Below are 124270 nucleotides of genomic sequence, written 5' to 3' on the forward strand. Positions count from 1 at the left end.
TAAGGAGGGGTTTAGGAAAAAATGAATCACTGGACGATTCATACAGGAGTTGCTGGAATAATTAGGTAAAAATAAATGCAGATTATAAGACCATGAAAGTGTTTTTTGACCTTGCATGCATATTAGACTGTTGTTGGAGACCCTTACAACCAACATATGACCCTATTTCATGTATAAAATGGGCTCTTTAAGTGTGATACAGATACAGACATTCAACTGACTATAAGAAACTTTGCAAGTACATGTCAACTTATGCTAACGCTAAGCCCAACCTAACAGTCTACTTCTAATCTAATGAGAATTAGTTGGTATGTAGATGCAATGTAACTTGAATTCAACAAATGGACCATCAAAATAAAGTGTGACCACAGTATGTCTTTTTTTTTTTTTAGCTTTTTCTAAATGCTGGTATAGCCGTTGACTAGATTTTACGAGGAACCAAGTATCACAGTTTCATCTAAAAAATTCTTATTAATATTCAACTGAAGGAAAATCACATTGAATGCATAGGGGTGGACTAAATTAACAACAATTATTTTTGGATTATCTATATATTTAAACTCCAAAAACAAATGTCCAGACCTGCATCCTTCCTGGACTTAATCCTCCAGGTGGCACTCAGACTCCAGCCCTAAATAAATCTCTCTGGTCTCTGCTGTCACTCTTTCTAGAAACCCAAAGGGAAGATGTCCAGGCAGTTCTCCACACTCAATGCAATTATTTATATCTGGACACAAAGAGGAGACTGTGTATCTTGGCAAAGCCAAGGGTTCAACCCTTTCAGTTGACTGGCTGCAGTTCACCGGTGCCAAACAAATTACTGTGTGGTGGGGGCCGGATAATTAATGAAACATGGAGAATGCGGAGAGAGAATGATGTCCACATATCATGATCTGGGAGGAAAGTTTCAGAGGGCAAATGGAGTGTAAAATTAAATCTGCAAGTTAGTTGTAGAGATCGCCTAAAATAGAACAAAGATGAAGACACAGACAAGATTATTTATTGTTTCGCCCATGGAATATTACAAAGCCTGCTGTATATAGCCAGATAACTAGGCGCAAGCAGAATCTACAGTACCCCTAGAAGAAAAAAACACACTATTTTAAGATCCGTTTAACACATTTTAGGTTGTTAAAACCATTTTGGAGAAAACAGCTGATGTTCTCTCAAAATCAACACTGAAAATCTGAATAAAAGTCGTCTGGGCCTAATAATAACTAACCCAAGCTGCTGTAAAACACGACATGAAGAGCTGGCCCTGATGGTGGTGAGAAATAAAATCTGTAATGCTTATTCGCCATTGATTCTGTATATATATATACTTCCTTGTGGAAAAAGCGCTGCCAGATTCTGGTGTGTTGAGAGAAAGGAAGTTTAGAGATGGTGTTGAGGGACCAACTTGTCAGACATTACCTCACAGACCAATCCGAGGTGGCTCAGACTTCATCCTTCGCTAAGTTGTACAACCTCCGCCTGGAAATCCCAAAACTTACCCATGGGTCAAATGCAGGAAGCTTGTTAACAGTGGAAAAGTGTAAAAGCCATTTTTTCCTGATGCTCTCCTGCCTCGTGTATCGGTAGCACGAAACAGGTGTCCTTTTACCTTGATGCCAATTTGGACAACCCTCAGCTTTCTGCCCTAAACTCTTTGTCTAATGTTTGGATGAGGAAATTTCTAATTATGGAAAACTTCGCTGAAGACTTTAGAGAGTTTCTCACACACACACACACACACACACACACACACACACACACACACACACACACACACACACACACACACACACACACACACACACACACACATGGGTTTATTTTTAGAGGGAATAAATGTCATATTTAGTGTGGCACAAGAACATGGACTTTCAGGATGTTTATACATAGACCAGCTCCACTGGCAGTGCAGGGAATTCTTTGATATTCCGGTTGGTGACCTTGGAAAGACATTGTGTAACACAGCAGCTGCTCAGTTTTATCCTGTTTATTTGTTTTTTCAAAGTAGAATGCCTACCATTTGTAAACGAATAATTATTAGTCATTTATTTATTTACACTTAAATGATGTCTTTGCAGGGTGGCATGGTGGCTCAGTGATTAGTACTGTTGCCACAGGAAGGTCGCTAGTTCAAGTCCCAACTGGACCAGTTGGCATTTCTGTGTGGAGTTTGCAAGTTCTCCCCATGTTGGCGTGGGTTTCCTCTGCTCTGTTTCTCTCACAGTCCAAAGACAAGTGGTATAGATGAATTGAAGAAACTAAATTAGCTGTAGTGTATGAGTGTGTGTGTGTGTGTGTGTGTGAATTCGAAAGTGTATGGGTGTTTCCCAGTACTGGGTTGTGGCAGGAAGGGCATCCGCTGCGTTAAAAATATGCTGGAAGAGTTGGCGGTTCATTCTGCTGTGGTGACCCTTGATAAATAAGGAACTAAGTTGAAGGAAAATGAATGAATGATAACGTCTTTATTTTGTCTTGTATTTTATCCAATGTAACACATCCACTCCACAAACACACACACACAAGGACGGACTGGCCATAGGGAGCACCAGGATCTAGCCTGCAACCGTGACTCTGGCCTGCCGCACCGCTGCTCCCTGCTCATCACTTACCGATTGCCTTGCACAAACCCAAAAAATTCACACACAAACTAAATCCTTGCAGGTGCCAGGACTCAAACTTGTAACCTTAGTATTACAGTTCCATCTCTCTAACCTAGTGGTTCTCAGTCAAACAGACTTGAGGTCATTTTCCTAAGGCTCATACTAAAAACATAGCTCTATATACATTTCTGAAGATTAGCTGCATTTCATTTTAGAAACAAATGATACAGGGCGTAATTATATGCCATAATTAAGTGAGTTTTTTCTTAAAACAAGCAAAATAATCTACCAATGGGGTGAGCAAAATAATCTTATGTCAAAAGGAAAAACAAGATTATTTTGCTTACCCCATTGGCAGATTATTTTGCTTGTTTTAAGAAAAAACTCACCTAATATTGGCATATTATTTCTCAAAACAATACAATATGTTTTGCTTGTCTAGAAAATTCTCCTTTATTTAAGAATATTTAGATATTTGGACTTGAAACAAGACAAAAAATCTAAATAAGAAAAGCATTTTTTGCAGTGTGCAGAGAGAAGTTGACAGTGATGATGGGGTTCTAGTCCAGTGAAGTATGGTTCCAAAACGCGAGTAAGACAAAAACAGAATCCAGAAAATAAACAACTAAATAACAAGTTGAGAATTTAGTAAAATCTGAAAACGTGGTAAAAATCAGATGATGGCTTTTATTTTTTCTGAATTGCTTTTGAAAATTGTTGGTTGGGTTTAGGGAAGTGGGTAGGTCAATCAATAAAATTGGTTGGGTTTAAGAAAGGAGAAGGGTGGGTCAGTCGATCAGTCAGTCAAACAGTCAGTCAACAGCGGCCTCTGGTAGGTTCATGTGAGAACAGCAGGTGCGAATGGCATTTGCAAGAGAAATTTGAGATCTCAAAAAATGTACACAGCAGTCACTCATAGAGTAGCAAAAACAAAGACTGCAGAAAAAATATATATATAACCTGGGACATATTTCACGGTCTCCAGAGATGTATATAGAGGTACGTTTTCAGAATGAGATTGGGTTGGGTATAGAAGTTACTTTACCAAAAGCTAAAAAAGTCTTTTACAAATATCTTCTTTTGTGTAAAGTAAAAGAAGACACTTTTACACAGGTTTGGAGAAAGCGGAGGGTGAGTAAATGAGGACAATATTCATTTTGAGGAAGGAGGTTTGGCGTTAGTTTGGTGGTTGTAGTATGAAAGATCTAGGAGGAGATGCATTAGTCTCAGAAGTGGAAGAAGACGACAAAAGAATAATAAGTTTATGTAGTATAACAGTATATTGATTTTCTTAAGCCACCATAATAAGGTTTTTGATAGGGCAAATAAAAATATTTTCCATCTGGCCCATTCGAAAAACTCCTTAGCGTTAAGTCCTGTATAAATCTTTTCTAAAAGAAACCCTGCTTTTCACTAAATAGATTCAGTTATGTGACATTTTGAATAAACACTTCTGAGGACAAAAGATAAATTCAATAAATAGACAAATTAATTGATCATCGGTGATGTGAAAGAGTAAATTACAGTAAAAATAAAAACAAATCTGTCAATCATTTTCTGTATTCATTTATAGAACTGAAGCACAGCAGTAATTGGCACAATCAATCAGCTATTCTTTTTCATCAGAAAGCAAACTACTCAATGTTACATCTGACAAATCGTTTCTTAAGCAAATTTCACTGCATGTGTTTTTTTCTCGATGATATACAGTGATTTGTATATTCAGGGCTAATGAAGACCTTAGCCTAAAGTCTCCTAAAGTCTGTTTTGTAAGCCATGGGCCGCACGGGCATGAATAAGCCATAGAATCATAGACAATCCATTAAACAAAGAATCCTTATGCCTGACAGCTTGTTACTACAGGCTAGAGTTACTCAGTCAGCGGCTGTTTCTGTGCTCATAAATCAACAGTGATCAACAACATTCAGTCTCTACAGCAACCATGAGAGACAGACACATGGGGTAACAGAAGCCTGCTTAACAGCACAGCTCCTGACTCAAACACACACACAGATACGTGATTTGGGAACAGAAGGAAATAAACTAAATAATAAATTAGCTACAGCTGTTATTGTCAAGCCCAGCTTTTTCTGCCAAGTCCAGAAAAAAAAAAATAGTGGCAGCCAAAACAAATTAACAAGTGCACACATCAGCAAAAGAGCTTAAATATTGTCAAGAATTAATTAGCAGTGGTTGCTAGTGCAAGCATTTCTTTTATTGTCACTCATGGTTATGTTTAAATGAGATTGGAACAAAACCCTAACTAGAAGTATTAAACTTGGGTGCATATAACTAGTACTACAGTGGTTTCATTAACATATATACAGTACACATGATTCCTTAGTCACGATTGAAATGAAAGGCCTTCATTTTAAAACCTTGATATTTTGGAATGAGCTTAAAGATGCAGTAGGTGATTGTCTTCAGAAACATTCTTTTGTTGTGTTGGTTGAAAGTCTTTACATTCCAATTAAAGTAAATGATCTAAATGTAAACATGTATTTTATATTCTGGGTAAGGCATAGGGGTGTCAAAATTAATTGTTTCTTCGGTGCACCACGATGCAGACGCTTTTTGACCTGCTGGCGTGACAATTCGGCATCGGTTCAGTTATAATCATAACCGGTTAACATGTACTGAAGTCATTTATCTCATATGCGCTATGTCTCCGTAGCTTACTATGGCGGGAGAGGCGAGTGCGAGTATTTACAATGCTCTAACTACTTAAAAACGCAGAAACTGTGCACAATTTCACTGCATGTGTGTTTGCTGGACAGTCTTTCTCTGACACAGCAGAAGCCCCTATTTCACTGCGAATGAGAGAATGAAAGTACTCCATCTCTCTCTCTCTCTCTCTCTCTCACTGTCTACAAACTACGTATCACAATCAAAAACACGTAGTATATCTTTTTTTAAATTCACATAACAGAAAATAAGCCTTTAATGGGGTAGAAAATGTACATATTTGCTCTCCTGGGTTTATAGGGAATTACCAATTTCTCCTCAACTTTCTTTTTTTTTTCTTTTTTCTGTATGAGTCAAACAGACACGGGTACTCCTGTCAAACCTCCACAAGTTTTTCCTCCATTTCTTGAGTCCAAATAAACCTAAAATTAGCGCTTTTAACTTCTCCCAAACCTCCCGCTGGCCTGCAGGTACACACACACAAGTGAATGCTGCTCTCTCATTGGCTGTAGGCGGTCGCCGATGTTGTTATTTTCAGTCAAAACTCATTTCACACAGCATGATTTGAATCGCCGACAGCTCCAGATATTTAGCACACCAAATATCTCACAGGCATCGGCGACTCATATGCGATTCTCTCAGATTGCGTCTTTGATAGTTCACACTCTGTAATTGTCCCTCACGTGCACGAGCACGAGCTATTTTCAGGCATTTTTCGACGATTTTTTAAAACCTGTCGGCGAGTCAAAATGGGGCTAAAAACATGCAGTCTGAACTCGGCATTAGTCAGATATATCTCAGTTCACAAGTAGGGGAGTTCTCGAGACCCACCTGAGCTCAAACTCTCTTCTCTCCCTTAAAATGGGAGGGAGCCCCAGGTTTAAGGATATTCTGAGCTCAGGGCTCTCTCCCGGGACAGCATGCCAAACACGCTTGTGTGTACTCATGAAAACTAGTTTGTTTTTGGGAACATCAGCAGGTAAGTATACAGACACACAGTTCATCCGGTAAATGGCAGATCTTGTAAACACCATATGAGAGTAATCACGTCCTCTAATCAGTGTAAAGCAGTGGTCACCAAACTTGTTCCTGGAGGGCCATGGTCCGAAAGATTTTAGCTCCAACCCTAATCAAACACACCTGAACAAGCTAATCAAGGTCTTACTAGGTATAGTTGAAACACCCAGGCAGGTGTGTTAAGGCAAGTTGGAAATAAATCCTGCAGGGACACTGGCCCTCCAGGACCGAGATTGGTGACCCCTGGTGTAAAGGATCCAAAGGCACATAAACAGGGCTTTACATTAACACCCACCAACCTGCCAAATGCGGGTAGATTTCAGCTTTGGCGGGTTGAAAATAATTTTTAAATTGTGGTTTTCTTTAAAGCAGAGTTCGACTATGAGGATGACCCAATATGCGTGCAAATGTGATCTTAGAATGGAGAAACAGCACGACTAACAAAAAAAAATTGCATTCGCGCAAGCAGAAGAAAACCGAACGAGAGAATGATCACTCGTGCTAACAGCTGATGTGATGCACGCGACTGTATAAAGCGTGTGCGCGCTCCTGTTTCCTTCCTTGAAGCACGCGTACCTGGAACGCAACTGTGATCGGATCTCTTTCAAATAGTCAGGCAAAAAAGTAATGCTAATGCACCCACAGACACAGTCTTGCTGCTATCAAGACCTCTTAATATGTCATTTGGTAAGCAGAACCGGTTGCTTTCGCTTTGAACAGATTATTAATTGGCCTGAACCGTTTGATTATCCTTCCATTATCACACGTTTTTCACCTGCTTTCTTTTGCTTACGGTTATTTTTGTTTATATGGTTTAATTATATTTTTTCACAACAACATTTGCTTTAATAAGAGATTAACTCTCCATTTATGTGTAGTTAACTGGTGATCTGAGAGACCTTTAGCGAGGCCAGATTACTGTGCATATTTTTGATACATGACAATAATTATTTTTAAAAGTTTATTTAAAAAAAAATGTTTCTTTGGTTTTTTGAAAAAATGTTTTGTTAAATAAAAGTATAATATACAGCTTTAGCTTGACACATTTGAAATTTGTGGCTAATAAATCATTTTTATTGGTGTGGTCAGAGATAAGTTAAGTAAATCCTTAATTTTAAGTTCTGAAAAGTCATGTGAAATAAAAACTAATTGCAGTATAACACTATGTAAACGTGAGCCATTTGCTCATGTAGACATAACACAAAATCTAAATCGAGTAATTTTAGCATGTCAAAATCATATTTATGCATATGAAAATATTTTCCCAACAACAAAATTGGGGCTAGTGAAAATGCAGAGTGGCTAGTAACATTGGAAAACTACTAGCCACTGTGGCTGGTAGAGATGCGTGGTTGGGCTATTATTTCATCCGCAACCGCATGACAAAATTCATCATCCGTCCGCCATCCATCCGCAGTAACATTTTTGACCAATTTTTAAAACCGCACCCGCCCGCCATCTGCTGATTGGGCTCTTTATTTGAGTGGCTTATTCCTTTTTATTATTAAATGAATGTTTCTTTATTGATCATTATAAAATAGAGAATGACTTTAATGTAGACATGCAGTTAATCCAAACGTGCAAGTCATTAATTGACGACGATTTGAAGTGACGCTAAAGATACGAGGACGTGTCTTTTCACTTGATTCGATTCCTCGGTCCTTGAGTCTTTTCCTTGCGTCCTTCCCTCGTATCCCGGTGGGGTGGAAACACGAGGAAAGAAAGCAAGGAAAGGAAACGAGGATGCACAAATAAGAAATGAGAAGCACCCGAGCTCTCAGAATATCAGCAGTGAACTCCGTCTCCAATCGGCGCACAGGGACAAAAGTAAATAAATAGCCTAAATTAAACGCACTGTACTATACAACTTTTTTTATTGTAGCCTAATAGAAAACGCATTGACACATCATTTCAACATGCTGCTATTTAGCCTACTACTAAATGCCTATTTCACTTTATTTTTTAGTAAATAGATAGAATAATAAGTCATTTACATTATAGCCTAATAATGTTTACATTTGTAGTTGTCCATAGCAACCCCAAAAACGTACCTGATTGCCTTGCACATCTAATTAATGGGCACAGTTTTTCGACTATTTTTTTATTTATTTATTTTTTATTTTTTGCTGTGGATGTTATTAAGCTTGTAGAAATCGGAAACAACACCAGTTCTGCGACAAGATGAACCTTTATTTATATCTCTATCAGACAATACCTATTTTATATGCCAAAAGAAACAACAGGCAGTAAAAAAATATTAACATAAATATCTTAATGTAGGCATAGGCTATAGTCTCATGCTTTGGCAAACAGTTGAAAAAAAATTAATAAAAACGTCATATCGTGCCTAAGCCTTGTAGGCTCAGTCACCCCCACAATTAGAAATTAAATTAGAAAAATAGATATGCCATCCCTCTTTGAGCGAACATAAAGTCTGACCAGGCTAAGTGCCCCAATAACCCATGGATTTAGGATTATCCCCATTCCCCTCAAACTTGAAGCATAACGAAATACTACGCCAGTTGAGACAAAGAAATTCTGGCAAAATAACCTTAGCCTCGGAACGTAAAAGCGAGGCCAACATGTCTAGAATAGAATAGGCTAAAACAATATGAACGTAAAATTATCAGCTGACCGAACTCAAAAGTTTATATTGAACATATGTGTAGCCTAAATAACATAGGCTAATTGGTTTAATATGCCTGACCTTAGGTCTAGTTTGATTTTTTCTTGGCACAATGCAGGAATAAAATAGCATCTACAGTGTCAGGATTCAGACGGGAGCGCCTGCATAGCCACTATAATGCGCCCTGCTGCATTGAAGGAGCGCTCGCTCGCAGCACTTGTTCCTGAAATGCATAGAATTCTCTTGGAAAGGTGCTGTAGTCGTGGGAATGACTGGCCTTATTTCTCCCAAAAGGAAGTAGATTTTCCTCTGCTGATCCGTCTATACGGAAGTTTGTAGAGGAATACTTCTGTACTTCATCCAGAATTAGTGTATCCGTTTCATCCTCCCATTCTGTGAAGTCAGTCCTAGGCTTTTTCGTTGGTGCGCCAGCTATGCCTATAAAAACAGTACAACCGCCCGCCACCCGCCCGAATTTAATTAAAATATTATTTTTTCGTAACGTCATCCGCCCGATCCGCGGTTTATCCGCGGAGTCCGCGGCTATAACCGCCAACCGCGCATCTCTAGTGGCTGGTGATCAAAAAAGTTAATGTAAAGCCCTGCACATAAGGAACATTAATAGAAGAAGAGGAAAAGACGAAGGAGCAAAGGTACAATACTAACCGAGGAATGAGAGGATAAGGTAAGCTTTTATAATGTCTTTGATAATGGGGAACAGATGCAGGTGATTAGAAGGCCGGTGATGGTTTGCAGGATTGCATGGAGGTGGTTTGTGAGGGAGCAGGAACAAGCCGAGGCTGTGACATTCATTTTTTTTAACAATGACAGCCTGTGACGCACTCTCTATATTGTTTACATGCTACTTTGAATATTCGGTTTGAATAGCATGTCAGTATGGCTTAGTAAGTGTAATTCCTGCATGCCGCTGGCCAACCACTACTGTACTTTTTCTATTCTACGATAACCACGTCAAGCATACAGTAGTCGCCCAGGACAGCATGTGAGAGAGTGAGACCAGCGATCTTTGCATGCATATCATATTGCACATCATGACAAGTTTTGCTTGCTACGCAACTGAAAACATATTATAAAGAACTATAACGTTTTCTAACTGCCGAGTGATATGATCTAGTAGATTGTTTACTGTAATCTTTAATGTGTGTGATTTCAGGAGGCGTTGCTTTTGACGGCGAAGGAGTGATTGTGTTTTCAAAGATATGCTATGTGTTTTCAAAGGTATGCTAAAGAATTTAGTTCCAACCCTGCTTCAACACACATACCTGTAGGGTTCAAACAAGCTTGAAGGACTCCATTTTCTTGATCAGGTGTGTTTAATGAGGGTTAAAGCTAAACCATGCAGAACTGCAGCCCTCTGGGAGTTTGACATCCCTGATATCGGGTGAGTCTCAATCAGCACCCTTGTTCAGTAGCCAATGCACTGATCAGGCCATCAGCCATTTTAGGTGCTGTTTCATTTACAAAATTATTTGGTAACACTTTATTTTGATGGTCCATTTGAGTATTAGTTGTTGATACTGCTCCTTTAACAGACATTTAACAGACTATAGGAAACTTTGCAAGTACATGTCAACTTACACTAACCCCAACCCCAATCTAATAGTCTACTTATTATCTAATGAGAATTAGTTGGCATGTAGATGCAATGTAACTTAAATTCAACAAACAGACCATCAAAATAAAGTGTGACTGATTATTTGAAATGTTTGCACCCTGAAAAGTCCCACAATGCACCATGAAAATCCCTCTCCACCCTTAACGGAAGTTCGGAAGCATGAAATATGATGCATGTGACCCAAACCACCAGCCATAATGACAAACGAGAGACGTTTCTATTCATTTATTTTTAACACAAACACATAGCTAGATACAGTAGGTTTAGAAAAATCTAGCGAAGGTTTATAATTTACATATAGTTTAATGGTTGAAATGTTGTTGGTATATGGCACAATTAAATTATTCAATTTTCTTCGGCTTAGTCCCTTTATTCATCACAGGTCGCCACAGCGGAATTAACCGCCAACTTGTACAACAATGCTGTCCACAGCGAATGCTCTTACAGCTATGACCCAGTATGGAAAACATCCATACACCCTCATTCACACTCATACACTACAGCCAATTTAGTGCATCCAATTCACCTTTAGCGCATGTCTTTGGACTTGTAGGGGAAACCGAATCAGCGACCAAAACTCAACCAGCAATCTTTTTGCTGTGAGGTGACGATGCTAATCACTGTACCACTGTGTCACCCACAATTCATTAATATACTTTAAAAAACTTTATGAATTAAAAAAAAATAAAATAAAAAATAAATATATATATATATATATATATATATATATATATATATATATATATATATATATATATATATATATATATTATTTCTGCTGGTGTTAATAGGTCACAGTGAGGACTTTCTCATGTCACGCTAAGTGTGTTCCAATGTGTAGTGAACACAGCTCTGTCCTTACCACTGTCTGAATTTGTACACACACACACACACACACACACACACACGCGCACACACGCGCACACACACACACACACACACACACACACACACACACACACACACACACACACACACACACACACACACACACACACAGTTGAAGTCAGAATAATTAGCCCCTCTTTAAATTTTCTTTTCTTTTTTAAATATTTTTTTTCCAAACAATGTTTAACAGAGCAGGGAAATTTTCACAGAATGTCTGATAATATTTTTTTTCTTCTGGAGAAAGTCTTTCTTTTTTATTTTGGCTAGAATAAAAGCAATTTTATAAAAAAAAAAACAACAACAACATTTTAAGTTATTATCAAAATTATTAGCTCCTTTAAACTATTTTTGATAGTCTACAGAACAAACCATCATTATACAATAACTTGCCTAATTACCCTAACCTGCCTAGTTAATTAATTAACCTAATTAAGCCTTTAAATGTCACTTTAAGCTGTATTGAAGTGTCTTGATAAATATCTGGTCAACTATTATTTGCTGTCATCATGGCAAAGATAAAATAAATCAGTTATTAGAAATCAGTTATTAAAACTATTATGCTTAGAAAATGTGTTGAAAAAAAGCTTCTCTCCGTTAAACAGAAACTGGTTAAAAAAATAAATGTATATATATATATATATATATATATATATATATATATATATATATATATATATATATATATATATATATAAAAATCCAGAGTCCCAAAAATATAGTGATGCAGAAATTTGATCAAAATTCAGAAGAACACTTGTGGGTTCTCTAAATATTTTCCTCTGTGGGTTTACATTGGGGAGGTTTTATTCTTAAACAGTAGAAAAGTACATGACTGTGTTTGTTTTATATTGTAAAGGAAAATCTTAAAGCATTGTCAATGTTTACCATGCGCTATTTTACTCAAACAATCCCATTGTAAAAGCCCACAGGAAAACCTCAAGGGAACCCACTACGAATTATCCTTTGTGCATTGCATTTGTCTCAACTGCACATATGCTACGTGTACGTGCAAGTTACAAAGCTGTTTTAAATATAGATAGTTTTCTTATAAAAAAGCATTGCTTCGCTACAAAAGATCTTTAGTCGCTTATTGGAGCCATGGGGTACTTTTTTTATTTTTATGGATGGGTGTGATTTTATTGGAATTGTTTTGAGCGATTTAAGAGAAACACTTGCCCTTTGCTTGAGCTTAAAAGACTTGATATAACTTTGGATTCAACTGAAAGAAGTAAGTCATTCCTTGAGGGTGCAAAAACCATGCGCTAATTTTGATTTATTAAATTTTGACGCCTGAAGCAACATTCTGTTAAAATTATTATTTTAAAATCATACTTTGCTTATTAATAAACATATTTGAAGTTAGCCCCAAGCAGAAAAGCCAAGTTGCCTGAGTGAAGTAGGCTACTGACCACTCCCAATCAAACAGATTAATAATTCACACTCTTTGTTCTGTTCAATAATTATTGTTATGCTTTATTGTAGTTTGGAACCATTGTTAATATGGTAATTTAACTTAAGGAAAAATAACAGTAGTGACAACCTTATAAAGATATTTCCAAAACAACAACAGACTCGACTCGAGTCAATGGTCAGACCGACTCCATCATCTGTTTTTGACTTTGACTACTAGCTTTTGATGTGATGTCATTTCGGAGTAACATGACAGCAAATAGGACCCAGCAGAGCTCTCCGGCGAACCTCACCTGTCCCCAAACGCACTTTTACTTTTCCACCTGAAGTCGCCTGCAGAATCCCGACATCTGTCAGCCTGAAGAGATAACGGCATGTCTCTTGCATTGCTCTGCAGTTTGTTACTGGTGCACGGCTCGCTCGGGGAGATCGTGTTCCGCTGTCCGAGCTGCACCGCGGAGCGCCAGGCAGCGTGTCCCAAGCTCACCACCTCTTGCGAGATTGTCAGAGAACCGGGTTGCGGTTGCTGTCCGGTTTGCGCCCGGCAGAAGGGCGAGCTGTGCGGGGTCTATACGCCGAGATGCGGCAGCGGTTTGAGGTGTTACCCGAGCGCGAATTCAGAGTTACCGCTGGAGCAGCTGATACAAGGACTCGGACGATGCGAGAACAAAGTGGACCTAGAGCCCACCATGACCAACCAGGAGTCAGCAGCACACAGTGGTGAGTCTCAAGACTTGTTTGTGAGCATGAATTGATGCACTGCCGCTGCAAAAATGCACGCATAACACACGGATGATGTTGCACTTTGATGTGTCCTCTCCTCTTCATGTGTCAGGACTTGGAAAATCAACACCGAGTCAGATATCAGTGCAGGGTCTTTGTTCTGGCACCCTTTTCTCCACCATCTTGTTTGATTGTTTATACAGCCCCTTTGTTAGATCAACTTCTGCCTAAACTGCTGCTGGTGTATCTGCTCATCACACTTACTTGATTTTGCTTGTGTATAGTTCCCAAGCATGCCAGGCAATGTTGAAATATCACTTATTTTCATAAGAATTAGTGCAATATTAATAAGACAAGGGGATTTGTGGAGGTAATTTAAGTTATTTTTATTTGAATTATTTAAATATTTAATCCTCAAACTTTCCGTTAGTGCTTAAAAAATAATAATACTTTAAATATAATATTTAAAGTCATAAATAACTTTGAAATAATTGAATTAATAAGTGATTATATTTACTTTAAATATTTTGGGGGATTATTAAGTGGTAAGTATCTTTAGATTTCTACTTGATTGCAAAAGAAATATAGCACAAAGGAAATTCAAAATCAAAGTCACATTTTACATTTCGAATGGCCTAAGTATGGGAAAAGGAGAGAGCTTGTCTCGAAATAAATATCCATGCTTTTATGAGTATCGTCTTAAGGTTTAGATATTGGAAATCAATGAGACTGTCCACATTTCTGAAAGCACAGCACCTGCGTGAGCAGAAGGATGAACAGTTTTGAAATGTATTTGTCCATGGGACCATTGATCTCCTCAGTAAGCAAACAAAGTTATCATCTTTTAAACTGTTGACACTGCGACGTTTGGCATTCTTGTTTCATTTGCATCAGCCTCTTGGAGGAAAAAAAATACAGTATGGTGAAAAAAACTGAGAAATCACAAAGTATTATTATTATTTTTTTTTTATTTCTCTGGGACAACTAGTCCTTTATAAATTGGTCTATGGGAACATATTTCTATTTCATTGTATCATGCACAATGCTGGCTTTTGCCATGATAAGATCATTCATCAGATAGTGTGTGGGTGTCAACAGAGGCAATCTCTTTTTTTTTTCTACAGTCTAGGATGAGCAGTTCCAACTCTTTTGCCATGCAACTAAAATATGTGACCTAGATTTCTAATAAAATAAAGAATTTTCAAATTACCGATGACTAAACCGTGCCAAATGCCTCTGCTTCGCAACAAATTTGCAGCCGTTATCCTGTTGTGCTATTGAGTTTTCCAAGAAATCAAGGGTGAAAGGCTAATGTTGCCTGGCATAAATTGGACTTCTGCACACTGGACTTTGAGGCCTGTCCAAGCACCCTTTTGATTTTGCCCCGCTACACACTGTCTAAGCAGCGTCTGAATAGTGTATTTTTGGATACCCATAAACAATACGCAACAGGGTTCCCCAGCACAACCAATTAATCCGCTCATTTCCAACCCAGGTTTCTATTATAAAAAGTACTGCCAGCACTAAAATTAAAATTCACCTTTATTCACCCTCATGCTTTTCTAACCATGCATTATTTTCTTCACTTTGTGAAAAATAAAAGCTTTTGTTTCACACACACACACACACACACACACACACACACACACACACACACACACACACACACACATACACACACACACATGTAAATCATACTCCCTGTGTGGCTCTTGAGAAACAAAGGGTGAAATGAAGGGTTATTTTTGCAACAAAAGAAGAAAAACAAAATATAATACTAGTCCATAGGACTTGGATAAGCCGATATAAGCCATTTCATTAATGTTATATATCACAGTATAAAAGATATTTATGTAAGTTCAGTCAATTAATAGTGTGTGTTTATATATATATATATATATATATATATATATATATATATATATATATATATATAGATATTACTTTTCAAAGCATATCTTCAGTTATGTACTCAGTTGTTGTATAAGATTAAACCCTTTTTTCTGCAAAAACAACTGGCTGGATGTACTTTATCCTATTTATTACACGGCTACTTGCCACAAGATGTGGAAACTAGTCACAGAACATTGTTATGAGCTGTTATAGTTTACATAACATCTAATATTTACATACTAGCTATGTAATTGCGTAACAATTTAATAGGCAACGCTGGCAGAAACGAAATCGTCTGAACAGAGCAAAGACAAACCTATGTATTCAGTCACAACATGGTACCAACCGTGGAGGGCTGTTGATAATGGGGCATTCACAGTCACCATGATCACAACCCTAAAAGAACAAACTCCTGATTGGTTAATGCAGCGCGAATGAGCTGGGCAGGGTATAAGCCAATTTAAGCCATTTAATTGATGTCCAGGATATATATAGTATAATATTATTTCTTTAAGTTCAGTCAATTAATAGTGTGTATATACATATATTGACCTCAAGTAAATGATTATTTCTTTTATACTTTTTAAAGCGTATCTTTAGATATGAACTCATTTGTTGTGTAAGATTAAAGCATTTTCTCTGCGAAAACAACTACCTGGATGTACTTTATCCTGTTTATTACACGGAGACTTGCCACGAGATGTACAAATTAGGCACAAAACATTATGAGCTGTAATAGTTTGCATACCATCTAATATTTATGTTATTCACAGACTATGCTAGCGTAGGCGTCATTGTGTCACGCGCGTCCTTTCGGTAGTAAACAAAACAGCTCACAGTCAGCTCACGTGTGATTGATGTATTCGGCCTCGAATACATCAATATTAAGACAGAAATTACATTTTTTGAGATTTATACCTTTTAAATACTTATGTGATACTTTTAACACCATTTGGAGGTGTCCATGTTGCTGTGAAGACCGCCTTTTCGCTTCTCTCCTGACTGTAAAAATATAATTGGCTGAATTAGCTGAATTAAGATTGTGTGTAGGGGTAGAATCGAGATCGCAATCTATTTTCGATTTATCGTGCAGCCCTATTGGAGTGTTTAATCACTTGCTGTCTCCTCCCTTGCCATAGTAAGTTACCGCCATATGTGATAAATGAACTCAGTACAAAATAAACGGTTATGATAATTACTGAACCGATACCAAATTGTTCACGTCTGCATCACGGTTTATTGAAGAAACTATTTTTACACCCCTAGTTTAAAGTGCAATTTAAAGGCTTAGGTAGGTTAAGTAGGTATGTTAGGCAATTCTACATTAGCTCATTTTGATAACGTAGCCCTATATACATTTCTGGAGATTGCGAATTATGTAATCAGAGGTACATATGGCTGCATTTAGTCTTTAAACTGAAGGCTATGACACGGTTCCTTTTCGCGATTACCAGCAGACCACTTACCTTTGTATGGCCGGCTTTTCTGCTGTTACTAGTTTGTCCAGTGGCTCGCCGCGAACAGTATGTCGACAGACTTGTGACATGGAGCGGATTTGATTGTGACAGCGGGGTTGAAGTCCGATAAAGAACAGTTCCAAAAAGCAGGTAAGACAAAAAAAATAAATAAATAAACAAGTAAATAACAGGGTGAGAATGTGGTGAGATCTAAAAAAATAAAATAAAAATCAAGCTGCCGCAAGGGTTTTTCTTTTTCTGGATTACTTTTGAAAACACTGTCAGTTGGTTTAAGGAAAGGGCGTTGGGCGCTGGTCAATCAGTGCTTTTGAAAACACTCGGTTGGGTTTAGGGAAGGAGGAGGGTGAGTCAGTCGATTGGTCAGTTAGTCAGTCAACAGCGGCCTCTGGTGGATTTATGTGAAAACAGCAAGCGCAAATGGCACTCGCAAAACAAATTTGAGATCTCAAAAAGCATACACAGCGGCCTCTGGTGGATTCGCAAAAACAAAAACTGCTAAATGACGTAGCTCCTGGGACGTATTTGGCACTCTCCAAAAATGTATATAGGAGTATGTATTCAGAATGAGCCTGGGCTGCAGAAATAAAGGGCGAATACTATTGAACTTAAAATGACTATTAATATTATTATTTATTATTCCAGTCAAGACATTTTTCCAGAAGAAAAAAAAAATATGGCATGTATTTGCTTCATTAAACATAAAATATTTAAAAAAAGATAATATTTTTATTCATTTTCCCCTCAACTGGATGTGCAACACGCATTTCAAAATACTATAAAAATAACCGCTTAGAAAAGACAAAGATGAGGATCAGAGGTCTGGAATGTAACACCTTGTAGTGAGCTTCATAACTGCAACATTCATTCATTCACTAATTAATCAGCCTTAATAGGTGCCAGCATAGGTCAGCATTAATTGCCGTTTTTGTTAAGTAGAAATGAGAGTAATGGGCCAGAACTGACACTGGCCCATTTCCAGAATCCAGACATGGCTTTTAGAAATTACACTTACTAACTGCTTTTGAAATGTTATCAGAGAAAACAGTAATACATTAGTTAGATGTATGTTATTGGCCACACACCTCAGCTCAGTGACCCGTCGATTAGAGTTGTAATTAATTGTTCAATCATCATTCACTCCCTCATATTCAAACTTCTGTTTTCCTTCTGGTAAGAAAACAATAATGAGACGTAATGCAGAACAAGCTCCTGTTTTTTTCATATAATGACAGTGGATAGTGATTTATATTGATAACATTTATTCATTTTCCTTTAGCTTAGTCGCTTATTTATCAGGAATTGCCACGATGGAAAGAACCACCAACTATTCCAGCATGTGTTTTATGCAGCGGATGCCCTTCCAGCCGTAACCCAGTACTGGAAAACACCCATACACTCTCACATTCACACACACACTCATACAATATGGCCAATTTGCTGGACATCAAGACTCTTTGGATTCATCTTCAATGCCACCACCTTCATCTTTCCCCAGACATGCTCAATAGCATAGAATAGTCATTCCGAGTCATTTTGACTATTAGTAAATACGTTCACATCCATAACTATATCTTGTTAGTCTCGCTGCTGTTTTTGACTGCTTGGTGCCATATTGTGACCTAATAATATGTGATGATGTTATCCTTCATCAGCCCATTTGGCCGTTTTTGTTTTTGTCAGCTTTACATGTAATTAAAGAATTATGAAACCTACAACTCGGAACAATGTTGTGTCTAATTTTGATGTTTTGTGGCAAGTAGCTCTCAACCTTATAGTGCGTTCACACCAGATGTGGATAAAGCATCAAGCGCAAATGATTTACATGTTAAGTCAATGCAAAAATGCAAATAGACATCCTGCAGTGCTATTCACCCGAGTTGAAAAATCTGAAATCCAGGTGGTTGTTTTCACAGAAAAAAGGCTTTAATCTTATACAACAAATTAGAGCTGCAGTATTCTGGCTTAAATTAGAATCGCAAATTTTTTATTATTTTTTATTTTTTTTCTTAAAATAAAGATCACGATTCTCTCACGGTTCTGTAGATGTAAAATATAGCTTAATTTAAGATTATTGTTTTTTTCTCAAACATATGGTAAAACAACAATATTAATATTATGTGTAGGTCTACTGGTTTCTATAAATAATTATATTCTACTTATAATAATTCTGATGTTGAATTATGTTATGTTGAATTATGTAATATAGGCCTATGCTTGCAGTCCGTCATTGAGAACATTATTAGACCATTTAATCCACTGGTAAAATCAGCATTATATAGGCTAGATGAGTTATACTGAAACTGTAAACATTTATTTTTTATGCACATGTGGGTTCGATATGAAAGAAAAAGCATATCAAATGCTTGTCGCAGTTATGTGTATATATACTGTACATACATACACGCACATATACATTATATATATATATTTATATATATACACATACACATATAAACACACACACACATATATATATATATATATATATATATATATATATGTGTGTGTGTGTGTGTGTGTATGTATGTATGTATATATATGTGTGCATGTGTATATATGTGTATGTGTACATATACACACACACATACATATATATACACACACACACATATATATATATATATGTATGTATATATATGTGTATATATATATATATATATATATATATGTGTATATATATGTATATATATATATATATATATATATATATATATATATATATATATATATATATATATATATATATACATATATATACATATATATTAGGGATGTGAAAAAAAAAATATTTTTTCTATTACACTTCTAATTTACGTTATAGTGAAAGTATTGTTTAATTATACCCATTATATAAATTATAGATATGCAATATTGGCTGTTGTTTTTGAACATGTGATAAGAAATGTAATTGAAAAGAAAATAACATAGAAGCCATTATCTCATCCATGGTTAAACCAACAACTAATAAAATACCATTGTGAATATTATGAACCCCACCACCACCGTTCTTGTTGAAGGACACTGAATAGACAGAATAAAAACAAAAAATACTTCAAAAAACTGTTCTTCTTCTGAAAGAACTTTTTTTTCCAATGCACAGAATTCCAAAAACTAAAATTAACTAAATAAATCTAAATAAAACTCTGCCTGGGAGATCTGGCAGAACAAAAGTATTCTATATAATACTAAAAGATACAGCCCTGCTATTGTCATCTGCCTGCCACAAAACAGACACAAAGTTTTTTTTTTTTTTCTTTTTTATGTTTGAAACTGACTTGCTGTGGCAGAATGTGGCTGTGTTGATGGTTTGGTGCTTGTGGAGGATTTAGCAGAACATAGCTGGGCTGATTGAGGGGATTGATGCTTGTGGGGGTTTCACAGACAGTATCAGGAGAGGATGCTTTTAGTGCATGTGATAATACATTACATAGAAGGTTGCGCAGTGGCACAGTGAGTAGCACTGTCGCCTCACAGCAAGAAGGTTGCTGGTTCGAGCCTCGACTGGGTTCTCCCCATGTTGGCGTGGGTTTCCTCCGGGTGCTCCGGTTTCCCCCACAGTCCAAACACATGCAATACAGGTGAATTGGGTAAGCTAAATTGTCCCTATTGTATGTGTGTGAAAGAGAGTGTATGGATGTTTCCCAGTGCTGGGTAGCAGCTGGAAGGGCAGCCACTGTGTAAAACATATGCTGGATAAATTGGTGGTTCATTCCACCATGGCAACCCCAGATTGAAAAAGGGACTAAGCCGAAAAGAAAATGAATGATTATGCATAGAAGATGTTGACAGATGTTTAATATCTCTGCCTCTGCTGATTTCACTTTTGCACATATTATACAGTATCAGTTTGTTTTATCTGCAGCACCACTGACTGTAAAATGCTTCCACACAGAACCTCAAGTTATATATTTTTTTACTGGTGGAGGACCAAGAAATGGCTCAGCAGCACTCTCACTCTTTTTCATGGTGCCCAAATGTATTTGAGGAGTTTCAAGTTAATAAAAAGTGACGGGAAGCTATGCTAAGGTTAACTAGCCTATAGCATATATCTTGCTGTCTGCAAAAGACAGTAATGTAGACGTACCATATAACTCCCATAAGTGCATACTATTCGACACAACTGCAAAAGCATCGTTTTAACCTTTATAAACGAACGTTAACGTTACTCTGTCAACAGTCTATTGTCTAAATTACCGCGCTAACAGAGCTAACGTTGCGTAAACAGAGAGCACCCGGTTGCAAACTTTAAAAATGCAGCGTAATGGAAAATCCCGAACAAACTCCGCTCCAAGTTTATAAACTGCATCTGGAACCCAATTAAGGTACAAAAATCTATTTAACAAAAATAGTGATGCAGTGTTGTATTTTTTTCGCTCAGCCGAGCCTTCTCTGTCTGCTGTTGTGGAGAAGCTTGCGCCAGAGACCTTTTACCTCCGCCCCGCCCTCCGACTGAGCGTCCGTCTCTCTCTCTCTCTCTCTCTCTCTCTCTCTCTCTCTCTCTCTCTCTCTCTCGCTCGCTCGCTCTCTCTCTCACTCATGCACTGTGGTCTCAGGAGGAAACGCTGCTTTTTGATATAGTGTTTTTCTTGCTCCCGAATACAAATAATTTTTCAAGTATTTGTTCGAAATAAGTATTCGTAAAAACACGCCATTCGTGCCTTTCCGAATACCGTATTCGGGTTCGGCTCCACCCTTAATATATATATATATATATATATATATATATATATATATATATATATATATATATATATATACGTATATATATATATATATATATATGTATATGTATATATATATATATATATATATATATATATATATATATATATATATATATATATATATATGCACCGTGAACTCGAATTGATCCGATAATTGTAACCGAACCATGAGACCAGTGTAGGTCCACACCCCTATTTTAAACTAAATGCTAGTATCTTGTAAAATGATATTATGTAGTTATCATGGCAAAGACAAAAAAAATTAGCTATTAGAAATTTGTTATTAAACATATTGTAAAAAAATAAACATTTCTTATCTAAACAGCGCAATATATTTTTTTAAATAATAAAAATTTCACAGCAGTACTAGTCATTTTGACTTTAACTGTGTTTACATATACATATATATATTTTACATTCAGGAAATCCAAGAATTAATGTATGTAATAGATGTGATCGCATACATGGCAGATTTCTATATGGGTGTTGTTACTGCATGAGCTTCCACTTAATGGTATACCTGTAACAAAACATTGTGATTGGTCACCCAAACATTGCATCTCAAATAAGATGCAATGCTCATTCTGAGGCTGAGGATTACAATTCCTCAAATCCTGAAGCATTTCGTGTCACAGAATTATCTTGAAACTTTCCGATTTGTGCACGGCCTTAACTGTGAGCAAATTGCACCACCTGTAGTTTGCGTTGTACATATGTCAAGCAGATGCCTTAGACATGATCCAGCATGCTGTCGGACCTGATGAGAGTAACATCTTTAGTAATGATGACTCTTAACTTCTGTAGCGCTTCGGTGCTTGCTTGCTTGCATATTCCCTTGACTTTAGTTTTAGATCAGCTACAAGAAATCTTGAATTTGCTTTGTCCACATTCAGGGTTTTAAATGGAACCATTCTGCAATGTGTGCGTGTGGATAGCCATCATTGCTCAAAAGTGTTCCTGGGATAGTTAGGACCTCTGTCATCATTGTGACCTTTTACATGCCACTTAAAGGATTAGTTCTTGCAAAAAAATGGAAATTTTATCATCATTATTTCCTCTTCCTTGTATTCCATCTCTGAAAGAGCTGCTCTTTTTCCACATGACGGCATCATAAAAGTATACAACATAGAACTTCTGCAAAAGTCATTTAATCAAAGGTTAGTTTGTTAAGAACAAGCTGCAGTATAAGCTATAATTCACTAAACTGAGGCATTTTTATGGTGTAATCGTGAGTCAGAACAGATCTGATGGCCACAAGCATTGGTTCACAGAGGAAGATTATGAAAGTTGTGCAAATTTTATCTGTAAACTTTTGCTAGATCAGTTAAATTTTGGACTTCTCTTCCCACAAAGATGACTTCAGAATATAATTAGCATGTTTGTAGGATACGTTTTGGCAAAAGTCTGCAAACATAAAAAGCATAAAGTGCAATGTCAATATTAAGCTTAACATCATCTTTTTAGGGACCGAGCACCGAACGGTGCAAGGCCCTATTGGAATTGCTCCGTTTCTTATTAGGGACCGAGCACCGAAACGGTGCGTAGGCCCTATTGGAATTGCTCCGTTTTTTATTATTATTATTATTATTATTATTATTCCGCCCCCTACCGGGGCACTTTTGAGGGTCTAAACATGCCCGAAAACTCATGAAAATTTGCACACACACCAAACCCGGTGTAAATAGCAGGTTGATATGGGTCTCGGAAGTGGGCGTGGCAAAATGACTCGACAGCGCCACCTAGAAAAATTAAACGGACGAGCCCCCGATCCACGAATCACACACATGCACGAAAATTGGCACACACCTCAAACATGCCAAAACATACGAAAAAGTCTCTTGGAGCCATATCTCAAACCCAACAGGAAGTCGGATATTTTTAACTTCCTGCGGCGAAAAAGTGGCGTTTTTGCCATTTCCAAGCGTTGTATTTTAACGAACTCCTCCTAGGGATTTTATCCGATCGACACCAAAATTGGGTTTTATCATCTAAAGGCCTTGGCGATGTTAAATTGCGAAGCTTTAGAGTTTTCGTCGATGGGCGTGTCCGTGGCGGCCTCGCAAACTTTGACGATTCGCCACAAAACAGGAAGTCGTTATAACTCAGGCATGCATTATTCGATCTGCCTCAAAATTCACACGCTTGATAACAGTCCTGACCTGAACCCGTTTACATGCCGATATCCAGATACAGATATAGCGCCACCTGCTGGCCACAGGAAATGACATGTTTTACAGTGTAACAAACTCCTCCCACAAATTTTTTCGTATCAGCACCAAATTTGGGTAGTGTTATCTGAAAGCTCTAGCGATGTTATATTGTGAAGATCTAGAGTTTTCGCAGAGGGGCGTGTCCGTGGCGCCATGACAAACCTCAACGCTTCGCCATGGAAAAGGAAGTCCTGATAACTCAACCACACAATGTCCGATCTGCCTGAAACTTCACATGGTTGATAAAAGTCCTCTCCTGAACACATCCACATGACAATATTGAAGTGGGCGTGGCAAATTGACTCAAAAGCGCCACCTACGAAAATTAATCGGACGAGCCCCCGAGCTACGAATCACGCACATGCACGAAAATTGGCACACACCTCAAACATGCCAAAACATACGAAAAAGTCTCTTGGAGCCATATCTCAAACCTAACAGGAAGTCAGATATTATTAACTTCCTGCGGCGAAAAAGTGGCATTTTTGCCATTTCCAGGCGTTGTATTTTAACGAACTCCTCCTAGGGATTTTATCCGATCGACACCAAAATTGGGTTTTATCATCTAAAGGCCTTGGCGATGTTAAATTGCGAAGCTTTAGAGTTTTTGTCGATGGGCGTGTCCGTGGCGGCCTCGCAAACTTTGATGATTCGCCACAAAACAGGAAGTTGTTATAACTCAGGCATGCATTATCAGATCTGCCTCAAAATTCACACATTTAATAACAGTCCTGACCTGAACAGGTTTACGTGCCGATATCTAGTTACAGTTATAGCGCCACCTGCTGGCCACAGGAAATGACATGTTTGACACTATAACAAACTCCTACCACAAACTTTCCTGTATCAGCACCAAAATAGAGTGGTGTCATCTAAAAGCTCTAGCGATGATATATTGTGAAGATCTAGAGTTTTTGCAGAAGGGCGTGTCTGTGGTGGCATGACAAACCTCAACGCTTCGCCATGGAACAGGAAGTCCTTATAACTCAACCACACAATGTCTGATCTGCCTGAAACTTCACATGATTGATAAAAGTCCTCTCTTGAACACATCTACATAACAATATTGAGTCAGTAATAGCGCCATCTGCTGGCAGAAGGTAGTTTGGCTTGTAACTCGGCCACACAATGTCCGATCTGTCTAAAATGTCACATGGTTGATGAAAGTCCTCTCCTGAGCACATCTACATAATAATATTGAGTTTTTAATAGCGCCACCTGCTGGCAGAATGTAAATTGTCTTATAACACAATCTCCACACAATTTCTGATCTGCCTGAAACTTCACATGTTTGATAAAAGTCCACTCCTGAACACATCCCCATAACAATATTGAGTCAGTCATAACGCCACCTGCTGGCAAAAGGTAGTTTGGCTTATAACTCAGCCACAAAATGTCCCATGTGCCTGAAACTTCACATGGTTGATTAAATTCCTCTCCTGAAGACATCTACATGCCAATCTTGAGTCACAGGTATAGCGCCACCTGCTGACAGGAGGAAGTTTGGCATAAATCTGTATTTTTCTTAGGTTTTTTTTATATATATTAGCTTATATTATTATTGTTCGCTGTTCTCTGTCATCGTAAGGTCACCGGGCGGCGGTGAGCCTGGGTGCGAGGTCCCTATCATCGCTGCTTGCAGCTTTAATTATTCTTCTTCTTCTTCTTCTTCCGCGGAATGAATCGCGGTTTTGAGGGGCTAAACATGCCCGAAAACTCACGAAACTTCGCACACGCCTCAGAAGTGGTGAAAATTTACGTTTATTATGGGTCTCGGAAAGGGGTGTGGCAAAATGACTCGACAGCGCCACCTAGAAAATTTAAACTGACGAGCCCCCGATCCACGAATCACGCAAATGCACGAAAATTGGCACACACCTCAAACACGCCAAAACATACGAAAAAGTCTCTTGGAGCCATATCTCAAACCCAACAGGAAGTCGGATATTTTTAACTTCCTGCGGCGAAAAAGTGTCATTTTTGCCATTTCTAGCCGTTGTATTTTAACGAACTCCTCCTAGAGATTTTATCCGATTGACACCAAAATTGGGTTTTGTCATCTAAAGGCCTTGGCGATGTTAAATTGCGAAGCTTTAGAGTTTTCGTCGATGGGCGTGTCCGTGGCGGCCTCGCAAACTTTGACGATTCGCCACAAAACAGGAAGTCGTTATAACTCAGGCATGCATTATCCGATCTGCCTCAAAATTCACACGTTTGATAAGAGTCCTGACCTGAACAAGTTTACATGCCGATATCCAGATACAGTTATAGTGCCACCTGCTGGCCACAGGAAATGACATGTTTTACATCGTAACAAACTCCTCCCACAAATTTTTTCGTATCAGCACCAAATTTGGGTTGTGTTATCTGAAAGCTCTAGCGATGATATATTGTGAAGATCTAGAGTTTTCGGAGAGGGGCGTGTCCGTGGCGGCATGACAAACCTCAACGCTTCGCCATGGAACAGGAAGTCCTTATATCTCAAGCACACAATGTCCGATCTGCCTGAAACTTCACATGGTTGATAAAAGTCCTCTCCTGAACACATCCTCATAACAATAATGAAATGGGTGTGGCAAAATGACTCGACAGCGCCACCTATAAAAATTAAACGGACGAGCCCCTGATCTACGAATCACGCACATGCATGAAAATTGGCACACACCTTAAACACGCCAAAACATACGAAAAAGTCTCTTGGAGCCATATCTCAAACCAAACAGGAAGTCGGATATTTTTAACTTCCTGCGGCAAATAAGTGGCATTTTTGCCATTTCCAGGCTTTGTATCTTAACGAACTCCTCCTAGGGATTTTATCCTATCGACACCAAAATTGGGTTTTGTCATCTAAAGGCCTTGGCGATGTTAAATTGCGAAGCTTTAGAGTTTTCGTTGATGGGCGTGTCCGTGGCGGCCTCGCAAACTTTGACGATTTGCCACAAAACCGGAAGTCATTATAACTCGGGCATGCATTATCAGATCTGCCTCAAAATTCACACGCTTGATAAGAGTCCTGACCTGAACACGTTTACATGCCAATATCCAGATACAGTTACAGCGCCACCTGCTGGCCACAGGAAATGACATGATTTACAAAGTAATAAACTCATCCCACAAATTTTTTCATATCAGCGCCAAATTTGGGTGGTTGTGTATCTGAAAGCTCAAGCGATGATATATTGTGAAGATCTAGAGTTTTCGCAGAGGGGCGTGTCTGTGGTGGCATGACAAACCTCAACGCTTCGCCATGAAAAAGGAAGTCCTTATAACTCAACCACACAATGTCTGATATGCCTGAAACTTCACAGGATTGATAAAAGTCCTCTCCTGAAGACATCTACATGCCAATATTGAGTCACAGTCATAGCGCCACCTGCTGGCAGAAGGTAGTTTGGCTCATAACTCAGCCACACAATGTCCGATCTGCCTGAAAGTTCACATGGTTGATAAAAGTCTTCTCCTGAACATATCTACATAACAATATTGAGTCAGTTATAGCGCCACCTGCTGGCAGAAGGTAGTTTGTATTATAACTCAGACACACAATGTCAGAACTGCTTGAAACTTCACATGGTTGATAAAATTATTCTCCTAAAGACATCTACATGACAATACTGAGTCACAGTCATAGCGCCACCTGCTGATAGGAGGAAGTTTGGCATAAATCTGTGGATTTTTAAAAGTTTTTTATATATATCGGCTTAAATTGTTATTGTTCACTGTTCTCTGTCATCCTGAGGCCACCGGGCGGCGGTGAGCCCGGGTGCGAGGTCCCTATCATCGCTGCTTGCAGCTTTAATGTTATTTTTGTATTTATCTTTGTTTAGAAGACTTGGCTACCTAATTGCAGTACTGGGCAAGCTACTTGTAAAATGTTGGGAGCTAAGCTATTAGCTAGTCTACTTAAAATAGCTACACTAAAAGGTACTCTTTTGGAAATGTAGCAAGCTAAGCTAAAAGCTACATAGCAAAAGTAGCTTAGCTAGATTCATTCATTAGTTTTCTTTTCAGCTTAGTCCTTTTATTAATCTGGGGTCTCGCAGCGGAATGAACCGCCAACTTATCAAGCATATGTTTACACAGCGGATGCCCTTCCAGCTGCAACCCATCTCTGGGAAACATCCATACACACTCATTTACACTCATACACTACGGACAATTTAGCTTACCCAATTCACCTGTACCGCATGTCTTTGGACTGTGGGGTAAACCGGAGCACCCAGAGGAAACCCACACGAACACAGGGAGAACATGCAAACTCCACACAGAAACGCCAACTGAACCAGCCGAGGTTTGAACCAGCAACCTTCTTGCTGTGAGGTGACAGCACTAGCTACTCATATTAAACTTTATTTTACATCTAAAGAATTGTGAGAAAATCGTGATCTTGATTTTAAGCAAAAAAATTGTGATTCACATTTTAGCCAGAATCGTGCAGCCCTATTCCCTATAGTTTTTGTAATATTGTTCGTTGTTGTGTGGGAAGAAGAAGACGTCGGCGATATCAGGTAAGTAATATTGACCTTATTCTAAAATGCGGAAGTGCGCCTGTTTTCGCGATTGTCTTAGAACTTCCGTTTCAGTCGCCTATGGGAGAAATGACTAGGAATAATAAACGGCAAAAAATGGTCAAACTACTTGCTCTACAAACAAATGTTTGCATGACTATACAGACCAAGTAGAATAATATAACAAGGAAATATCAGTTTAAAACATCAAACAGCGAAATGAGCAGTTTTTAATGTCTAAAAATGAATGGAAGTGAATGAGACCGGAAGTCTCGTGCCAAAAAGATTCAAATGTCAGCGCCCGCTTGTCTGCGGAGAATAAGGTCAATACTTTTATTTTTTAAATGCACAACACGTGTAGCAGTTGAGGTGTGTGTGTGTGTGTGTGCACTCTCTCCTCTCTCCCGGCTGCTGCTCCTCTTCTCCTTAAGAAGGGTGTCTCTCCGGCTCAATCACTAGAATAAACAGGTGTTATTTATTATTTCTGATTGGCCTGCCGATTAGCCGCTGGGCTCTAAGCATGCTCCCCCCCTTTTTGGGTTTTCAATCATGCTTACCTCTCCACATTATTGTTCAAAACCACTATAGTATTTTAAATACTGTATTCACATTAAACATTGTTTTTTTTTCATGTAAGTGCACTTGGGCACATTTTGCAGAACAAACAGTGCATACATTCTACATCCTTTTAACTGTAATGAGAGCACTGCATCAGAATTAACTTTCAGACATGTACTTCGAGAAATTGTCCTGCTTCAGAAATAATTCCTTTACCGTCATCTTTTCATCAAGCAAGTTTCTCATGTCAGCCAGTGGATTGATTAGCAACGTCACTGACTGGAGTGAGAGGTGGCAGTAATTTACCAAAAGTTTGTTTTTGACCACCATATAACAGGAAGAAGAAGAATTCGGCATTCTCGCTATCATATGGATTTACTTTCATTGGCCAGACTTTGGCTTCTCGGCTCCATGAATGGTGTTGGCAAAACTTAATGAGCCCCGATCTGTAAATGTAGCTTGTGTGGACGCTACTGCGCTACTTGCTTAAAATAATAGCTGCGCTACTGAAAATCTATCTGATTTAGAAAGTAGAGACGCTACTGCCACGCTACTGAGAAATGTAGTTAAGCTAGTAACTACTTGCAGCAGTGTTACTGCCCAACATTGTCTAATGGTGAATTAGGGAATGCACTTTCACTAAAAACTAGGGTAGGGTAAGTAATCCAGAAAATGGTCATGCAGAGTACGCATGAAAATAGAAGTTTCTAATAAAATTGTTAGGGGTTTTACACCAAGCACAATGACTATATAAATATAACAATAAACTATATTCGTGTCCACACCAGCAAACGGTAACGCTGTTTAGTTTTAGTTTACGCTTGCATTGCCTTCTTGTAACCAGCAGGTGTCCTTAGAGTGGTATATTTGAACATCTGACTAGTGAATCCAGCTCATGTAATCTATCTAGTCAAGAAATTTTGCAATCACAGTCGGTGTAGCAATAAAACAAAAAAAAACAACAAAAAAAAAAAACAACAACACAATTTATTTTTCCCCAGCATTTTCAAAGGAGGCAACACAATGATACCGAAAATATCCTGTACACCTGAGGCACTTTTATTTTTAAACATTTATTTGTTTACTAGGCTGGCTTATATAGATTCTAGGGCTGCACAATAAATCATTTCAGCATTGATATGATATCACAATGTGCACATCAGCAAAACACACATTGGAAGATATGCAATGGTGAATCTGAATTATAGTGGACCAGGAGCCACAGAATTGTATTTAATCAATGTATTTAAATGGGATTTATACAATATATTAAAAAAAACTTACTTAGATTTTTTTGTCCAATACCTACATTTTAAAGTCAAAACCAGATTGTTTTACAACCAATTGATTGATTGTTGTTGTTGTTGTTAATCTTTCAAAAGGGGGCTTTACATCAAACAGCTTCTTCACAATGTTCTTTTCATTTCAATGGATTCTGACTGGCTGTCAATGTTTTTTATCGTATATTAGCTGGACAAATACATTCTAAAAGTCATCTCAATGATATCATTTCTCTAGATCTTTATCGTTATAGCTTTGGTCTGAATATCATTACAAACCATACATGAATGGAAAGCTTATTTATTCAGCTTTCAGATAATGTATGGATCTCAGTTTTCGAAGATGAATGGTTTTGTGTGTCCAGGGTCACACATGCTCAATGTCTTACTCTTAATATGTCGGCAAATGTTACACACTAGACTTACATTTATGAATCAACAACAATTGTGGTTTCAGCTACAAATCTCCAGCTACAAGTCCAATGTTCATTATCATCAAATAAAAACACTATTGAGCTATCCCTTTCAGCCTATGGTGACGCAAGGTAAAAGCAGGAAACATTAATAAATAAAAAAAAAAAAATGTTTATATACATTAAAGGTGCCATATACTGGATTGGTTTAATAAGTTACATTGTTTTCTGATGTCAACAAAGTAGGTTAATTGCTTCGATAAGTTTGGGTCATCAAATGCAGGCTGAAGCGCGCATATTAATGATCTCAAAGCTTTTTTTATGATCTCAGAGCTGCAAATGAGTTGGTGTGCTCTTGATCACAGGCTGCTCTTAAGGTCTGGTTGAATGACCTAAAGTAGGCATACATGCAAATGAGGAGGGTATGGCCCATGAGTCTAGTCACAGTTTGTTTTGTCTTCTGATTGGCCAATTGTCCACTGGGGTTTTACATTTCTGGATTTTACATGCAAACGAGGAAACCATGTTGTATGAGGCTCACAATATGCCCATTTCCATATACTGATCTTTTATTATTATTATTTTTCGAAGATTTACTGAAGAATGTTGGAAGCCTGTAACCATTGACTTCTATAAAATGAAAACAAATACTATAGAAGTTACAGGTTTCCAACATATGTCAATAGATCTACTTTTGTGTTCAACAAAACAAAAAAAAAAACTCCAACTATTATGGAACAAGTAAAGGGTGAGTAAATGATGTCAGAACTCTAAATCAATTTCAAGCACAGTCATTGCTCATGAGATAAAACCAGATATCAAGATGCACTTTTGCACCTCGATTCTCACCAGAAAATCCAGGCTCCTCGCCACAATCCTAAAAATACACCTCATGTTTATTCAAGCCAGTGGTTTATATTTAACGTTTGTTTTTTTAATCTTCACCTCTTTCTCATTGTATCGTGTGTACCTTGATTGCGCTCGCATCCCTTCAGGGTCTGATGTGCTGAGACACGCTCTCTTCAACACCTTTCCAGCACCGGCAGTGGGGATGCTTTGTGTGGCGGTTGCTTGTCCAGACCTGTGACACCAGAAAAAGGCTCCTTCTAGGCGCCGTGACTTACTTCTGCTCCGGGGCATTTGGAGTCTCATGGGTGTCAAACAAGCAGTTGAAAAAGCCAAATAAAGGGCCTTTTTCCCCCCGCAGGCCATCCTAGACAACCCCCCACAGTCAGCAAAATACACAGTCTGACATATCCAGCCATCTTTCACTCTGCTGTAAAGCTGGCTGCCTGCCTGTCCGACTGATACACAGTTGAAAATGTCAATATTGATGGCAACACATATACTCACTATGAAATTACCTCAAACAATACAAGCCTAGCAAAAGTGGTGATGTTAATATCTCTCGGCAAACAGCTGCATTCCTGTCAGTAGGTTGATTTTGTTGTAGTACCTGACAAGAATTATGATTTCAAGCTGCTGTATTAGCTTTCATGCTGATTTCAGCTTAGTTGTGTGTAGCAGTAGGGCAGCAAGTAGGGCTGTCCAATATGACTATCCATCCATCCATCCATCCATCCATCCATCCATCCATCCATCCATCCATCCATCCATCCATCCATCCATCCATCCATCCATCCATCCATCCATCCATCCATCCATCCATCCATCCATCCATCCATCCATCCATCCATCCATCCATCCATCCATCCATCCATCCATCCATCCATCCATCCATCCATCCATCCATCCATCCATCCATCCATCCATCCATCCATCCATCCATCCATCCATCCATCCATCCATCCATCCATCCATATATATATATATATATATATATATATATATATATATATATATATATATATATATATATATATATATATATATTAGGGTTGTAACAGTTCACAAAAATCACGGTTCGGTTCGATACGACTCAGTAGTGTCACGGTTTGGTATGTTTTTGATACAGCGAAAAAAGAAAAAAGCCAGAGGATTTCTCTAATTTAAAATTTTTAATGTATTAAAACTAACATCATACAAGTATGATCTTGTTTTTTATATTACTTTGAACAGAGATAGAGCTATACTTACTTTGCTTAGCAGTAAATAAAACAAATCCTTCTTTATACTCAACCAAAAAGGTGATCATAAAAAATAAATATAACATTGTATTAGTTAAACAAATAAAAAGAAAATAATAATTTAATTTTTATATGGAGCTCAGTTTCAATCAATTTTTAAGTATTTTTTTTATTTTCAGAAAGATGAGTCTCCACCTTTTCTTCAGACAGCACAGATCTGCTTGATTTGACTGTCACCTGCTATTTTAGAGGATCTAAAAGCAGGAATTATCTGACTAAAAATGGGCTAATGAGGGAATAATGTAACAGAGCTTTATTACATTTAACATTTTCTTAAAACCCGAAATGTCCACTACCGGTTAAGGTCTCTCATATCCACAGCTATAAATGTACAGATCGCCTCTGGGATTTGTTTTGCCAATGTTCGAATCTGTTGGAATTGCCTGTCTGAATGCTATTCCAGTTCCAGTTCATGTTTCCGTGATGTATTCTGACATATCTGAAGAGCGGTGGAGGCGTGTGCGTCTGATGTACCTGAGTGGTGGGGGTGAGTTGCGCGCGACATACCTAAAGAGCGGTGGAGAGGAGTGTGCGACGTATTTAAAGACCGGAGGAGATGCGCGATTTACTGAAGATTAATATTCATATGCGGGTATCCAGGAGTCTCTATGCATTTACATTTGACATGGGATGTCTGTGGTTACATTAACGTTACTAGCCATTTTGTGAGCTAGTGTGGCGCGTGCATGACTGGAGTAGTGTTTGGAGGTGGCCGTGTGTGGTGATATGTGAACAGGTTATTGAGATTGGCTGTTCTTTGTCGGGGTCCAGGGTTGCTGGGGCAACAGGGGTGGAGCCAGCACGAGCAGCCTGACGCAGAAGGCAGCAAGATTGCTAATGAATGCCATAGATATATACACTAGATATCGCATAGGGACCCTGAGCATGCGTCAATAGCGCCGCCACATTGGTACAGTGCTCCCAGGACAAGTGTCATTCAACTGCACTAGTCAAGACAGCGTTATTACGCGAAGATGCGGGACTTTAGCGCTGTCTACGGGTGTAGTAACGAGCAAATAAAGAAAACAAACCACAAAGGCAGAGCATTACATAGGTTAGATTTAGTTTTTTTTACTTTTTTTATGTTCTAAACTTTTGTGCCCTATTATTGATGATCATACGGTCACTTACTGCATTCACCATAAGGCAAAGTAGCTCCAACTCGCACTAAATACTCGGCTTATGCTAGTTTTGTTGAATAAAATCAGCAAACAATGCAAAAGAAATATGACAGTGGGATGCTGCGCTGGCAGAAACTTGTATTATTGTTGGCTAGTAAACGAGTCGTTCATAACGGAGATTCATTCACAAGCGTATCGCTCCTTCCGTCAGTATGAGAAGTAAAAGCAGGAGAGGAGGTGTGTTTCAGGACACAGATTAGATCAAATTTAACAGGGAGGGTGGATAGTACATTTCTGTATACACAAACACAAGCTTTTTGTCAGGAATGCCAGTGCGATCACTGATCCATCAATGTAGAAAAGTAATGTAAAAATATAATTTTCGTAATTAAAAAAAAAAAAAAGTGCATACTAACATCCAGGAAAACTCCCGATCATAGATATATGTGTATATGTGTATATCTCTGGCTCTGGATGGCCACAGTCCTCCACTGCAGCTTGGTCCCGCTTTCATTTCAAAGGAGCGCTACCCTGTACTAAAATGGTGGCTCTATTGGCGCATTCCTTCCAATAGACAACAACAGGGTAGGCGACATCTAATGTATATATCTATGAATGAATGCAAGCTTTAATAAAGTGATATTCTGAGTTCTAAAGCAATGTTCTACTGTTTAACTTGACAGCGGGGAAGGCAGCATGTTGTCTGTCACGCCATTTGGGATGCCATGTTGAGCGTTGTTGCACTGAAAACATTTTATTTTGTACTTATTCTCTTTTATCTTTTTAGATGGTTGTCTAACTCGTTCGGTTTGTAATTCATACCGAACCGAAAGTCTCGTACTGAACTGGTTCAATACGAATACGCCTAGCGTTACACCCTTAATATATATACACACTATGCAATCCAGTTGTTATATTTATAAATGGAAATAAATAGCACAGCAGCTGCAATACAGAGGTGAAGATTCAGCTTTTAACTTTTATAGTTTTTCAACTTTAAACTAACTGCTTGAATTGTGTATGATGTAGATGTCCAAGTTTTAGGATGATAGCTTGTTTAGGTGTAACATTTAAGATGTATATCAGCATTCCACCTTATCAGAAAGAAATAATAAGCAATTTTGAAGATGAAGTATAAAGATATCTTGATGTGCAGTGTAATACATTCTTTTATATAAACTAATGACAGCTGCTCTTAGCAAAGCACCTTTCTGAGACCCTGTGCCAAGTGTGTTATCGCTGAGTTTTATAACTTTGTTGCTCAACCACTTGTCAAAGGCTGAAGCTCAGGAGGCTGCAGTTGCTATGGCGCCAAGTGCAGATCAACACTACTCCACAAAATGAATCCAAGGCATTTCCTGAGGAAAACTCTGACTTCAAGCTGTTTCCTCATAGGCTTAAATCTGAACACTGAAAATAGGTTACTTTTTGTCAAAATCTAGCTAATTATCAGATCGAGGAGTAAGCATTTTCTATTTTTCCCACGTCCCGGAAGCCTAAACACAGAAATAGGACAAGCCCTATGAAAATGTTTGGATGGCATGTGGTGGCTCAGTGGTTAGCACTGTCGCCTCGCAGCAAGAAGGTCACTGGTTTGAGCCCCGGCTTGGATCAGCTGGCATTTCTGTGTGGAGTTTGCATGTTCTGCCCGTGCTGGTGTGGGTTTCCTCCAGGTGCTCCGGTTTCCACCACAGTCCAAAGACATGCGCTATAGGTGAATTAACTAAATTGGCCTTAGTGTATGAGTGTGAATGTGAGAGTATATGGGTGTTTCCCAGTGCTAGGTTGTGGCTGGAAGGGCATCCGCTGCTTAAAAACATATGCTGGATAAGTTGGCGGTTCATTCCGCTGTGTCGAGCCCTGATAAAATAAAGGGAATAAACTGAAGAAAAATGAAGGAATGAATGGACTGCATTAGGGCTGCATGATAACAGAAAGAAAAAAAATATGATCACGATTATTTTGCTCAAAACCTTAAAGGTTCAGGACACCCTGGAGAACTTTTTTTTATATTAACAGATTTGTGTTTGTTGAGCATCAGTTAAGACAATGTTTGCACCTGTCAGCCTTAATTGTGGGGAAAACTGGATAATTTTGAGCTTTTGTCAGCAAATTTCAGCTTCCGGGTTTAAAATGATTTTTGGGGCGGGATCAAAATCGGCGACGTAGCGCAGAACTGCAAGTGCAATGATGACGCGTCGGTTTCTCATTATTATTCATAGCGGAGTTTCTTTTCCTATGAGAAGAGCCGGCTGCTTAATTATTCATGAGACCTGCCAGAGTCAAGCCCGAGCTGTGAGACACGTCACGGACCCACGGCACGGGCACACAGTATTTAGCCGTTCATGAAGGCTTATATGCGTTTGTTTCCATGATCCACGGGGTTTGTTACATGTTTTCCCCAGCGATCTTGTCAGGGCCGATCATACAGCAAAGCTGTGTGTGTGCTGCTGGCATTTTTGTCGGGAGAGCTGCACAAGAATTAGAGAATGGCGGACGCTGTCTTTTATCAGGAGTTCGTTCACATTCGGACACATCACTGTGCTGCTGTGTTTGCCTAAATCCTCCAAGTCCTCATTTATAGAGTTTACATGAACACACTTATCTATCTTTTTAATGATATAAATTGTGGTTATGTGTATATGAAATTACGAATAATGAATGTAGCAGGGCATTCAATCACTGTTCATTTCTTTGCATTTTAACTTTGTAAAACTATAAACTCATGCGTCTCCTCACGGTTTGTCTGATTTTGTGAGCTACCTTCGTACGCTCACGTTTTCCCCTGCTTTCCACACCCACTCCTGCCCTATGCTCGCGGAGCTCCACGCCCATTAATCATGCATCTTTTGAAAAAGTTCTGAAGCAGACTTTAACCGAAAGTGGGGGGTTTCATGGCCCTTTAAGCTTGATTAATAATGACGATTATTCCTTTGTGTGGTTGTGTGTGTGTGTATTAGAGGTGCGAACCTATACTGGTCTTACGGTTTGGTTCGGTTACGATTATCATGCCATCGATTCGGTTCAATTCAATATCTCGGTGCGTCACGGTGCTTTGACGATGCTTTTCATACACAGTGTTGTATTTTGGGGGTTGGCTATAACAAGCTGTCTGTAAAAACACACAGCACCACACTGTCTCTCATTCACAAACATATACAAACATAGACAGCACCAAACAAACGCGTGCACACACACACACACACACGCCATGCGCGCATGCTCGCTTACGAGCGATACTGTGAGACCGCCCACTCTTGTTAAAATTACACTAGAGTTACCGACCACTCCCGTGCTTTATTCAGAAGTGCTTTATTCATGAAATCTGGTCGGGTCCCGCGACAATGCACAGGTGCAGCCGGGGGAATGCATAGAGCAGAGAGGAAAGGAAAGGGGAGGAAAAATCACACCAGCAGGTGAAATGGGCCACAGTGAGGAGAGAGAGAAATGGAGTTCACTTTCATTCCCTCAATCACAGAGAAATAGGGGCTTCTGCTGTAATTGTCAGTGAAAGACTGTACAGAAATCACACACACGCAGTGAAATTGTGCACTGTTGGTGCCAGGAGTATTGTAAATACCAGCGCTCACCTCCCTGGCGACAGAGCACATATTAGGTAAATGACTACAATACTTACTAACCGGTTATGATTATAACTAAACCGATACTGAATTGTTCGCGTCTGCATCACAGTGCACCAAAGAAACATTTAATTTTGACACCCCTAGTGTGTATGTATGTGTATGTATTTCTTAGCCAGAAAACGATGAACTAATTTATTTAGTAATAACATTTATGTACAATTAATTATTTATATATTTTACTTTATTTTAGCAAATATATTATAAGTGAAATCATCAGTCTTAGACAAAAACTAAATTTAATTTCAATTTAATTTAATTTAATTTTAGTAAAATAATATGATACATTAAGATCTTATTAAGCTAAATGATCAGTCTTAGCCAGATAACTTTATTTTATTTTATTAAATTTTATTTTAGCAAAGTTAATATGATACATTGAGATCTTATTAAGCTAAATGATCAATCTTAGCCAGAAACCTTTATTCATTTGTTTATTTATTTATTTTATTTTGTTATTCGTTTTGAATTATTTTTACAAAATTAACAAAATTAATATGATACATTGAGATTTTATGAAGCAAAATGACCAGTCTTAACCAGAAACCAATGAACTAATTTATTTAGTAATTAAATTTATGCACATTTAATTATTCATATATTTTGATTTTATTTTAGCAAACATTATGATAAGTGAAATGATCAGTCTTAGACAAAAACTAAAATTTAATTCAAATTTAATTTAATTTAATTTTATTAAATTAATATGATTTGAGATTTTATTAGACTAAATGATCAATATTAGCCAGAAACGTTTATTTATTTATTTGGTTATTTATTTAATTCATTTAGTTCTGCATTTTAATTTTATCCTATTTTATTTTACACCAATTCTTTCATGCATAATCTGGCCAAATAGTATATACTCAATAAATGTTGTCAAAATATCATATTTTGTGTTCTGCAGAAAGAGAAATGGATACAGGTTTTGAACAAAGTCAATGAAGATTTTTTTTGGTTGAACTGTTCCTTTAAGTTTCATTCGTACTGACAGTGATTACATTTCCATATGCATGAATTTTGGTGACAGAGAGTTTTGTTTTTCTTCGTATCATTGTCAAACAGTCCTCTGAATGAGTAACTCAGTGCTGATTAAAATAAAACCTTGTAATTTGAGCATCTTGTGTTAAACATACTCAAGCATAAATAGAAGTGAATATTTACACAGCACTTTACAATGTGTTTATTTACATGGAGCAATTTTTCAGTCGCTGTATTATCAATTTCATGCAAATCTTCATTTCAAAAGCATCTCTTTGAATTCTGCATGACTCAGTGCTTCATTTTCCAACATCTCATACTGCATTTTTTATTGAAGTTCTGTGTTTAGTACATAGAAACGCTCACACGTCTCGAGGATTGAATCTCATTTTATCTGCAGAGAACATTTGCTTTTGTACACAGTGGCTGCTGAATCATCCAGGCTCCCTCAGTAGGCCTCTGATTTATGAGCGTACAACATTGCTGTTTAGTCTTTGCATATGCAATTACAGAAAAGATAAAAGATGGAGAGGGAGAGCAAAAGAGAAAGAGGAAAGTACTGGCACGGCCCACTGTATATTGAGAAGAGACTCATGGTGGGTTATTTAGGTTGTATGTAATCTTAAACGCTTTTTCATTAAATGGGGGGAAAAAAACGGAAGTGCTCCCAAAAGATGAGGACAAACTGCTTCTCTGAATTATTATTATTTGAAGTGGAATTTAAGAGAGAGAGTTTGAAATATTAAGACACTGAACAGATGTTTTAATGATATACACTGCTAAAGAAATAATAACAATGATAAAAATAAAGATGTTCTTTCTTAGAGAAGAAAATATGTTGCTTGTTTTAGGTTTTATTTGACTTAAATAGGTTTTATCTTATGTCTAGTCCAAATATCTAAAAATGTCTTAAATCAAGTAATAGTAAAGCGAATTTCAAGTTTGTTTTGCTTATCCCACTGCCAGATTATTGTGTGTGGTTTGTGGTATTTGGTCTGTAGAATAATTTAGCTATTATTATTATTATTATTATTAGTAGTAGTAGTAGAAGTAGAAGTACTAATTGTAGAAGTAGTAGTAAAAGTAGAAAAATAAATAATAACAATAATAATAATTATTTTTTGCAAAAATTATTGTTGTTGTTGTTGTTGTTGTTATTATTATTATTATTATTATTATTATTATTATTATTATTATTATTAGTAGTAGTAGTAGTAGTAGCAGTAGAAATAGTAGTAGAAAAATAAATAATAACAATATTATTATTATTATTATTATTATTATTATTATTATTATTATTAATTGATAATAATAATAATAATAATAATAATAATAATAATTATTATTATTATTATTATTATTATTATTATTATTAGTAGTAGTAGTAGTAGCAGTAGTGGTAGTAGTTGTAATAAAATAATGAAATATTGTAAAATAAGATTATTTAAATAATGATAATAATAATCGAGTATTAATTTTTTATTATTATTATTATTATTATGAATATTGCTATTATTATTTATTATTATTTCAATTATTTTGTTTACTACTATAAGTACTACCACCACTACTACTACTACTACTACTACTAATGATAATAATAATAATACTGATAATAACAATAATAATAATAATAATAATAATATAATAATAATAATTTATCATTCATCACACTCAAAAGCTAATTAAAATGTTTCGCTCTAATGTTTAATCTTTGCTATTTATTTATTTACCACTGTTTGTCAGTAACTTACTGTAAATCAATTACAGCAAACATACTGTATTCATGTTTCCAGCACCATTTATCTCTCTGTATATGTATTTACAGAATTGTAAGTATATCTTTACTCTATACAGTCATTTTCACAATACAGTAACATACAGCATAACTGTCCTACTGTAAAATACAGTTTATATTACAGTTAAAAACTGTGTAAATGATCAAGTTGTTAACAGTGTACATTTTAGAAATTATAGTGGTAGAGTTTTAACAAAGAGTTATTCGCACTTCTATTCAAAACTGTCGTCTCACAGCAAGAAGGTCGCTGGTTCGAGTTGGCATTTCTATGTGGAGTTTGCATGTACTCCCTGTGTTTGCGTTGGTTTCCCCCACTGTCCAAAGACATGCGGTATGAGTGTGTGTGTGTGTATGTGTGTATGTGTAAATTACTGTAGCAGTGCATCTGCTAAGCAAAACAAATGCCACAATAGTTGGCGGTACATTCCTCTGTGGTGACCCCTGATGAATAAAGGGACTGAGCCGAAGGAAAATTAATGAATGATGTAAAAGTAATCCCTTTTGCAGCCAGTGTTCATTTTAAGGGCCAACTTTTGCATATCTTTACTTCCAACTGGTTTCGAAACTCCTCTGCATGGAGTTGTAGGGATGGGCCCGGCCAAATTGAGCCATATTAAATTTGAGTACCAAAAACGTCTTCGACATGCCCAAAGGGAAGCCATTCTACACTCACCAAAACCAACAATAAGCTCTTGCAAAACCCTTGCACACCTGGTCCTGTTTTGCCGGACATTGGCATAGTTTTCCTCTGAGTCGTGTCGTTCCACAAAAGAAAGGAAATTAAATTACATTCTACACTGTTTTTTCGTGCCGCTGTGGTGCAGCGGGTCCTTGAAGTTACTACCTCCACAAAAGGCCACATGCTTATGTAAGAAAGCAAGAAAGAGCGCCAGATACGAGCCGGCTTCATGGGCATCACAGCTGCTTATGTTTTTCTTGCATTACATTTTTACACAGAGCCAGCATGCTCATTTGTTGCCTGTTTGGACAAAAAAACAATGACATGGCTGCCCGACTCCCTCTTCATAGCCGTGTGTGTTCAAAGAATTGAAGTTTCTGTAAATGTTTAACCAGATGGGTAAACTGTGGACAGGATTCAGTCGATGTCAGTGTCTTCCCAGCATAAAGTGGGCCTCAGTTTGTCCGCAAATTGACCAGAGCCTACTGGTTACAAGATACAAGTGTGCGTGTTTGTATATATCAGTAGATTGTGTAGTGTAAACCAATACGAGCAGTTATAATCCTGCCGTCAGACCTCCGCGTTTTGATAAATCCTAGAGAGAGCGTATGCCGTTTCAGCTCATTACTGAAGTAAGCATTGATTCAACCTAATCAGGGCTGATGGAGAAGATTTAAAGTGCTTGATTATGGGTGGTTCCATGCAAGCGGAGCATTGAATGCTTTCTTTGTTTCTTTCTGTTTTCCTTTAATATTTTTTGAAAAAGCTATAATTTGAAGCTAATTATTGAATATAACTAGGGTGGCATGGTGGTTAGCACTGTCGCCTCACAGCAAGAAGGTTGGTGGTTCGAGTCCCGGCTGAGTCCGTTTGCATTTTTGTGTGTGTGGAGTTTGCATGTTTTCCCCGTGTTGGTGTTGGTTTCCTCTGGGTGCTCCGGTTTCCCCCATAGTCCAAAGACATGCGCTATAGGTGAATTGAATAAACTAAATTGGCCGTAGTATTTGAGTGTGTAAATGTGAGAGTTAATGGGTGTAGGGCTGCAACTAACGATTATTTTAACAATTGATCATTAATCTGTCGATTTTTTTTTTCTTTGATTAATTGAAAAAAAACAAACAAACAAGAAAAGCATTCATTTCCAACCCTTTATTCAAAAAAATCTCATCCCTAGGCTGTTATAATCATAATATAATAATAATAAAAAAAATAAACAAAGTAGTTTTGTTGTGTTTTCAATTCATTCATTAATCTGGTGTTGGCACAGCGGAATGAACCACCAATTTATCCAGCACATTTTTTACGCAGTGGATGCCCTTTCAGCCGCAACCCATCTCTGGGAAACATCCACACACACTCATTCTCACTCATTCACTACAGACAGTTTAGCCCACCAAATTCACCTGTACCGCATGTCTTTAAACTGTGGGGGAAACCACGCGAACGCAGGGAGAACATGCAAACTCCACACGTTTTCAATCCAAATATCTAAAAAAATCGTAAATCAAGATACATATTAGACACATGAAATAGCGTAAGAAATTATGTCTTGTTTTCTGAAAAAAAAAAAAGATTATTTGCTTAAAATATGCTGAATAATTTGCCAATGAGGTAAGAAAAATAATCTTAATGAGTTATAATCTTAAACTGAAGTTTTAACCATCACAATTTTCTTATGCCATTTTTCTTGTCTAGTCTTAATTTAAGTTTTTTTTTTTTAGATATTTGGACTGGAAATGAGACAAAATTACTAAGTAAGAAAAGATTTTATAAAGTAAGAAAAGCCGAATCTTTTATAAAAAATGAGAACTTTCAGATTTTGAGGTGCACTTTCAGATTTAAACCTCAACTGTATGTTTTCATTTACCTAAAGCTGTGTTACACACTGCATGGGGTCATTTCCAAAAACCCATAATAGGGGCTCTTTAAACATTCATTCATTCATTTTCTTGTCGGCTTAGTCCCTTTATTAATCCGGGGTCGCCACAGTGGAATGAACCGCCAACTTATCCAGCACGTTTTTATGCAGCAGATGCCATTCCAGCCGCAACCCACTTCTGGGAAACAGACACACACACACTCATACACTACGGTCAATTTAGCCTTCCCAATTCAGCTGTACCGCATGTCTTTGGACTGTGGGGGAAACCAGAGCACCCGGAGGAAACCCACGCGAACACAGGGAGAACATGCAAACTCCACACAGAAACACCAACCGAGCCGAGGTTCGAACCAGCGACCTTCTTGCTGTGAGGCGATAGCACTACCTACTACGACACTGCCTCGCATGCTCTTTAAACAATTTGACACAAAGAATCTGTATTTTCTTGTTGTATTTTAATAAAGAGAATATGATATATAATGTCATTATACCCTCACTAAAACAACAAATGTAACTGGGGGACTAAGACTTTTGCTCATTACTGTACAAGCATAGATAAACACAAAAGAGCCAAGATAAGATTGAAATAAATTGTGCTTTATGGTTTTCTGGGGAGTCTAACTGTATTCATAACACACAATGTATTGCTGAAAAGCAGAACATCGCAACTTTTTCTAATATTGTGCAGCCGTTCTTCAGATGTATGTCTATATGTTGCCTACAAAAAGTATCCTGCATAAGACGACTCAATAGGTTTTGGAACATAATCAGTATGTAACTTCACAAGTGGCACTTGACTTTTCAACAGCAAGTCATGCTTCCTTGAGAGAGAAAGCGTCCCAGGCCCTGAAAAGAGTTCCTGTCCACTCCCCAACCGCACAGCCCACACACTAAGCCCTTGGAAAGCGAGAGGAACCATGAGTGGGAAGTGTTGCTGGTGTCGGCCCAGGGATGAGAGTGTGGAACAGGGATGCTTCGAAGGATACGTAATGGCAGGTGTCTGCTGAAGCACGCCCGCCAATAATGTCTTCAATGAGGCAAACTCTGGCAAAGTCCGTTTCAGACACTATTTTTAGGCCTGTTCCTCACAATTGGGCTTGAAACCTTAGACCGCAGTATCTGGTGCTGGACAATGCTCAGATTGATCACCATGCTTTAGATCTCCAGGCGCTCGTATTCACCCAATGCTGACATCATTCGAACAGCTCTGGGCTTGAGGCCTGAGGGTTCTGCTTTGTAATGTCAATGGGCCAGACGTAGAGCAGATCCGAGTGCAGTTGAGAGTTTCAATAGTCCAGCTAGAGTCCAAGTGACGTTATCGAGGGGGACATGTAACCCTCGCAAAGTCCAGAAGTACATATCTGCTGGTACAGTACTTTCCAATACAAATAAATAATGGTTTGCTTTGCAGTCTTGTGTGCTTTGCACGTCTCCCATAGTCAAAATGGGCTTAAACTCATATGCAGGGTGCCTATGGGTGCTGGAAGTCCTGGAAATTCCTTGGATTTAAAAAAAAAAAAAAAAAAAGTGGTTTGATTTTGGATAAAATGCTTGAAATATATGCATGCGTGTGTGTGTGTGTGTGTGTGTGTGTGTGTGTGTGTGTGTGTGTGTGTGTGTGTGTGAGAGAGAGAGAGTTATAGTTGATCAGCACAATGGTTGGGAATATATAAGATTTGTGGAGTCATTGCAAAGTATAACCATAACAGAGTGAAACTTTGTTACTTGTATGTGTTTTAAAGGTTTTTGTGAGTTTAAAGGGAACCTATAATAAAAATAATCTTTTGTAAGCTGTTTGGACAGAACTGTGTGTAGGTATAGTGTGTCCACTGTCATATTGGGGTTATATAAAGACTCTTTTCTTAATTTCCTGATGTTAAAATAGGATCCAAATTCCTCCTATCTTAAACCCCATGTGCAACGTGACGTAGCAGTGTGGTTTCCCCGCCCACCGAATTGATTGACAGCTGCTCATTAAAGGGGTGGTCCAGAATGTTATTTTTAAGGCTTGGTTGTGTTAATAAGATGCAAAGCAATGTGTGCTCATGTTTAACTTGAAGGAAATCGTGTTATTTTTTCATAAATCTCACTTTGATTATACACAGCTACTCAGCTAACATGAAAACGACTGTCATATTTCCTAGTTCCTCTAAAAGGCCCACCCTCAAGTGACTCTGATTGGTCATCATCATAATATGCTGTGATACGCCGATCGGCTTCACGTCACGCCCTGACAAGCACGCGCGTTTTGTGTAAACAGTCAGTCAGTCAGTCAACACGTGTCTGTAACGAGTGAAAATGGGATGCGGCTCCTTTAACTGTTTCTGTGCCTTTTAGTGTGTTTATGCGTGTATACGATGAAGTATTTGTAACACGAGAAGCGCATGTGCGCGGGAGAGATTTTTATTGTTCTTTTTCTCTCATGCTCGGATTAAGTTATTTTCTGTGGTGACAGAATAAAGCACAAGATGTGAGATGAGACCTTTGTGAGCCTGGATTGATTTGTTTTTGATGTTACACTCCAGTTGGGAAATCATTGCTGTATTTTTTTTAAATCAACGCGTTACAGGACGTCTTTCATGCATATGCGGAATATGCCTGTGTAAGTAACATGAATCGTTCACATATCTTTTGCGACTTTATTGTCCGAGTTGTAAAACGCATAGCATAGCTGCCTATAGAGAGAAATTCTGCCGTCTCACACAGAGAGACGCAGGTGCTGGCCAAGAGTGCGTGTATGTGTATGTGTGTGTGTGCGTTTACAGCCGTTTGATAAATATAGATTTGTAACGTTAGCTAAGTCGTTAGCGGTTACCATAATTTCCCGTTGTTTACATCTTTGCTACAACACACCGTTAAAGTTAGACACTGTACATGTCATGATCAATTTTAACAAATAAAAACACTTACAGGTCATGACTCAGAGTTCACAGCGTCTCCTTGCTCCATCTTTGAGGAGATTTTAACTGAATCCAGCACTGAACTGGGAGAGATTCTGGAAGCTGTGTTTTGTCAAATCATGCTTGCTATGTATTTTATAGTTCTCTGGAACATAATTAATATTGAACTGTAAGCACTTCTGTGTTTGGGTCGTGTCATTTGGAAGCCCAACAACAGAAACAGAACAGCTCTGTGGAAACAGCAGGATGGCATTTCTCTCTCTGCAGTAACGTTACAGCGCCTCTGGCCACGGCCTTTACCTGCGCAGTGTGGGATGCGCAATAACGAACTTTTGTGATCTCACAGGGGGCGGAAGTATTTTTTGTAGTCCCCAAAATTCGTTAATTGTAGGCGTTGCTAAGCTAACTCTGTACAAATCAAGGTCTCCCTTTGCATTAAACTTTGAATATTTTACATTCAGAGATGCTGTTTATGTTCACACAGCTACATTACACATCAACTGAAGTTTAAAATATAATATCGTAGTGGACCACCCCTTTAACATGTCTTTATAGTAACACATAAACATATCCACAAGACAGGACATGCACAAACCAACTGGGATTAAAAGATCTGTTCAGCTCTCTGTGATCATCAGTCATCATCAAATGTGAACAAGAATGAGTTTTACAAGACTAAAACGTATTTAAAACTGTGATGTTTGTAATGAATTACAGCGATTTTACCATCCTTGCTTTATCACGACAGCCGCATGTCAGTACAATTATAAAAGAAGACGCTTCAATCCCATTTTGTAGATGCTAAATCAGGTTTATGTTGTACATTTACATAACGGATATCTACACAGCAGTGTATATTAACCTGTATCCTGTCACATTTGCCGTGCAATAACAGTACAAAGTTAAACACGTGCGTTGTATGTGTGTAACTGTGTGAACTTTGTAACGACATTGTGTATGACTCATTGATGCAGAAAGGCTTGAATTAACTCCACAACAAATACATCAAATAATCATTGGGAAAGTTCTTACTGTAGAATTTCTCACAAACGTTACATGAGATCTGCTTCCTTCATGTCTGTCACTGTGCTGTTTATCTGACGCACTCAGCCGGAGATTAAGGCACACTCTGACACTTGGGAACTGTGGTCGGGGAGAACCAACATCAAAAGCACAGGCAACAAAAACAACAACCTTTTGTTAAGAGCAGAAAATCCCAATATTCTGAAAGGTATAAGTAACCTGATGAGTAATTTGAGCTGAAGCTTTACAGGCACATTCTGGAGACACAAAAAGCTTGTCTAAAAACTTGAAAAAAGGGGTAAAATATGTGCCTTTTTAAAGCATTTGAGAACAAAAAAGTACATTTGTACAATACAATGTAAACTATACAGTAATGTACCCAAATACTGTTTGAGTCTTCTGAAAAGTTTATTTAACTTTTTTCATTGCTCTATTGCAATTATTCTGCTTGCAATTTGTTTATTTTTTATACATTATTTATCGGCTTCTGTAGACTTTCATTTAAAACCTTTAGTTAGATCTTTACCTTTTTTTGTGAGAGACACTATAGATTTTATTGAATGTGTCAAAAATGTCAAACTACCTGGGGTTCCTGTTCTTCTAGCCACTATGGATGTAGAATCCCTTTGTAACAATGTTCCATTTTAGAATGGTTTAGAGGCCATGGAATTCTTTCTTAATCAGAGAGACAGTTTAGTTCCAAGTACTACCTGTCTGAGTGATTTAACCAAATTAGTACTCCATTACAATTACGTTTTGTTCGGATCTGATTACCATCTCCAGATATCAGGTGTGAGTATGTGTTCTAAGATGGCCTAGAGTTTTGCATCTCTATTTTGTGGTATGTTTGAAAAACAGTTTATTCTAAATTCTGCTTTGAATTTGTATTTCAAACTTATTGTTCTATGTAAACGATACATTGATAATGTGTTTTTAATATGGAGTGGTACTGAATCGGAGCTATTAGAATTCTATTCTTATGTCAATAATAGTTCTAGTGCTTTAAAGTTCACCATGGAATTCCACAAACACAAAATGAATTTTTTTTAGATGTACTTGTAAGTTTGACTGCATCTGGTATACAAACAACACTATACCAAAAACCCACTGATCGTAAAATAATTTTACATGGACATTCGTACAATCCAGTACCATTAAAACGTTCGTTACCTATAACCATGGTGTTTTAAAACTATTTTAGCTTCACGCAGAGCTGATGCAGATGTTGTTGTTACAAATGGGTTATATGCACGAAAGTGTTGTTCAGCCACTGAAATCTCATGGGGAAAGATTGATGTGACAATTTTCAGTTTTATAAAGGCCTTTTTTACAGCATCGATGATGTAGATTTATATTTAGTTTAACAACAAAACATCAGTTATTCTGCCTAGCCTGCTGTACTGAGCTGAAATTGCTTTTATGTTCACATCGGGTCATTTCTGAACAATGACAGCATGTGACGCGTTCCCTATATTGTTAACCTTGCTACTCTGAATATTCGCTGTGAAATAGCATGTAAGTGTAGCTGCACGCTGCTGACCAACAACTACATACACTTCTAACTGGCGAATGATTTGAACTAGTGGGTTGCGTTCGTGATTTCACGAGGCGTGACTTTGAAACACAGTCCCTCCCCTGCCGTCCTAAACTAATATGCTAACCAATTAGCATTTTGGCTCATCACTTACAACTGCACCTTTAAGTAAGTGTAGGTAGCTTAGGTTGGTGGATATTTATTAACGTTCTGTACAATAAAATAAACCTCAACAAACAGTAAATGGGGCAGCATGCTGGCTAGTCATTAGCACTATCGCCTCACAGCAAGAAGGTTGCAGGTTTAAGTCTCGGCTGGGCTGGTTAGCACTTCTGTAAGGAATTTGCATGTTCTCCCCGTGTTAGCGTGGGTTTCCTCTCGGGGCTCTGGTTTCCCCCACATTTGAAAGACGTGCTATAGGGGAATTGGAGATACTAAATTGGCTGTAGTGTATGAATGTGTGTGTGAATGAGTGTGTATGGGTGGTTCCCAGTACTCTGTGTATATATACATTTAAATGGAGACGCCTTAATAAACTTATTGGAAATTTCACAAGAAAAACAATGTTGTGCTTGGTTTTAATCGCAAGTTTATTCTTTCATGAGTTATATACTAGCCCCCTCACATATACTAATGTGCTACAAACAGAACGTTAAAATCTACACCAATTCCCATTTTATTAAGGTGTATCCATATGAATGGCCCACCCTGTATATCAACTCAAACTAAATTGCTTGGGGCTAAAAAGTTTTTAGAAATGACCCACATACGCTGAAAGTTACTTTTGCCTGAACTATCAAATAAAAGTGTCTTTTTTCATTAGTCGTTCACTTGTGAGTTGCCAGGCACGTTTTGACTTAAAAGGGCGCATATCTCTTCACAGGCCTCTGCAGCTATCTGAATCAAGAGCTGTCATTATTCCAAGCCTTTAACTTTCTCTCTCCGCTGTGCTTTGATGCGCTGCCAGAACACTGATCCTGACTTTGTTTTCATTGACAAAATAAGATCCTTTGCGGTCTTTGACCTGAGAGCCATAATCCACATTTCTATAAATAATATGTCAATTTGTTACGAAACGACTATCCTAACAGGACTGTGCAGCATTCATTAATTAACAATGGCTTTTAAAAAGCAATTACATTTTGGATCAAAATTAAACTTGCATGCAGGTATGAAAATTCTAAGTAGAAATTTGTGTATGCATATCAGAATTTCAAAAAATCTTTTTAAGGCAATAAATTGACTCTTTCCAAATAAAAATGTCTACTATATTTTAAAGCATCACTACAATAACTCCGGTCAAAAAACTATTTCTTTCTTTCTTTCTTTCTTTCTTTCTTTCTTTCTTTCTTTTTTTTCTTATTTAATAATATTACTTAAAACATTCCAATACAGGCCTAGAAAGCCATTACAATCAAAAGAGTAAGGTTGAAATCAACAAATAAGCACATCTAAACGTGCAAACTGTACATGAATTTGATCACTCTTAATAAATTATATTAAAACGAATTATGACTCTTACAATGTATTGTTATTACGTACCGAAATGCCATTGTGCTAGATAGAAGTGGCACATTTAGGACTTAAAATAATCATCCATTGTCATGATCACCAGCAATCTAGTAGCTGCGGATCGCTTAAGGACTACAAACCCGCCATTTATGGACTACAATATCCAGTCATGCAACACACACATTTTTTCCACAATAAAAGCAGTTTTTGTAATAATAATGAAGTTTTAAGTCCTGATTTTATAGTACAGTGACCTCTTAAATGCCAAAATATCATGTGAAAATGTACTTGTCAATGTCTGACCACTTTAAGTGATACAGTGGATGTAAATATATGAGTAGTACATAATTTATTTTTATATGAATAGTTATTGGGCGGGACGATGGCTCAGTGGTTAGTACCGTCACTACACAGTAAGAAGGTCACTGGTTTGAGTCCAGGCTGGGCCAGTTGGCATTTTCTTTCCATGTTTGAGTGGGTTTCTGGGTGCTACGATTTCCCCCACAGTCCAAAGAAATGCGGTACAGTTGAATAAACTAAATTATCTGCAGTGTATGAGTATGTGTGGGTGTTTTCCAGTACTGGGTTGTGGCTGGAAGGGCATCTGCTGTGGAAAAATATGTTGGTATAGTTGGTGGTTTAATCTGCTTTAGCGACCCATGATGAATGAATGAATGGTTATTTATTTATTTATTTAGTTTTTAATGGGTGATTGCCAAATAATACAGAATTTTCCAAGAATGTTTTAAAGAGAGCCAAGTGATATGAAGCTGGCTTGCAATATGGAAACCTTCAGATGATTAATTAAGATGTGGGTTCTTGCCAGGGCTGCCAGGTTTTCACTATAAAAGTAGCCCAGTGGCCATTCAAACAATAAAAACTCAACTAAAGTCCAACCAAACAATTTTGTTTTTGCCTCAGTTTCCTATTTTTACTGTTCAGAGATGCTCTTCTGTATACCTCAGTTGTAACGAGTGGTTATTTGAGTTACTGTTGCCTTTCTGTCAGCTTGAACCAGTCTGGCCATTCTCCTCTGACATCTGGCATCAAAAAGGCATTTGCGCCCACAGAACTGCCACTCACTGGATATTTTCTCTTTTTCAGACCATTCTGTCTAAACCCGAGAGATGGTTGTGCATGAAAATCCTAGTAGATCAGCAGTTTCTGAAATACTCAGACCAGCCTGTCTGGTACCAACAACCATGCCATGTTCAAAGTCACTTAAATCACCTTTCTTCCCCATTCTGATGCTCAGTTTGAACTGCAGCAGATCATCTTGACCATGGCTGTTTCTCAATTCCAAGAACGCAGAGAACAGTCTTGTGTTCTTGTGGAGACCGGTCTTGCCAGGTGTTCTCGTAAGAACGAACTCGGGAGATCACAGAAACAAAGTACGCGTCCTGTGAGTAATGAGAGGCTGCGTTCTTCTTGATGGTCACGTGACCTTCACGTATTTTTAATGGTAAATATTTTAAACGTTACAGCATTCATACAATGATTTATTGTTTTTGCCCTTTTAAATATATATACTACGCATAAATACTTCACAAATACACGTTGCACAATATAAATGAAACAGATTTTAATACGAATTTCAGCAAACAAACACCCTTAACGTGTTTATTGCTTTATTAAGATGTCCATGGTAATGTTTATATTCGCCATCTCATTTAGGGAAACTCCTAAGATAAATAAGTCCTATCTCTGATCCTTAATAATTAAATCTAAATAAAATGCTGTTCTTCCCACCTCCAGTCGCAATGACTTCTGGGACATCTAGAGCGAGATCGGTGCACATGTCTGCATGGATGCATCCTCTTTATATCAAGAACAAATCCGTGAAGTTTCATGCATCCTACGTACTTGTGGTCTTGAGTATTGGAACTGAACTTTGGCAGCTGATGATGTGAGAACACAAGGATGCAAGACCACTGAATAACGCATTTTGAGAAACAGCCCCAGTCTTGAGTTGCTGCCATGTGATTGGCTAATTATATATTTGCATTAATGAGCAGTTGGACAGTTGTGCCCAATAAAGTGGCCTGTGAGTGTATATATAGATATATATGCAAAATAATATGAAGCACAGATTAAAATAGAACATTTTGATGTTTTATTGTGGAGTCTAACAGCATTGAGGTACAGAAATTCAAATTAGTTATTATGTAAAATACCACACTAGTCTTCATTGCATAAATAATTCAACACAATTTTTGTTAAAGTGGAAAACTTTATAATTTCTTGGGTCCAAATGATTCAAGTTCACTTGAAATCGCTTGACATCTTGCAATGTGACTCTTGCATTTTCGCACATTGCATGAACGAAGCTGAAACCATATATTGTACAGCCCCACCAATTACATACCTATGAATAAATATTTTATAATCACTGACTTCAATATTCTATTTCTTTATTTTTTGGGATGGAGATGGAGAGCATATGGTGGGATTAAAAGGCAATACAAAGATTTGTTTTACATCGTTCAGTTTTAAGTTAATAAATTAGGTTATTAAAGATTTTTTTTTTATAATTTCAAAAACAAATCAGTGATTACATTTTGAATTAGAAAGAAATCCTGAAACCTGCTCTTCCCTCCATCAGGAGAAGTAAATGGCACGCGGTCTCCTCCTATGAAGAAGCCCGGCAAAGACTACCAGTACATCAAGGAAATAGCCGTAAACAAGCATCACAACAACAAGAGGACCAGGATGTACAACACTCAGGATGATCCCAAAACACCTCATCCCAAACAGGTGAGTGTGCATCTATAACAAAAACCCAACAGCAATCTTGAGCACGCTGAAGAAAACCACACTGTAAAAAAAAAAAAAAAAAAAAAAAATTGCTGCCTTGAAATTTTAAGTTGAGTCATCTAAACTTAGATCAATCAAACTGACTAAAAATATATGAACTTTGTATAACTTAATAAATTTAGTTGAAACATGATTAACCTATTCAAGTTAAAGCAACATAAAAAAAATTGTTGTCTTTACTCTTCGTCATTAATAAAAAGGCCCTGCAGATGAAAAGCCTACAGAAATAAGGCCTCATATTCACCTTGAGTTTCATTGTGTTCAGTACGGCAGTGCCCTCTTCTGGTTATCAGACTAACACACCACACACACAACAGAACAGTCTCGCACAACACACACATATTCACACAGATTCCCTCTTTTCTCAATCATCTAAACATTAATTTTCCTAACACGGTTTTCTGGGGTTCAGATTTACGGTATGTCCTTTGTACAACCCTCTATATTTGCTGTCGCTATAATTCTGTGGTCTGAGGTTGTTTGTCAGTGTATAATTTATTGCTTCAGTATGTTATTTTCTTGATTGGACTGCTGTAAGCTGTGTTTTTTTTTTGTATTTCGACTCTTGCTTGTGCCATTTTCGCTGTGTTTTCAGTTGAAAACACATGATAATTTCCTTAGTTACCTAATTAACCAGCAATTTCTGATGTCCGAAACACCGCCCAGTGATAGCACGCAGACTTGATTCAATTGCCAAGGCAGAACAAACAGCTGCCGTCTATGCTGAAATGAGGAATGAGATGGTGCTTGTCGGATTTGGCCATCGCACAAATCCACATAGAGTTAATTAACTTTTCTTGGACTTGTACCATGCTTTACCTGGACTCTTCAGTCCTTAGCCAAGTGACCACTGCAACAGGACCTCACCCCAATCAGCATCTTTATCAGACATCATCTACTATTCTGAGCCAATAGACAAATTGTGCTGCTAATTTACTTTAGTTGGCAAATCATTTTTCTTTCTTTTATTTTTTTAAAGTTGAACTTGAAGTAAAAGGAGGATCTGTTTTTTTTTTCTGAGATATAGAACTTGTTTAGCCTTTAGTCATTTAGTCCAGTGGTTCTCAATGTAGGGGTTGTTAGACAATGACAAGGGGTCGCTTAGTGATTTTCAAAACTCAAATAAATTTTATTAAACTATTAGAATTACCATATTTTATTCATAACCCACTGTAGATATTGTTACGTTAAAAAAGAAGCAACAACATACAAACCTTTAGTTTTTTATATTAAAATTAAATTAAACTAGTAATTGACTATTAAAAAAAAAAAAAAACATACGGTTTTTAGTCTGTTCCAGTTTTGTTTTTAATATGCTCATGTTTATATACTGTATGCCTATAGTTATGTGTGCAACGTTTGTATATTTACTGTATAACCACCTTGAAAAATGGGGGGGTCGCAAGTTACTGACATTATTATTTTGGGGGTCGATGGCTGAAAAGTTTGGAAACCCCTGATTTAGTCGACAGGGCATTACCTAATTACCTAAGTATTGACAGATTTGCATACATTTCTAGGCAGAAGTCTGTACTTGACAGAAAGTCAGATTCTAAATAATTCTTACATCTTGTTGTCACATTAAAGGTTTTAAAGGGTCACGAAACACCAAAACACATGTTTTGAGCTGTTGACAGTCATATATGTGTCCCACACTGTTAAAAAGACCATTAGGACACGTTTATTTCACTAAAAAGTGAAAATTTGTTGTTTTTGCGTTATTTCGAGCAAATTCGTTCTTCTGGTCTGAAATGAATTTTTAAAGCTGTGTCACGGCCATGAGATCTTAGCATGTATACCAGCGTGTGGACTGGCTGTCTGTACCTGGGAGTGTGCTGCATTCGTTAATGAGAAAGACTTGGCTCAAACCAAGCAGTGCGCTCTATTGTGAATGCGGTGCAACTTCATTAATATGCATGATAGCTTCGAAGACTGTTTGTACCTGATACAGTGTTCAGACGGCAGAGAGAGACACCACATTGTGTTGCCAAAACAAGTGGAAGAAGAAAAATTGTTTGGAGAAACGAGTCGTCAGTGTTGCCTTTATTATTTGCTGCATCGAAGGTTTTGTTTTCATTTTCCCACTATGAGAGCGCAGCTGGACTCGTGTGTGGATTACAGTGCACAGAAATACGTGCCTATGGAACATTGTTTACCCGAGAGCTTTTCTCATCTGGAAATGGTGAAATCCGGATTTGCCACTCGTCTCCTTTTAAAAAAGACGCATCTCTAGTTGGTGTTAGTTGTCCTGTCTCTAAAGATTTGGTAAGTAAGCGATCAGTGGTCTTTGTTTGTTTATACAGATGGCAAAGTTAGTTGGTATGGTCAGCAGTGCTCTTTCACTGTTTAAAGACACACCTTAGTCAAATGATTTCTAAGTTACTAAAGTTTACAGTACGTTAATATCACTACAATATTACAGACTAATAGATCCGCTGTAAATGCTGCTCTCCGAGTGTAAACAAAACAAATTATTACCCTCATCCCATTTTGTGACAGGAATAACACACAGCTTTCTGACGCTACCTGCCGATTGCATCTAAGTTTCTGAGAAATTAGTTTTTTTTTTCTCTCATTCGTCGTGCGGTATCAAACATTGCATTAAAAATACACGCTTACAGCAATTCCTCGAATCAAATATCTCTTTTGTCACGAGGGGCATGAATGAAATTACTAAATGAAAGAGCCAAACTGCAGTTAAAGTCCACCATTTAATAATTCGTCAAATAATTTGATTACTGAAATCCATGTAAACACAGTCACTGTCTTTCTGCCCGGCATCTTTGTGTTTGTTTTGCCTCTGTGAAAATCAGCGTGTGCTCAAATCGTAACTTCTATTTTTATGCACATTTTTTTTTGCACTTTCCCTCCTTCGACACTCAACCCTAAACAGAGCTGGGCATGCCCACTTTCCTGACTTTTTCCAAACTAGAGGTGTGAAAACACCCTGCTGAAACAGGGGGATTTTGTGGCTCTTTAAGGCTGATTTATACTTCTGTGTCAAGCGCACGCGTATGTTATGGCGCTGACTCATAGCCCTGCACCGTGGCCATCGGCGTCGCTGACGCGCACCTCGCAAAAAATGTAACTACACGTCGCAACGACGCGTAGCACAAGCTCTGTGATTGGTCGGCTTGGTAGCACTGACGAGTCTGAGCGGCACTGAGAGCCACCTGAGCGTCGGGAGCCCAATGGAGCGATTGTTTACAAGTTTAGAGTCCCGTGAAGGAGGTCATGATGGAAAGTTTTGTTTTGTGTTTACCTCATAGTTAAAGTTGTTGCACGTCCGCCGGTTCCTGCCTCAAAATGCGCGAGTTTGAGCCACTTGTACATCCCGGAAGCGTTCAGAAACCACAAAACAGCTGAGAAGAAACTCGACACAGAGACACATTAACACCTCACTGCCAACTAGTGTTTTGGAAGTGTTAATGCAGACCAACAGAGACAGCGCGCAGAAGTATAAATGCACAGCTACGCACGTTGCATGCGCAGTTGGTTACGCCGGTCACTTAACACAGAAGTATAAACCAGGCTTTAAGGCACGGGTGTCAAACTCAATACCTGGAGGGCCGAAGCCCTGCACAGTTTATTTCCAACCCTGCTCCAACACACCTACCTGTAGGTTTAAAACAAGCCTGAAGGACTCAATTAGTTTGATCAGGTGTGTTTATTTAGGGTTGGAACTAAACTGTGCAGAGCTGCGGTCCTTTTGGAACTGAGTTTGACACCTGTGCTTTAAGGTATCCATATAAATGGCCCACCCTGTAGTTTGATTAAAGTGTTTACATGTTTACACTCTGAGAGCAGCATTCACATCAGATCTTTCAGTCTATAATATTGTAATGATATCAACGTACTGTAAACTTAGTAACTAAATCATTTAGACTAAGGTGTTTTTAAACACTGAAAGAGTACTGCTGACGATACAAACTAACTTTACCATTTGAATAAACAAAAAAAAAAAAAACAACAACTGATCAATCACTTACCAAATCTGTAGAAACAAGACAATCAACACCAACTTAAACCGTGTCTTTTTTAAAAGGAGACGAGCGGCAAATCCGTATTTCACCATTTCCAGATGCAAAAAGCTCTCGGGTTAAAAATGTTCTGTACAAACGCATTTCTGTTGCATACTGTATTCCACATGTGGGTCCAGCTGCGCTCTCATAGCAGGAAATGAAAACAAAACCTTTGTTGCAGCACATTTATAAACACAAGACTGACGACCCATGTCTCCAAGCAATTCTTGTTCTTACACTTGTTTTGGCAACACAATGTGACATCTCTCTGCCGACTGAACACTTTAACAGGTAAAAACAGTCTTTGAAGCTATCATGCATAATAATGAAGTTGCACCTCATTCACAATAGAGCACGCTAATTTGAACCAAGTCTTTCTCATGAATTAAGGCAGCACACTCAGAAACAGCACAATGTACTGGCCAGTACAGACATCCACTCTCCACGCTGGAATACACACAAGGATCTAATCGAGCTAGCCCTGTACGTTTGGGTACCCTATGGTTATTAATTTTGGGGCCCTAGCTTGCTCTAAATTGTGAAGTATTGCCATTGCAAACCGCCCCACAAGGATTATATTGCTTATTAAATGCAATCAATGAAATCAAAAAGTAAAGATTGATTTCGTCTACTTAATAACTGTCCAGATTAGTTGGATGATTTAAAAAAGCACTTTTTTTGTCAACGAGCAGCTTTGAAAATTAAAAATGAAGCAATCTTTAATAAAGGAACCAGTTATTCTTACTTTAAATCCTTCTGGAGTTTTTAAAACATATACAATTAATTTGGCAAACAGATTAAAGACTCTATAAAGATTATAGATTGAGTTTCTTTATAAATTCCAAAAGCCAAAACCTTGCATAAACTGACAGTGAACAATAATTAGCCAAAAGTGAAAATGCATTACTTAATAATAAAATATACATTCTGAACTCATTAAAAACTCAAAACAACAGCAACAACAACTAACCAATAAACATTATTGCAAAGATTGATCCATAAAAAAAAGCAAATAAATATAAAAATATATATTGATATAAAAAGGGACACAACAAATATTGGGTTAATGTTAATACCCAAACACAAACTTTATTATTCCCTTCAGTCTCCTTCCCTGTTGCGTACATTTGAGATGCAGGGTCAGGAGCTTATATTGAACTTTGATTATTCGATTAGGACATAACTTTTATAAACATGTCTCAGGAAAAAAAAATATTACCAGTGTGCAAAATATGTCAATAATAGACACTTCAGTACTATTGCATTTCAGTGAAATAAGTTTTAGACTAAAAAACGGGTCCTATAAGTAGACGACGTTTATTAATCTGTAATTGCCTGTTTTCTATAAATGTGCTATTAGATTGTCTTTAACATCATCATTAGCATTTAAAAGTGATGCTAAAAATGATTTTGTGCTCGTCTCTTCTCGTCAATCATTTCTTGACCCTTTAAATATATGTATTTTAATTGAAGCCTTTTGATGCAAAATCACTCCACTTGTCTAAAAGACGTCAAGTTGTTAAAGCTAGAATATGACCAGTGCCTGAAAAAAAACAATGGTTTTTCATGTTGTCTTAAGGACATCTTAAACACATTGATCTAGAAAACAATCCTAAGTTCTCCCATAATTTCCTCTTCGATGAGCATATTCTATAGCCGCTAGTGAGCAGTAAATCGTTTGGGGGGGAAAAGACAATATATGTGACCATCAACAAACAGACAACAATAGCTGCCCTATGAAGCACACTGGGTCTGGTTTGGCCGACCTGAAAGCAACTAACTACAAAAAAAAGAAAAAAGCGGCTAAATGATATGTTGATAAAGCGAATGGATGTTGGAAAGTCCTAAAAAAAGGTAGATGCAATAAAAAGAAGAAGCCAAAGCAATAAAAATTCAAACCAGTGATAATAGCAGGGTAATAAAAAGCCAAACCGAATAAACAACTTTTCTGTGGGGTTTGTAAATCAGTAGCGTAACCATCACACATCCCATGAAAAGCAGACATTCAAGGAGAATGTCAGGGTGACGGCATGTCCGATGACAGCGGGGGGACTGTTCACTGCTTTGTGATGGATCACTTTTCATCCGCACGATACGGATAAGATCCCTGGCAGGCCCTCTTCCCCAGTGCCCTCTAATCCCGGGCCAAGCAGGGAGCAGCCATCATGAGAGATATAGGGAAAAAGAGAAGGATCGGGAGACAGGAATGGTCTTTGATGCCGATGCCTGTCCTTGCAGAGAGGTGGGGAGGCAGAAGCAAGCCAGCAAATTAGCTCCAGTACGAGATTAATATCAGCTCCAGAATGTTTCATGAAGCCGCCGGGCTGCTGTTAGACTCTTACTTTTGTGAGTGTTTCTTCAAGGTTTTTGATTAGAAATAACTTTTTGTTAGAGGTCACATTGACTCCTTCTGTTACTGTCTTCACTTATTGTTATGATGGATATTTAAAGAGTGAAATAATCATGAACAATTTTAATATTAATCATTTAAAATATATCATTTTTTAAATTAAATTAATATACACTTACCGGCCACTTTATTAGGTACACCTAGTACCGGATTGGACCCACTTTTGTCTTCAGAACTGCCTTAATTCTTCGTGGCATAGGTTCAACAAGGTACTAGAAATATTACTCAGAGATTTTGGTCCATATTGACTGGACAGCATCACACAGTTGCTGCAGATTTGTCGGCTGCTCATGCATGATGCGAATCTCCCATTCCACCACATCCCAAAGTTGCTCTATTGATTTGAGATCTGGTGACTGTGGAGGCCATTTAAGTACAGTGAACTCATTGTCATGTTCAAGAAACCAGTCTGAGATTATTGACGCTTTATGATGTGGCACGTTATCCTGCTGGAAGAAGCTGTGGTGTTGGCACAATGCTCAGTTGGTACTAATGGGCCTACAGTGTGCCAAGAAAATATCCCCCACACCATTACACCACCACCAGCAGCCTGAACAGTTGATACAAGGCAGGATGGATCCATGTTTTCATGTTGTTGATGCCAAATTCTAATGCAACCATCCGAATGTTGCAGCAGAGCATTTTTCCAATCATCTATTGTCCAATTTTGGTGAGCCTGTGTGAATTGTAGCCTCAGTTTCCTGCTCTAAGCTGACAGGAGGGGCACCCAGTGTTGTCTTCTGCTGCTTTCTGGCACATTCAAATCAAGACTGAAAACACATCTGTTTAGCTGTGCCTTTACTGAATGAGCACTGTGCTGCGTCCGACAGATTGCACTATCATGTTTTTCTCTTCTTCTTCATTCTTTTATATCACATTTTACCTGTTTTTATGTTTTGTTTTGTTTTTACGCATTTTTATTATTTGTTTTTATTTTACTTGTTTCTTTAATTCTTGTTTATGTAAAGCACTTTGAATTGCCATTGTGTATGAAATGTGCTATATAAATAAACTTGCCTTGCCTTGCCTTGCTTTACCCCATCTGCCTCAAGGTTGGACATGTGCATTCAGAGATGCTCTTCTGCATATCTCGGTTGTAAAGAGTGGTTATTTAGTCACTGTTGCCTTTCTATCAGCTTGAATCAGTCTGACCATTCTCTGTAAACCCTAGAGATGGTTGTGCGTGAAAATCCCAGATGATCAGCAGATTCTAAAATACTCAGACCAGCCTGTCTGGAACCAACAACCATGCCCAGGCCCGGATTGGCTAATCGGGAGGACCGGGAGAATTCCCGGTGGGCCAGTCCGTTTTTTTGGCCGCGAGGGCCGGTGTCCCTAGCTCTAGAATCTGTTGCTCTCAGCAGTCACACTTTTTAAATTAATCGATTTATTTACTTGACCACAGTCTTCTTATTCATTATTTTACCGCAGCTCTGCTCTTTTTATATATTACCAGCCTACAGGTTAATAATGCTATAAGTCACTTTTCACTGTACAACCGTTGTGGTCCAGTGGTTAGCACGTTAGATTACAACGTCATCGACCCGGGTTTGATCCTCGTCTGAGTATGTTATTATTTTCATTTTTATTGTTGAGACGTATAATACTGTTTGGGTTGTTGAACATTTGAAGTTCTAAAGCAGCTGTTTTCTCAAAAAAAGACGTGATAGTGTGATTAGAAACTGAATTGGAAATTACCTTATTTTAATATAGTCAGTCGTGAACTGAGGTGGGCCGGTCTGAGGCTTGAAACTCCAGGGCTGAAAAGGAGTCCCACTCTGGCCCTGACCATGCCACATTCAAAGTCACTTAAATACCCTTTCTTCTCCTTTCTGATGCTTGGTTTGAACTGCAGCAGATCGTCTTGGCGATGTCTACATGCCTAAATGCATTGAGTTGCTGCCATGTTATTGACTGATTAGAAATTTGCGTTAATGGGCAGTTGGACAGGTTTACCTTTTATTCTCAAGATCTGGGGTAAACTATCTGCTTCTGACCAGTAGTAATATTTAACAGAGAATAAAGCACATAATCAGCACCTGAGGTGATTATTGTCATAGTAGTTTATGCTGTTGTTCTGCCATGACATAGCAGTAACAGAAATCTTCTCTAAAATAGAAATTGTGCATGTCGCTGTAGTGGATGGTTACGGCAAAAACTCCTTTTAACATGGAAAAACAAACTTATTTTAAAATAAAACAAACCTTTTAACATGCAAAAAAAAAAAAAAACTTTATTGAGCGTTGCAACATTGTGTCGCTTGAAGTTAAAACACTGTGTAAGATGTTATGTCACAAACATGTCAGATGCTATATGCTATAAATATGCACTTAGATATACTGTATGTTAGGGCTGGACAATATTGGGAAAAACTGACATTGCAATTTATTTTTATACAATATATATTGTGATTTTCATAATCAAATGTAAATAAACACTTTATAGTCTTATCTTTTATGCCTAAATATTTAAAATTGACTTAAATTGTAAAAATGCTTTGGTAACTTTATTGTTAAAAGTTGCACACTCATCAAATCATGAGTGTTTTCAAATGTGGCTACTGGTCATTTATAATACTGGTTCGACATTGCATATCCTGCGATGTGACTATTGCGTATATTGGGATATCGATACTGAAACGATATATTGTGCAGCCCTGTTGTATGTCTACATCTAGACCTTGTTGATCAACAAGTTAGACTCAATATAAACAATGTATGCATGCAAATATTAAACGAAGTATAATAAATCTTACATTACATATATTTATATGTGTGTTTTTGTATTTACAGAGCCAGTGTCAACAGGAGCTGGATAAAGTGTTAGAGAACATCTCCCGAATGGCGTTCCATGACAACAAGGGACCTCTGGAGAATCTTTACGACCTGAAGTTCCCCAACTGTGACAAGACAGGACAGTACAACCTTAAACAGGTGAAATGACCAAAACTTACCTCAGCTTTTTAAAGAGATCTTCATCTTTGCAGTTACAATCTGCGATAGCTGGCTTATGCCCATTTTAACCAGCCATCTTGGTTTTCCAATTAATATAAATCACACGAGTCACTGTGTAAATGAAATTTAAATAGCGTATGAATACTTTGGAAGCCTGTCCTGGCCATTGTGAATTTGAGGAGTTTTGGCTGGAAGGTAAGCACAAGAAGTCATTTGAATGATGGCGGGTGTTAATTTCACTGTAGGGCAATAGGAAAATGAGACATTGCTCAACCTTTCATTCTGCAGCGGCCCGCTGTTTTATTATCCAATTCCACATGGAAGGTTCAATAATGACACAAAGATGGAGCCAAAGAGAAAGTGTGTATAAAACATTCCCATATTCTCTACAGAAGGCTGTTTTATCAGATCCAAGGCAACCGTGTCTGAGTTGAGAGTTACAAGCTAATGAACATTTCGCTGACTGACCAAACTGTCTGTGGGGGGGCTTGCTTTTGTTTTTAGAGACATTCTCAGAGGAAAGAGAATGACAGATGAGATCTCTCTACTGTTTTCTGGTTTTTAACCTTAATGACTTTTATATCTCTTTTTGATGAGATGAAATGGGAAGCGAACGGCTTGTAGTTTTTGTTTTAGAGGATGTGCTCATTAAGTCTTCAAGTCGAAGTCATAAATCTAAATTGAAGTCTAAATCCAATGGTTGGCTGTTGGACAGTGTTAGGCCGTCAGTGAGCTTCTGTCAGGCTAATTTGTTTGGTAGTCTCACATAAGTTTGCCCGATTTAGCATGGCGTTAGACATTGTTAAAGACAAATATAATCAAAGAGGCGGCAAAGCTCCAAAAAATACCAGTTTATTAAGTTAAAAAAGGTAACAAAAGCCCTCGTTGGTTAAAGAGAGCTATCTGATTGGCTTTCAGCTCAAGTGTGTCTCATGCCTCCTTTTGAGTGAAGGTCCTGGTTGTTACATCGCCCCCCTAGGGGCTGGCTGCAGTATGTCATAAAGCCCACCTCCAGCCTGGTTTATACATCTGCATCAAGTGATCGGCGTGACCCAGCATGCAATGTGCATAGCTGTACATAATAATAATAATAATAATAATAATAATAATAATAATAATAATTCCTTACATTTTATATAGCGCTTTTCTGGGCACTCAAAGCGCTTTTTACACAATGGGGGAATCTCCTCATCCACCACCAGTGTGCACCATCCAATGGCAGCCATTTTGCGCCAGACCGCATACCACACACCAGCTGATTGGTGGAGAGGAGACAGTGATGAAGCCAATTGGAATATGGGGATGGTTAGGAGGCCATGATGGACAGAGACCAGTGGGCAGATTTGGCCAGGATGCCGGGGTTAAACCCCTACTCTTTTTCGAAGGACATCCTGAGATTTTTAAGGACCACAGAGAGTCGGGACCTCGATTTAATGTCTCATCCGAAAGACGGCGCTCACTGAGCAGTATAGCGTCCCCGTCACTATAATGGGGCATTAGGACCCACACAGACCGCAGGTTGGGCGCCCCCTTCTGGCCTCACTAACACCACTTCCGGCAGCAACCTAGCTTTCCCATGTGGTCTCCCATCTAGGTACTGACCGGGCGCAGCCCTGCTTAGCTTCATGTGAGAGTTGCGACCATGTGAGAGTTGCAGAGAGCTAGCTGCCTTCATTCATACTTCTGCGTGCTGTTTCTGTTGCTCTGCAATAACACTTCAGAAACGCTAGTTGGCAGTAGGTGTTTTATGTTCCTGTGTCGAGTTTCTTCCCTGGGGTTTTTTTTTTTTAACGCTTCCTTAATGTACAAGTGGTTCAAACTCACTCAAATCTGCAGACGTGCAACAACTTTAATTACAAGGTAAACACAAAACAAACTTTTTATCTGGAGCTAATTAACGGGACTCGACACTTGTAAACAGTCGCTCCAACGGACTTGCGTGACTCTCAGTCCTGCCCACACTTATCAGCGCGACCAAGCCGACCAATCACAGAGCTTGCACTATGTGTTGTTGCGACGTGAAGTTACATTTTTTGAGAGGTGCACGTCAGCGACGGCCACGCCGAGGGCTATGCGTCCACATGTAGGCTCTGCCGTAGCATACACGTGCGCTTGATCCAGAAGTATAAATCAGCCTTCAGTGTTGATGAACGTGCCCAACTAAAACAATGTATTACACTTGCAAAAAATTTCCCGAAAGATGGTTTTGGTAAAATAAGGCACTGGTTATCATGCTGATAATAGGTGCAGATCTTCATTTTTGTAAAGAGTTTGTTTTAAATCCGGTAATTTAATGCTGGGCGCGTGATCGCGATTGACAGTTGTGATAGACAGTTTCTCTAAACAGACCGTCGGAGCTTCAGGAGGAGATTGAAGTGTTATTATTTGATTTCTGTGTTATTTTATCATGATAGAATGAGTTCAGCACTAAACTATACTTTTTGGCCTACAGGATCTGATAGATCACTGTGTATTCGGTGAGGCCGGGGCTTTATCGGGTTTTATTATTAGTTTGCTGATACACGCCTCACCATGAAGAGGGACAATACAGCTGATTGCTATCTAGCAGTAATTCTTTGAATGGGTCTGAAATAATAACGGAAGACAAAACTAATGTTAGCCTAGCTCCACGTCGATCTACTGAATTTGCTGTTATAAAATTTGAAGGTTCTAGAAACAGAATTTTATATAACAAATAGTCATAAGAGAAGTATTTTTTCTTAGTCCAACTCAGGCTAGGGTGCATGAAAGTTTATTTCTGCAGTCCAACAAATATGGTTTTTATTAAATAATTAAAAACAGCTTACATAACAGTTTTTAAATCATATATTATTGCATGTTTTTAAATGTAAGTGCTTATATTTATATTAGCGAGCCTTTGTATAGTGCAGATACGGACAAGTTTGGGGGCGTGGTTAATTTGACGTACAAGCGTTTGGTTAGAAGCCTGATTCCGTGGCTCTGTCTTTTGCTCTATCAGGTAGTCCCTTCTGCGCATGCGCAGGCTCCAATTTCAGCAGTCTTTTGCGACAGTTTGTGCCCGTCATGAGATATTTTGCCTTCAAAGCGTTCAATGGCAAAAAGTGCCATTGCATTGTCCATATTTTTTACAGTCATTGGTTCAGCTACGAATCCGAGAGTAGGAACAAAACTGAAATTATGAAAATAAGTCAAGAGGGAACATAAAAAATATCCGGCTGTCATTTTGTCGCATTTCCTAATTATTTCCAAACTATATGAATTATCTGATTACCAGACACATTTGCATTAGCAAATTGTAAGTGTGAATTACTGTAAAAAAGGTGCAAAAGTGTTTCTTTATTTATGGTTTGTCAGTGTGCCCAGCACACCAACCTGATTTCAACAAGTAGGATTAACATCTATGTTGATCCTGGAACAACATTCCAATTAGCCAATTAGAATTACGTTTATGTTAAGTTTAGGCATACGGTTAGGTTAATGTACTTCTACATGATTGTTATCCAACTATTATTCCCGTCCGATTTAAAGGCTTGGACATTGCGAGTGTTGACACATAAATATCTAGGGGTCGTTATTGACAATATGTTGACATTTCCACCTAACACTCAGGCTGTCTATAAAAACATCCAACAAAGACTGAGAAAAACTGTCATTTCAGGTTTGTGCCTCTATGATGACACTATTTTATAAACTAATTAATTGCATCTGTTTAATCTTTCTGCATTGTAGCTTGGTACGGTTATCTGAGTGTGTTAAATAAGAACAGGTTGAGTAGCCTGGTGAAGGTGGCAGGCAAGATCATCGGCTTTGACCAAACTGGTACAATGGTAATATACCATTCTGGTGTTTTATAGAGAGCTCAGGGTATCCTATGCACCCGGGATCACCTGTTGTACTCTGTGTTTCAGCCGTTGCCATCAGGACGTCGTTTTAGAATTCCTATTTGCAAGACAATTAGAGTTAGAAGCTCTTTTATAATGGTGGCCATTAGGGCATTAAATAAGTCTGGGGGGAGGGAGATGCACCTACAAAATGATATATTGTATGTTGTTTGGTAATATTTTGTTTATGTGTACATGGAACTTCACCTGTGCTACGGCACCCTGCTGCAATTTTACTTTTCCTAAACGAAATAAAGTAATAATAATAATAAATAAATAAATAATAATAATAAAGAGTCTGAGTCTGATTTGGCAAAATCATGACGTGCGTGTGCAGCACTAGTTCGGGTTTCACTTGGTGAAATGACAATTCAGAATGCATGCGGTTATGGAAAGCTACGTCCATTCACACAGGCGTAGATCATAAAGTACATTTTAATTTTATTCTGTCTGCTGTCATCCATTTGGTGTGTTCATGTGCAGATTTTTTTCCAAATGTGGTCGACGAAAGGCAACAAATATAGTTTTATTTTTTTATTTACTTATTATTATTCTTATTATTTTATTATTATTATTATTATTATTATTATTATTATTATTATTATTATTATTATTATTATTATTTTTGTCACCGCTAGTTCTTTGACATTGGCTTGATGTGGATCAAATCACAGGACCAAATCGTCTTTCATTTTTCCCAGCAATTCTTATTGTAGCAATACTTTATCTATATTTTTTCTATATCAACACATAATCTCTGTGATTCAATATATTATTCAATATATAGAAATGCACTTTAATCATCTGACGGCCTAAATAAATGTTTAGGACAAACAGCTTTGAGATGAGCGCTGATAACTGAGAACTTAACATTGCTAACAAGCTTAAATCAGGACAACGTGTCCCGGAAAAGTGAACGGGCATGTTGTTTTGACATAAAAACCCCATTCCCAGGACTCAAAACAGTGTACCTCACCACACTTAATTGTTTCGTAATCATCCTGTTCCTTTTGCAATTACTGTAACTGTCAGTTTTTGTTCTTTGCCATTGGAGGACAAAATCGAGAATCTGTTTTTTGCCTATTTTGGGTCTCAGCGTCAGCTATGTCCTGTTCAATTATGACCTCATTTTGGGAGTGCTCAGTAGGGGTCAACGAGACGTGCTGGGCCAAATGAGGCGGGAGGGCTGTTTTGGGGCAGCGCCTCCACCCCGTACTTGCCCAGAGACTTTCATTAAGCCCCCCAACACCCACCAATTCCCCACCCCTTTCATCATCTTCCCTCTCTTGTGTTCCAGTGCCACATGTCCACCCACGGACAGAGGGGCGAGTGTTGGTGCGTCAACCCTTACACTGGTGTCCAGATACCCTCGTCCGATAAAGTGAGGGGGGACCCCAACTGCAGCCAATACTACGGCGGTCCCGAACTGGAACCACCCACCGCCCAGCAGAAATAGATGCACTCTTGCCCATAAGGGAGACGACCTGGGTGTTAAAGCGAGTGCAAGAGTGATGTGCATGTGTGTTATTCTGTACTTGTATGTGTGTGTGTGTAAATTTTCGAAACAGTGTGATCCTGTATTGTCAGTAGGAGTGTGGAAAGTCACATGCCAGCAAAGACAAGTCAAGGACAGGTATTGTTAAACCTCCCACTTCTCAAATCCAGATATCTGGGCTCCAAATTTAACCCTGAGTGATTGTTATTTCGGCCTATTTATAGGCTTTGTCCGGTGCCTTTTAATCTTGTGACTAAATCTGGTTGCAGGGTGTCGCTTATACAGCATTTGCAGCTGTTCATTGTAAAGATGCGTCCGTTTAATTCTGCCCTTTGTTTTTGGAGACCCAATAAAAAGGGTGGCATGTTTATTCCACAGTTGATCACCAGAAACAAACCAAGGCGAATGCACAAGAGCAGCAACTTGATATTGATTTAAAAGATTTGAAACCAAAAATTGTCACTTATTGATGGTAGGGTTGTCACAAAGTCGGAATTCGATACCAATCAGTACTGAAATTTTAAAAACATCCATTTTCCGTGAACATTTTAGCACCGTGGAACCCATTCTCACAGAAATGACTGTTATTGGCCGTGAAGTCTTACCGAGCTCATCGCTGTTTGCTGAGAGTAACCACAAATACAAGGACACTTGAGCATTTCGAAGTCACTTCGATCAGATAGTTTGTCTATAAGCTGACATACGAGCGATCCGCTAACGAATCGTGGCTCTAAAACAATCCAGTGTCCCTATATCTCTGGTTACACTCTGTAAACATCAGTGAGTTTGGTGAACCACTGACCTTCATGCCCAATCAGTCATTTCTATTGAGCAAGTGAACACAATGGCAAATCATCGCTGTTTATGAACGTGCTCCACAGCGCTCAAATGTTTGCCAGAATAGGACGTTTTTAAAATTTCAGAAACAATTAATATCGAATTCCAGTATCTTGACAACCCTAGTTGATGGTTGAAGTGGAGCGGTTGTGATTTGTTGTTTGATATGTAAGGATTTGTGCAGGAGAAGCTGAAAATGTGGTTTTGGGTCACATTTACTACTTGAGTACCTGACAGAAAAAACAACCTTGAGAACTTGATCGCTATTTGTATATATGCAACCAAATGATGTTCTTTTTCTGCATGCCCATGCTTTAAAACATCTTTAAATGTGACTCAAAGCCATTGCTTTTGTTTTCATTCCATTCCCTTTAGATGTAAAAACAAGCACTCAAGTTTAGGGATGCAATGACTATAAATTTTGGTTGTATGATTATAGTCTGAGAAATAATCACGGTTTTACAGTTATCTCTATTTTTTGCATTAATTGATTTCTAAACCATACTAGTTTAAAATTGTTTTAAATTTAGTTTTTTGTAGTTCGGGTCCAACTAAATATTTGTTGCCGTTCTAATAGTTTAAGTTTATTTAATTGAATATCTAAAATCAGCGGATATTATCAATGCATTTATTGGGTAAAATTGATCATTCAATGTGTCTTTGGTCATTATCAATGCACCGGCAAAAATAGACCCAGCAGCGAAACTAACGTGCCTCTGCCGCTCTCATCAGTGCCATTATTTGTAACTTTAAGTGGGTTTGCAAATCTGTGTACTTTCCATTGCTTCTTCCTCAAACTTTAGCCGTTTGCAATTCCCGCGATCACAAAAGCCCCCTGGCATCTTAACTAGGTGCGCCTGAAAATCATGAGCGTGTTGCGTTGCGTGCCCGTCCCTCCATTGGAAATAATGAACTTGCACAAGCTTGCCTTAGTTAATAGCCTCAGTCATAGTTATTCCAGTGTGCGTGGTTATTAGTCTTGGTGTACAAACTAGCGCACAGTTGGCAATATTTTGTTTAGTTGCTGCAGGTTTGTTCCATGCAGAAACGCAGTTTTGAGAAGCTTTTGCGATTAATTAACCGTGAAGAATTAAATCGCGGTTGATAGTGAAACCGATTAATCGTTGCATCCCTATACTCAAGTTGCTATGCAGTGTTACCTCAAATAGGCACTGTGGGCCGCCAAATACAAACAACAGCAAATGTACAAGAATAACAACTTGATTTAAACACCAATCCCTAATTATAATACCAAAAATTGTGACTTGGATAATGGAGAAAGCTGATTTTTTTCTGGAAACTAAGCTTTTAGGCCATTTTGACTACTTTAGTACCTGATTGGTATCTGAACCAAGCAATGTTTGTAGATAAGTATCAAACTGGCGTCTTCTCCACATGAGTTTCATGCTTTAAGACCATGCATTCAATACATTTTTATTATTTTTTTAATGTGCCTCTAAACCACTTATGTTTTTATTGTGTTGCCTTGAGCAGAAAGTCACCATGTATTCAAGTCACTGCATGGTTTTGCCGCAAATTGTTACCCTTTCTAACCAATTGGAGTATAAATGGCCTTAAATGTCAGAAACAACCACTAAATTTGAATTGAAAGCCCGTTTGGGAATATTACTAAACTTCAGCCAGCGTCATATGTTTTGAAGTTCATGCATATAAGTGAATTGTCACAATCAATAATGGTTTTGCAACTACTCAATATCTTGCCATCACTGCCCTGCTGGCTCATACACAGCACTTGAAGGGGTTCAGTGTGAAACCGTGTCAATTTAATTTTCTCTTTTATTTGTGGGGAAACACATAAAAATGGTGTTTATAGCACCATTGGTTGCTAGAAACAAACATGAACACATTGGAGATGTGGAATGATATAAAACTGAATACCAAATTATGAAACTGAAAAATTGTGACTCATTAAGATTGACATTTGTTTTTGTTTTCTTTTTGAGGAAAAAAAGATTGAAATGAAATCTTTTGGGCATATTGACTACTTGAGAAAATTAACCTTGAGTTCTTAAGAGCAGTTTGTATATATGGACCAAACGTGCATCTTTACCACATAAGTGTTGCATTTTTAATAGCACGCATTTACAAAAGCACTGCTTGTATTTCAATTGCGTTTCCTTGGGCAGCATGTCAACGTGTACTCAATTCACTGTGTGATATTGCAGCAAATTAACACCCCTCTAACCAATCAGAGTACAAAAGGCCTAAAATTTCTTAGAAACAACCACTAAATTTGAAAAATTAGGCTAATTTTGGCAAGTTTTACTGAACATCAATCAGTATCATAAGTTTTAAGATCCACTCAGTTATATTTTTAGAATTGATAATGGATTTTGTAAGTACTCAACATCTGGCATCCCTCCTCCTGATTGTAGCTAATATCCAGGGCCCAGTTTTTCAGAAAAAAATATCTGGATCAGATTGGTCAAGATTTGGAAATCCTATGTTTTGCTATCCAGGACTAACTGATCTATCTTACATTTATGACTGTTTTTTTTTAATGAACCATTGGGCTGGATCACTGCCATCCAAATTGTCACCTTGGAATTAAAAGGTTTTATCTGTCATTTTTGTCAAAATTGAGTTATCCACATATTCTTATTAAATGACAACTTCAAGAGTTTACACTTAGCTCATGATTTATACATAGATTGTTTGGCGTGCTGTCCCAGGAGAGAGCCCTGAGCTCAAGGGATCCTCGGGCCTAGGGCTCCCCCCTTTGGCAGGGCGAGGGAAAATTGAGCTCAGGTCGATCTCAAGCTCCCCCCGCTGCTGAGGCTAAGGTGAACTTCCTGAGAGTAAGACATTAGAAAAAAAGATTTAGGATAATTTTGTCTATAATTGCAACTAACCATTTAGGTTCAAAAACTTATCGTAATGAGTACTGTGAACTTAATCCATTTGAGTAAATGAAGCAATTTGAGCACAGTAAAAGCTGATAAATGAAGACAACTCAAATCAACTGAGTACTGTAAAACCCAATAAGTTAAGGCAACTCAAACCATTTGAGGAAACCGATTGATACAAACCATTTGAGTAAAAAATGAACCTATTCGAGTACTGTGAACTTACTCCATTTAAGTTGAAGTAATGAGGTATTTCAGCCTGATCTCACAAGGAAACGCAAGTATTTTACGCTTTGTCAGTTTAGTGGCTATTTCATATGAATGTACGATTTTAACCTCCCCCCCCCCCCCTTTTTTCTAACCCCAACCGTCATTGGGTAATGAGCAAATCATACTAAATTGTACGAATTAGCCAGTAAATCAAAAAGTTATGGATTGCGCTAGGTATTTAATTTACTTCAAAACTCTTTTTAAATGAGTGGAATTAACTTTCAGTACATTTTGAGTTAGCTACACTCATTTTATTTGATAAAGTTGTACTGTTGGGTTTTATAGTGTAGTTGGAAATCAAACTTTTGGCTCATTTTGACAACTTGACAGATCAATCAAACTTGAGTACAAATCACAAAGTAAATAGCACTTTTTCCGCATGAGTATTGCATAATTAAGACCATACAAAGCTTAAGATTTCACAGAAACAATGTTTAAAGGTGGCCCAATTTTCAGTCAGGGTCACGCTTTGAAGTTTACGCAATCATGTTTTTCCGTATCATACTTCCAAAAACTCCAGTTCTGGGCATCCCTGCTCCTTGCGGCTGCTAGAACTCTCTCTTCTTGTTCTGCCTCGCGACCATGTGGTAAAGTGCAGGTGGTGTATGAGTGTGTTTGTAGAGTGGGGATCAGCATTTACTAATGATGTGCTGACAGAGGGCTAGATTAGGACACAGGCCTGACATTGACAAATGCGATATAAAGTGGGTTAAGTGCCTATAAATAAACGCAGGTTTGCCTGCAGTGCCAGTGGGCTGTGCCTCACCTTGCTTCACTGGTCAGAGGTTGGCACGGGTGAAATGTCCAATGTAATGCTTGAATGCAGTAAGATGAATCGTTCTGTAAAGGAATGTGAAGCGGTGCATGGGTTTAGTCTGCTTTGTTTAACCCGTTTTTAATCCGTTTTTCACCAGCTATGTGTGCATATAGTCTTTGGGTAACACAATGCAAAAAGTTAATGTCAAGTCAATGTACTGTATATGTCATGTCATGCTCACAATTGTAACCCGTAGGGGAAATCATGTATTCAAATGCAAATAATAAAGCAAGCTACAGTCTGAATTTGGAAATCAAAATCTATTTCAAACCTGGATATTAATTGTTTTAGGACTCCTTTTAGGATTTCAAACCGACCAAAAGTCATATCCTGAACTATTCCCAACAAGCAACTGTGTGTTTATTAGATGTGTAATAGACATCTAAACAAAGACGGCTAGGCTAAAACAAGGCTAAATTTGGGATTTCAGTGATAATCTATCTGATGTCTAAGAATAGCCCAACAACATGGATTAGACAGACTAAACTTTTGTAGGCTTTCATTCCTTATTATTTGATGACTATTCATACTATTTGATAACTATTTGATGACCATTTTAACCCAATTTTATCCTCGTTACACTGGCTGCATGTAAAGTTTCGAATTTAATTTTAAAATGGTACCTCTTACCTATAAAGCTTTAAATAATCTAGCTCCTGTTTATCTAACCAACCTTCTACCTCGCTACAATTCAACTCGCTCTTTAAGATCTCAAAACTCAAGGCTTCTGGTAGTACCTAGAATAGCAAAGTCAAGTAAAGGAGGTCGAGCCTTCTCATTTATGGCTCCTAAACTCTGGAATAGCCTTCCTGATAATGTCAGAGCCTCAGACACACTCTCAGAATTCAAAACTAGATTAAAGACCTATCTTTTTAGTAAAGCATATACTGATCAGTGTATCATAGTGCATCACTTAGCGGTATGATACATAAATGTGCTCCATGCAGGTTTCTGCATCTCGTTTATATACACTATGAACAGCAGCTACGCTAATTATTTCCTTTATCTCCATTTCCACCTGGGGATACTCATCCCGAGGCCCACAGACAATGCAGCGCCACTGACTCGATCCAAGACCAGCGACGAGATGATACCAAGGTTTCCATATCCTGGACTGATTCCTGTGATGACCCAGGGACAGACGAGTCTTCGCTGAGGTCCAGCTTCCAGCCAGGAGAAATGATTGTGTCTAACTGAGCCTGGTTTCTCTCTAGGTTTTTTATTCTTGAATCTAAAAATCTTGAATCTCAAAAACTAGACTCTGACCTCTAAAAACTAGGCTCTGTTGGGCACAACCATTATTTTCTGGCCAAAAGTTCTGTGTGAAACTGCAATCCAGGCGCCAGAGGCTGGAGAAGCTTGAAGCTGCAGGTGTGGTCAGGCTGGACCACAGGATCAATTCGGGGACGTTTGTCACTGGTCTTTCAGGCATCAGTCTCATGCACTCCCTTCCTCCATGATCAGCATCAGCTCGGGATACGGCCTGGTCTAGAAATATGGATACCTTGGGATCATCCTTTCACAGGTCTTGGATGCTTTACTAAAAAAGATAGGTCTTTAATCTAGTTTTGAATTGGGAGAGTGTGTCTGAGCCTTGGACATTATCAGGCTATTCCATAGTTTAGGAGCCATAAATGAGAAGGCTCGACCTCCTTTACTTGACTTTGCTGTTCTAGGTATTACCAGAGGCTTTGAGTTTTGAGATCTTAAAGAGCAGGTTGGATTGTAGCGAGGTAGAAGGTTGGTTAGATAAACAGGAGCTAGATTATTTAAAGCTAGGTAAGAAGTAATATTTTAAAATTAATATGGAACTTAATAGGCAGCCAGTGTAAGGAGGACAAAATTAGATTGATATGATCATATTTTCTAGACCTGGAAGGAAATTTGGCATTTGCATTTTGAAATAACTAAAGTTTGTTAACAGGATGCTGGGCAACCAGTGAACAAAGCATTACAGTAATCCAGCCTAGAAGTCATGAAAGCACGAACTAGATTTGGACAATTCTTAGACGTTGATTAGATTTTCAAAAAGACAGCCATTTGTTTTTGCTTGTTGCTTTGTTTGTTTAGACATCTGTTAGATGTCTATTAGACTTCTTTTAAACTCACACACACACACAAATTCTTGCTGTTGTTCATCTAATTCATTTAAATTCAATTAATGTTTTTTCTATAGCACTTTTACAATGTAGATTGTGTCAAAGCAGCTTAACATATAGTAAACTGAAACTGTGTCAGTCCAGTTTCAGAGTCTAATCAATAAGTACATTTGTGATATCATTATATGGATGTTGTTACTATTGATTTCCCCATTTCAGTTCATTTCACGTAAATTATAATGCTTGTTTCATACATTTTAAAACAGAAATTACACTCTAAAAAATGTTGGGTTCTACACAATCGATTTATGTTGGGACAACAAGAAGGAATTAAGTTAACTTATTATTCACTCATTCATTTTCTTTTCAGCTTTGTCCCTTTATTAATCTGGGGTCACCACAGCAGAAAGAACCGCCAACTTATCCAGCATATGTTTTAGACAGCGCATGCCCTTCCAGCTGCAACCTATCACTGGGAAACATCCACACACACTCATTCACACACAAACACTACGGACAATTTAGCTCACCCAATTCACCTGTACCACATGTTTTTGGACTGTGGGGGAAACCAGAGTGCCCGGAGGAAACCCACACGAACACAGGGAGAACATGCAAACTCCACACAGAATGCCAACTGACCTAGCCGGGGGTCGAAACAGCGACCTTCTTGCGGCAATTGTGCTACCCATTACGCCACCATGCTGGCCATGCAGGCTGGACCAGTTGGCATTTGTTTGTGGAGTTTGCATGTTCTCCCCATGTTGGTTTGGGTTTCCTCTGGGTGCTCCGGTTTACTCAACAGTCAAAAGACATGCGCTATGTCAATTGGGTAAACTAAATTGGTCGTAGTGTATGCTTGTGTGTGTATGGGTGTTTTCCAGTACTGGGTTGTGGCTGGAAGGGTATCCACTGCGTAAAACATATGCTGGAATAGTTGGTAATTCATTTCGCTGTGGCGAGCCCTGATAAATCAAAGACTAAGCTGAAGGAAAATTGATAAATGAAACTTTCAAACTTTCAAAAGTCAGTTTAAATTTTTTTGTTATCAATTTTCAACACAGTTGTATTTAATTAAAATTTTAAATACACCGGAATTATTCCAGGATTTTCTAATGAATAAAAAAATCTAATTGCTATATTGCAAAATAATAATAATAAACATTTGTTAAGTCTAAATCAAACTAAATCAATGTGACCTAATGGGTCAGCTTGGTCCAGCATTAGATATCCATCAGGTGTTATTTGTAACATCCTATTCACACGGACAGCCGGAGATCAATGTACTGTTTGGACTGTACTGTACGTTCCTACTGTTACATGACCTGACATTATTGGTTGGCTTGTGTGAATGGCCAAAGATACTGAAAATAGATGAGAACAAATATCTAGGTGCTGCTCAAAAATGGAAACTCTTTATACTTTGGTTTCCCAGATTATTGCTGTATTTTTATTAGAATTATTAGCCCTCCTGATTTAGTCCCCCTGTATACCTCCCAACCCCCACCCCCGCATTTCTGTTGTAACACATTTCTAAACATAATAGTTTTAATAACTAATTTTTAATAGCTGAATTATTGTGTCTTTGCCATTATGACAGTAAATATTTTGCTAGATATTTTTAAGATACTAGAATTTAGCTTAAAATGACATTTAATTGCTTAATTAGGTTAACTAGGTGAGTTAGGGTAATTAGGCAAGCCATTGTATAATAGTGGTTCTGTAGACTATTGAAAAAAAAAGCTTAAGAGGACTAATAATACTGATTTTAAAATGGTTAAAATCTCTAATGAACAAAAAAAATGAACAATGAACAAAAAAATGAACAAAAAAAAAAGATTAAAAAAAATGAACAACAACAACAAAAAAAATGGCTTCAACTATCCTAAGCAGGTTGGCTGGTTTTAGCTGGTCGACCAGCCTGGTTTTAGAAGGGTTTTGGCCATTTTCATTTCTAGCCTGGTCTTATCTGGTCAGGCTGAAAAATGTGCAGGCAAAACAAGCTTGACCAGCCAGTGTTGCCAGATTGAGTGTTTTTTTTTTTTTATTATTTGATTGTGCGGCTAAAAAACGTCATAGGTGGGTAGAGAAAAATTTGGGCAGTTTTGAAACGGTGCACCCCCCAGACACTTATCCCCAGACACCCCCAGGTTTTCACTTATTACCTGCTTTTGTTCTCTCGCTACAGGAACCAAATCAACCCTCCAGTCTTCACTGAAGCCCTCCCCCTCAAGGGATGCCATCCTTTTCTTCTCATCAACCCCCCTCCACCCCCCATCCCCTCACCCCCGCGGTCCTCGACTTTAAAACCACTTATGGTAGCCTTTAGATTTATGGGTGGTTTTTGTTGCATTTCGCGGGTTTCGGATAGTTTTTGGGGTGGTATCAGTCAGCTACATCTGGCAACACTGGTTTTGGCTGGGTTCGACCAGATAACCAGCCTAGGCTGGTTTAAACTGTTTTTTTTCAGCAGGGATTCTAGTCAAAATAAAACAAAACACATTCTCAAAAAAAAAAAAAAAAAAAAGATGGTAAATACTCAGATAAAAATTCCTTGCTCTGTTAAACATAATTTGGGAAATATATTTAAAAATATATTATAAAATCACATGAGGAATCCCTCTCTCTCACTCTCTCTCTCTCACTCTCTCTCTCTCTCTCACTCTCTCTCTCTCTCTCTCTCTCTCTCTCACTCTCTCTCTCTCACTCTCTCTCTCTCTCTCACTCTCTCTCTCTCTCTCTCTCTCTCTCTCTCTCTCTGTTGAATTGATCAGCTCAATCCAGAAATAGATGTCGATTAAGCTTTAGCATTGATCCTACTGTGTTAGACAGCATCAATCCCAGTGTTTGCTTTTGTAGCTTCGTCTTTATAACATATTAACACATTAACCTCCAGTAAATTCCACAGTATTAAGACATCTAGCTCGCTTTTACTACTAACTTACCTGTATTTACATTATCTAGTTAGCATCATGCTAACTATCACTACAGACTGGCTCGCCAAAGTGTGTGATTTTTGGTGCCTCACAAATAGATTTGCTGAGAGACATGGGCTATGAGTTTTCCGTTTCGGTTTGTTTCCAGAATAGATCGCCGAATGCACTGTGGTGGTACAGTAAATTTTACGGTAGCTCGAGTTTGGCCTAGTTTGAAAACAGTGCGAAACCAATCCCTGTGGTTTTCGGGCATATTGATTTGCCAGAGCGGTTCCAATGGGATGGAAGTGTTCATATGTGTGTGTGTGTGTGTGTACTTGTGTGAACGTTTCAATGCTGTGCCATGCCTGGAGCCAGTGTGACGGTGGGAAGGATTGCTTGCCATCTGGTGCAGTGTAAAACTGTCAGAGCTGGTCTCTGCATTCAGAGAGTCTCACGCAAATGACAGGGGGAATTTCTTCAGCAAATCCAAACACCATGTGCCATGCCAGCATCTCACATGCTTTTATTTTTTATGTTTTATTTTTTTCTTCTGTATTTTCATTGCATATCCTGTGTGTCACGAGATGCAGTGGTATTAAATAACATACATTACTCCAAGCATGGTGCATGAACTGTGTTTTTCTGTACAACTGCAATGGAAAAAGCCATAAATGCATGCAAAGAAAATAGACATTGGTTTTAAATTCTTGTAATAAAATCCAGCATGATTAAACATATTACCTTTCACACCCATTGTTTATGCGTTGGGTTTTCTTTTATTATGTATTTTATTTGATGATTTCATTGTTGGATTTTGAGTTGTCTTGTTGATGTCCATGCACATGAATCATCGTCGTCTTTTTTATTGTTCATACTGTCATGGAAATTGAGTTTTAAAAAAAGAAAACAATCATTTATTAGTTTTACTTTTGCATTTTTATATTGGAAGAGTAAACAAAAGTTATTGGAAATTGAGAAAATGTAAAAAATAAATAAAGAAAATTGAGATTTAATTGTTTCCCAGTACTGGGTTGCGGCTGGAAGGGCATCCGCTACTTAAAAATATGCCAGAATAGTTGATAGTTCATTCCACTGTGGCAACCCCTGGTAAATAAAGGACTTAGCTGAAGGAAAATGAATGAATAAGATTTTATTTCCGTTAACATTTATTGCATTACAAATTAGTACGTTTTTAGTTGGTAGTTATTAACATCTTTATGTAAATTCTTTCAACTGGATTTTTTATTGATTAATCACAAGCAAATTGAAAAGTCACAAGCAGATTAAATCTCATTGGTCTCCAACACCACTTTTTAACATAAAATTTAATAAAATGTTAAGGGAACTGTGAAAAAAGTCAAATAAGAATAAATAGATTTAATTTCAGTTCACATTTTTGTTTTATCACAAATTACTTTATTTTTGGTGTTCAATATTTTTTAACTGGATGTTTCTCTTTTTTCTCCATTAATCACAAGTAAATGGAAAAGTCACAAGCAAATGAAATCTCATTGGCAGGGATGTCAAACTAAATTCCTGGAGGGCAGCAGCCTAGCACAGTTTAGTTCCAACACTATTTAAACACACCTAATCAGACTAATTGAGTCCTTCAGGCTTGTTTGAAACCTACAGGTGTGTGTTGGAGCAGGGCTGGAACTAAACTGCAGGGTTGCGGTCCTCCAGGAATTGAGTTTGACATCCCTGGTCTACCGGTATTCATGTCCTGTTTTTGAATACCAACATTGCCTTTTAATTTACCAACAAATCTTAATGAAAATTGTGGAAAAAAAGTAAAAATCAAATAAAATAGACATCTATTCATGTACATTTTCAGATCAAATTGATTTGGTTGTAAATGTCTTTATCTTTAGTTGGTGTTAATCATTATTAATATAATTTTTTTCAATTGGATGTTAAATATGTATTTATTATATTAAATCAAGTGGAAAAGTCACAGGCAATTGGAATCTTATTGGTCTAAAGGTATATGAAAATCCTGTTTTAAAACTCCAACACAGCCTTATAAATCAGTCAACAACACTTATTGTGAAAAAAATTGTCTAAAACCATATGTACCTTTTATTCAATTAGCAAATATTTTACTGTAAATTTCTTTATTTTTAGTTGGTAATTACTATTATTATTATTATTATTAGTAGTAGTAGTAATATTATTACAATTCAAAATTATTCAGTCAGATTTCTTTTTTATTTTTATTTATTCATTCATCACAAGCAAGTGGAAAAGTCACAAGCAAATTAAATCTCATTGGTATGCAGGAATGTATATTCCTTTTTGAACTCCAACACCGCCTTTTAATATAGCAAGAGCCAACAAATCTGAATAGAAACTGTAAAAATAATAATAATAATAATAATAATAATAATAAATCAAATAAAAATACATCTTTTCACGTAGATTTTATTTCAGATCAAATTTATTTGATTGCAAAATTCTTTATTTTTATTATTAGTATTTTGTTATTCAAATTAATTTTTTAAATATATTTATTAATCTCAGTCAAGTTGAAAAGTCACAAGCAAATGAAATCTAATTGGTCTAAAGATGTGAAAATCCTGTTTTTGAACTCCAAACGTCCCTTTTAATATAGCAAGAGTCAACAACACTCAATGTGAGAAAAAAAAAACAAAAAAAAATAAAACAATGTCTGTACATTTAAATCAGTTAATAATTATGGTACCACTTTATTTTAAGTGCCCTTAACTAGTATATACTTATACGGAAATTAAGAATTTGTTACAATGTACTTATTGTGCAAATACATGCTTTACCATTGTACTTATTGATTAAATCCATGCATGTAATTGACCTTTCGATAAGCCACACCCAAAAACCACCACCCACCAATCATGGCTTCGCAACCGTAGGTACGCGCAGGGGCTCTGTCAAGCTTTCGAGCGAGGGAAACAGGCCAAAGCCTTGTGCATATGGATTTTGCAAATCTAATACCCAGTATCCTAAAAATTTAGATGGGATAGTGGAATTTTTTCCCTTTTTAAAACCAAAAACCCACGAGGAGAAATGCCAGTGTGGATCAAGCTCTGTGAGGGGCGCTAAAGGAGTGGAGTTAAGTTGGTTTTGTTTCGATATTCCTAGACAGCAATAACTCACACACCTCCTACCCTAAAAAGATCTAAACTGTGTTTCCTACAAAAACACAAAGCAGGTTATGTTTCCCAGCGGTCTTTTTCTTTTTTTTTGCTCGATAATCTGAGCACTGCTCCATTAGTATGACTATGAGTAGTCATACTAATAGCAGTTATATTTCCATCTGTTTCAAGCTACGAATATTTGAAATTACAAATCAACAGAACATAACAGAGATGTGATCACAAACTGAGCACTTGCGATTAATATACTTCACCCGCAGCTGTTTTTCAGTCATTTATAAGCCTCATGCCCATGTCAGAGCTACAGTTCACTAATGTTTTCATCGGTCTGATTTAGTCATTGGTCACGATGTTATAGAGGGTTAGTGTCTGCTTTTATATTTGTAGTCGGATTATTATTTGCTATCAGGGGAAATCTATTTGTTTGCTTCCGCTATTTATACTTTGATTCGCATTTTAATTAATATATTTATTTATTCCACTTAACTGCTAATTGAATAAAAACTGTATAAAGAGCACACTAACATACTGGCAGTAATAGCTACTCTACATTGTTATGGGTAAATGATGCTAATATTCGGCACAAATCCATCAATTTCCCCTTTCTTGCTGTTCTTTTTTATGAATTAAATATGTAGAAGCACTGTCCATGCGTATTCTTGTCAGTTAGTAACTATATTTCATTGCACAACATTAGTCTATCAGGCTTTTTGGCTAAAAAAAGAGAAATTATTATTTAATTTGTTATTATTAGATAACCTGCTCCTGCTGTGCATGAACTAAGCTGTTGAATTGTTTGCAGATGAGGATAACCTAGCTTCTATTTCGATTAAATTATGTTCTAATCGGTTGCGTGTTAAAATATCTAGTAAAATATTATGCACTGTCATCATTGCAAAAGATAAAAGAAATCAGTCAAATGAATTATTAAAACTGTTATGTTTAGAAATGTCAATGCAGAAACATTTAGGATAATTCTGACTTTAACTGTATATGCTGAAATATATTACAGGAGCAAACAGCGGCAGTGCGCCTCGCGCAGGGACCCGGCCCAGGATGAAATGCAAAACTCTAATCATTTTGTTCTCAGGCGAAAGAGTGGTGTGGAGAGCCACATGTTGTGATAAGATGGAGCCATCTATAGTTGTTTGGCTAATTGCGCGATAAAAGAGACGTGAGCGCTTTGAAGTCTAAAACGCAGTTGTCAGTTTCTTTGAAGGCTATAGTAATTGTCATGTTCACTGCCCCACAAATCAAATGGCCGACACGTGTTCCTCTCCGGGTCTGCATCGTTTCCCCATCCTTGATCTGGCTCTTACAAAAATGCGGACAAAGTCCTGATCCGTCACATCTGGAGAGCGTAAACCTCAGTTATCCCAGGAAGAACTTCACCTGTATGTCTGCATTAGTGATTACCTTCAGGCAACTAAAGTCTCGCCAGACTCTGTCCATGACTTAACTCACACCGTATTTTAGAATAAAATGCTCATTTCTATACTCACTACAGAAAGTCAGAGGAAACATTTTTTTCAAATTTTTGGTTATAGGAATTTAGGCAAGCACCGATATGCATATTTTATACTGAAAACAGTTTATATGCGTGACCCTTGACCACGAAAACCAGCCTTTTGTTCCAGGGTTATATATTCAGCAATAGCTAACAATAATTAATCATCAAATATCATGTTTATTATTATTTTATCAAATATTTCCTGAGCTCTAAATTGTTCTTTGCAAATAATTTGCTCAGTTAAACCCCTTAACCAAGTTTAGTGTGATCCTGGACCCCAATACAAGTGTCTTTTTTAAAGTTGCTGTATTTGACTCTTTTAAAGCATAAAAATACCATAATATGTTTGCAGACATTTGATTAACGTTCAATGAACATACTTGTTTATCTGAAAAACAAGGCTGAAGTCAGATATTTTGCTTTGAAAATGGTAGTTACGTGCCTGAACGCTGTCTTTGTTTTGGTCATTTAACGGGTACATTGCCAGTTTAGCCATTTTACATTTAGCACCCCAGGTTGCCTTGGTGGAAAACCATGGGCCCTATCATACGCCCGGCGCAATACGGCGCAAGGCGCGACGCACTAGTTTTTTGCTAGTTTCAGCTTAGTGCAAGAGTCATTTTGAGGCGTTGCGCCACACTGTTTAAATAGCAAATGCATTTGCGCTCATATGTGCGCCCATAGGCGTTCTGGTCTAAAAAGGAAGGTGTTCTGAGGCACATTGCTGGCGCATTGCTATTTTGAGAAACTAAAATAGATTTTTCAATAGACCAAAACAAACCTGGTCTAAAGTCCAGCGCAGAGTTACGCCTCGCTTACACACTGCTTAATACACACAAGATGTAGAGCAATACGCAAATATCTTTACGTATGAAAAAAATGTAAATATTAAGGATATATATATATATATATATATATATATATATATATATATATATATATATATATATATATATATATATAAAGGATTAAAATATTGCAAAACATTATTTTCTGGCCTACATAAATATGAAAAACCGCTGCTTTTATGTCTTCTTCATCTCGGGAGGTTTTTTTCAGTTCATTCATAACAATTTGCATTTGTATAATGTTATTATTATTATTAGCAGTATTATTTAATATATCCATATTTATATTTGTTTTATTAAAACAAGCTTAGATTTGCCCACCTGCAGGTTTTAGACCATATGGGGCACAGCATGTTTTAGAATATAACTCAAGTTTTTTAACGTTATTATTGTTCATTTATTCGTTTGCTGGAAATTAGAACTGAATTTAGAAATAGTTTTAAAACAAATATTTGCACTTAAACAAAATTAATTATTTATAGGCAAATTGATGTCTGTGCGTAAAGGTTTCCCGATCCAGCGAAAGTGAAAGTAGATCATTGATCTCTTATCTCGTGCGGTAGATGCTCTGTTTAACTGTTTTCTTGCTAGTGAAATGTTCATTTTTTCCACTTACACTTACTTTACATCATGTAAATAACAAATGCGCTTATGGCGCGACGCAGCTGGCTCTTAAAGGGAATGGGAGATGAGACTCTGATTGGTTTATTCTCAAAAACACACCTATAACTCATTAAGAAAATAAACTCAACCCTTTTAGACCATGAGCCACGGCGCAAAGCGGATTTGTCCGTCCTTATATTAGCAAAAATGCATTCTGACACACCCTGAAAGCGTTTGCGCCCTGTGTTTTGTGCTGTTAATGCGATACTTATGGATCCAGACACGGGAAACAAGTTTTCTTTAAACAGGTCAAATTAAGGGTCCAGTTCATATATCTCACTGCTGTATTAAAGAACAAAATTGTATTACAAATAACATAAATATATTTATAGATTTAAAAAAGAAAATTTTGTTGTGAAGAAAAAAATCTAACTTATGGAAAGCATCGTCAATGCCATGAGATATCGAATTGAATCGAAGCGATGGCATGATAATCGTAACCGAACCAAGCCGTGAGACCAGTGTAGATTCACACCCCAACTCATTACAATTATAGACTTTTTCGTGGCTACTGCATGGAGGGCGCCATAGTGACCAGCGTCTTCGGGTAGAATGTTTAGAACTTCTGTTTACAGCGTTTACATCCAGTAATTTGCAATCCGAATGTGGGTTTCAATAGCGCTTTGAGTGGATTACGGAGTGTTTTTGTGACACACAACTTTGAAAGGTGTGTGTTAAACCTGTTATAATCTGTCACCTCTGTGTTTCAAGCATGAGAAAAAAACGTTATCCTATTTCATATAAATCGTAAGTCATGTTTCTTTTTGTTTTGCTTAATCGCTTGCCCCTTAAAAAATATGTTCTGAATATAAAAAAAAAAAAAAACATGGTATCTTTTGACTGCTTTCTTTAATAATTACATTACACAATACTTGTAATTTTACCTTCAGTATTTGAGTAGTACATTTTGAAATAAACTACTTGCAATACTTGAGTACAAAAATGTTGAATACTTTAGTATTTCCACTTAAGTATGGTTCTTAAAGAGCCCTTCAAACTCTACTCAAGCCACTTTTTTTTGATAGAGCACTTGTACTTTTATTTAAGTCTAGATCTCTAGTACTTTATACATCTCTGTTGGCAGGGCTTTCTCACTCTGATGCTCTGATGACAGGTACACAGGGAGAATGTCAATCAAAGTGTTTCTGCAGACTGTTTTTATCAAGTGTGGTTATAAAAAATACAATTAATACATTTTTACCATTAGAGGCTGGCAATATTCACACACTGCTGACACACAACTGTGTTTAAAAAGTGATTTTTGCATAATAGATCCCCTTAAATATTCTAAGAATAATTTTACCTCTCACAATGTAATGTTGGCCAACATAAAACTGGAGTTTCAGGGTCTCATATGGCATATTCATCATATTTGGATAGTTTATTTAAACATGTAGGGCCCTTAAATCAAACACTGTGTGAAATGTCTTCTCCACACATCACTTTTGGCAAGTACATGTGTTTAAATAAAATGCGTGTTCAATTCTGCCATCTATTTGCCTAGCACAAGCGAAGCAGCGCTACTTTACATCTGGCTCCGAACTCCAAAGAAAACATGCACTCTTAACCTATTTATCAACAATCTTTTGCAATATAGCCTCTTATCAGTGGCACTTTTGCCACTTTGGCTTGATGCTCAGGTCTAAGCAGTCGTGAAATGTTGTGCTAAACTTGCCCTGGAGCTTTGTGATAAAGCGCGGCTCCACATAATCTTACCCGTACCATTGGTTTCCTCGCTTATTTGAATGGAGTCGTCGGTCCCTTCTGCCGGTCGGTCAGAGATTCCCCCTTGATGTTGGGGCTCTTGGTAAATGACTTCCTTGTTCCTGAGCAATCTCTTTGACTTCTGCGGAAAGCCAGGTGCTTTGCCTCTGGGCAGAGTTTAAACGCAGTAAGTCTTCACCCAAAATAAACCTGTATCCTGTAATGCCTCAGTTCCTCTGGGCTGCTTTCTTAATCACCCAAATCCTGATTCATCAATGAAGACAACTGAATTAGCAGATGAGCATTGTGTGTGTGCGTCAAAGACTCCTAATGGATTGACCGTGTGTGTGTTTTGAACAAGTCTAGAATAGTAGTGTTTTGGGTTACAATATTTGCAACCTAGACTCATTGTGGAAACGTAGTCCCGCGGATGTTTCTGGAGACCACGGAATAAGTCCCGGCGGGTACGTACGGCTGCAGTTTTTGTTTTCGCGAATCCACGAGAGGTCGCTGTTGTGCGCTTTTTCGCACCTCAGACGCCACTTGCGAGCGCGGTTCGCGCTCGTGCTGTTCTCGCGTGAACCCGCCGGAGGCCGCTGTCCAACTGACTGAATGATTGACTGCGCGACCGGCCAATCGGCCGACTCGCCCTCCTCCTTCCCTGAACCCAACTGATTTTACCGATCGACCCGCCCGCCCGCTCGCTTCCCTAAACCCAGAGCAACAGTTCACAAAAGCCGTCCAAAAAAATAAAAGCCCTTATTTTTTTTTTATTCCTTATTTTTATTTTGTTAATTTTATTTTTCGGATTTCGCCGCGTTCTCACCCTGTCACGAAATTGTTCACTTAATTTTTGGGATTCTGTTTTTGTCTTACCTGATTACTGGAACTGCTCTTCCCCGGACTCGAAACCGGTCTCCGTGGTCGACCCCTCTTCGCATCTCGAGCCTGCCGACGTACACGCTGAGCTGAGTGGACAAACGGGTTGCAGCGGGGAAGCCCTCCACAAGGAGGTAAGGCAAGCGCGAAAGGGAACAGCGTCACACCGCCCCGCAGCGTTCGCTTGAAAAAAATAAACGCAGTCGTATGTACCCCCCGGGACGTATTCCACTGTCTCCAGAAACATCCGTGGGACTACGTTTTCAGAATGATCTTGGGTTGAATATTGGGTCAATGACGAAAAGTTCTTCACAAATCTTCTCAGGCATATTTCATTCATTCATTCGTTTTCTTTTTGGCTTAGTCCCATTATTAATCTTTGGTCACCACAGCGGAATGAACCGCCACTTCCAGTTGCAACCCATCACAGGGAAACATCCATATACTCTCATTCACACACAAACAAATTAGCTTACCCAATTCACCTATAGCACTTGCTTTGGACTTGTGGGGGAAACCGGAGCACCCGGAGGAAACCCATGCCCAACACGGGGAGAGCATGCAAACTCCACACAGAAATGCCAACTGACTCAGCCAAGGCTCGAACCAGCGAGCTTCTTGCTGTGAGGCGATTGTGCTACCCACTGCGCCACATCTGGGAATATTGGAATGTAGTTTATGAAATCGATTAGATCCTGCTCGAAACACTGTTATTCCTGCTGTTTTAGGTGCCATCTGCTATATTCGCCTTTTTATTCAGTATATGAATAATGTTTTAGTAAATATAATGTGAGTTGAAATGTTACCAGCTGAAACCTAAAGAGCCGATGAGGTCTTAATATTTAGGGTAAGAGTCTTAAAAAAAGTATTAAAAAGCATTGGATTTCATTCTCTGATTCCTGTATGTACCCTGTTAAAAGACTTGATCATTATTTAAATAATAATAATAATAGTAAAAAGATTATTATTACTATTAGAATTAATATTTTTACTAATATTATTATAATCCATGGATTATTATTATTATTATTATTATTATTATTATTAGTTAAAACAACAACAACAAAAACAATACTACTACTACTACTACTACTACTACTACTACTACTACTACTACTAATAATAATAATAATAATAATAATAATAAAATGTATTATTAATTATTAATAAAATATTATTTTTGCTATTACGATTGTTATTATTACTATTATTATTATAACCCATGGATATTCATTCATTCATTCATTTATTGTTCGGCTTAGTCCCTTTATTAATCAGGGGTCGCTACAGCGGAATGAACCGCCAACTTGTACAGCATATGTTTTACGCTGCGAATGCCCTTTTAGCTGCATCCCATCACTGGGAAACATCCACACACTCTCATTTACACAATTTACTACAGTCAATTTTAGCAGACCCACCATATTAGTATTATTATTATTTGCACTAATAATAATAGTTAATAATAATAATTATGATAATAATAATAATGATAATAATAATACTATTACTACTGCTACTACTAATAATAGTAATAATAATAATAATGACGATTATAATAATAATGATGTGGATGATAATAATAATAATAATAATAATAATATATAACAACAACTACTTTATTATTAATAATGTTATTATTATTATTTTTTTTATTATTATTATTATTAGGCCTGCAAATATTTAGATGGTAATAAAGCACTTGCTTACATTTACTAACAATATTTACTGTATTTGTTTATTTATTTATTTGCACAAATGTCTAAATCTGCCATTTTGTGATTACATATCAAGATTAAAGAAGAATGAATTGTCTTAAATCAAACTTCTAAATAAACACCAACTCTTTTAATGTTGTTCAAACACATCCAAGTATGAATCTTGATATTACTGTGCTGATAAAATGAACAGTAGTGTAAATATCTATTAAATATAATGATAACACTTTATTTTGATGGTCCAATAGAGTATGTCTGCTTAATATCTGCTGATACTGTGCCTTGAACAGATATTTAACTGACTATAAGAAACTTTGCAAGTACATGTCAACTTACACTAACCCTAACCTTAACAGTCTTATAATCTTATGACAACTAGTTCAAATATAACTTAAATTCAACAAACGAACCATCAAAATATAGTGTGACCAATATAACATGCTTTATTCCAAATATAGCATTCAGAAACTTTAATATATTCTGTTTTCATAGTTTTGATCATTTAATTTTATACCAAAATATAACAAATTTCCATAACATGGAAGACAGTATCTGTGATTGTGGCAAATCCTAACTCAGTTAGTTTTATTCAACCAGCAAGTTTTATTAATTAATTAATTAATTAATTAATTTGACTGAAAATGGCACCGACTTCTCCTAAAAGATAAGAAAATGATGTAAAAGAAGCACCATTGAGGAAAAAAAAAATATATATATATATATATATATATATATATATATATATATATATATATATATTTATATATATTTCTCAGCTTTTAGTTACATGTATACACAAACTTTGTCAAAATTTACCTGGTGTATGGATAATTTCAGGCTTGACTGAATATATTGTGTCCATTATGTCTATTAAAGTTCAAGCTGTTGCATTTTATAGCACCCGGAACATTCCTGTATCGCAATCTGATGGATTTATAAGCTGCGTATATACTTGGTAAGTGTTATAATGATCATATCAATATTATATGCCTTTAGGGCTATTGAAATGCCACAGTGTCTGTCTTCATATTTGCATGCGGTGTGTGATAATGGTGTGACATCTGGTGAACTGTCCTGCGGTTACTGCGTGATGATGATTTAATAGCTCCCCATAAACAATAATCAAAATTCCTGTCATGTACAAATAAATTTATTGCACAAGCTTAAATGAATACATAACTTTATTTAAATAAATGCTTTGTCATAACAAAAAAAAGGACAAAGGTTAAAAGAGTACATAAATTACAAGTTGAATAAATATTACACAGTGATATTCACTTTCTTAATAATTTGAGATTTTTTTTTTCGTTTTATTGGTTTTTAATAAGAGTTCCAAATGCTGAACATTTTTAGAGTCCTCCAGCCACTAATGGGTCTTTTTCACATGCCAGTTTAAGCCACATTTAGGTGGTCAATCATCAAGTCTTTTCTCATCCACAAAATCAAAGAAAAACAATCAAGAAAACAGAGAGAAAACTGTTATGCATTCAGAGAAAGAAACAAAAAAACCTGTCGTTTCTACTGTAACGTGAGTTATGAACACTGCTGTCTACCCAATATGAGATTTCGGAATCTGATGAAAGCAGATAAGCACGAAAGCGACATGCTGCGTCCTGGCCATTGATAGTCTTTTATCTCTAATTACAAATCCCAACGGATCAAAATCACATTTCGGTTCTCAAATGACACCCAGATCAATTCTACAACTTGGGGAAACAAGGTGAAATGTTTTTTTCAGCCATAGTGCATCGTCTTAGAACATTCAGGGTTTTCAGAAAAACACTTTTGATTTCTGATCACAGCCGCTGTGTACTTGCTTATCAGATTCCGACACTGTCCATCTAAAAAAATCTACCGTGAAGTGTGAAGCACTGCAAAAATGTGTATTTTTGTCTGGTTTTCCAGTAAAAATATCAAGACGTTTCAAGTCAAAATCATTTGACTTGATAAGCAAAGCAATTCCAGATAAAACACTTGTTTTCTAAGAACATGTCTTGAATTGCAACCTTAAAATTCAAAGATTTTGAAGAACTATTTTGCCAAAGAAGAACTGTTACCCCAAAAACCTATTAGTGAATCAGATTCTGCTAGCATGAAAATGCTTTAACAAACTAAATAACCTATCTTTTTGTTTGTTTGTTTGTTTTTTGTTTATCAAGTGATTCCAAACCTTCTTTTCTGTTAAACATAAAAGAAGTTATTTTGAAGAATGTAACCGTTGACTTCCATAGTAGAAAGAACACATAATCCTTCATATTATGTGTTCTTTCTACTATGGAAGTTAATGGTTCTTCAAAATATATTCTTACAAGGGTTACAGCTTTGCAGCTTTCTACAAAATATGTCATGTTGTGTTCATCAGAAGAAAGGAATTAAAAAAAAATTGTGTCAACCTAATATGTTATCACAAAGGGACATTGTAGTCCTTACACAAAGCTTTTATACAGCAATGGACGAGTTGCATGACTATTGTGCATCTTTTATAAGAATAGCTCTGACATTGGTGTTCTCAAAGAGAAAAAAAGTCAATTTAGAACATTTTCTGGCTATGTTATCCCATTTCTTTTTTTAAAGTTGCACAATTCAAGATACAGTGCTCAGCGTAATTGAGTACACCCCGTTTTGAAAATGAATATTTTTATTAATTTCTCAGTGACTATAGGCAATATAACTTGGTGCATTTAGATAAAACAGATTTATTAAACTGATACATTTATTAAAATAATATTTTATTCACCAAACATATTTAGAAATTGAAAGATAATACAATTAAATTCTAGCAAAATATTGCAAAAAATATTACAACCTACAACATTTCAACTAAATTTTAAATTTTTTTGCTTCTTGATTTTTCCTCTTTTTTTTTTTAAATTTGTATTTAATATTTTTGTATGACATATACATTTGGCTGTACTCGTTTTTGGGCCGTTATCATTAGTTATTTTTTTGTTAGATAAGCTCCTGATTTGTCTTCAATACTGACTAATCTAATGTATATGCACAAATATAATATTGCATTGTTTCCTATTAAAGATATGAACTTAAAAAATAGATTTGTGTGGGGTGTACTTATTTACGCTGAGCACTCTCTGTTCTGACAACAACTGCCGTTGCAGTGAATTAAACTACTTTTACTTAACAGTAATCATCCTGGAAAACAATACAAAAACACTGATTGGGCTTTCTGCAGTGTGTGTTGTGTGTTGTGAAGGGAGGCCCAGCACAAGATCACCGCTTGAGGCTCTCACCCGCTCTCCTTCTTCCCGGATATCACTGAGACGCAAAGCCTATTAAGAGTAGATGGAGAATAGACTGTGATTGGTTGTGTTACACTGGTAAACCCACTGAATGATGATGCGGGTCTCAGGCTTGGGCTGTGAAGCCCCTGTCAAAGGTACTCAGGCAGGGTATCTGTCCGAGGCCTGCTCCTGCTCCTATACCTGAACTGAGATTCACTTCGAGACGGCACTAAACACGTGGCAAGGTAAGGAATTAAGTGCAAGCTGCTTTTTCAAAAAAAAAAAAAAAGAAAATGGGGGAGGGGGCTTTCAGCACGGATCAGGACCTGGATAATGCTGATTACTGATTTACACCGAGCAGTGATGCATGTCACCTACTTGGCTAATTGTGCAATAACAGAGGTGAATACACCTCCAAAACGTACTCAAGACACATGCGAAAAGTCTGGTTAACTTTCTCTTTCACTCTCATTCTCATCACCTTCCATTCGAGAGCCAATTGCATTTGCATTGGATACATTCTTCAGACCTGTGGTTCTACTCCAGTCAGGCCCAGACGGAATCTTTGCACGTGGAATAGGAACGCCTGGCATTCAAATTCCATCACATCATTCGCCGGCTAATTTAATTGTGCTTTCAGCTACAAATAAAAACATTTGAAATAAAAAAAAAGTGAATACAGATAGACAGATTCCATCTGGGCCTGGTTATGATAGGTATTTGAGATGGAGATCTGAAGAGATTATGTGGTGACTACTTTTACAGCCCCCTCCCAGCAGTGAAACGATGATCATTCGGGCCCTGAAAAATAAGATCCGGACGGACCCATTGTGGCAGGGAATGGCTTCACTCGCTCTTCAAGAGCCAGCCGGTGAGTATCCCCGTGTGATGTATAGCTTGATCGAAAATACTCTCATCAGCAATTTACACACATTTGCAGTCTCTGTCAAATCAATCAGCTTATTCATAAGAGAAATAACAGTAAATGAGCTAGCGCTAGCTGGACTACGGTCTCTCCCAATCGTAGCTTCGGGAGCCTCTGATAGCTGCTTGACATACAATGTAGTGTAACGGATTTTGTCTGATCTGATGCTGTATTTGAACGCATTTGAGGTCCTTCGTCAACATATATATATATATATATATATATATAAAAAGGTTGTTTCATTCCCCTTGGCTATTGTGTAACGTTCACGTCACCATTCAAATGTATTTGCATGTAGGAAGGCACTGAGACTCGCACACAGAAACTCACACTGAATGACGCTGTAGTGAAATGCACTTTCTGTTTCCGTCCTCGTGATTCGTCAAATCCAGAAACGCAAATGAAACGTGTCATGGTGCTAACCAAAAGAGCTATTGGTGAACAATCAAAGTGGGCGGAGCTTACAGAGTGGTCTGACCTGCATTCAAATGAGCTAGTCGTCACTGCGACAGGCCAGATGGAAATATGCAAATTGATAATGCTGACACTCCTCTGCTGAGCACCTGATCGCTTGTGGTTGCTTGTTAAGAATAAGCAAACAACAAAAAAATAAAGAAAGTAAAAACAAAACACATTCAATAATCTAGAGTTAAAGGTAACAAACCAAGGTTACACCAGTAACAGTGAAACCGCATGGTCGAGGAACATGGCTCATAAGATGACTGTCATTACCTCCATGAATCAAAGGAAACAGCACATAACATAAAGGCTATTTAAAAAAAAAAAARGAAACATTATAGACAGAGAGACGTCAGTGAACGTCCGTCAAAGTTTAAACGCAAATGCTGGGAGCGTTTTAGGGTAACAGCATCTGTCTTATTTATTTATTCATTCTTTTTAAACCCAGCCCATAATATCTGATACGAAAACTATTCCAGAATGGCCTTTTCGGGTTTTTTTTAGGCTTCTGTGTGGACGTTTTTCTCTTTCAGGACCGTCCGGCTCACCCGTGTAACTCTGCATGGCAGCGTCTGTTTACATAGGCACGGTTGGCATGTTAGGTAAGCTACAAAGTCTGGAGCCACTGAAACAGATTTGTCTAATGGGATCCTGGTTTTCACTACCTTCAGGGAGGGATATGACAAAAAAAATTATAAAATAGAAAACAAAACGTATTTAGAAAGCTATCACCGTATTTCATTGCTCACATGTGTGCACACACGCATACACTGAACTTGGTGAAGTTACACATTTCCAAGCAGGTTCCCCAATGAATAAGTGCTCTGACAGGACCGACAAAAAAGCCAGATAGAGATGACCGTATCAGCAGATCTCTATCATGGGTTTTCCTTTTTATTTGAGTTTTTTTTTTTCCCCAATAGTAAGAGTTCCTGCTATCTCCTTTGATACCTTGACAGCAAAAGATGTAAAAGACCAAGATAGCCCTGTTAATATTCAACATGCCATATATTCTTTATATATATATTTTTGTATTTTTTTGTTGTTTTATGTTAACTTTAAACAAAAACAGTATGGTGCTCAAACTCCAGCTTCTATAAAAATATATAATTGTACGTATATATTTTTTTGATAATTTCTTTTTGTTGTTGCTGGGACTCAGCTGTAGTAGGGGGCTCCTCTGATTGGCTGAGTCCAGTGAGATAGAGCTGAGCGCTCTCTTAAAACGATTCCTGTTATCTCACTTTGTTGTTATTTTTAGTCTGATTGTTCATATTTGTAATAGCTGTTGTAATTCTTTGTCGTTTTGCATCAGAATCTCAAAGTGACTGGCGGGTAGACTTGGTGGGACAGGACAAGGAGGTGGGCCCTAGGTCTGGTGATCAGGGTGGGTTGATTCTCACTCGTTGTTGTTGTTGCTGTTCTCCAAATCCTTGCACTGGATGTTACCGCCACTGTAGTCGGTGCCGGGCAGCTGCACGCCGTATTTGTCCACGCACCAGCAGATTCCTCGTTTCCGGCCACGGGAAGGCTTGCACTGCAGGGTGGAGAAGGGACAAAGACTCATATAATTGCAAGTACAGTTTAAAGTGAAATATAATTCCTCAACCACATGGAATGATAGTATGCATTCACAAAATAACCATGGCGTGATATCTTTAAATACCCACCATATCCTTGAAATATGACCCCCAGCAGTTTATTTCACCCCAGCATTTTCAATGGAATTTCTGCGCTAGCCTGCTGCTACTGACGGCTTTAGCGTTTACAACGGTCTTTCATCTTGTTTTATGCTTGAACAACTAAATTAATGCTTAAGTCTATTTAACTGAATGTATTGTAATTATATTACAACATAGGTGCTGTAAAAACAACCTTCTGACATTGAAAATAGTCACAAAGCTTTCCCCTGAAGATTACTATTGCCTTTAAAACTCTAGCTGTGTATAGAGCCCATTGGAAAATGCTTACATTTACACACATATTGAAATACTACTGTATGTTTATTTCTTAGCCTTATTAAAGGCAGCATAGAGGTTACACCTCATGAGACAGGAAGTAGCTATGTTTCCATCCACCTATTTAATGCGCATTTTGCAAATGCGCATAAAAAAACCAGTTGATGGAAACGCTATGATGCGCATCAATTTTGAAAATGCGCATAAAAAACGTATGCGCCTAACTGGGTAGGATAAACTTTTTATTTGATAAGAAAAGATGCGCATAAACTACGATGGAAACACTTTTAACGCACAAACTCCAGCATGCGCATTAAAAAAGGTCATGTGATTTTGTTAAAAGAGATCATGTGATGCTTAAAATGTGTGTGAATGGATAAAACGTCAGGCTGAGCACATTATAAAACATCTGAAATGTTGTTTTGGTCATTATAAAACGCCTTACCGTTTCAGTATTACTGTTATTATATTATTAATGACCTCCCGAATCAAGAGCGCCTGTGCTTCGCGTCTGACACCTTCAAACGCCACTGCGCGCTCACTGCTTGTCAGGATTGTCTTTTGAGGCGCATTCATTTAGAAAACATTGACGCAGCTTCTCCTACTGCAACAAATGCAGTTTTTACTGTTGATATTTGGCTCCAGTTAATCAGGAAGTGATGATTTGGTTCGCTTTGACTCGTTGGATGGAAATGATGCTTCATTCGCACAACTTTTATGCAACAATCCAGTTTTGCGCATAAAGTTTATTCGCATTTTTGGATGGAAATATAGCTTATGAGGCAGAATTTGGATTCAGATTATTCCTTCCTATCTGCTATCTTGGCTGCTGCCTCCGAATGTAGCATTATAGAGCTTTCGGATGCAGCCTGTGAAATGACTGAAATTTGTTCGCCATAGTAATAAGAAACTGTAATGAGGTCGAGACCTGTCTGTAACAAATTTATCAGTGTTTTTTTAGTAAGTGTTGCACACCTTAGAATGTTCATCTGCCAATCAGAATAAAACAGTGTAATTATCATTTAAGGACCCATGAAGTGCTTTGAAATGTGCATATTTTATTCGATGTTTGACATAATCTCGACTGAAAACAGGAAGACATGGTGGAACATATAGTGGCTCCCCCATTTATTAAATAAACAGCTAATAGTGTTTTGTTTTTATCACAGCTCTGATGAAAATGAAAAACAAATGACAAGCCCCTTAAGCCTAGTTTATACTTCTGTGTCAAGTGACCGGCGTTGCCCACGGCGCATGCAACACGCATAGCTGTGCATTTATACTTTGGCGCGCTGTCTCTGTCGGTCTGCATTAACACTTCCAAAACGCTAGTTGGCAGTGAGGTGTAAATGTTCCTCTGTGTCGAGTTTCTTCTCTGCTGTTTTGCTTTTCCTGAACACTTCCTGGATGTACAAGTGGCTCAAACTCGCACATTTTGAGGCAGGAACCGGCGGACGTGCAACAACTTTAACTATGAGGTAAACACAAAACAAAACTTTCCATCCGGAGCTCCTTCGCGGGACTCCACACTTGTAAACAATCGCTCCATTGGGCTTGCCTCCAGCTCGCGCCATTCGCGCGGCTCTCGGTCCCGCCCAGACTCGTCAGCTCTACCAAGCCGACCAATCACAGAGCTTGCACTACGCGTCGTTGCGACGTGTAGTTACAATTTTTGAGAGGTGCACGTCAGCGACGCAGAAGTATAAATCAGCCTTTATAGGGGACGGGGGATGTCCCATACTACAGAGCATTTAATTGGACAGAAGAACTGATGAGAAACTGAAGTATGAGGTGATGTAAAAAAAAAACTGTTGATGCATTTAGGCGGAAGTGACAAACTGCAAGCTTTGGATGTTTGTCATCTTAATGTGAATTTTGCCACCGTGTTGGAGAACACTAGCTTTTAGATAACCTTAAGACTAACATGCTGATACATGGGACAAAGGCAAGACAGTAATTGGAGGAAACACTACGTATCTGTTGGAATACATACAGTCCTGCAGTCCCCATTGTTGTTTGTGTTGTCAAATACACATGCATTCTTAGCCAAATCCAATGTTATCACTCGATCGGAGGGGCATTATCAGTGGTTATCTGATAGATATGGGTCAGTAGGGGCCTTATGTGCCTACTGGTAGGCTCAGAAGGCTGTTATCATCCATCCACATGGTTAATCAGCTATAGATAACATGCGGCTGGAACAAGAACTATTTATATTGTTTATTAAATTTCCAATTAATTGTATTTTATTAACGTCTAACCCTACACCAACCCTAAACCCAACCATCACAGTAATGTAAAAACAGATCTGGAGTCTTCTTTATTAGTATAGCTGATTAACCATGTGGACGGATGATAACAGCCTTCTGCACCTACCAGTAACCTGCCAGAATTGTGTGAAACCGTACATTTTTTCCAGTGTATGATAACCCAAATGTTAAATCTTACCTGTTTGCGCTTGAAGAACCCCTTCCTGTCACAGTTAGGCAGGTAGAGAGAAAGAGCCATGACGCGCGAGGTGTCTTTCATACTTTGAATGATTCCGTCCAGCTTCCTTCTGCACGGACCCTGCATCAGACAAACACATGTTAAGTTGCGTCATTTGCAAACCTCAGCGTTTAATGGCAAGCTATCATTTTACCGCAGCTGCTGCGTCACACAACTTACAAATTCAGGCTCGTGCTTGTCGATGGGAAGGGGAGAGTAGTCCAACGACCCCACTGACCGAAGCTTCTCCTGTTGTTTCTTCTTGTCCTTAAACAAGGCAGCCTGCTTCTTGCTGTTGATTACGTCTGGTTTGGGGTAAAGGGGAATTTTAGGAATCTGGTCTTCAGTCGTGTCTGGCTTCACTGTATCATCATGCTCTATTGATTCACGATCTAAGACAAAGAGAATCAAACAATACGCATTACTGCTGGAAAAAAATGTGAACGGTGACAGCAAAAATCCTCAGCATGATGTTAAAGTGGTTGCCAGGGCATTGCTATGTTGTTTTGAATTGGTGTCATGCAGACTTTCTGAAGTGTTTTAAGTAAATCTGGGGGAATTTTTTTCACTTTATATCATCTACCAGGGAGAAAGAGAGAGAGAAAGCACAACAGCACCACAAATAACAAAAAAAGGGAGCTATTCTCCCTATGTTAGAGTATTTTTATTTTATTTTTACATGTTTGCCATTTTTAATTTGTTATGATGAATCTAAGGTCCCACTGCCTTTTTAGCCCCTCTGAGATACTATTAGGGGCCCATCAGGACCTCAACCCATCCCCAACAAACCCCAGCTCATCACATTCGTCTGCTAAGGGGGGGAGGTTAGGGTGATTCTAAAGTCCCACTGCCTTTTTAGCCCCTTTGAGATACTATTAGGGGCCCACCAGGAACTTAACCCATCCCCAACAAACCCCAGCTCTTCACTTTCATCTGCTAGGGGTGGGGGAGTTGGGATGATTCTAATGTCCCACTGCCTTTTTAGCCCCTCTGAGATACTATTAGGGGCCCATCAGGACCTCAACCCATCCCCAACAAACCCCAGCTCATCACTATTGTCTGCTAGGGGGGGAAGTTAGGATGATTCTAAGGTCCCACTGCATTTTTGGGCCCTCTGAGATACTATTAGGGGCCAACCAGAAACTCAACCCATCCCCAACAAACCCCAGCTCTTCACTTTCGTCCGCTATGGGAGTTAGGACGATTCTAAGGGCCCACAGCGTTTTGGGGCCCCCAGAGATACTATTAGGAGCCCACCAGAACCTCAACCCATCCACACCAAACCCCAGCTCTTCACTTTCGTCCACTCCACTCGGGGTTGGGAGAGGGGTGGTAGTTAGGACGATTCTAAGGGCCCATAGCATTTTTGGGCCTCCAGAGATACTATTAGGGGGCCACCAAAACCTCAATCCATCCTATGGAAATTTAGGAGGAGTCTAAGGGCCCTTGACATTTTGGGCCCCCAGACATACTATGAGGGGTCCACCAGAACCTCATCCCATCCCATCACTTTCAACCCAGCACTGGGAAACATCCATACACAGTCATTCACACTCAAACACTACGGCCAATTTAGTTTAGGACTTTGGACTGTGGGGGAAACCGGAGCACCCGGAGGAAACCCACGCCAACACAGGGAGAACATGCAAACTCCACAAAGAAATGCCAACTGACCCAGCCGGGACTCAAATAAGGGTCCTTCTTGCTGTGAGGTGACAGTGCTAACCACCGAGCCACAGTGTCGCCCCAAATATATATATATATATATATATATATATATATATATATATATATATATATATATATATATATATATATATATATATATATATATATATATAATAGCCACATACAGTAGTCAACATTTGAAGTGGATCACCACCTTTCATCAAATTTGTCCTAAAAATATTAAACAGCACCCATCCTTGTCCTAGGACGATTGTGAAAAATATGTTTGATTCACTTTGAATATTGACTACTCTATATAAGAGTTTCATATGTTTGTTTATCTCATGGCTTATAACAACTTAACTTCAGACAGTGGGTGAGCATTCATGCACTCGAGGAATAGTAATTAATAAATAGCAATGTAGATCCCATGATGCTTGGCTTTACCACAATCCAAAAAGACTTGTCTTTAAGGTATTTACACATCCTCGTTGCTAGCGAGTGTTCATGGTGTAAACATGAAAGCAACTGTTTTTCCACCAAATGTTTCCAACGCATTTGTTTGTAAAGGGTGGCAGGAACAACAGCTGATGACGACCCCCTATACTTAACCTATCCCACCCTATACAAATGCCCAATCTACTGAGGTTATGCTTGACCAAGCAAGTTAAAGTCAGTATATCCAATTCTATTTCTAAATGAATTTAAGTGTGCAGCCTGAAAGTTGAATGCACCACTTTTTTTTCCGCAGCCAAGTTAGTCTTTTGATTCCATTGTAGAGCATATGCATGACTACGGGAGTTTGGAGTGAAAACAGAAACAGCTTTTCAAAGGATCCTTAACAGCTCAGAGCTGCACTTGAAGATCTTTGAAGTCACAATAACTATAACACCATGACAACCACAAGCTTTTTCTAGAAGAATCTCGAGAGGTAGATGACTTTTGACGTGTGACTGGGGGAAATGCGTAGAGGCAGCAGAACAAGGAATTGAAGCACATACTGTACTGTATAGTCTGATCACAGGATACAGGCATATAAACTGTCTTTCCACTGAAGTCAAATGCTGTTGGACAAAGCTGAGTTTCATAAAACTGAACACTTGAACCATGCAGAGGGAAGCCAAACATAGTACATCCAGAGGAGATTAACAGATCATTAACACTAAGCATACAATGTTGAGCTATATAATTACATTGACATTTAGTTACCCAAACAAGTAGAATCACTTAATAAAATATTATTTCCTCTTTTTGCAGTTTTTTCTTTTACAATATGGTCCAATTTGTTAACTTTAGTTGATTTGAACTAACAAATACACTTCAAAAGCATTTTTAAAGGGATAGTTCATCCCAAAATTAAAGTTGTGTCATCATTTAGGCTTCAATTGTCCCAAACATGTTTTGGTAAAAAAATAAATAAATACTGTTTAACTGTTTAATACTGTTTAACAAGCATAAAATATATACAGTTGAAGATAGAATTATTAGCCCCCTGAATTATTAGCCCCCCCTATGAACTGAATACACTTTTCCAAACCATAGTATACGTTGAAAAATGTTATCGTCCCATGCCTAGACTGGACAAAAGCGTAAGCAGAGAGACCGGGTGCGCTCGAGAGAGGCCGAATGTGCTCGAGGTAGACTGAAGCTGGATTTATACTTTCGCCTGGAGCCGCATCGCACACCTCCGCTAACTGCGCGCACCTTTCCACAAGTACGTCATATCATAATGTCTTTCAATATTTTTAAACTAATTATTTTGAATTGTTTTTATACATTATTTTAATGATTATAAGCATTTTTATAACCATTCAAGATTTTTTTTTTATCAAACTTTGATGTGTCACTTGCTTTTGTTCATATCTCGGACAGTTTTACCATTTAAAGTTGCTCTTGAGTTGCTCTACAAATAAATTTTTATTATGGCAAGAATAAAAGCATACTTTTTTTTTTTTAAATTTGCCCGGTCCACAATTCACACATTACTGTCTGGCTAGTTTCTGTCCTATACTTATGCTAAAAAGGCAGTGATGGTCCAACATTCCTGACTATTATCACCAATAAAGCCCAGAGAAACAGGGCATCAGTATATTGTATTCCTTTCCAGTTATCAAAAATAATTTTGTGACTTTATAGTCACTAGGTTATAGTTTTGTAACTATTAAATTGATTTGAATACAAAATTCTACAACATACATCAGTGTAAAACCTATGACTGGTGGAAAAAACATATTTCTGTAATTGTGTACCTGGGTCTCCACTTTTTCCATGGCCTCTTTTGGGTTTAGTAAACTTATCCTTCAGGTTTTCCCCAACCTTTTAACAAAAACTTTCTCCTTTCCCACTGCTGTTGCAATTTCTAGCCAATAATTATTGATCATCAGGTTATCTCTCTGATCAAGAGTCATAAGATGTGTGTACAGTCGTATTGTTTCAGATAAAATCTCTTCAAAGTGGTTCATATTCAACTCAAATCAGTTGTGGCGCCGCGCAAACTGTTCACTCGAGTCTCAAAAAATGCCCTACGCACCGCCAGCCGAAATTATGCTGCGCGCACCCAAAGCGAACCGAACCTCCGCGATGACGTAACATTTGCTGCGCACACCCAAGCGAACAAGTCGAGTATAAACAAGGCTTGAGTGTGCGTGCGTGTGAGAGACAGAGAGATTATAAACGTTACTATTATTAATTACTATTACTTATACTACTATATTTGTTGTTTTAAATAAATAAGAAAAAATATTTTAGTAGACACAGTGACACATTTATGGTATATTTCAGAACACATTATTTAAATGTTGTATTGCTCAGAAAAATGCTGTGATTTGTTTGTTATTGTTAAACAGTGTTAGGCAAGCTACTTGAAAAATGTAGTAAGCTAAGCTATTAGCTACTCTACTTAAAATGTAGCTTAAACTAAAAGCTACCCTCTGGGAAATGTAGCAAGCTAAGCTGAAAGCTACTTGGCAAAAGTAGCTTAGCTACATCTAAGCTAATTTTTCCAATTTTCATTTTTAAATCAAAGCAACTTAAATCCAAGTCAATCATATCTTAGTGATCAACAAAACTGCCAATGAAACATATGAGGCAGAATAGTTCAGTTCATATATTTTCTGCAAATAATTTGCTGTACTAAACAGAAACAAAATATAGTACATAACAGCAAAAAATCCAATAAAACCAGTTGTTACACATTTAAAATACTACAGTAATTTACTTCCATCGACTACACATCAGCTTCACAGCTCTGTGAATGTCGGTGTCGTTACTTTTTGAATATAGTAACTATAACTAGTTACTATTTTTCTAGCACAACACTGGGAACCAAGTTGCTTGGTGACTGTAAACATTTCATGTTACTTACCAAACAAATAAACAACATTATTTGCTGAATATGGTAAGGATTTGAAGCTACATAAGTAGACTAATATGATAATATTAATCTAAAGATATGATCTTTTAGTTGCTATTGCATCTGTAGTTGAGAATCAGACAGAATGGACGTGAACATACGGAGTCGGGCCTGAACGTCGAGCCAAATATTTTGGTCATACAGCCAAGAGGGCATTATCAGACAGCTGAGGCCGCCAGCAGAAATGATTGAGATAACTGCCCTCACAGTCCCCCTGAGCTCCAGTGCTTCACATGGCTGTGGACTGGGGCAGGGTGTTCTGGAGCGGGCCTGGTGGTGAAAGAGTCTGTCTGACCTGGAGACGCATGGGGCGGGTGCATGGTCATTACAGGAATTGGTTTCCTGGCTTCTGAAGTTACAATCAGAGCATGGTGCTGTGTCTTTGAAATCAATCCCGCAACCCATGACTTGGCAGACTGAAATTTCTGTACAGATTTCCCCGCAGGTTTGCGCTCACCGAAGCCACCGAATTTGAGATCGCCTCATGGAAATAGAGCAAGATTTACATGGCTTTGGAAATGGAGACGCAAACGGGAGGGTGCTCCTTGTGCATGAGCGCGTTTACGAAATCAACAATACCTAGAGTTTGCAAAGCCATTCGATTCCGTTGCCTGCTTTTTTTTGCAGCGCGAGGACCGAAATCACTTTTTCCATGCTCGTGGTCCCCGGCTTGTAAAGGTTTAGCGGGTCTGTGTTTAACATCTGACACACAGCCAAGATCCTGGAGCACGGCCAAACCAGACGTATCACGTGTAGCCCGTCTATTCAAATGAGCTTTGGAAAGAATGCCGAAGAGGTATTGGTGTCTCTCTCTCCTCTTGGTCTTGCAAAACTTTTCATTAAGATAAAGGGACCCGAGCCTTGCCAAAGGAGATGCATCTGATAGGGCTCTGCTTAATAATTTACACATGTGCAGGACAATTATACTTCATGAATATCCACGCTTTCTTTTAGCTCGGGGGCTAATGATGAAAGCAGATCCACTTTTGAGCTGTGATGTCTGATTCTGACAGATATAAGGTGCTTGTGAGATCCCTAACCTTGTTTTTTTCATTAGCATGCATGGTTGGAATTGTGTCTTACTGTTTGTTAAATATTCAGACCTGCTCTGCCTTCTTAAAGCATGCCACTTGTCTTTGTCTTGCTTTCATTGTCACAGACCGACCATGGCATCCCTGGCAAGATCCCAACGCTAAATATTTAAAGCCTGGACCGTATCCACAACATGTTTGGAGCGCTGCAGCAGAGAAGCATGCAGGATTACCAAAAAACCCACAAGTAGATGCATCTGTGTAGGGCTGCATGATATTGGACAAATCTGATATTGCGATATTTAATTTCTCTGCAATAAATATTGCAATATAAATACAATTTGATGGTTTTCTGGTGAGCCTAACAGTATTAAGGTACAGTAATTAAATAATTGCAATGCAAAAATGCTTTTCTTACTTTGCTTTGTATTATTTCTAGTCCAAATATCTAAAATGTCTTGATTCAAGTAAAAATATTAGAAAAAAAGGAGAAATAAGTCAAATTAAGAGTTTTTCACTACTAATGCTGGGGTAGTGGCCAACAACAGAGACACATCAACAGCAAAACTTGTCTCTTTTGGGATAAAAGTTTCCATGTTGCAATACACTATCGGTTACAACCAAGAAAGCCATCATCTAACTTGCTATTCAAACAAGTCCCCTGTAATTCAGGACAATGCAAAGTGATGACACCTGTCGATGCCCTTCAGGCTGAAAGCACATGTGTGCACCTCTTCATCGCCTGACCGTGTCCCATGTCATCAACACTCCGAAACATGAACTCAGGAGATGCTCTTCAGCACATCAATGGATCACTCCCAGTCGCTGATTTCAATTAGTTTAAACAATGGTGAAGAGAGTGATACTGTCTGTAAGTTCAAGCCAGCTTTCCGCTAAAAGCATCAACATCCAATCCCTTCCTGTTCTTTCAATTTACAGTACATATACATGGGTCCAAAATGGACATTGAGTATGTTAACACAGACAACATTAGTTTGATTTTTATGTCATTAAAACAGTGCTCTGATTAAGAGTCTCCCATGTAAACAGCAATTTTTGATGAAGTTAATCTGACTAAAGTCAGAATCGAACTAAACAGAAATCGAATTAACACTATTCTCTGCACCTACCGAGTTTCAGCCGAGTGAAAGACCACAAATGCAGAGGTTTTTTTTTATTCCCCATACGCCGTGTTTGATCAAATATCTTTTACAACAACACTCTTCCAGCAGTTCATACTCATCCAATATCTCGTTTGTCATGGGGGCATGAATCAAATGCTTCTGAATGAAAGTGACAGTGCCAAACTGCAGTTAAAATTAGATCCGAAGGTAACATGAATAGCACGCAATGACGTTAATCGAATTATGTGCTATAACATGTAAAACAGGATCATTAAAGAAACATTCTAAAGACAACTCACATAAGCACCTTAATCATATTACTGTCTAATCAGATTAAGGCAAATCGTTTGATTATTAATTTGATTGTCCATGTAAACATAGTCATTGTTAATACTCAAAAGTTACAAAACATCTATGCATTGTGGGGTATATTGAAGATCAAAGGTTTTACACTGTGGAAAGTAAAGGCTGGGCAGTAAGCAGAGATTTTGCTAGACAATTTCAACTGTGGAAGATGTATTTGCATGGGAAGGACTGCTTTACATTATTTACACATGAGAGCAAGAAAGAAACATGCAGTAATGTGGAAATGTGGAAATGTCCAAGCAAAATGAGGATATTTTTTATATGAAATGATGTAATGTGAAAGATTTAAAGGTTTTAAGGGTTTGTTTGCAGCTCAGCATGATAACTACCTCATGTATTATCAGCAAGTAATAGAGTATATTTTATATACACTGTAGTCAACATTTGAAGTGGATCAAAACCAAAGTTGTCCTAAAACTGTTCAACAACATTCATTCTTCTCTTAGGACAATAAAAAAAAAATGTTTTCAACGGTTTGACTACTTTAAACCCTTTAAGACTGTTTTGCAAAGCATAATTCAAGGCTGTAACTACCGTTTGGATGTTTAGTAGGTAATATAACATATTTTGAGTGTTATATAATGAGAAAATATGAAGAAAAATATTCAAATGATAATTATGAAATAAAGCTTTTATGAAAAAATCTTGTTTGCTTGTAAGAAAATAAAGAAAATTAACCAAATAAGATCAAATTTCGTATTGATTTGCTCTAAACTCTCTAGATTATCCTAACAAAGCTTTTACAATAGGATTGTATAGTATGAAAGCCATTTGTAGCTTTATTTGTGTGCATATTGTAAGTGTTATATGATGTAGGATGCATGATATCATTTGAATAGTCATTTTGTTTGCATCTAGATCATCCATCAATGGATATATAGTATAATTTAACACAATATTGCATTGTAAATCAAGCGTGATTTAAAGTTACTCGTCTTAGTCATTTCACCACACTTACTGTACAGCACAGTAGTCACATTGTTTGTGAACTGTTTCGAGAATGAGTATATTAATCAACCAGCTATCAGGAGTAAGTACAATTTAGGGTTTCCTAGTTCACCGAAAATGGAAAATGAGGTCATAATTTACCCACTATTCCCTTGACATAAACCTGTTAGAGTCTCTTTACACATGATATTGTGGCCCATTTGCACTGACTGATACAGTACAACAGGTACAATATGAGTTACCTTTATCAGACTTGCGTTTCCACTGCGCAAAGGATACCAAGGGTACCTTTTTGGTAGGGGTGGTGTATGACAGAAAGTTTCTGTCGACATCTCTCTCGCTCGAGGAAATCTTGCTGAAAGTAAAGCAGTACGGGTCGTTCACATATGATACGAGGAGCACTTCTTCCAAAACAGATGTTTTATACACATAAATTCTTGTGTATAAATGTCCATTACTATCCTTTTTTTAACATAATTTGATTATAACTGCAGATCAATAAGTGCGAAATAGCTTTAATGTCTGCAATTATATAAAATAAATAAATAAATGCAACATATAAGAACACATACATACATTTTCAGTTTCTGATGTTACCAATTACAGAAAAAACTACACATAACATACATTTAGTCCTTATTTGGGTTTGAAAACACGCAACATTTATCTGTATCTTTAATCTTCACCAGCACATGTAACCTTTGTTAGAGAATAATTATGTTATTTCGAGTTAATAATAGTCCAAAAGGCGATGATAATAGTTTAACGTGGCAGATTGTTCATGTTTTAGGTTGCTGAAATAATCATTTTCTCATTTTTTACTTTTTTCATGCTTCACTCTCGGGTTTGACTGTTTCTGAAAGGAACAGATGTCAGAAGCACTTCAATAATAACGCACACATTATTATCATCAGTTCAAGAAGTTCGCTATTTCAAATACAGATGTGCACACCAGTGATCGCGAGCTCCTTGGAGAAAGTGAAACCGCTTGCACTTTTAGACGGCCTCGTAAAACAAAAACAGGACACGGCGAATTTTGTTCTTCTTAACTTTGTGGCTGTATAACAAACGACAAGGTTTGTTTGAGCTCGGGTCAACCATGGCTCGTTATTATATGCATATAATATTACTGTGTAATGTCTCGGATGTGTATTTGAAAATGGCAGTTTCTTTGTTTTCATTTTCCTGCTTGTGTACGCGTGATTGACGTTTCTCTGTAAACCAATAGCATTCAGATGTGCATCTAGCTCTGCCTTTTAGTACCCTTCTGACATGCTAGGTACTCTTTGCAAAGAGTACCCAAAAAGTGGTACGGTTCGATTCGCTTTTAGGTACATTTTAACAGCAGAAACGGCCATAAAAGCGTACCGAACCACTTAGTGGAAACGGGCCATAGGATAATGGTAACCATCGACATCCATAGTACTTGTTTTCCTACTTCGGGAGTCAGTGGTTTTCATCTTTATTCAAATGTTCAACTTGAAAAAAGAAACTCATAAAGGTTTATAACTACCTGACAGAGAGCAAATAGTGATTTGAATTTTCGGGTGAACTATCTTTTTAAGCCTCAAATATGCCACTCTGTAACTGTAACAGAACAACTGCAAAGTAACGATTTTGTTCTGTCTCTTATCTGTCTGGAGAATCCTGCAGGGCACAAAATTTGAGGCTGCACTTTGGAACCACATCTGAACCTGTGCTGCAGGCAAGAAATTAGGCACCTTTTGTTCTCCTTCCCTGAAGAAACGTGACACTGCGGCTCCCCCTCCACCGCCCCAGAGCACATGACAGGAGGTTTCAACAGGTCGGCGTCTTCTGCTGAACCACATGGTCTGCTTACAGTCTGTGTGTTTAATTTTCCAAACGTGAGTCGTAAACCCATAGATTAAATAGATTGTTTTTGTGCGTTCGCTGTTTTGGTCAGCCTAACATGTGTTCCTATTTAAGCAGGGCCCAGCGTGAGGATGTCGCAGGCCAGGAATCACATTTCTGACAGAGATGAGACTACTGTGCGAGCTGATTTCCTTCACAGCTGTTACTCGCTAGCTTTCCAGGTGCCAATGACAAATACACGCGGGACAGATTGCTGTTAAACTTTACTGGAAGAAGGCATTCAAGCGTGCCAAATAGGTTCCCTGCTTGCATACCTTTGCAAAGGATGACTGGGCATTTGATATACGAGCGCTTTAGACTTGGTTTGGGATTATGCTGCAAATAATGTACACAAGGTCTAAAAAGTGCGAATCTCTTTTCGGTTTGCTGTATATCTTTCAATTTCAGTCTGATGATGCAAGCAAGTATATGATTATGAGTTTGGCCTGTGGCGCAATATAAAAATGAGATGACAGACAGGCAAGAGACGAACAACTGCGTTCCATTCATTTGTAATTGTTGTTTAGTTATGGCTGTATCTCTAGCGGGTAAATATAACACATAAATTAACCAAACGCAACAGCCAAGTTCTTTTGGCACAGCTCTTTGGGTTTGTTTATTTGTACGCAATTATATTCGGACATGAAATTGTTGAAGGCGAAAAGCCTGTAGTCATATCTGTCCAAGTTTCACACAGCGTGTCCGAGCAGAAAGTCTCCCTTGAGATCATTGGCAAATCGGCAGAATTTGCCAATCCTGGAGCTAAATGACAGTCTGGCATCACCTATTGTACTTGGCTCGAAATGTTAAATCTTTAAACTGTGAGTGCCAGAATTCAAGCCTATGAAGGTATTTCAATGCTATGTTTGTATAACTGTGCGTATTGGGGGAATAAAAATGGATCAGGAGGACAGCGAGCCAAAAGTCTCTGAATCCTAATGCGGGCAAGGACGCTTGACCTCTCTCCCTCTTTCTCTCCCTCTCTCCGTCTGTCCTGCCCAGCTAGTAAAACCACGCTGAAACCGAATACCACAGGAGGCTAGAAGCGTCCCTCTAAATTCATCCCCATGCTTGACGAACAGCTCTTGATAGATTGGCTCCACAGACATTCTGCTGAATCACAAGGGCTCGACTGTGTGCCCACTGCAATCACCGAAGGGGTAAACCAGCAACCGCACTCATCAGAGACCTTCAGATTGAGACAAACAGGTTTCTGCACCTGTGTGTGAGGGGGTTGTATTTGTGTACAAATGTTCAACCATTTCAAAGTCTAATACGTGAAGTCTACAAGGCAGTTCTGTATACTCATGTGGCGCTTCTGTTCGTGTAGCTCAACTAGTAGAGCACTGAGCTGTGAACCCTGAAGCTGAGAGTTCGAATCCCAGGGAGAGCATGAATAGAAGCATCTGTCAAATGCATACATGTAAATAAACATGCACGCTGTGCACAATTTCTCTTCGCAAAGTGTGATATTTGCACACAGGTAGAGTTGTCGACCCAGAACGGCCACCCTCCCTCCCCTTGGATTTAATCTTTGAACGGTAATCCGACTCTCAACACCACCCACAGACTTAGACCTAAATTCAGAGCAACCTAGAATCTCAATCAAGAATATCATGAGGCGTGGGTACACCATACAATGATGAGAGGTGTGATCATAACAATGGAGGAGTTGCTGATGTCAATAGAGCACCACAGCCAAATCAAGCAATAACTACACACACACACACTCAGAAAAACAGTTTGGAGTTGTCTTTCTTGAGGCGTCTTTAGAGTTCTGGGCAGCATAAATTATGCAGTTCTGGTGAGTCTGATGCTGCTTTGCGTCTGTGCAAATGAAATGCAGCATCAGAGCAGCTTTAAACATTCACTATATATTGAAATTCACTATCATATGTTAATGCTTTTATTCATAAACATGTTTATGTTCATATTATGATTGCAGTTTCTACTTTAGATGAAGAAAATATCAGATAGCAATATAATTATGCATTGCTTTATCAGTGTATTGCATTTGTATGCCTATTTTAGCCATTATATGGTAGGTAATTTTAAAGCAATACTATGGTACTACTATGTTAAATTACAAAAGTGGTAGCTCTGAGCCCAATTGTATGCCCAATACATTTTCAACAGCAATCGTGCTTGTAATAATAATGGTTTTGAATAAAACAAACAATCTACATCCAAATATTAAAACATAAGTGGTGCAATAGTACTTGCACAATGGTTCCACAAATACTATGGTACATTCCCAGAAAACGCGGTGCTCCCGCTGCACTGTAGCCAACATCTAGGATGACTTTGGAAATCGTTTGTTAATAATTGGCTTTGGATGAAACATAAACAGGCTTTGCTAATCCTTGCGCTGGAATATGATGAAAAAAAAAAGCAGGGAGCTGCGCAGACCGGCCACAACACAGAAAAGCTCATGCAGAAACATGCGCACGCCATAAAACAGGATCAGAGCAAGCCACAAAGTTCCCACCAGATACACGATCTCAACGCAACAATGCTTCCGTGCAACAAAGGCGCACTGCTTCCCAGTCAACTTACCAATGGGTGGGTGCGGTGGTTTGTATCCCTTCTCGTTCGTACACACTCCCCTGCCGTGCAGCAGGGCGTGAAGCGGCTTCTCCTCGCCGTTGCGCGGCAGGCAGCGCAGCCCGTGTGTGCATGTACCGGTGTACACCCCGCACGCCTGCCCCTCCGCCAGAGCGCAAGTATAGCAGCAGCCGCAGCCGGGCTCCTTCACTAGCTGACAGCCCACCGGGACCGGAGGACACATGGAGAGCGCCTTCTGATCGCACGGCTCGCACGGTACAAAAGAGCCTCCGCTGACGGACAACACCGTCAGAAATGTACCCAGCACAAGAAGAGCCATACTTCGTGTCAATGTGAATGAGGTCCGATGGAAATTAAAAAGAAGCAAGAACTAGATATGAGGGCGCATGGACGTCTGGCTCAGATTCGAGTTAAAGTCCGCATGCAAAGTGAAAACACAGGTTGGGGTTTTAAAAACGAGAAAATAAAAATAGTCTCTTTAAAAAAAGTATGATGATGATAACGTTGATGATGATAATGATGATGAAAGAATCCTGTGGATTTTTTAATATAAATATATTAAAAAAGATTCACTTGAGTATTCTCCAGTAGTCCAGTTTGTGCACAAGTTGTTGCGCACTGAAATTCTGGACTTTCCGATTCCAAAACACTTTCCCCTCTAGAAGTTTTCTGAGCAGACTGATCAACTTCACAGCAGTGCTTGCCTTTTTAAAAACAGCCAAACCCAAACCCCTAACTATGAATAAGCCAAACAGCGGTGAAGGGAGGCGCACTTGCCAGATCGTGGCGCAGCGCCAGCGCCTTTTTTCCCCCCTCGGCAATAGGATCAGTCTTTTACGCAGTGATGCCAAGAGCGCAGAGCAAAACACAAATCCATGCAAAATCGAAGATATGCTCCTCTGAGATCTTCCGTGCACTTTGCGGCTGGTAGAGCGACAGATTCGTGCACGGAACTCGTCGGCTTTCCAACAGATTCCGCGTCAGATGGAAACATGTATGTGACAAGATAAAGTCGCTCGCTCACACATGCGTTATGAAGAGTACACACAAAAGAGCACGATTAGGATCGCTCTGCTGATATAGGCACCACCCGTATATTAGTGCGCGCAGAGAACATGTTTGAGTAGGGGTAGATGTGTTTCGGTTCAGCGTCTGCTGCAACGCTGTGTCGCTTTGCTCTGTGCGTCTCAAACTTTGACACAATATCCCCGCTTTAGTCTTTTACACATTAAAATCCAGCAGTTATCCATAAACTGCTCACTTTAATGTCAAGTACAAAGTGTGCTTGGAGGGAACGATTATGCCATGCTCAAATCTCAACTACTCCCATTTTAACCAATAATTCTGACCATGTGAGTTTTATATTCATTCCTAATAACACATCTCTATTTAAGTAAAATGTAGAAAACACTAAGTTTTGTACTCGTTTGTGTTCATTACAAAGCAATTTAAATGCCAGATGTAACCGGTGTTACTAACTTCTTCTCATAACAGTGAGATTTCACACATGTAACTTTAAATGGTTAAACCGATGGTGTTACAACTCGTATAAATGCGCAGCAATAACTTCTGACTGCAGCAGTGAAGTTCATATACCCATCGCCGCAGCGCACAATTAAAACCAGCTGAGGTGTGTGGCAAATACTGTGGTAAATCTCTTTTCTGTCATGCAGAGAGGCTTTCCTTCGGTTGCCAAGTCTCGTTTGAGCTTTAATTACAGTGGTCTCGGTGGTAGTTTAAGAATAGGCAATCTACACCCACCTGTTCCAAACTCTGAACTACCGAAACCACAATTTAGAAAAGATGAGATTTAGCAGACACGATTGTTTAATCATGCCGTTCGCTCAGTGTCCAAGTGGCCCTCTGCTGTGTTTACATGTCCCTGATTTGCCTTATAGAGCGCTCCAAAATGGCATTTGCACATGTCCCATATGTAAAGTTCATCAGTGCTGTGAAACGAGCTGCTCTGTTTTGCTTTGGAATCTCTTTGTCAGATGTATGATACCAAGTTTAAAGAACTGCGCACGATATTTCACTTCATTTGATTGTTCTGGGTCTTTCATACATGCTGTCTCTTGTTTTAACCAGCTAGTGTGTCTGTGTGGAGTATCTTGCAGCTTTAGTTCGACTAGTGGAGATTTCGACCGCTAGAAGGAGCTGTTAGCAATGCTAAGAGGCTCTCTCTGTGTGTGTGTGTGTGTGTGTGTGTGCGTGTGTGCGTGTGTGTGTGTGTGTGTGTGTGTGTGAAATGATTGCTGAATGTTTCATTATTGGAGATTTACACAGTGCTGCTGTACACACTCAGGAATCAAATGGACAGACATCAGCTGTTAAGAATGTACTTGCTGTTTTGATACATGGCTAGTTGACAAATAAGCAGTAAAAAAACTTTGTTTACCATGTTTGAAGACAATAGATACATTTATATAGTTTGATGTTTGGATAAATATAAGGGCTCACTAGCTTATTAGTTATTTCCCTGTTTCTTTGTACATATTTACTGAATTCTACCCTAAATACATCCTATGGTGAAGCATAGCAAAAATTAAGTACTCTTAATAATATACAGATAGCTTGAGAGTTATTTCATTATCTTTATATTGTGCTATTATTTTATATTTATTTTATTTCCAAAAAAAGTTAAATCAGCGAAGGATGACATGGTGGCACAGTGGGTAGCATCACCTCACAGCAAGAAGGTCGCTGGTTCGAGCCTCGGCTGGGTCAGTTGGCATTTCTGTGTGGAGTTTGCATGTTCTCCCTGTGTTTGTGTGAGTTCCCTCTGGGTACTTCAGTTTCACCCATAAGTCCAAAGACATGCGCTATAGGTGATTTTTCGGTAGGCTAAATTGTCCGTTGTGTATGTATCTGTGTGATTGAGTGTGATTGGTTTTTCCTTGAGATGGGTTGCAGCTGGAAGGGCGTCCACTGCGTAAAAAACATGCTGGAAAGTTGGTGGTTCATTCGGCTGTGGCGACCCCAGATTAATAAAGGGACTAAGCCGAACTGAAAATGAATGAATGACTAAATATGCAAAAGACAAAACTTAACAGGGGCAGCATGTCATGGGCTGCGTCCTACTACTTAGTAGGTGCTGCATTTTAATTAAAATGTACTACTCGACCGTTAGAAAAGTATATTCTATACAGTATGAATGTAAGAAGTACGAATTGAACTCGGACTTACTACATCCGCCATTTTGTTATCATCACGTGACCCACTCACGTCAGTTGCATCAATTCACTCTCATCCTGAATTCTCTCACGGGATAGCGTAGCGTCCTTCGAATGCGCACTTCAGAATTTTGCCAGAAGAAGTAGGTCATCTGGGTACTTCTCACATACTGTTTTTACAGCCTGATCTCATGAGAAAACGTAAGTATTTTACTTTTTGTCAGTTTAGTGGCTAATTTGTTCGAATTCGTACGAGTTCAGTCATATGAAATTGTAAGATTTTAAAAAGGAGGCATGGCACCTAACACCAAACATCACAATTTGTCACTGGGAGATGAGCAAATCGTACTAAATTGTACAAATTACACTGTACGAATTTAAATGAATTAGCCACTTAATAAAAAAGTTACAAATTGCTGTGAGATTGTGTTGGTTTTTTTTATAGGTGCATCCCAAATCGCATACTTATGCATTATTCTACGCCATTTTATAGTATAGTGTATGTAATGCGTTTACACCAAAATATAAAAAAAATTTCTACAAGAAATAAGTGGACTTTAATTTTCCAGAGGATGCCCTTATTCAACCTTTAAAATGAAGTGTGTAATGTTGGACACTTCACGCACTCAACGACCGCAGCTTTGCTCACGTAACATAAGGGGCGAGCTTTCGGGTGCTCATGTTGGATTACTTTATTTATTTCAGATTGTGAAAGAGTGATTATAGCGCCTCCCGATGGTGAATTCGGTTATAGTCATGGCAGGTATTATTCGGTACTTTGATAATTTGTTTCACTAATTTGACAAACGTCATCTGGGAAACGGTTTGAATTTCCGCTTAAAAAAATGTCCATTTGGGACGACACTACATACATATGCTATGCTGTTAGGTGCATAAGTACATAGTCTATAAGTGCACAGTGTACAGTGTGCCATTTGGGAAGCAGCTATTGAAAAACAGTATTTGAAAAGTTCCCAGATGACGTACTACTAAGAGATTCTGAATAGACGCTATGCTATCCCATATTGCGAAAGGATTTATGATAGGAGTAAAGTGACAGAACTGACACAGGTATGTCATGTGATGATGACAAAATGGCGGATGTAGTAAGTCTGAGTTCAATTAATACTGCTCACATTCATACTGCATAGAATGTACTTTTTAAATGGTTGAGTAGTAGATTTAAACTCAAATGCAGTGCCTACTGAGTAGTGGGTGATTTTGAACGCAGCCGTGGGCCTCACAAGGTAAAGTCTAGGCTGGCCAGAAGTGGGATATGCACATCAATATAGCAGCATTATTTATGACACTGTATAACAATAATTCATATTTTTACAGTACTGTGATGGTTGGGTTTAGGCTTAGAGTAGGGGGAGACGTTGGGGTAGGGGTAGATGTTAATAAAATACAATAAATGGAAAATTTAATAAATAATTATCGTCAACTTCAGGCCGCAACTGTATCTGATCTCGCAACAACCTGTCAGTTGCGTTGCTTCACTTCCATTTATAAATTCTCTCGTGAAGCATTATGGGCTAAAGTAAGCATCCATTGGATGCACACTTTAGAATCTAGCCGGAAGTAGTAGGACATCCAGGTATTTCTTGCATACTGATTTTCGAATTCTATGATTTCATTTTTTTTTATTTTTTATTAAAATATGCAAAAATCATACAAATACAAGAAAATGTCAACAAATAACAAATACAAAGCAACAAAACAAAAACAAAACAAAAACAACAACAATATAGTTAAGTACTAGTATGTGTTTGAGTGTGCGCGTGTGAGTGTGTGTATGCATGTAAAGGTAACTTGGTGGACAGGTCAGAGTACATACATAAGGAACAATAACAGTCAATAAATGAAGCAAGTGTCACAGATATAGATAAAACATATAGAAATAAATCAGTCAGAGGTAGGGAGTAACAACAATGCGCATTAATGTATGATAGTAAAAATGAGAGTAAAAAGAAAGAAAGGACAACAGTAATAACTGACAACAATAATAATAAATCACAAGTGCTACACCAACTACTACTACAGAAAGTTACTTATATAACAACTACTACTGCTTCTACTACAGCCACAACCATGACTACTACTACTACAATGTCTACTAATACTGATACTACTACAACGACTACCACTACTGATGCTACTATAGCGTTTGCTACAACTAATACAACAACGTCTACTGCTACTACTACTACTACTGCTACTACCACCACCACAATCACTTCTACTACATCTACATCAACAACATCTACTACTGATATTACTACACCAACAACGACTACTACTACTACTGTAACTACCACACCATTACTACTTCTGCTACTACTTACATGAACTACTACTTCAATAATCTCTGTAACAATTACTCAATAACAATCGATACTATTACACTGTCTACTACTTCAACTACAACTACTATAAATTCTATTATTTCAGACATACTACCTGCCTATAGTATAGAGTATGCGATTTCGAATGCATCCATAGAATTCCGAAAACATTATGGCAGAAGTATCCGGATGACCTACTACTTCCTGTGAGATTCTGAAGTGCGCATTCGAAGAACACTATGGTACAACATAACGCTTCGTGAAAGAATTCATGAATGGGAGTGAAGCGATGCAACTGACGCAGATGGGTCACATGATGATAACAAAATGGCAGATGTAGTACACTTCAATTCGTAGTTGCTTACATTCATACTGTATAGATCATACTTTTCTAATAGATGAGTAGTACAATTAAACTCAAATGCAGTACCTACTGAGTAGTAGGCAACTTCAGACAAAGTAATGGGCCTCAGAGGGTAAAGTCTAGAAGGGATACACAGCCAGCCGTGCGTTATGGACATTAATATAGCAGCATTTTTTATGACACTGTATAACAATAATTTATATTGTTACAGTACTGTGACGGTTGGGTTTAGGGTTAGAGTAGGGGTAGTCTTTAAAAAAAATTGGGGGTAATTTAATAGATAACATAAATAATACTTGGTACAACTTCTGGTTCTACATTACTGTGACGGTTGGGTTTAGGGTTGGGGTAGGCGTAGACGTTAATGAAATACAATAAATTGTAAATTTAATAAATAACATAAAAAAAATTCTTGTTAACTCCAGGCCGCAACTGTACCTGATCTAGCAACAACCCATCTGTTGCGTCAATTTACTCCCATTCATGAATTCTCTCGTGAAGCATTATGGGATAGCGTAGCATCCATTGGATGTGCACTTCAGAATCTTGTCGGAAGCAGTAGGTCATCCGGGTACTTCTTGCATACAAATTTTTCGAATTCTATGAATTCAGACATACTACTCAGCTCACATACTGAATTTAGCGTACTATATAGTATGGAAGAATGCAATTTCGAACGCATACATAGAATTTGTAAAACAGTATGAGAGAAGTACCTGGATGACCTACTACTTCTTGCGAGATTCTGAAGTGTGAATTCGATGAACACTATGCTATAACATAATGCTTCATAGAATTCATGAATGGGAGTGAAGCGATATAACTGACGCGGATGGGTCACATGATGATAACAAAATGGCAGATGTAGTACATCCGAATTCAATTCGTAGTTGCTCATATTCATACTGTATAGAACGTACTTTTCTAATAGACGAGTAGTACACTTCAACTCAAATGCAGTACCTACTGAGTAGTTAGCTATTTTAGATGGGCTTCACAGGGTAAAGTCTAGATAGGATACACAGCCAGAAGTGCGACATGCACATCAATATAGCAGCATTTTTTATGACACTGTATAATTAATATTTTTACAGTGGGTTTAGGGTTGGAGTAGGAGTAGACTTTAAATATATATATATATATATATATATATATATATATATATATATATATATATATATATATATATATATATATATATATATATATATAAATAATTCAAGTTCACTTCCGGCCAAAAATGTATCTGATCCACTACAACCGGTCAGTTGCATCAATTGACTCCCATTCATGAATTCTCTCGTGAAGCTTTACGTAGCGTCCATCGGATGCGCACTTCAGAATCTTGTCGGAAGAAATAGGTCATCAGGGTATTTCTCGCATACTTATTTTTAAATTCTTTGAATTCGGACATACTACTTGGCTTGCATTCTGATTTTAGCGTACCATATAGTATGGAAGTATGCGATTTCGGACACAGCCATAATATTCGAAAAACTGTAGTGACCTACTACTTCGGGCGAGAAGTGCTCATTCAATGAACAATACTCTATAACATAATGCTTCGCTAGAGAATTAGTACGGCAGATGCAGTACGTCCCAGTCAATTTATAGTAGTACATTTAATTTCAAATGCAGTACCTTCTGAGTAGTAGGCAATTTCGGACGCAACAGGGGGTTTCAGTCACAAGATGTTGAATGGAGTCCATCAACTAATTAAAGCTTTCTGTGGAATTGCCTGATTTAAAAATGACAATATAATTTCACACCAGAGGACATTTTCATAAAGTTCCTATTTTGTTTTTAGAAATATACAAATGAAAAAAAAAACTAATCCTCATAGCCACTAGTGAATATAGGCCTGAAGTATGTTTAAATTAATTTACAATTTCCTTTTTTATTTATAATAGTTATCATTTGTTCAGTTATGCTTGAGACTATCACACCATAGGACAGTTTTGACATTTAAATAAATAAATAAATAAAGATTAAACCATTTACTACATTTTTTAACTATAACAATACTATTTTTTATTTTCATTTTTGTTATGTGTGACAGTAAAAATGCAACGTCATGCCATCAACCCACATACTATTAGTATCACGTTCCTATGTGCAAGCTTTAAAAAAAAATGCTGTCACTCAATGAAGTCAGAATGGTTTGATTGAGTTCATCTTTTATCTCCCCAGTGTCTTTCTTCCTGGAAAAGGTAGCTGATGGTGTCCAGAAAGCTTGCAGAGATGTTTTGCCGTTCATTGAATTATGTCTGTTTTCATGTTAGTTCCTGAATTTCTTCGTGACTCATCTATGATCTACCATTCTGGACCTGCAACTGGGACTGTTTTCCAGTCGTATAAGGTATCAGATTGCCCCGGTTCACTCACAGCGTATTTATGCCTGGATATAAAACAAAGTTAATTGATGCAGAGAGCGCAAGTTACTGGAAACAAGCTGGAACTGTTATGCACTCGCTAATGAGGAGATAAACTGTGGCAAATTAGCGGTGTGAACTCTTCTAACTGACAAAGAACCATGTGGAGATTTGAGTTTGGGGTTTATTGATTTTAATGATGCTTTTTTTAAGAAAATAAATATTTAAAGTTATATTTTTTTAAACATATTTACATTTTGAAAACAACTGGGTGATTTTAATATACTTAAAATAAATGTATATAAGATTTATATTTGAATTATTACAAATATAATTAATACTATAAACATTTTATTGTGATTATATTTTAGAAAATATTTAAATGAGAGAATTTCAAAAAACAGTCGCCTTACAGTTAGTAGGTTGCTGAATCGAGTCCTGGCTGGCATTTCTGTGTGGAGTTTGCATGTTTTCCCCATGTTGGCGTGAGTTTCCCCTGGGTACTCTGGTTTCCCCCACAGTCCAAAGACATGCGCTATAGGTGAATTGAATATACTAAATTGGTCGTAGTGTATGAATGTGTGTGTGAATGAGTGTGTAAGGATGTTTCCCAGTACTGGGTTTCAGCAGGAATGGCATCCACTGTGTAAAACATATGCTGGATAAGTTGACGGTTCATTCTGCTGTGGCGACCCCTGATAAATAAAGGGACTAAGCCGAAGGTAAATAAATGAATGAAAAAAATAAGTTTCTTTCCCTGTTGTATTGTTTGAATGGTGAAATGTGTATATAATGTTATCACAGTATCACAATTAGGTGAATAATTTCACTTTGACACACATAATAATGACTTCACTACATTGGTCGGAGCAGATGAACTTTTAAATCTGGCAAAAAAAAGCACTTCCCATTTTCTAAAAATCTATTTAACTAACAACAGCCACTTCTTCAATTACATCATCTTACAGGAAGTGACATAATTTTCATCAGACTGGAAAATATGACTATTGTGGGCAAGAAGAAACAGTAGAGCACGTTATTATGAAGTGTCCAAGGTACAATAGGAAAAGTATTTGAATGTTGCTTATTTAATTCACAATATAGTCAATTCACCTATATTGCTATAGCACTCCTGGTTAGACCTGAACTGCATTTTGTTGCGTTGTAGTTGTACATGTGTAATGACAATCTAATCTAGAGCCCTTGTCTTTGGACTGTGCAGGAAACCTGACCATTCGGAGGAAACCCATGCTAACACTGGGACAAACTCCACATAGAAATGCCAACCTACCCAGCCAGGACTCAAACCAGTGACCTTCTTGCTGTGAGGCGAGAGTTAAAATGTATTTTAATTTGGTTAAAGTGCTACAAAACAAGTCAGATGAAGACTGTATAGATTGTTTAATGTTATGTTTGAAATAATAACTGAAATTACTAAATTACATAAAATAATTTAGATAAACGTTATGCAGGAGCTGTGTGTTTTTAATTTTCTAAATTAGATTGATTGTAGGTATCATGGGCAGCACAGTGGTGCAGTGGGTAGCACAGCAAGAAGGTCGCTGGTTCGAGCCCCGGCTGGATCACGTTTCTGTGTGGAGTTTGCATGTTCTCCCCATGTTTTTGTGGGTTTCCTCCGGGTGCTCCGGTTTCCCCTACAAGTCCAAAGACATGTGGTATAGGTGAATTGGATTAAGAAAAATTATACGTTGTTTATGTGTGTGAATAAGTGTGTATGGATGTTTCCCAGTGATGGGTTGCAGCTGGAAGGGTATCTGCTGTGTAAAACAAATGCTGGATAAGTTGATGGTTCATTCCGCTGTGCCGAACCCTAATGAATAAAGGGGCCAAAGCAAAAAAAAAGGAATGAATAAATGTAGGTATGATCATAGCCCACACTTCTAACCAGCAGGTGGCAGTAATGCACCTAGAAGTGGTATACTAACCAATAATAAAACCCATAAGGAGAAGAAGAAGAAATAGACATTAGCTGCTTCCCAAATTGCATACTTATGCACTATTCTACGCTATTTTGTAGTATAAATAGTGTAAGTAGTGTGTTCATACCGAAAACTCTAAAAATAATAAGTGCACTTAAATTACCCGGATGATGCAGTCATTCAGCCGTTAGAATGAAGTGTGTAATGATGGACACGTCACGCACTCAACGACCACAGGTTTGCTTACATAGCGGAAGGGGCGGAGCTATCGGACGCACATATTGAATAACTTTATTATTTTTGGATGGTGAAAGCAAAATTCTCCTACGAGAGTGATTATAGCGCCTCCTGATGGTGAATGCGGCAATACTCACAGCAGGTATTATTTGATAATTCGGTCGTTTATTTCACTGATTTGGCAAACGTCATCAGGGAAACGATTTGAATTTCCGCTTAGTAAAAAAACATTAGTGGTCCATTTGGGACGCCACTACATACATATACATAGTGCATAGTCTATAGTGTGCCATTTGGGACGCAGCTATTGATGTCAAATACAGCGGCTGCACCCGAAACTGCATACTTTCATACAATCCGCTTGTTAAGTGTGACATCACGCAAAGCGGCTTCCAGGTCCAAGCGCCCTTTTCAACTGCATGGGGAGACTCATGAAATGGTTATTATAAATTTACAAAGCGATTTAATACTTTCAAAAATCACGATCGCAATATATATGTCCATGCTTAATATCCGATGGCCAGAAACTGATTCATTTTTTTTATAAATTGTTAAAATTTTGGTTTTTGTTATGCAGCAAGCCCAGAGATTGTTGTGTACACTATGACCTTATATAAAAAATCTACTTTAATTTGTGATAAGAATAAAAAGTGATCATAAACAAATCATTTCTCAACTCAAATGAGTGGCAGCTTGGACCCGGAAACAGTCTTACATACGTCACCAACACGTCACAAGCAGATACAGTATGCTAAAATCCATATGCGAGCCGAGTAGTATATCCGAATTTATAGTTCGAAAATCAATATGCGAGAAGTACCTGAATGACTTACTACTTCCGGCGAGATTCTGATGTGCGCGTCCCATGCACTATCCCATGATGCCCCGCGAGAGAATTCATGAATGGAAGTAATGTGATGCAACGGATGCAGGTAGGTCACGTAGTTATTAATAAAGGGACTACATCGACAAGAAAATGAATACATTTAATTTATTAAAATTTTTTGCTTCACTATAAGAAATTCATGAGTTAGTTAACTCCTGGTAAAAAATGGTGGATGTAGTATGTCAGAATTCCATTAATACTTTTCACATTCATACTGTATAGAACGTTCTTTTCTAACGGCCGAATAGTACCTTCTGAGTAGTAGGCGGTTTTGGACGCAGCGAGTAAGTCGGAAATTAAAAGTATGGTCAAATTTAAAGTACTGGGAAAATGGCAACATATAAATTAATGGCATTAATGACAATATTTCACTATACAGAATTAATCGAAACAATCACACAGCACTCAATAGTACATTACATAGGATTGACAAATGTAATAACCAGGAAATTATAGAACAGTATTGATGCACTGCCCTATATATAATATGCAAAGAAATTGACTATTTTAGCAGTTACATGAAAAACAGGTTGAACCTAGATGATGAGCACAGGTGATGTTTGTTTTAGCTATGCATATAACTTTTTGAAAAAGACAGGATTAAGTCACAGAATGTAGTATTTAGTAAAGTAGTTACTTATTGCAAAATAGAGTAATATGCAGAAGACAATTAATGTTTATTTTTTATCGTATATTTAATTTATTTTGGTGAAGCAGTGGCGCAGTTGGTAGTGCTGTCACCTCACAGCAAGAAGGTCGCTGGGTCGCTGGTTCGAACCTTGGCTCAGTTGGCGTTTCTGTGTGGAGTTTGCATTTTCTCCCTGCGTTCGCGTGGGTTTCCTCCGGGTAGGGTCCAAAGACATGCGGTACAGGTGAATTGGGTAGGCTAAATTGTCCGTGGTGTTTGAGTGTGTGTGAATGTGTGTGTGGATTTTTCCCAGAGATGGGTTGCGGCTGTAAGGGCATCCGCTGCGTAAAAACTTGCTGGATAAGTTGGCGGTTCATTCCGCTGTGGCGACCCCGGATTAATAAAGGGACTAAGTCGACAAGAAAATGAATAAATTTAATTTATTTAAATGTTTTGCTTCACTATAAGAAATTCATGGGTTAGTTAACTCCTGGTAAGCACTCCAATCCAGATGGTGGTGCTAATGCTCTAAAAAGGTGGTTGCAAACCGCCATAAATTTTTTGTTGCCCTTTCTAATATTCAGACTTGTTATCAGAATAAGATCCAGTACAGTAGATGACGATAATGCTTTTAATGAGTTAGTCGCCATCAAACAAGAAGCAGAAGAAGAAGTGATATAATTTCGGAGGGAAAGCAACAGTACAAACACTTGTGAGTATAAACAAATGTTTGTTGTGTATATTTTTATATGTTGTGGTTATTTTAATTTGAACGTTTTGCACTTTGAAACGTCCGTTGGTATTTGGCATGCTAACATCGATGTTTCAAAATACCAAAACTGCACTTTAGTTCTCAATCCTTCAGCAAGGATTTAATAGTTAAATTTGGCTATTTTGCTTGTCGCTGTGTAAACAATAATGGTGGAATTAGGAAAATATAACTGTTTAGTTCTTGACAATTGTGTTGTTAAGCAAGTTGGCTAATGCTAAAATAAAAAACTGGTTAAACAACAGACATTTGAACTTTTTCACCTCTTAGAGTACTGAATGTTATTAAAAACTTATGTCTTCAGTTTGCAAATGCAGTCTAATGGGAATGGCCCACACATCCAACCAGCAGGTGGCAGTAATGCACCTAGAAGTTGTAAACCAATAACCAATAAACCTTATATGAAGAAGAAGAAGAAGAAGTGACATAATTTTAGAGGAAAAGCAGCAGTGCCCACACCTGTGAGTAGCAAATGTTTGTTTTATTTCTGATATTTTGTGGTAATTTTCCTTTTAAATGTATGCACTCTGAAACATCCATTAGTATTTGGCATGCTAACGATCAAAAATGCACTTTGGTTCTCAATCCTTTAGCAAGCACCTTTAGACAATAATGAAGGTGGAATTAGCAAAATATAACTGTTTGGTTCTTGATAAGTGTGGTGTTGAGCAAGTTAGCTAATGCTAACATAAAAAAAAAACAATGGTTGAGCAACAGACATTTGAAATTTATCGCCCCTTAGAGTACTGAATGTTATTAAAAATTCAACCTTTGCGGGTTTTGTACTTGTTTAAAGCATGATTCTGCCTTGTTTGTGTATTTAGCTAAAACTATATAATAGTACATGTTTTTCATGTTGTCTGTGGTTATAATGCATCTTCAGTTTAGATCGTTTGTGTCATAGTCATTATTTTTTAGAATGATTTGTCAGTTATGGTAAAAGTAACATGTCATCTCAGTCTCATTTTAATTATGTGGTCTGTATTGTCAGTGCTTGAAAATATGTCTTCAGTTTGCGAATGCCGTCGCCCACATGGTGAAAAATTGATGGAAAAAAGTTGTCAGTGGAAGAAAGGTGTCCATGTGCAAATATTATGAGTAGGATGTGGTGTGTGAACATCGGTGTAGGAATTTCTTGCACTCCATCATGTCTGCGTCACAATGAAATACGCCTTAATTGGTAAATGCATGTCTCTCATCGTGTAATGTTCCCATCTGTCTTTTATTCAGTCTGGATTGTGGGCGTCACACTGTTTACACAAACTAATGATTTCAAGCGTTAACATGTATGTTAATATGTGGCTGTGAGAGTTTACCAAAATATGTGTGTGTGTGTGTGTGTGTGTGTTAGTTGAGAAGCTCCAGACTGTAATTTCAATATTTATATATAATTGTGTTATTTATTAATGATGAGAATTAGTTTTTAGTTTATGTATTCTCAAGCACAGTATACAAGACTTAATTGAGATATTTGAAAATTTGAGAGTCTTACAGATACCTCCCAGTTATTGGGATCTGATGGTACTGTTCATTTTAGAATTATTCTTATACTTTTTTAATCACAGATCTATGAATTATATTACATTACTCAACTCAAAGTTAAGTCCCCCCAAAAAGCTGGTTGTTAACAGGACATAATAATGTCCCGCCACCACCTTTTGTGTCATCGAGCTGCTATTGTGTGTACGGTTGTTGCTAGGTGATGGACATGAAAGCAAAGTGCCAAAATGGAAAGACGTACACACATTGTGGTCATTCTGCTTTTACTGAATCATTTGTTTTTTGACCTACAGAAAGCGTTTCGTGTCCATCTGCTGCAAAA

General features: G+C 37.9%; 2 protein-coding genes and 3 long non-coding RNA genes across 6 annotated transcripts; 3 read left to right on the plus strand and 2 right to left on the minus strand.

The window, feature by feature from the left end:
• The first annotated feature begins 13230 nt into the window (after nt 1–13230).
• Nucleotides 13231–67790, plus strand: igfbp2b (insulin-like growth factor binding protein 2b). The gene is made up of 4 exons (NM_001126464.1): nt 13231–13576; nt 52464–52615; nt 61900–62040; nt 67222–67790. The coding sequence occupies exons 1-4, from the start codon at nt 13231–13233 to the stop codon at nt 67378–67380; spliced, it is 798 nt and encodes a 265-aa protein (NP_001119936.1). The 3' UTR covers nt 67381–67790.
• Nucleotides 67415–72477, minus strand: LOC141376208 (uncharacterized). The gene is made up of 2 exons (XR_012385638.1): nt 71256–72477; nt 67415–71212 (listed from the first exon to the last, which is right to left on the minus strand). It is a non-coding gene; the product is annotated as an uncharacterized lncRNA (long non-coding RNA).
• Nucleotides 72478–73065: 588 nt separating this feature from the next.
• Nucleotides 73066–76119, plus strand: LOC141376209 (uncharacterized). The gene is made up of 2 exons (XR_012385639.1): nt 73066–74850; nt 75055–76119. It is a non-coding gene; the product is annotated as an uncharacterized lncRNA (long non-coding RNA).
• A 12695-nt stretch (nt 76120–88814) lies between these two features.
• On the minus strand, nt 88815–110418 carry igfbp5b (insulin-like growth factor binding protein 5b). 2 transcript variants are annotated; one of them, XR_012384920.1, is made up of 5 exons: nt 109726–110418; nt 96929–97140; nt 96645–96829; nt 95974–96400; nt 93139–95463 (listed from the first exon to the last, which is right to left on the minus strand). XR_012384920.1 is itself a non-coding variant. In NM_001126463.1 (4 exon segments), coding segments are annotated over 4 exon segments (798 nt in total). In that variant the 5' UTR covers nt 110054–110416; the 3' UTR covers nt 88815–93702.
• Nucleotides 104155–110221, plus strand: LOC141376210 (uncharacterized). The gene is made up of 2 exons (XR_012385640.1): nt 104155–107162; nt 107248–110221. It is a non-coding gene; the product is annotated as an uncharacterized lncRNA (long non-coding RNA).
• Nucleotides 110419–124270: the final 13852 nt, after the last annotated feature.

This window comes from Danio rerio, chromosome 9, assembly GCF_049306965.1.
Source record: "Danio rerio strain Tuebingen ecotype United States chromosome 9, GRCz12tu, whole genome shotgun sequence".
Taxonomy (NCBI): domain Eukaryota; kingdom Metazoa; phylum Chordata; class Actinopteri; order Cypriniformes; family Danionidae; genus Danio; species Danio rerio.

What these genes read in the sequence shown, in the direction of transcription:
- igfbp2b (NM_001126464.1), top strand. Translation starts at nt 13,231, where the DNA reads ATGTCTCTTGCATTGCTCTGCAGTTTGTTACTGGTGCACGGCTCGCTC. An exon ending in GGAGTCAGCAGCACACAGTG is followed by an intron (nt 13,577 to 52,463) that starts GTGAGTCTCAAG and finishes TCCCTCCATCAG; the next exon opens with GAGAAGTAAATGGCACGCGG. An exon ending in GACAGTACAACCTTAAACAG is followed by an intron (nt 62,041 to 67,221) that starts GTGAAATGACCA and finishes CTTGTGTTCCAG; the next exon opens with TGCCACATGTCCACCCACGG.